Genomic DNA, 144,179 nt, shown 5'->3' on the forward strand with positions numbered 1-144,179 from the left:
TGAGGCGATACCGAAAATTTTTTTAAGGGCCATGTGTCACCAAATTCCAAGGTTTGAGACAATTATGAATTTCTACAGGGGACATTACATAATTAGTTGGACGGGTGGATTTGTATGGCGGAAATATTTGATATATTATTTTTAATTTATGTTTTAATGAAACTTGGAAATAGGGGATGATTTTGTTATTATTTTGAATGGAAAATACGCCAACTTTTAACTGAAGAATAATTGGTATCATTTATTTCGTAAGATGAGAGAGTGGTAAACCTGGCTCAAATTGTCGATGTCGGTTCTTTTGTTTATTGCCGATGAGTTCTTGAGGGATCTCAACACATTTCAATAAAGGGAACAAATCAGAGCTTTGTTGGTCTTCAGTGGAGAACCATTTAAATGAAGCCAAATGTTCGTTTAAAATTTTTTTAAATATTCATATCTACGAATATGAACATTATTTTCTGTAGAGTTTGTGTGTTTTTTGTTTTTCCTTTTTTGGTTAAGTTAGTTTTAAATAATGAGTAAAGTGTACAGTAGATATATGATAACATCGATAATATACTACATATTGAGTTGTAAGTTATGAACTATAAACATCTGTATTTCTTATAAACTCTATGTCATTTGTTATATTTTAGAGAACTGATGAAGCTTTAGAAATATAAAGCGAAACATCTTCGATAAACTTATGAAGTAGTTGACTTCTTTTTTTTATTTGCCAACTTGAATGACCGATTAAACCTCTGAATTCACTAGTTGAATACTTTAGAAATATAAATTGACGGTCGTAGTCTTTACAATATATATATATATATATATATATATATATATATATATATATATATATATATATATATATATATTACATAATTACATTTTAGGAAACATAGAGAACAAAGGGTTCAATATACTGGAGGTATATTGAAGCCTTTATTCCCTAGGTTTTCTAATCTTGGAGGTATATTATATAAAATCTATGTCACTAATGAAATATTGCATTAAGATCTGCCAAATGCATTGGACGACATCTAACTCATGACTGTAAAAAACCCAAAAATATGTTCAATGCTGAATGAGAAAACTGAATTCAATGGATTTATTCAAACGATAGAAAAATTGGAACAAGAAACTGAGCTATTTATAATAAACATCCAACAGGCTGCGTGGAACAACACACCCATAATCCAATGAAAAAAGTAGGAAACAATTACCCCAAAGAAAATAGATAGTTAGTTTAGAAAAAAAGCAACTGTCTGTTCAGCATTCAGGTCATTGGGTTGTGTCACATTATTATCGGACTTAGTTACATTTTCTTCTTCGATTAAAGACTCATTTATAGTAGAAACCCTCAATTTAGAAGAGTGATTTCATAGTTTAAACGCCGAATATCCTCAAATTTAAATGTACACAGCGGCCCTCGAAAACTGCCTGTTTTCTCGATTGCAATTTGCGTTTCCTCATAAGAAATTACAGAATATATAAAGTAGTATATTTATTTGTGCTTCTCTATAGTAGACTTGACCAGAAGTTGTCGTACAGTGTCGCCAATTCTTGTTGACAAGTAGTAATTATGGTCATACAAAACCTGTATTCTTCCACGCAGCGATTATTACCGTCATAAAAATACAAAAAAACATGATTTTTTTAATAGTAAAAATTAAGCACAAAATTGTAATGAAATAAATTTTATTTATATGTTCCGTTTCGTTACATATTTAAATTTATAAAATAAAAATCGATATTTTAAAACATTATTTTTCAATCGTTTGGCAATGTTGGAATTAGCGAGGAAATTCCGTTTTACAATTCGGACACAGACATGCCGTAAAACTAGTTTTTATTATTTTTCCGCCGAAGAAATGGTTCATGTACATTGGCGCTTCTATGGTTAGTGCATTTTGTGAGTATATTTTATGTGATAAGTTTGTAAACTTATTGTTGTCAATACTGTTTTGACAATACTGTATTGTAGTATTGATAAAACGTGTTATTAATAATAAGAGTGTTATAGTTTGTCGTTTTATAGTAAATTTTTAGTTATATTCTTATACAGAATTGTTGAAATTATTGTATATATAGTATATACACAAATTATTGAAATACAATGGACGAAAAACCGAGTTGTTCCAAGAGAATACAGCAAAATTCTGATGTTGATTCCAAAAATGAAAAGCCGCAAAGGAGACGGAAAATGTTAACGTCCGAAGAGAAGGTAATGATACGAAACGTTTATGAAGGAATTGGCAGAAAAATGGCATTAAATGTTAGCCAAGCGGTCGACATTTGTAGCAGTTTAACAAAAGCATCCGTTAGCTGTATTTATCGTGTACTTAAAAATACATCGGAAAATAAAAACCAAGAAAAAGGTAAAACTAGAGGTATAAAAAGCATTGTTTTCGATGACGAGACAAGGAATATTATACGTCGAAAAATTCATTCATTTTATTTTCGGAGTGAAATTCAGACACTGAAAAAAATTTCTCAAGAGCTCGAAAACGATGACTCTTTACCCAAGATATCTCGTAGGGTCTTAATCAGAACCATGCGCGAAATGAACTTTCGATATGTAAAACGCAACAGAAAAAGGATGCTATTAGAAAAAAATTAAATTATTCTGTGGAGAAGAAAATATTTAGAAGAAATACGAAAAATTCGCAGCACTGGACGTAAAATATATTATTTGGATGAAACCTGGATTAACGAAGGTCATACAGTTGGAAAAGTCTCGGCAAGATTTAAATGTCAAAAGTAAACGCGAAGCATTTATAGAAGGCTGGTCTACAGGATTAAAAGCTCTATCAGGAAAGGGGCGGCGTTTAATCATCACCCATATAGCAAGTGATACAGGGTTCCTTGATGATGGTTTGCTTCAATTTGAGTCGAAAAAAACAGGTGATTATCATAAAGAAATGACTTCCGAAGTATTTGAGCGCTGGTTTAAGAGAATCTTACCAAAATTGGAATCTGGGTCTGTGGTTGTTATGAACAATGCGCTATATCATAGCCGCAGACTAGAACAATTACCGACGACGGCATGGCGGAAAGGGAGAATTCAAGAATGGCTTATAGAAAAGGGGATTGCATACGAAGAATCAATGCTCAAAATTCAACTACTTGACATTGCACGGTTAAGGAAAAGTGAATATCTTAAATATGTTGTGGATGAAACTGCAAAAGATTATGGTGTCAAAGTTATACGTCTAGCATCTTATCATTGCAAACTTAATCCCATTGAACTTATCTGGGCGCAAGTGAAAGGAAAAGTAGCACGCAATAACAAAACGCTCAAATTAAACGAAGTTAAGGAACTTTTGATTCAAGCAATCCTCCATGTAACTCCAGAGAAATGGGCTAAATGTATAGGCCACATAATTAAAGAAGAATATCCTATGTGGGAACTTGACACTCATGTCAAAGTTTTACTAGACCCAATTATAATTACACCAGGCGAAGATAATGACAGCGATAGCAGCACTGCATCTTCAGATTTAGACAGCGAATAATATTTTCTAATAGTTTAGTAGGAATATCAGCATAAAAAAACCAAAAACAAAAAAAACGAGAAGAACATAGTAAGTGTGTATAGTGTTTGTGTTTAAATAGAATAGTACAATGTTTTGTTACATCCAAAATTATTTTTATTTTGTTTTTATAGAACTTTATTTTGTCTTATAGGATTTTATTTTGTTTTGTTTTATACTGTTTAAGTGTTTTGTTTATTTTATTTAATGGGACAATATGGCTCTTGGCGAACACCCATTTAAAAAAAAGTGACGCGCCACAAGACATACCTCTCGGGTGGTGTGGAAACTGTCTTAAAATTTGTTTTAAAAAAATTTTTATCATCAATTTTTAGCATCAGTAAGCTTTCTGCAAAATTACTTGTTTTTTATAGCTTTTTGTTTGTGGCATTCTGTATTTTTAGGAGACTGTATGGAATAAGCCACAAAATATTTATTTATAGGTTTAATTTACTGATTTTTCGATCTCTATATAAAGACATCGTTTTCAAATATACAAGTGATAGTAATATTTTTTTTTCTATGGCTTTTTGCTTGCCGTTCTGTATATTTAGAAATAATGTTGGGAATAAGTAACAATATATTTAATTGAAATGTTTAATTTACTGACGTTTCGATCTCTATATGAAGGGATCGTTTTCAAATATACAAATGATAGCAATATTTATTTTTCTGTGGCTTTTTGCTTGTGGCATTCTGTATTTTTAGGGAGAATGTTGGAAATAAGCCACAACACATATATTTACATGTTTATTTTACTGACGTTTCGATCTCTATTACAGAGACCGTTTTTAAAGTTAAGAAAAAAAAGAAAATAATATAAGAATATATAAATATATAATAATAAACAAATAAAATAAATATAACTATAATTTATATCTTTGAAAACGGTCTTTGGATATAGAGATGGAAACTTCAGTAAAAACCTGCAGATAAATATATTGTGGCCTATTTTGAACAATAATATTTAAACAATATAATATAATTAACGTTGAAATAAAAGTGAGTGTACGCCACTGGATTTTCATACTTCTACGCCTTCAAACGATGACTCACTCTCCCAAATAGTGAAATTAGAGTTTAGGTCAGTAACTTCTCCACCGTCCTACAAAGAATAACAGAGTTTAGTATGCATATGTGTGGCAGATAATTTTGTAGAGTTTTTTTAGATTAATAGTAAATTATATTTTTTTAAATACGTGCTACTTCTATAGTCTGGCAAACATTTCTATGCCTCATAAAAGAATTCAGGTATCCTAAGGTTACTACATATAACAATGTATTTTTATTATTGTTCGTTAATTAACCATAACAATGATATCGCGAAAAGAGGGTCGTCACAGTCACAGATCTGTTTGCTATACATTATGTCCACGGAATACTGGGACACCCTGTATTGTTTTTGGTACCCACATTAAAATTTTAAATCTTCCTGTTGATAATTTTTTAAAATATTAAACACACTGATTTTTTAGATTCCCACTACACCACATGAGTGGAAGACAATATCAAATCGATTTGAAGATATTTGGAATTTTACACATTGCGTTGGTTCAATGGATGGGAAGCATATTATAATACAAAATCCCATTAAAACGGGGAGTCAATACTACAATATATCTCAAGGAAGAATCTCAGGCGGTGGAGTATTTAAGAGCACGAAATTGTATGATCTCATTGACAAAGGAAAATTAAAACTTCCTGAAAACGATGCACTTTCCGGTAGAGGTCGACCTGTACCTTATATAATTGTAGCCGATGAAGCTTTTGCGCTTACTGAAAATATAATGAAACCATATTCAGGACAGCACCGTCAAGGATCACCTGAGAGGATTTTTAACTATCGCCTCAGTAGGGCCCGTAGAATAGTTGAAAATGTGTTTGGAATTACATAATCTGCTGTTTTTCGTATTTTAAGGAAACCAATTTTACTAGAACCAGAAAAAGTAAAAATTATTGTAATGACTATAGCGTATCGTCACAATTTTCTAAGGAATTCTCCCTTTTCTCGAAATATATATACACCTCCTGAAACTTTTGATAATGACACACATAAAAACATACCAGGGGAATTGAGAACTGCTCAAGACAATTCCAATAGTTTGTTGTCTCTTCAAAATATTCCACGTAGATCATCCGAAAACGCAAAAATGGTTAGAAATGAATTTACGGAATATTTCATAACAAATGGACGTGTACATTGGCAAGATAATTATGCCTAATTTAAAAAATGTGTATCATGTATAAATACTTATCATTTCTCGAGTTTCGGTATCTAGAGTGCAATTTGGTTGGTCTTTGTCGAGCAGAAATTTCATCCGTTCAAAAGCAAACCATTTGGAAACAAAAATTTCAGTTGTACCTAATATACATAAATAAACCCATTATTACATATAAGCTTAAGTAGACTTTTATTTTTATAACTTTTTAAGCTATATTTTTTACCTATCTTTAAGTTTAAAATTGTGCATATTTGTTTAAAAATTATCTAATATATGAATAAAACCTAAAAGTTCAGTCGTCGTTGTTAATTTACTTAAAGAAAGAACTTTAAAGAAATCTTAAAACAAAAACTTCTTCTTGCAGTACCGTCTCCTATCGGAGGTTGGCTACCATCACAGCAATCTTTACTTTGTTGGCTGCAGCTCTGAACAACTGTATTGAACTGCACCCATACCACTCCCTTAAATTTCGCAACCAGGAAATCCTCCTACGTCCCACATTTCTCTTTCCCGAGATTTTTCCTTGGATTATGAGTCTAAGCAGAGGATTATGAGACTTTTCTCCTCTCAGATATTCCAGTTTTTTCGTTTGTATGGTTTTTATGACTTCGCATTCCTTCCCCATCTTCAGCAGAACATCTTGATTTGTTACTCTTTTTGTCCATGGTATTTTCCACATTCCCCTGTAACACCACATCTCGAATGCCTCAATGTTTTTGATGTTTATCTTTTTCGGTTTCCAGGCTTCCATGCCGTACAGCAGAACGGAGAAAACATCTTAAAACAGAAGCACCTTAACATTCTCGTTCTTAAGTTTATATTTATGTCCCGGCTGCATAGGAACTTTTTCATTTTGACAAACGATTGTCTCGCTATCTCTATTCGCCTCTTGATTTCTCTTGTCTGGTCATTAGTATCAGTGAAGCAAACCCCTAAATATTTGTAGGACGTAACTCTTTCAATTGGCCGATTATTTATGGTTAAATTCACATTGGTGTATAGCTTCTTTGTTACAATCATGAATTTAGTCTTTTTGATGTTCAGTTTTAGACCATACTTTTTGGTATGGGTGTTTATGTTTTTCATCAAAAACTGTAAATTTGCTAGGTTATCTGTTACTATTAGCATGTCATCAGCGTATCGTATATTGTTAATTAACTCTCCGTTAATGTTCATACCAATGTTTTGCTCTAGGAGCGCTTCCTGACATAGTGTTTCGCTATATATATATATACCTATATATTGTTATGCTATTTAAATTGTATTATATTGCTTACTTAGGAAAAATCCTGTCTATATTTATTAAATGAACTAATCTCCAATTAATCACAATAAATCAGCATTAATTAATTACAATCTCAGGCTATTTAAATTGTACGATTTACCTTTGATCGTGGATTCAAAATATTTTCCAATTGGCGTCCTAATCGGGATAGGTAATATGACCTGAATAAAATACATAGAATTTCAACTGAACTATATGTGAGATGTCCTTTATTTTAATGAAATTTTATACAACAATCAATCCTGTAATATTTGCAATATACTAACTTTAAATATATGAGAAGTTGTTTTCTATCATGGACCCAAATGTTATTTTACATTGATTTTTAATATGTGTTATAACTAAGCTCTTTTTATAATTCCTTTTTTTTTTTTAGTGATCGCAAAATTAACTGTCTCTATTATTTATTCAATTTACTTAATTAATAAATGAAAATCACACTCCGGCTCTAATGAAATTTGACTGACCTTTCCTTCTCTGCCGTTGCAATTCTATGGCCACGCCACAACAAAAAAATCCTTTCTCTGCTTCTGCTCCTATTGTGGTCCAGATGACGTACACCTTTCTCCTATCTGTCCTTGTATCTCCAAATGTTTCCGGCTTCGTCTGCTATTAATATTCTTAGGCCCTTTGGTTTTCTATCTCTCTGTACCCCGTTCCTCACACTGGTCAGCTTTTCCACCGCAAATAAACACACCCGGTAAATTACGTCTTCGGGACTTCAAACAAACACAAATCACAAAGCTCCTTCCTTCTTGGACGACGAAAACTGACTAACTAACCTTTTTTTCTCTCTCCTATCTCATAGCCAAAACCAAAGCTCCTTGCATTCAAAATTTGACCAATAAAAATCATCCACCTCTTGTGAGTATATCGTTACCACCCAACTCTCTCTATAAAACGTCATTCGGGTAATTCCAGAAAACAAATCTTCTTTAATTATTCTAACTAAATCTATCTACTTTACAAATATTTCTTACTAATAGCTACAAACGATACCTGTTTCTCAATTCAATGTCTTTTGTTAATAAACTTTTACCGATATAATCTTTCGGGGAGAAAACCACCGCAAATCCCGGTCCATTGTTCAACACTTTCTATATACACTTTTATTCCGGGTAAAACCATTTCACAATAACCGACTTATTTAAATTTCTTATCGATAATATTTGAAAGTCTTGTCTCTGAGGCCTAATGAACAATTCTTCGAACAACTTAAAATACATATTTTGTCTTATACAGGATGTTTGAAAATTCATATGCCCGTGTCTTTATGAAATATCAATAATTTTAATTTTTATTTAAGTAATAAAATTTGTATATCGGTTTTTTATTGCTTATGGACATTCAAAAGTACAACAATATATATATATATATATATATATATATATATATATATATATATATATATATATATATATATATATATATATACCTATATATATATATATATATATATATATATATATATATATATATATACCTATATATATATATATATATATATATATATATATATATATATATATATATATATATATATTGAATAATAGTGGAGAAAGCACACAACCCTGACGCACACCTCGACGAATCTCAATTTCTTCGGTTAACTCATTATCAACTTTGATTTTTGCTGTTTGTCCCCAGTACAACCTGGATATGATGTTAATGTCGCGACTGTCGATGTTTTTGCTTCTTAGGATTTCATACAGCTTTTGGTGTCTGACTTTATCGAAGGCCTTCTCAAAATCTATGAAACCTACGTAGAGGTCTTGGTTTACATCCAAACAAAAACAAAAAATAATTTACTGTTTTAATTTTTTGATGTATGGTGTACAGGATGTCCCAATTTGTGGGTTACTAAACTTTTGTGCAAAAAATTCATTAGTGTACTTGAAAAAATCTCATTTTGACGGAGGTATTATGAGCCAAACTAGATGTTTTTAAACGGAACACTCTGTATTTTTTTGTCGGAAGAAATTCGTTTTTTTATTACCGCTTTAATGATGTACCACATTTGTATATTTATACACTAATTTTTATTTTCAACTGGCATCTCAAAAACCTTGGTAGCCCATTTTTGTTTGCAGCATTAAAAGTTTGACGAAAAAGGAGCACAAGTTCGTTAAAACCGCAATGCTTTATCTCCTATAACAACCGAAATAACCTATAAAAATGTCCGAATTGAGACACCCTGTACTTACTGTAAAAACACAATACGTTTTCCTGTACCCACGGACCTCTTGCAGTGGCTCCTTTGAGCCCTAAAAGACCCAAGTAAGCTGCTCATTTTCTTCTTCACAACTGCTGAATCTATATCAAGATTTCTTGAAATCGACTCCCATGCATTCTTTTTTTGTTTTTGAATAATAAAACTTATTTTTTGGATCCCATAATATAGGGTTTTCTTCATACAAATCTATTAATTGCAAACATTGTTCATTTGACTACTCCATTTTCCACATAAATCAATAAAATGAATAAAACGCAATCAATTCGAACTTGTCTTGCAACTGCAACAAATCCCCACGCTATCCGTCTAAGTCTAAACTGAACGCACACGTATGTTTCTTTGATGTGTGCGAAAAAACCGACACCACTCTCGCTCGCAGCATGTGTGGTCATAAGTGATGCCACTCCTCGAGATCTCACGAATTGAAGACAAATCTCACGATCTCACGATTGACGTCTCATATCTTACGTTTTTTAAAATTTTTAGACTGTTTCTAAATCTCAAGATGAATAATGGGTACCTAATAAAATGTATACGAGAAAATCAGCATTTTTAAAGTGCTATTAGATTGTCACCTTGAAATATTCATAAATCGACTGTATTTTTATATAAAAGTGCTTGCACTACTCCAATGAATATACACAAAATAATATAAACAAAGCTTAAAAGGTTCTTTATTGCTTTGAAAGTGTAAATATCGGTCCATAAACAACTGATGTTTATGTATATTTTATCATTAAATATCAAGAATAGCCGGAATTTTGTGTTAAAGGATCAACAGACCAAAATGGTTTAAGTGTGTGTTTGAGATATGAAACAAATCGGCAATTTCATATAACAATGCCTTATATTTCATCTTCAATCACTTTGAAATCCTAAAAGTGCCGATAAAATGTTAAATCCTCAGAAAATAAAATTAGATTTATCTATAATATATTATACTTAATATTCTTGGGTAAAATAGGTTAATAATTTTCATTGAAGTTTAAACTATAAAGAATGTTTATAATCATTGCCTAATATTGAATCGATAAATCGATAGCTTGCAGTATATAGGTAGGTAGGTAATTTCCTAAAATTATATCTGATACTGATGGTTCCCCTAAAATAGGCCCTTTTCTAGTACACTAAATTTTAAATATGTACTTATATATTAATTAATACATAACAATATAACGTATTTAAAATAGTTTTGTATAATTATATATCATTTAAAAACTCCCATTTCCTTCAAAATTCAACTGTAGCGAAATCTCACGATTTCTTACAATTTATTTCTTCCGATATCACGATTTCTCTTCGACTTCATGTGGCATCACTCCATCACTGGCTCAAGTCATTGGCGAGAAGCAACAAGCAACGCATGTGGCGAGACGTTACGAAAGTGCCGTCCACATTTGCACACGTATGTGTATTCGTGGCTGCTCACCGCATGCGTTTGTAGGTCTGTACGCGCCTTTAGAGCTAGACTTGAAGGTACCAGGAAAAAAATAAGCGTGCGGATGTGCGAATTCTAAAAATATAGCTGATAATTTTATTATCGACGGTCTCACACACCGGATGTTAGCTACGGAAGGATTTTTATGCCCTTGGAACTGTATTTATAGGTACATAAAATTTTAAAAATAATACAGATAAAACGTGAAAGGTCTTAAAAACATGTTCTAGTAAAACCATAGATTATAAACCACCCAATGGGGTGGAAGGTTGTTTTATAATTAATGGTAAAACTAATTTTTTTATAAACACAAACCGTAATTAGTATTCAAAAATAATAATTTTTCCCAATTATGGAACAATAACCTGGTACGTTGCTCTTCCACGTCCGGCTTGCTCAAAAAAAGAAATATTTAGTATGCGGGTAGTTAACTTGTTTAGTAAAGACAAAGTTTAATGCGAATAGTCCAGTCACTCGTGCGAAATATAGGGACCCTATCTCCCAATTTTGTCAGACTGCATGGATTTGGCTAAAAATTTGGATTTAAGCTTGTCTTATTCTCTTTTCCAAAAGTTAAATACTGGCGAAGTATGATTTTTATTTTTAAAGATTTAAAACGTAGGTTCCCTTAAGTGGAAAAAATAGAAAAACACTTATTTAAGCTGAAATGAAAAAGACAGCAAAGATTTGATTTCACGTACAAAGCGTCTATGTATCTGTTGATACGTATTTCGACTTAATAAGTCTCATCAGAACAGTTATTCATAGCCGTTCTTAACGTGAAAAATAATCTTCTCTGTCTTTTAGGAAGCAACAATAAAATGGCTTCGTTATGGACGCAATAGCGACATCTGATAGAAAAATCGGTAAGATAGTTTCGAAACAAATTCAGATTTCTGCTTTAATCTGAACCTTCTATAAATGCAAGGTATAACAGACGTTGATAAAGATAGAGATATGGGGAATCTAAAATTTGCATTCCATGACATGTCTATCAACTAAGCAGAAATCTTTAACGAATTTGTTTCTTGTACTCATACAGAGTACATGCGAGTAATGCGAAGTGAAATAGAATATGCAGTTAGAACCACAAAGATGCATAAAGCAACAGGTCCAGATGAAATTAATATAGAAGCAATAAAACTACTAGACGAGGAGAATATCGAAATCTTGGTAAAGCTGTTCAATAGAATTTATGATACTGGTTACATTCCGCGAGAATGGCTGCAGTCATCCTTTGTGATGATCCCAAAAACAGCTAATGCCACAAAATGCAATGAACACCGCTTAATCAGTTTAATGAGTCACCTGCTGAAACTCTTCCTTAGGATATTACACTCAAGAATGTACAAGATACTAGAAGAACTTAGCGGGTCAACACAATTCGGTTTGAAGGGAGGACTAGGAACAAGAGAGGCAATTTTATGTTTGAACACTTTAATACAAAACTGTTTAGATCAACGAAAAGATGTCTACCTCACCTTCATCGACTACGAGAAGGCATTTGACAATGTTAAACATGATATCATGATGGAACTACTACATAGGGCTAACATTGACCAGAAGGAGATCAGAATTATTCAGAATCTATACTGGAACCAAATGGCAAAGGTGAGGATTGATCAAGACCAATATACGGATGAATTTGAAATCCGGAAAGGTGTCCGCCAAGGCTGCATACTCTCTCCGATGCTTTTTAATTTATATGTTGAAAATATATTTGCGGAAGCATTAGAAGACACGGAATTAGGCATTAAGGTGAACGGCATACCAATTAGCAACCTACGCTATGCAGACGACACAGTGATTATAACTGATAAATTGGAAGATCAGCAGTTATTACTTGATAGGGTGAATAGCATAGGTAAAAAATATGGCCTCAAAATCAACATTTTGAAAACGAAATATATGGTCATTAGCAGAAACCCTCCAGAAAACCCGATAATATGCATAGGTGGCGATCGCATAAAACGCGTGAAAACTTTTAAATACCTTGGCACCACAATCAATGACCAATCGGATCCACAAGAGATAAAAACCCGAATACAAATGGCAAGACAAGCTTTTGTGAAATTCAGACCGCTCCTATGTAATCAAAACCTAAATTTCGAAATACGCTACAGAATGGTCAAGTGCTACATATGGTCCATCTTGCTTTATGGCATGGAAACGTGGACTTTGAAAAAAACATCTATCAACAAACTTGAAGCATTTGAAATGTGGTCATTAAGAAGAATTGTGCGCATACCTTGGGTGGATAGAGTTCGAAACGATGACGTCCTTAAGAGAGCCGGCGTGGAAAGAGAACTCTTTAAATTAATAAAAAAACGCAAGATTGGTTACCTTGGGCACATATTGAGAGGAGCAAAATATGAAATACCACAGTTAATCCTACAAGGGAAGATCGAAGGTAGGAGAGGAGCCGGCCGCAAACAATTATCCTGGTTAAGGAATATTAAAGAATGGACAGGAATACACAATACAGGCGAGCTGTGTCACGCCGCTAAGAACATAATTCTAGTAATGAGATAGTCGCCTACGCACTTTGGTGTATGGCATGTTAAGAAGACTCATACAGAGTAGATCCGAATAAAATGAAAAAGACAGCAAAGATTTGATTTCACGTACAAAGCGTCTATGTATCTGTTGATACGTATTTCGACTTAATAAGTCTCATCAGAACAGTTATTCATAGCCGTTCTTAACGTGAAAAATAATCTTCTCTGTCTTTTAGGAAGCAACAATAAAATGGCTTCGTTATGGACGCAATAGCGACATCTGATAGAAAAATCGGTAAGATAGTTTCGAAACAAATTCAGATTTCTGCTTTAATCTGAACCTTCTATAAATGCAAGGTATAACAGACGTTGATAAAGATGTTAATAGAGACATGAGGAATCTAAAATTTGCATTCCACGACATGTCTATCAACTAAGCAGAAATCTTTAACGAATTTGTTTCTTGTACTCATACAGAGTAGATCATAGATGATAACTGTTCTGATGAGACTTATTAAGTCGAAATACGTATCAACAGATACATAGACGCTTTGTACGTGAAATCAAATCTTTGCTGTCTTTTTCATTTTATTCGGATCTACTCTGTATGAGTACACGAAACAAATTCGTTAAAGATTTCTGCTTAGTTGATAGACATGTCGTGGAATGCAAATTTTAGATTCCCCATGTCTCTATTAACATCTTTATCAACGTCTGTTATACCTTGCATTTATAGAAAGTTCAGATTAAAGCAGAAATCTGAATTTGTTTCGAAACTATCTTACCGATTTTACTTATTTAAGCGAATTATGAATGTTCTTGGGAAAAATACTTTTTTAAAAACTGAACTTCACAATTAAAACTTTTATTTCGACTTACAAAGATTTTAGTAACAACAATAATAATTTAAATCAGACTATATTTTAAATCAGACTGAAAAATATTGATTTTAACATGGTGTTTTTATAATTTATTAATTGCTGATCTTGCTGTTCAATACGTCGCAATTTAGTCCAGAATGTTCAAGCGGTAGCCCCGTGTTGGAATCCACGTGGTGGAACTTACTGGATGGTAGCGGTCATTGTACTGTAACTACTCCATCCCCTGAAGAAGTTTTGTGAGGGACGAACAGAACTGTTGAGTTGGCCTCTTCTGGAGTTTCGTCGCTAGGTTTTTTTGTTATTTGTTTTATACCTGTAACATATATAGAGGCAGATTATTGTAATAAAGATATATAAAGGAGTCATCCAAAAATGGTTATGGCTATGATTCCATAATTTCGGATTAATTGTCTCTAGATGTTCATCTTCCTTAGAGAATTGATGATTCAAATCCTTAATGATTTGAATTTAATCGCTGTTTGAATATCTATGGTCCTTATTTTGGGAAGCATTAGCGGTTGCTCTGGGATGGTTGTCCTTGAATTTATGTAACTCTGGATTGGGGTTTTGAATTTGTATCTGGGCGGAAGATTGATGAGATAAGTTTGGACGGATAAGTTAAGATTAATAAGATAGGACAAGAAAATGAAGGATAAATATAATACACGAAAAAGGTAATGGCTAAGCCCATTTTGAACTGCTGTGGTCTTTGCGTCGTACTGGTTTCAATTCTGTCAAATTCTTCTTTTATTGGTAGTAGTTTGAAAAGTATATGAAATCGTGTGTACTAGTATGAATCTTTGCTTGTCCCAGGTTGAGGGGAATTAATCCTGGGTTGTCTTTCAGGTCCTTGATCTTCTCTTCTTCTCTCATCGTCAGGGTGATCCTGTGCGGACGGTTTAGAATTAGTTTTTGATTTAGGTTGATGTTTTATGTTTTTCTTGTGAACTGTAGTTTTTGATGTTTTTACAGTCACTTCGTTATTTCTTTTTATATGTTTTGCGGAATATCGCGGAAGTAATTTATTTCTGGTAACTGTTTTTCGTGTATAGATTTTTGTGCTTGGTTTATACGTAATAGGGTCTTGTCTCGATTTATTTCTATTTTCAATGACTTTATTTTTATTCTCTTGTATTTGTTGGTTTACTTCCTTATATAATTCCTTTGTTATCTCTCTATGATTTTGGATATAATTGTTCAGTATTACTTTCTGTATGTCAACGTCAAAGGGATCTTTTGCGTCGATATGTCCGTTTAATATGTCGATGGGTCTTAACTTCGTTGCTGAATGTATGGAATTATTGTACCCAATTATAGCGTATAGCATTTGTTCTTTAATCGAGAGCTTTGCTTTGGTGTTCCTTAGGATTCGAAGATGTTCGATTAACGTAGAATGAAATCTCTCAATCATCCCGTTGGATTGCGGATTCTCTGGTGTTGTATAGTGGATTGAGATTTTATGAGAGTCTACAAATTCTTGTATTACTCCATTTTTAAATTCCGTACCATTATCGGCTACTATCATTGTTGGGAGTCCATGATGTGTTATAAAAATCAATAGGGCGTTGAGTACATTGATTGCATTTCCTCCATTTATTGGGTAGGCTTGCCCATACTTCGAAAATGCGTCTATTATGGTTAGAAACTTCTGTCCATCAGCCTGGAATAAATCAATGTGAACTATTTCCAGTGGTTTAGTGGGAGTTGGTGTAACCATAAATTTTGGTTTGGGAGGAAGTCTGTCGTATTTATTTTCTTGACATATATCGCAAAAGTTTATGATATCTTCTATGTCCTTCTTCATATTAGGCCAGTAATATCGTTTCCTTATTTGACTTTCTGTTTCAGCTATTCCTCTATGGTTCGTTTTTCCTTCGTGATAGTTTTTTATAATCTCTTTTTGTTGTTCTTCTAGGTTAACATCTTCCAATAAAAGATTGCACTTTACTAAGTCATATGCGTTGTGTTTAAAAGTTTTCCTGATAATTTCGCAAATTTCTGCAAAAATTTCTTCTTCTGCTTCAAATAAAATTGCATACTTCTTTTTCGGGTTGAGATGTTCCTTAAAAATTTTTATGGTATCAGCTTTTAACTGATCTTTCGACAGCTGGATATGATAACGTCTTTTATTCGGAAAGGTTTGTATAATTGCTGGAGGTCGTGGATTGTAGTTGACGATTTTGACTATAATTTGGTTATTGTAGAAGTTAAGTGGTTTTTCCGAAATAGGTATACCAAGAATTGGGTTTTCTACTGCTGTATGTATTGTTTCATTTCCGTCTTCGTCCATGTTTTGATCTTCGTTTTCAACAGTATCTTCTGGGATGTTTTCTGGAATTAATTCTGTTGCTTTTTCTTCTACAATCTCGTCGATTATTCGATCTGCATCTGGATTATTAGTCGTTGACCATCCATCGTCTTCCATGTCTACTAAATCATCAAAGACTTCCTTAATTTGTGAATCGATGTCCTTAGTTTCCTTTGTGTGTATTTCGATTCGAGAGAGTGCGTCCGCATTTGTATTAGCTTTGCCTTTTTTGTAAATTACTTCGTAGTCAAATTCTTCTAATTTTAATCTCCAACGTACTAGTTTGGAGTTGGGTTCCTTTAGGGAGAATAGATATTGCAAAGGACGGTGGTCTGAAAGTATTTTAAATTTTCTTCCAAATAGGTAAGGTCGAAAATACTTAGTTGCCCACACCATTGCTAACATTTCCTTTTCTATTGTGGAGTACTTGGTTTCGGTTTCATTTAGTGTCCTGGAAGCAAAGGCAATTGGTTTATCACTGCCAACTGGTCCTTGGGAAAGTACTGCACCGATAGCGAAGTTACTGGCATCTGTTGTGAGGTTAAACGGTTTGGAAAAATCTGGATATTGCAATAATGGCTCATTCATTAATAATTTCCTGCACGTTTCAAAGCAATCTACGAATTCGGGTGTATGTTCGATCTTTGCATCCTTTTTTAAGCATCTTGTTAGAGGTTTTGTGATTTTTGCGAAGTCTCGAATAAACTTCCTGTAATATCCCAGTAGTCCAAGAAATCCTCTTATTTCTTTCGCTGTTTTCGGTATTGGATATTTTTCTATTGCTTCAATTTTCGCTGGATTCGGTTTTATGCCTTCTTGTGTGACTACGTGTCCTAGAAAATTAACTTGTTTTTTTAAGAATTCGCATTTGTCAACTTGGATTTTTAGTCGGGCTTCTCTTAATCGTTGAAATACTTTTGTGAGATTTACTATGTGTTCCTGTAGTGATGTTGAATATACTATTACGTCGTCCATATAGACGAGGCATATTTCTCCTTGAAGTCCCTTCAATACGTTGTCCATCATGCGTTGGAACGTGGACGGAGCGTTCTTAAGTCCAAAAGGCATTCTTAAATATTCATAGTGTCCATTTTCCACATTAAATGCTGTTTTGGGAATGTCTTCTTCAGCCATCTCGATTTGGTGAAATCCGCTTGCTAAGTCGAGGGTCGTAAAATATTGACATCTTCCCAATTTGTCCAAAATATCGCTAATGTGAGGAATTCTGTATCGGTCGTCAATTGTCTTCTCGTTGACCTTTCTATAATCTACTACTATTCTCCACTTTATTTTACCGGATGAATCTGGTTTCTTTGCCACGACCCAAATAGGCGAGGACCATGGCGATTGACTTGGTCGAATGATCCCTTGCTCTAACATTGAAGAGATTTGTTTCTTTACTTCTTCCTTGTGCACATACGGATACCGGTATGATTTCGTATATACAGGCTCCTCATCCTTGGTTCTGATGTGGTGTTTAACTTCGTTAGTAAAGCTGAGAGGAGTGTCTGGTTGGTGAAATATATCGGAGAATTTTCGGCATAGGTGGCGAACTTGTTCCTCTTCTTCTTCGTTAAGATGTTCGGTTTTAATTAAGTCGTCGATATCTTGTCTGTAGTCTGGTCCGGAGGTTGTTTCCATGGAATATATATGGAAATCTTGAATGTCTATTTTATTGCTTTCGAGTGGTTCCATAAGAGAAAGATGAATGGGTTCTGATGTAAAGTTGGCAATTTCGGTCCAGGCGAGGTGGTTCTCGGCGTTAGTAAGGGCTTCTCGTACTACGACGCCTTGTACTTTTTGGGTAGGAATAATGATGGTTCCTTTTTCTTCTTTGACAGGAATTTTCACTTGGCTAATAGAATTTGCTTCCAAATGAATGGAATAAAATTGTGTTTTATTTGTTTCGTAATATTTAATGGGGATTGTAGAATCTTTTGTAACTAGAAGCGATTTAGGGAAGTTTAATTGGGCTTCGAAGAGTTTTAGATTGTCGAGGCCAATAAGACCATCGAAAGTTTTGTGAAACTTAAAGAGGTAGAATTTCATTTTGCTGTCAGAATTAAATTCTGAAAATGAAGGAATTTCGGCACAATATTTTTGGGAATAGTTTTGAAAAATTGATGTGACGACAAAGGGTTCATGTTTTATGTAACTTGGAAAATATGAAGAAGCTATTTCTGGGTTAAGAAATGACTTTGTGGATCCTGTATCGATTAAAAGTCGTAAAGAAGGCTTAGAGATTTCGATGTAGGGTAGCTCCTTCTTGTCGGGAAATGAATGAAGTTCAATTACGTTCCGATTGCTTCTGGTGGGTCCTCTCGAAAATTTACGTTTTCTTCGTATTCGGTTGGTTGATTTTCGTATGTATCTTGTAGAAAATTGTCGTATTCAGGTTCGTAGTAATCATTGTAGTTGGCATTCTCTTCTTGCTCATCTCCGTGGCATTGTATATTGTAAAGTTCTTCTACGGTGAATTTTGGCTGTGCTCGGTAATTTGGTGTAAAATTTGGGCGGCCTCTGGTTGTGGTTTCTGATATTCCACTCATAGGTGTTGGTTTAGACTGTTTTGACTGTCCAGGTTTGGGTGCCCATACATTTGACTGGTTCTGGGTCCTGAATGCTGGAGGGTTTGAATTTTGTCTAAATTGATCGAAGTTTTGTTGCCGATGTGGTTGCTGAAATTGATTCTGCGGATAGAATTGTCTCATTGGTTGCTGCCATCGTGGAGGTGCAAAATTTGTCTGTTGGTACAATGGTTTTTGGATCTGTACAGGCATCTGCTGTCTCTGAGGTCGGCGTTCTTGATAATTTTCACTTCTTCCTGATGTTGAAGGTTGACTTATTTGATTTTTTTGAAGATATCGAACATTATTTTCTTCCTGTACGTACTGTATTGCCGTGGCTAAACTTCCTGGTCTCATTGCTCTGATAACAGAGCCCATCGGTTCTCGTAGGCCTGCTAAGAATGTTGTAAGAGCTTGTTGACGGAAAAATTCTTGTTTGCTCCTTTTAATATCGGCATTTATCGTATGTAATTCTAGGTAATTATTAATACAGCTTAAAAGTCCCATGATTTTTTCATAAAAATGCATAATAGATTCTGTTGAGCCTTGTCTTAAATTTACTAGATCCCTTGTAAGCGAATTTTCGTCTCTCTGGTCTCCAAAATTTTGAATTAATGCGTTTTTTATTTCGTCCCAACTTTCGCATCCATATACAGATATAACTTCCTTGGCTCTACCTGTTAATTTACTGATAATACCATGAAGCAAAAATTTGTTTTGTATATTAGCTGCATTAAGTCTGTCATAATAATGGTTTAGAAGTATTATAGAAACTTTAATAAATTCATGTAATTCATTTGGATTTCCGTTAAAATTTGGAAGAATGCATAAATTTTTAACGTCAAATTGTGGAACTGCCATATTTTAAAAATTTTCAATATAATATATAGTCAATAGTCAAATCGGTATAGTAATTTTCAATAATCAATATATAAATATATAAATCTTAATCTACTTATTTTCTATCTATTAATCTCTATGTTTATTAATATATAGTATTTATTAAGCTATTCAATTTTGTCTAAATCTGACTCTAAAGTCAATCTAAGGACTTAGAGGAGATATTTTTAAATTACTTTAATCTTTGTTAATCTATTCAATCTTTGTTTTATTTATCTTCTAATTTAGCTCTGATTCAATCTAAGGACTCAGAGGAGTCTGATTTATTAAAAATTCTTTCAAAATCTAATCTTCTTAATTCTAAGAAATAATAAAATCGCTTACAGGATAAAGACGATGCCGATGTGCATTCCTTTGCTCCTGAAGGCTTCTTCTAAATTCTAATTCTCTAATTCCCTCGGGTGAACTCTGCAGACGGTTTCCCTGGGGCTGGTTCTTGGAACAGTGGACAAACACTTAAAGTGACGAGGATCTATAAAGACTCTTCCACTATCCTACTGACTGCGCCAATTATGAATGTTCTTGGGAAAAATACTTTTTTAAAAACTGAACTTCACAATTAAAACTTTTATTTCGACTTACAAAGATTTTAGTAACAACAATAATAATTTAAATCAGACTATATTTTAAATCAGACTGAAAAATATTGATTTTAACATGGTGTTTTTATAATTTATTAATTGCTGATCTTGCTGTTCAATACGTCGCAATTTAGTCCAGAATGTTCAAGCGGTAGCCCCGTGTTGGAATCCACGTGGTGGAACTTACTGGATGGTAGCGGTCATTGTACTGTAACTAGCGTTTCATGTATTAAAATCTGATCGAATTACTAAAATAAACATATTCAATGATACTTTTTGTACTTTAATACAAGTTTTCAACACTTTGAAACCACTGCCGATGACGTAAATAACGTTAAAAAATAATTTTTTACGATGTATAATACTGAACTTAATTAAAATCAATAATCATTTATTCATGCCTTGTGACATGATGTTTCATCGGATTCAAGTTTTAACTCCTAGAAAGCATCCCTTTATGAAAAAATGCATTACTGATACTGGGAATAGAGTGGTCTCGGTGGAGGTTGGCGTGGGGATTGGCGCGGGGGTTTACGCGAACATTTCTGATAGTAGGAGATAACCGTATGCCGTCATCTCTTTTAGTGGGACAATTTGACCTTTTTTAAATTTCTATGGCGTCTCGGATAATTCTTAGTTTATAGAAGCGGATGGGGGCTATGGTTCTGGAGTTTTCAAAATCAATTTTGTCACCTGTATGAAAATGGTGTTGACCTAGAGCTGAAGTTGAATCGGAATTGCAAACCAAAGAACTAAGACCAACCAAAGAAGAAACTAGAATCCAAAATAGGATTTATGGACATTCCATTTCTTTTCGCAATTCCGATTCAATTTTAGTTCTAGGAAACACTTCTTAACTATCAATAAAAAAACTTATACATTTCACACAAATAGACTCCGTTATTTTAATGTCCCAAAAGTATGTATAAAATTTTGATATTTATCTGTTAAATGTCGCTACCTGAGTGACCAGTCTACACAAAAGAGCACGTCGAGTCACCCAGGCTACTGGAAATCCAAGAAATAGATTTCCCCGAAAGGATGACAATGCACACTCATTGAAAATTCTAGAATAATAACTATTCTAGAAAATAGATTTCATATTAAGGCAGGTAAAATACATACCGTTATTCAGTAGTTATATTATTATACCGTTATTAGTACTTCTAAAACGGTTTCAAAATATGTAGATGTTTAACACTATACAGGGTGGATAAATAATAAGGTGAATATTTAATCCAAGTTTATTTAATTTGCATTAACACGAGTTGTTTTGAAGGATTTGTAGAGATTTTGGGTTAATTCGGTATTATAAAAAAAATTACGAGTTGTTTTGATTCATTTAAGAAAACTTTAAGCCGCTTTAAAACAACTGTTATATTTAGTTTTATCTTCTTAACACTCTTGAAATCTGTTTATTTATCTAAAGTTAAAAATAGGTTATCTTCTTCTTGTTTTTCGTGCATTACTTATGCCCTATATGAGCGTCGGATTGAAAATAGGTTATCAAAAATGTAAACAAAAATACATTTTATTATATTCAGTATACAAAGATCTTTTTGAATAAAATTTAATTGTTTAATATAATCACTTCCTTTCTTGAAAGTGGCAAATTTGAATTGCAAATTTTTCCAAGTAAGGTTAACTGTTTTGGTAAACTCTTAACAAGCCATCAAAAATCCTTTATTCTTTCTGTTCTGTAGTGTTCAACAGTTTTATTCGTATTCTTAACTATTATGTCCCATGACTGATTCACCGATTCTCTTCAATGCCACACGCTCGGCCCATGAAAGGACTTAGAACCTTATCTCCTTATAAATTACGATTCTAAAAACCGGTCGAAAAGTTTCGTTTTTATAAGCTGTTATAATACAAGCAAGATCATGAAACGTTCTTCCTAGTATCTGACTCGCTTTGCAAATTCGTTAAAAAAACAGGTTTTAATGTTATCTCATAAGTGGGTCAGTAAGTTTTATTGTTTTATATTTAAAATATATTTGTAATGTTTTTCAAATCAGTAATGTCAAAAAAGTAATTGTAAAAATAATAAGTATAACAAATTTCAACAGATTTTCAAAAAAAAAACTTTATTTTTTTTTGTAAAATTTAGTTTTAAAGGAAATTATTTATAACTATAATACATAAATATTTAAGTTGCCTATCTTTTCATAACCTTTTCTACTACTAATAATAAGAGAAAAGTAAAATTTTGCAAAATAAACATTTATTATAAATTGTTTATACATATTACTCAGTTAAATAAACAATTCACAAATTAACTAATTGAATTTTTATAATCTATGCAACGTTGTACCTCAAATTAAAACAAAAACATCAATTTTCGTTGATTAGAACCAGGGATATTGCGATTTTTATTTTAAATTTATGATTTTTTTTCTTTTTTTAATTCTTTAAAATTTGCTGATTTAGTTTTATAAACCACATTCTTCAAATGGCCCTGCATAAAATAATCAAAAAGATTGAAGTCTGGCTACATCGCTGACCATTCAATATGTCCATGTCTTCCAATCCAGCTGTTCGGAAAAATTTCGTCTAGGTATAGTTTGTTTCACGAAAAATGGTTGAGAGCTTAATGATTACCTGAGTTGATCCTATTGTGTATATAAGAGTCTCTCAATAAACTACCGAAGTACACAGGGTCGCACTTCAGAAAGTTTGTTATTTAATATATTTCATTGGTAGCTGTGTAATACACGATTATAAAAATTTATCAAATTATTTTATATGGTATTTTCAGGTTGTTCAAGTGAATATACTTGATAATTGAACAATTTTTAACATGAAGAAAGTAGTTGTTTGTTCTACGTGAATAATTGTAGTATATGGATCTAAATTTAGAAAGGTACTTTCCTTCATACTTTTTACAGGCTTAGGACTGTCAGCAAAAAACTGGCGTGTTTAAAAGTTTTTGCTCTTCCTAATCGGATATCGTTAAAAATGTACAGTAATAATAGTTCTATTTACAGTATATACATACAAACGAATACATAATGTACAAAAAATAGATGAATTGAAAAAAAAAATAGAAAAATATATACAAGTTAATATTTACAAAAAAAATACCCAAAATAACCAAACTATATTTATGAATTCCTAAATACCTAATTCTGTTTCGCTGTCGCTATCCTCTTCAGGATTAATAACAATTGGTTTAATTATGTGATTCAAAGTAACATATGAATTTTCTACGTTCATTACATGGCGTACTGAATTTTTCCAACATTCTGGGGAGATATCATCAACGCATTTCCTTATTAATACGACCACTTAAAGTCGGAGAAACATTTTGTGACCTAACATTTGACTTTAGTTGGTGCCACATATGCTCTATGGGATTAAATAAACAATCGTAGAGCGGATGCCGTAACGCTGTATGTCCCATGTCCTCGGCCAATGCGTCACAAACATATACTTTTTTATAGAAAATGATTTTAACACTTCTATCCGTTCATTGTTTAAATAACTTTCTTCAAATATATATATCGTTTTCTAACAGGTAGTTTTGAATATCAATTTTCGTGCTATTTGCACTTGGAGACTTATGTTATTGACGACTGTGGTAACTTGCATTGTCCATTACTATCACACTATTTTGAGGAAGGTTAGGTATAAGACAATTCTTAAACCATTGCTCAAAAAGCTCTGCCATTGTATCCTCATGGTAGTCCACGCAGGAGTCTTTAATGTTCTTTGCAGAAAGCCATAAGGCATTTGGGACCCAACCATTTTCTGATCCTGCATGTAAAATTGTTATTCTTTTTCCTTTGTTTGATGGAGCTTTTGTTTGACACCTGTTGGAAGAATCGAACCATCCTTTGGATGGCGTTTCATGAGTGTCAAACCATGTCTCGTCCAGATAAATTATTGGTCGATCTTCTGTACGGTACTTTCTTATGGAAGTTATATATTCAGTACGCCACTTTTGAAAACGATGGGACTCCATAAGCACTTGCCTTTTGTCAATTGTACGATATCTGAAGCCCATGTTAGACAAAATCCTCCAAAGACTAACACAGTTTATTTGTGTATCATCATTAGTAAGCCGTTGTTTTAAAGCATCTAATGTAGGTATCCGTTGCTCTTCGTACATTGTGTAAATTTTTCGTCTTATTAAGTCCTTATCACTTTCGTCAATACATTTGGTAGAACCGGCATCCTTACGCTTCCTTCTTGACTTAATGGGATTTGATGTAATTCTTTTCACTGTGGTTAGAATTATTTTCGTTAAATCAGATATTTCACTGGCAGCAGTATTAGCAGTAAGCTCTTGTAAGTAAAGAACTATATATTGTTTTTTCGATTTCTCTAGCGTCAGCAGATAAATGCTTTTTCTTTGCTAGAACACTGGAAGAAGCACCATCAATGTTTTTCCACGGACGCCACATAATGCTGTTTTATAGGTATAAATAGGTATAACACTGCTAACACTTGTAACACTTTCAAACTAAATGAAACAAAATGTGTATTTAAAAATTTCTCATCGGTTTTATATACTGTTACATATTATACAGAATAGAGGAAACCTGTATAATTATTCCAGGAAATACTTAACGATCTTAACATTATTACCTTAATGTGTATCACTCTGTGTAATTAAATTTACATTAAAATTAAAAAACGACGAGTTTTAGATTTTTTCAATTTTAGTTAAGGAAATATCCAATTTATTCCATACTTTCCGGACACACTGTATATTAAAAATACATAATAAATATGTAGTCTAAATTACTTATTATCAAACAAAAGTATCAGTCGTAGCGGAAATAATTAGAAGCAGAAGTAGAGTATTAGCTAAAATATTGACAAGCTCGTTAAGGAAAACTCGGCTGGTTTTAAATTCAGCTCAGCTCGTCTCGAAATAAATTTGGTTCGGTTCAAAGCTCGGCTCGCAAGAAACAAACCGGTTTGAGCTCGAAACTCAACCTCGAGCCAAGCCGAGCTAAGCTCGAGATTGTGACCGTCCCTAGCGAACAGAATGGAGTTAAAATTGACGACAACTTTTCACATATCCTTAGCCTTTTGTTTGCCCATGATCAAATAATTTTAGCAAAAGACAAAGATAAAACAATTACACTCGATTATATGGAGCGACGATATTACAAGCAAAACTAAACACCAAATCTTTTGAGACCATTGTTTGGACTTCAACAAATTACACGCCAATTAGCACAAAATTGTCTGAACGGCAACATTGTAAAAGTCAGAGAATAAATTGTTCCTTCAAGTTGACAAACACGTTTTTCATTCTGTTTTAATTAATTTATTCAAGTTTATTCAACCAGAAGTTCATAACCAGCGCAAATATACAGTCCAACCTTAAAGGTTTCTTCTAATCCCTTCAACCATAGCGGAAAGCTGCTTACTGTAGGACTCCGAGACTTGGGTGATAAATAAAAAAATGGAAAACAAAACAAAAAATGCAATGGAAATGATGTTTTGACGACGAAGCTGCAGATTAACATTAATGGACAAAGTGAGAAATGAATGAATTAGAGAACTAATGAAAGTGAAAGAGATACTAAATGTCGAAATAAAAAAAAAAACAAAATTACTCTTGTATGCATATACATATGCGAATGATGGACAAGAATATCGGGTATATTAACCCTATAATGCGCGATTTTTTGTATTCTTATTGTTCCAGAAATGAACATATCGTTTTAAAATATAAAATAGAAATATAATTCCTTAGACTTTTCTTAGTGTAGAATAAGTAAAATAGTCATTTCATCAAGTTTGCTCGGGATACTTGACTCATTGGCGACGCAGAATCTTAAATAGTTTTCACACCTAAATACAAGAGGGGTAATCTTCACTTTTACGCATCAAGTAGTATTTTATCAGTTCGTTCTCACACATCGCCCTTGAGGCATGTGCATTTTAAAACACTCTCAATTCATGTATAAAATATTTCTCTACGCCGAAATCGGGCATTTTTCTCATAAGTACGGTTTTCTCTTTTACGTGTGATAAAGAAAGAATTATTTGATATTGTATAGTCAGCTACGGTCGTATTGGGCCTCTCTACTCTAAAAATAAGTTAATTAGAAATCGATAAACTAAAAGTGATTTTATTTCTCTGGAGCTATATTTGCTCACATTAACAATCCTTATCCTTCAACGGTCACTGAAGAACCAAACCTATGGAGATACATCCACTCACAAGTCCTTTGAAGTAAAGCTTGGAATCAAAAGATTTCCAACCCTCTTATGTAGGGAGCCAGTTACAAGGCCCCCTCACTTATAAAAAAGATATTTTTAATTGCATTAAGGTATAAACTTATGCCTAAAAATAATAAAAAAAATCTAGCTTCCAAAAAAAAATTTTTTGAAAAAACTTATATCGTATATGATACATAGCGGAAATTTTTACAAAACAAATTTTAATAGATTGTTAATAAGTATATCTTATAATAACTAAATATCTAAATTGAATGAAATTTATGAAAACAATTATTATTTTTGTTCAGGCAAAGATATAGTTCATATTTTGAACATTAAATATACGAAAAAGAAGTACACTTTGGTATCTTGCATCTCTGTCCTGTGTCTTTGTACAATGGCCAGTGTGAGTGACAATCAAGCCTTACGTCTCTTGAAGGAATATACGTTATTGTTGCTGACCTTTTCTTTTTTTCTGCTATCTCTTTTTATGTGATGGTCTTCTTCTCTTCAGTAAACGAATACTTCCAACGTTGCATAAGCACTAACACTTTTTGAGGCGCAAATTTGCTCATCTACTGAAAGCTTTTGTTCCATTGGTATGCTTTGGAATTTGTTATTCAAATGATCGACAAGGGGCCTTAATTTATGAAGACCATCTCGATCCTCGTCATTTTAATCCAAACTCGTATTGTCGTTGAAATGTATACATTTCCTAATAAATTCGAATCGTTTCTCACTCATTACGTTTTTTATTTGCGGATAGCCTAGGAAATTGGACCAATAACTACGACAATTAGGCATGTGAACAAGGGACATAAAGATGCAAATTCCTAGGTATTGATTGATCTCTACGGTGGTCCATCCAGCGGGTTTACTCGGATCCTTTTGAATAACAAATGTATTGGACTCTGATACAATTTTTTCGATCAACTCATTGTCAAAAAAGTACTTGAAAAAAGCGTAGGGTGTTGACAAATCCATTATAGCATTAGGAAGGTTGCTATGTCCTCTAAAAGTCTTCGCAAGTTCATCAATGGATAGGTTTTTTTCTTCCACAATACATTTTTGATCCGAGTAGTGATTGGCTTAACCTCCACATCGTCATCGACGATAGTTGACTCCTCAATAGGCTCTATTTGTTGGTCTGGAAAGTCTGTTACAGTAACCCCATCTTTAAACTCTACTGGTAAGCTTTGAATATCAATATTCTCATCAGGATCTAAGTTGGTCTCATCTCTAAAACATTCTTCAGGGTCGCTATTGCCTAAGTCGTCATCACTGTTCCAAAAATTTGATGCCAACTCCTCTAATTCATGCTCCGACAAAGCTCTTTTACCATCCATAATGACTGCAAAAAACGAAATGTATCAGATCTGATACAACCGCAAAAAGAGGCGAATTTTGAAGAAATTACTTGTAAAAATATAAATTAGCTTGATCTATATTCATATTACTTACCTTTTAAACAAAGTTCATACAGCCAAAATAAAAGAATTACGAAAAAACGAATGAAAACTAACCAAAATCTGAAGAGATATAACACGTGCTCAATACGAATAGACACTTATAGCCTAGAATAGCCAGACGACTAACAAAATTTACCCGCGAACTAAAACGCTTGCGGAATATGCAACCTTATTTTCTAGTACGTAAGGACGTATCAGATTTAATACAAAGCGCAGCGACGGCTTTAAACACACACAATTTAAGGAAACGATTATTTAAATAGGTTGTAGGAGATCTGCTACATTGCGCAGTATATATCATTGAAAAGCTATTATTTTTAAAATCTGCAACGGCACAAAGACCCACTAGAAGTAATCTAGATTCACTACCATTGAAGACGAAGATGAGACTGAAACTTCTGACGCTATAGAGTCTAATGTATCCATAAGGTAAAATAGAAGGAATAAAAAAATTAACCAAACTTCGAAGTTTGAAGAATCTTTCAGACGACCAAAAATTTCAAGCCAAAATTTAAATACTGCAAGTGTGTCGAAGAATAAAAGCCAACAGACAACATACTCAATCGTCACTTTCTGTCCCAAACGATTTTTTACAGGTTTCACGATCTTATACTGGGCAATTTCAAGCATCTTCATCAAATAATTTTTCGCAATCTCCACCAAATCATTTCACATCTCATTTCCGGGCTTCCAGATTCGAACACAACTGACAATCCCCATCTAGTCCTCAAAACTCTTTGGATAGTTTACAAAGCTACGTATGTATTTACATACCTTAAAGTAACATTTAGTCTCTCTTCTACTGGTATGGCTCATCTCCATCTTGTATCACGACGTTGTATATAAGGGCCCACGAATGATATTATTTCATTAAATGTTTCTTCACTTATTCTGTAATATTTAAAAAACTTATCTGGGTGCTGTTTTAGCTTAGAATGTAACGTATGAAATATTCCACAAGATAATCTGTCACTGAGTATTGGATGTTCACAGTAGTGATGTAGCCTTTTGATTACATAGGAGCGGTCTGAATTTCACAAAAGCTTGTCTTGCCATTTGTATTCGGGTTTTTATCTCTTGTTGTGGATCCGATTGGTCATTGATAGTAATTCAGCAATTTTCAGAACAATTACACAAATGATGTACTGTATTACATTACAGTGTAGCGTACATTATAGGTATCTTGTTCCGAAAATTGCTGAATTAATAAATTTATCTGAACTTATCTCACTGAAGTCGAACTGTTTATGTTTGTTTGTTTAAACTCTTTACATAAAAACACACAGACTATATTTTTTTAGTTTGTAGTTTAATAATTCTTAGCTTTTTCAAGATGATTGTCTAAAATTAAAAACAGAATAATAAAAGTTTCAGAGAATAAATTTGTTTTTGTTTGTTTACATTGTATCATTTATTTTTTGTTTTCTAATTTTATAGTTTTCTAAGCTTGTAAAATAAAGTGAGTTTTCTTAATAAAAAAACTGAGAAGTGAATGGATGTTTATTTTATTAACATAATCTTCAAATTATTTTTTTTCTTATACATATTCATATTTGCAAAACATTCGCACAAATTTCGAGAATGCGAATATTATGTAAATATTCGCAAATGCGAATATTCGTTACATCACTAGTACACACACAGTATCTTCCTTTCTCATCTCTTTTAAAATGTCTATAGAGCAAAGCAAAAACTACAACTTTTTTGTTGACATGATTTGTAGCATCTTGACACCAGCGTTGCTGAACAAGACGGGTCGATTGGAACATTGGAAGAGATAAAAAAAATCGATGATCGACTGCGTCGATTTTGTGCGGGCGTTCATCAACTAAATAGTTTAGTTGTGTGGAAATCACAAAACCTACCTGTTGTATGTATGCGCATACCCTAAAGGTCGGTACACATATACGAGCCAAACACTATGCATACGGTATGCGAACGCTATATTCGGTAATGTGTACGGCAGAGAAAACCGCTTGGGGACTGTTTCATCGTGACTCGTCGCGAACCAAATTGTTGCAGTTTATTTCACGACTTCAAAGGAAGCTCGTCTTTCAGTTTGGACTGCGCTTACTAGACGCAGCGAACATTTTTATTGTGTCATCAAATCGACATTGTGTGAATGACGTGTTCCTTCCTAGAGAGACGTGAGAAAACAGTAAACTGATTATTGTACATATTTTTATTTTTGTTAAACAAGCAAAAACAGGAACATAAATCAGTACACAAATTATAAATAAAATAAATCATTTCGCACATGTGTGTTCGTTGTTGGTTTGTCGCTTTCCATGGATCGAGATAAGTATGCGATCAGTACGATGTAGAATATTTTTCAAGGATCTGTACGCGTGCGGTACGTATACCGTTTGGCTCGCAGGATCCTTGCATACTATCAATTTTAATTAGCGAAAATGCATCATAACAGCTCCTTAAACCTGTTCGTATTGCCATAGGACAGACCCTTTTGAGGCAACAAAATAAGACCAGCACTGACGGACATTTAAACCATCGATAAAATTTCTTTCTCTCCATAAGGAAAATGAATTCCTGTAGCTGGATGTATACCATGAATCAGAAATTTTTCTATTTAAAAAAATCCTTTATAAAAGGTATATTAATTTAAAAACCCTATCGGGCTACATCACAGAACATTTTCGAAATGGCAATTCCATCATCAATGCTTTCTAGGTATACATGTTTGAAGCCACTAAATACATGGGTAAACACCTTTTAAATATAGCTAAATTAAATTGAAATTATATTTTTAATGATAAAATACTAGGATATATAAAATATGTAACTTAAACATCCTTAAACGATTAGTATGGGATGTATAGTCGCCTCGTATTTCGGTGAGACTGTGTAAAAATATATTTATCTGTAATAAAAGCAGACAATAAAAAATAAAATAAAAGTACTCTACCAGGAGTAGTTATTAACTGCAAAATTATCAATGACTGAGATGTATAATAATACAAAGTTTTAATATTCTCATCGATATTTACATTTAGATGAGCCTGGTAAAATATGTACAGTCGCTCAGATAAAGTTATCATCGATGCATTCTTTGCGTAAGATAACAATTTTTGCCTGAGCAACCGAAACCATAAAGTAGTTTATCCCAATAAATTTCGTTTCGACCGTCCAGTGGTTTACAATTGGGTAGGCAGGTATAATATTTTATATTATTTTAAACTTTATTTTTAAACGAAATATTGTTTATTTGGATGAAACCTGGTATGGTATTCATGACACTGTGAAAAAAGTTGGACGAATAATAACAAAAAGTGTTCTAATTCATTACCACCCAATAAAGGACAGAATTATAATTTTACACTGCGGTGTAGAAAATGGATGCATCGACGTAATATCTGTAAAAAAAATAAAGACGTGAATCTAGATTATCATGAGGATATGGAGGGTTCAATTTGTGAATCATGGTTTGAAAAATCTTATATATATATATATATATATATATATATATATATATATATATATATATATATATATATATATATATATATATATACATATATATCGCACAAGAAGTTCGAGCGTCAATTATAATGCTTTCAGCTATCAATATGATGGAAATGAAGTGTAAAAAAAGTTCAACTCAGGAACCATAGATGTAAACGTTTAATGTTTTTTTTGAAGAAAAAAACAGAAGTTAGTTTTTATAAAACTAACTTCTGCAGCTGAAGAGCCAGCGGAACCCTCTAATCAATTGGAATATCTTTACAAAGCCGTGTAGTAAAATGTAAGCGACATTTTCAATACCTCTCTGATGATACCATCCAAACATATGCTGAAACAAGTTTATACAGAATTGTGTTCTAAATTGTCTAAATCAGAAGCAATTGTAGAAACATGTTTATCAGAGTGTCCAAAGCAATCTGCTACAAGACTATAGGAGAAACATCTTACCTACATGACAGGACAGAGAATTTTAATTTTACACTGCGGTGGAGAAAATAGATGGATTGATGATGTATTATTAATACCTACAAAAAAATATTAAAGGAACCTCTTCTTCCGAGATTACCTAAATATAGTGTGATTATCATGGACAACATATCATATTATTCAAGATTAATGAGAAAATTCCAAATATTACTTGAAACAAATTACAAATTCAAGAATTTGTTTGAGAAAGATTTGTACTTTGAGGCATCATATAGTAAAAAGGAATTGTTGGAGGTTGTTGACAGTAGACAGTACCAGAAGGAATATGTTGTTGATAACTGTACTCGCAGTAATGGGCATACCGTGCTTGGTATGCCCAGTATTACAATTACTTCCTCCTTACGATTGTAAATTGAACCCAATAGAGTTAATATGGACACAACTTAAAGGTAATAGAAGAAGAAGAAACGTGGCTCCTAAATTTTTGTCTACTGCTCTCCAGTTAATTAGAAGAGAAGTCACAAAGATCACAGCAACCAACTGGAAAAGTGTAATCAAACATGTAATCGCAGTGGAAAATGACTATGTTAAATATTTACCAGCATTAACCAAATGAACTATACATATAGAAGATACAACTGATACTAGTGATAACAGTGATTATGAGTAGATTATTAAGTTCTTATTTCCAACTAGGTGTTAGTTGAAACCTTTATTTTTATTGTAATTGTACAAATTCTCGTTTTGCTTATATATCTTTGAAAATAGAGTACAAATACACTTCATAATAGAACAAAAACATACAACATAATTTAATTTAAAATAATCAAAGTACAGGTTAGGTTATTATAAAATACCTGCTAGATATATATAAAAGATGTTCATAAAAGTTTTAGACCTATTACCCATTTTTAAATTATTGAGATACTAAGTCTTCTCTCACACGGTGTCAAACCAAAGTTGTTAATAGAATACGCTGTATATAATTTAAAAAATTAATTCTTTATTTTTTTTATTACAATAACTAAGTTATCAGGGATAAAATGTGATCATAAGTTTTAAAACTTATGAGCAGTTGTGTTATTAAAACGTTTGTATACTAAAATACTTGTACATAAAAAATTTATTTAATTGTATGTGATAATTACTTTTATTAACAATTTTTTATAGGTATTGTTATTTTACAATAAGTTCTATTTAGCCGAGTCGATTAGTGTTATCACTTCCTAGATATAGTACAGAAGTTAACAACACCAATATTTTTTATTTAAACTTTATAGAAAATGAAACTTTTTCTTAAATAAAAACTTTTATTTAATTAAAAATTAGATATCTACGCTACTGTTCAATAAAGTAGTGGTAACTCTAACAGTGTTGCCATTTTAGTAGTATTTTACTCCTCTGGTTCCTATAAATTTTCTCACGAAATTACGTGTCGACTATACACAGAATTGTCTCTTTCTTTTTTCATTATCTTCAATGTACAGTAATGCACAAGCAAGTACATTTTTTGTTATACAAGATCACACACAGAAAACTCTAATGCAACTATCAACTGTATGCGCACCCTACAGCCCTACATAAAATATACATAACTAAATAGTTTAGTCGAGAACAAATCGCAATACCGCCACTAAACTGTTTGGTCGTGGATAAATCGATAGTATGCGGGGGCCCTAAATCCTAAAGGAGGTTGTGCGCTACTCGCGTGTCAGATAAACATCGCTAAGCAGTGGCGGCCGGTCAGGGTGGCAGGGTCGGCAGTGCCGACCCACACCTTTATAGATATTATAGATTTTTTTAATATTTAATTTAATCAATATTTCAATAATTAATTGTGGCAGGTAATCAGTTGATGTCATTTGTTTTTGTGAAATAAAAAAATATCTGTGAGATAATGAGATAATAAAGACTAAATTGTATTCATTGTTTTTAAAAGAATTCGACCAATTCGACCAGACTAAATTTTATTCATGGTTTTTAAAAGAATTCGTCCAATCTGAGCGTTAAGTGATCCCTGCGTAGACACTTTTTAAATTGATGATCCGATATCGAATACATCCATCCGCCTGTGAATTCTTAAAAAGGCACGTTCTGCGTTTTCGGCGAGCCGATCCCAACCTTGACGATTTACTTGTAAAAATCAACGGAATATTAGTTGATTAGCAACCAAACATACATTTCTTTCCATATGAACTTAATTACCAAGTACGGCAAAATTAAATTTGCCGATGCTTCATTTGGATTGGTGATTATTGGTCGCGAACTGTACATTGCGAGCGCTGGATGAAATGTTATTTCATATAAGAACGTAAGTAGTAAAGTGAAGTGATATTCAGTGCACGAACTAGCCTTTCTTTCTGTGATTTATTTTTATTTTCTAAAGTGATACGTTACGTCTGCAGTAAATAGTTAAAGGTTAAAGGGTTTGACATATTAGAAGATTTTTTTTAAATTAAAGTGTAAACAAATTCAGGTAAATTAACCTAAAAAATGCAAGCCATGGGAGAAACTGTAAGTATTGGTAAATCTGATATTGTAAATTATATTTTGCATAATGGGTTTTCATATATTCCATACGAAGAACAAATTGTTATTAAAAATAAGGGGCATCCTTTGCCTAAAATGTCCCAGCTTATAAATATTAGTGCGGGTAAGGGAAGTAATAGATCATTTTCAGATAATTGGTACAGCAAGTACTCATGGCTTACCGGGAGTGAAATAAAAAACAAACTTTTCTGTTGGCCTTGCATTTTATTTTCGACAAATAGGGGCAAACATCAAAATCCGTGGTGTGAATATGGTTACGATAATTTAAAGGAATTATTTAGGGCTTTATATAAACATGATATTTCGAAAGATCATACTTACAGCCAGATTAAATTAGATTTATTTGGAAAACAAAATATCTATGTTTCATTAGATAATGCCCAACGTGAAAATGCTATTAAACATAACGAAATTGTAAAAAATAATCACGCAGTTTTATGTTGTTTAATTGATATTGTAATTTTTTAAGTTGTCAGAAATTATCTTTTAGGGGACACGATTAATCGGAGCATTCGTTAAATCAAGGTAATTATAGAGAACTAATAAAAATGTTTAAGAAATACGATTTGGAATTTTCTAATTTACTTTCTGATTCGAAGACATTTAGCGGTGTATCTAAAACAATCCAGAATGAATTAATAGAATCAATTAGTTACATTTTGAGTAACGTTATTGAATCTGAGATTCAGGAAACCATTTGCTTTTCTAGAAGTAGATGAAACTACCGACATATCATGTCATTCACAATTATTATCAATTGTTGTTGGATACGCGTTACGTGGTAATATATATGAGAGGTTTTTAGGTTTTACAGACGTGAGTAAAAGCCATAAGGCAGAATATATTTTTGGTGTTTTAAAGGACAGATTAAAATTTTTTGATATCAAAAATAAATTCTTAGGGCAAACTTATGACGGCGCTGCCGTGATGTCTGGTGAATTAAATGGCCTCCAGGCAAAAGTTAAAACTATTGCACCGCAAGCTTTATTTACTCACTGTCATGCGCATAGAATGAATTTAGTTTTGCAGGATACATGTAAAAAAATTAAAGAATGTCGTCTTTTTTTTTTGCCAGTTTAAGCGGATTTGCTTCATTTTTCTCAAGCTCACCTAAACGGACTAATGTTTTAGAACGGTTTGTTTCGAAAAAAAAAAAAAAATGCCAACAGTTTGTCAGACGCGATGGAATTTTAAATCTCGGTTAGTTTTCACTGTAGCAGATTTTCGTGAACAGCTTTTGGAAGTTTCTGATTTTATTATTGAATGCGACGATTTTGAAAGTGATGATATCTCGATCCGTAAAGCAATCGGTTTGAAAACTTTATTAAATTATTACTCTTTTAACATACTTTTAAATATTTTTAAGAAAGTGTTTACCCAAACCGATTTGATATTCAATGTTGTTCAAAATCAGTTAACTGACATTATTCATTCCAAAAATAGAATAACAAGACTGGTGCAAAATTTCAGAGATTTTCGTAATGATAGTAATTTCCAGTATATACGCAGTGAAGTTTTGGACTCTTGATATTTCCGAACCCCCCAAAAAAAGACAAAGGCATGACACAGAAACAGATCTCGAAAAACGAGTATATTTTGAAATTTTGGATACTATTATTATGCAAATAGATACTCGTTTTTCGAATTTTGAAGATTTGCAAATTTTTGACCTCTTTGACGATTCAAAATTTAAAAGTTACGCCAAAGATTTTCCAAGATATTTATTAGACAGGTTAATTAAAAATTATCCATCATTTTTTAATAAAATAAAATTAGAAAATGAATTAAAAGTTTTATATGCTGATCCAAATATTTTCGGAAGATGTCTTGTCTCAAATGTCAATAGAAAAAAAACTTTTAAAATCTCTCCAAAACTCTAATAAATTTTACGATGACGTTATAACCCATTTTGCTACTTCCAAACAACGTAGACTAGAGTTATTTTATAAACATGTTTAGTTTCTAAATTTATAGGAAAAAAAAACAAAAAACAAGAAAACAAAAAATCTCCTATGATGATTTAAGTCTTTATTAGACGGTATACCTATCTGAGGAGACAAAAAATACCTTGCCGACCTTGTCTCTCAAGCCACGAGCCGCCACTGTCGCTAAGTAGGCCTTACTTTTTAATAATTAAATTTGGAATCCTGAAAACTTCATTTAATATTATATTTTACTGTAGAATTGGTTAAAAAGTAAGATTCGAACATTTGTTACCCATATTTTTAATTAGAAAAATTATCCGACGAGCATAGTATATTGTGTTAAAATAATAAATCGAAATAGTTAAATCGAGCTGAGATATTGCGAGTTAAATATAAAATTTTTTTAAAATTATTTCTGCTTTTATTTTGTTTATTTATATATCCTCCACTCCAATCACACAATTTAATTACAAAAGTGCAGAATTGTATTACGAATATTTTGGTATTTCTAAAGTCAGTTGAAACATTTCACTCCGACGAGATTACATTTACCGGTAATCAAGTTAAAGTATAAATAACACGCATCAATGTTTCCTCCGTACTTCGTAGGAAAGAGATAGAAGAAAGAGAGAATGAAAGATACATCCCATCAAATAAATATTGGACATTGATATGTTATTCAAAATCACCAATATTTAAACAGTCTACTTGAAGGTTCGCTTCAATAAGATAAGAAACGCTGTTGATGCATGCCAGTGTTGTACAGCTAAAATGTTTATTATTTTACCAAGTATAATAACTGTTTTAAATCATTATACTGTCAATATGGCCTATTGCCATTATATATAAATTATTTTTGTTGCTACATATGATATGTTAAAAACTTTTTTATACACTTGTGTACTTTATGACAGTTTTAAGTAAATTAAAATTGTCCTTATTCTGTTCTTCGTTAATCTATATTTGAATATAAAAATAAATGATGCGCCCATGTCTGGTAATATGATAAATATTATTCTTTTAATGTTTGTCGGCAACCAGTTTTTTGGGTGTTTCAACTGACTTTATAAATACCAAATTTGTCTGGCTCCTACCGAGTATCGAACTGGTAAAATTAAAAAAAAAGTACATTTAAGTATCTTAAGAGTTGTTGACCGCCAGTATCACTATTACATCAATTCTTCATTATTTTTCTTACTCGTCATACGAGTCTGAATGTTAACTTCAATGTCAAATAAACAATAAACCATAAACCAGTTCCTTAAAAACCGTCCGCTTTGAAATTGGTAGCCAGTCAGTAGAAATTCAACATTCAACCTTTGTGCAGCCAGCAGGTAACAGCGAAGTGTAAAAACAGGTACCTGGGCCTGGGATAAAAATAGAAATCGTTGACCTCAACGGTCCGCGAAAACTACCGAGCTTTCAGTTCGTGAGTGAACGAGTGTGCATGCATTCTACGCCATTGCGCATTGTACTAAAATAAATTATCTGTATCCCTCCTTTTTTCTTTGTGGAGAGGGAGAAGCTATATTGTCCGCGCCGTAATTCGTAGCCATCTTGTTCGAAATACAGTGTTGGTTTAGAAACAGGAAATAGGTTATGTTTATAGTGAACTAGCTCGGGAGTTTAGACAAAATTATATTTTAGTGAATAAAATCGATTATGGATACCAGCACAGGTGAATGCAGACTTTGTTTGTCACAAAAGGAACTAGTTTTAGTGTTTAACTGTGATGGAGTAGGACATAAACACATGAAGGAGTTAATATTGTTGACAACTGGAGTTGAAGTATGTAACTTTTTTTATATATTTTCTGTATTATTCTATTAGTTCGTATTTAACATTTTTTAAGAGCATGCATTAGCTAGATTATTTCAGAAAAATATAAATTTACGTAAGTAGGAAGTAGCTAATTGTTAAAATCATGCGCATTTATGGATTTACACTTTGCTTTTTTTATATTGGCAGTTTGGCACTTCAGCTAAGTTATAGCGGTGAAAGATTTCGTCATTCTCAGCGGTGTTGCCATATCTCCTGTTAGAATGTAATAGTATGACGTCAACTTTACGCCGTGTTGCCATATATTCCATTTGTCATTATTGTTTAGACATTCGAAGTGTAATTGTAGAAACTTTAACTAAAATCAGTCAAATGGGTTCTATAAGGCAACTACTGTCACAAAACTATCTATTGGTTATTGAAAAGTACACGTATGCAAGGTGTACTTCTAGCCTTATTACCATAAGGCCGCAAAAGAATATTCCTGTTCAAACAAATTTTTGATATTTCAATTCTTATCCGAAACATAAAACATTACGTCGGTATAATGCAGTGTTGCCATATTTTATATTTGTCGCTAATTTTCTAATTTCATGTATCGAGCTTGTAATAAATTGTATTAAGTGCTGCAATATTATCATATCTTATACGCAGGAAGAAGAAATATCTTCGTAACTATAAACAACTTTTTATTGCAGCATCACAAAATACAATATGGTATAGTTTATTGTGTAATCGAATGTAAGTATTGGTAATTGTAAATAGCAAATATTACGTGTTTTTTTTTTTAATTTCTGGCTTTTGCATCTATTTTTGCGCAACATCGTAGGATTGTGTGATTAATTTCATGATAAATGCTTATCAGATACTAAAGCTAATCGACAAGAAACATATTTTAATTATAAGACTGCTTTTTTTATTTGGTAACCTCGTCTAATTGTGTAAGAGACTATCTAATTACAATTCTACTGCGCAGTCCAATATATTATCAGTTGTACTTACAGTACAGTTAATTTATCGCGCTAAGCTGCGCAATACAGTTATTTAATCATTCTGGCTTCGTAATTAGTCATGCGTAATCTAGAAAACAATAAACAACGTATAAATTACTGATAATTGTGAATAATATTCTGTTTCCAGTTATCATTTATGTTTATACAGTGTGTGTACATTTATGGAACAAAATTATTTGTCCTTATTTTCAAAGAATATAAAAAACACCCAGACCCGTCTACTTTGAAATATGAATGTGAGCTTTTTAAATATGTAAACAAGTTTAAGTGTACAGGGTGATTCACGCAAGTCTAGAATAGTCCATAATCTTTATTTTTAATGAAACCCCCTGTATATTTTTATATCTTTAAAAGCTTTTTGACACCCAGATATCAACGAACTATATCCTGTAGGGTCTACTATCAATAATACCGGTTGGAATTTTGAAGTTATACAGTGTGGAAACCACTTATGGAGTATTTTTTTTTTATTTTAGATAATTAATAAAATGTACAGGGCGATTCACGCAAGTCTAGCATAGTACATCATTTTTTTTTATTGAATATATTTATATGTATTTGAAAGCTACTTAACAATCTGATAACAACTAACTATACTAAAATCACAATCAAGATGCACTAGAAATAAACAAACCAAGACACTTGAATGTCTTGAAGACGAGGAATACTTCCGAATAATGATTTACAATGTATAAACTTTGTAAATCCTTTGAGGGCACTCCTTGTAACATTTAACCTGTCTACATTTGTTTATTTCTAGTGCATCTTAATTGTAATTTTAGTATAGACTCTGTAGTGTCTATTATGAATAATACAAGTTGAAATTTTTATGTATAGTTTTGGTCAAGGAATTAAATACAAAACTCAATATATTTCATTTTCAGTTTAGACAATATCTGATATGATATATGTATATCATTATTTGAAGTGTGGTGAACTATTAATATTAATTAATAGCTAACTATTAGCTAGCTAATTAACTGTTAATTTCAAAATTTGACCTTGTATTTTTTATAATAGAGCCTACATAATATAGTTGTTTAAGATCACGTTGTTAGTAGCTTTTAAAAACATAAGAATATACAGAGTGTCTCAATAAAAATAAAGATGATGCTAAACTTGCGTGAATCACCGTGTACATATTTATGTTTAAAAGTGCACATTTAAATTTAAAAGTTAACGGGTCTCAGCGTTTTTTATATTTTACAATAAAGATACAATCAACTTTATGCCATAAGTGGTTTCCACACTGCAAAATTTCAAAACTTCACCCTGTACTATTCATAATAGGCCTTGCTTAATATAGCTTGTTAAGATTAAGTTTGCGAAGGAGCTGTTAAAAATATAAAAATATACAGGGTGTTTCATTGAAAATAAAGATTATGGACTATGCTAAACTTACATGAACCACCCTGTACATTTAAATTTATTTTTAAAATGTGCCTATTTAAATTTAAAAGTTAACGGGTCTCAGCTTTTTTTATATTTTAAAATAAGGACACAAACAATTTTATTCCATAAGTGGTTTCCACACTGCAAAATTTTAAAACTTCACCCTATACTATTCATAATAGGCCTTGCATAATATATTCGTTAAGGTTAGGTTGTGAAGGAGCTTTTAAAAATGTAAAAATATACAGGGTGTTTCACTGAAAATAAAGATTATGGACTATGCTAAACTTACATGAATCACCCTGTACATTTTAATTTATTTTTAAAATGTGCCTATTTAAATTTAAAAGTTAACAGGTCTCAGCTTTTTTTATATTTTAAAATAAGGACACAAACAATTTTATTCCACAAGTGGTTTCCACACTGCAAAATTTCAAAACGTCACCCTGTACCATTCATAATAGACCTTGCATAATATATTTGTTAAGGTTAGGTTGTGAAGGAGCTTTTAAATATGTAAAAATATACAGGGTGTTTCATTGAAAATAAAGATTATGGACTATGCTAAACGTACATGAATCACCCTGTACATTTAAATTTATGTTAAAAAGTGCACATTTATATTTAAAAGTTGGCGGGTCTCAGCGTTTTTTTATATTTTTTTAAAATAAGGATAGGTACATATACAGGGTCGAAACCACTTCTGGAATAAAATTATTTGTCCTTTTAACAAATTTTAAAAGACGCTGAGGCCCGTCGAAACGCTGAGACCTGTCGATTTTAATATATAAATGTGCGCTTTCTAAACATAAATTTAAATGTACAGGGTGATTCACGCAAACCTAGCATAGTTCATAAGCTTTATTTTTAATGGACCACCCTGTATACTTCGATATTTTTAAAAGCTCCTTAACAACCTTATTTCAACGAACTATAGTAGGGTCTATTATGAATATTACAGGGTGAAAGTTTGAAATTATGTATAATTTTGTCACGAAATTAAATATAAAATCTAATATATTGATACTTAGTTTATAAAATTCATAGCATATAAAAAAAACAGTATTTAAAGTGTGATAAATTATTATTAAAATTATAAAATATATAACTTAAAAATTTCTCCTAATATTATTCATAATAGAACCTACACAGTATACTTTTTTGAGATCAGGTGGTTATGCAGCTCCTTAAATTATACAGGGTGTTATTACATTAAAAATAAAGATGCTAGACTAGTGTAAGAATTACCGTGTATATTTAAATTTATGTCCAAAAAGCGCCCATTTAAATTTAAAAGATGATGTGTCCCAGCGTTTTTTAATATATTCTAAAATAATAAAACCAACAATTTTATTCAATAAATGGTTTCCACACTTAATAATTTCAAATTTCATCCTGTATTATTCATAATAGACTCTACAGGATAGAGTTCGTTGAAATAAGGTTGTTAAGCAGATTTTAAAAATATACAGGGTGTTCCATTAAAAATAATGCTTAAGGACCATGCTAGGCTTGCGTAAACCACCCTGTACAATTAAATTTATGTTTAAAAAGCGCACATTTATATAAATATTAACGGATTTTAGCATTGTTTATAATTTTTTAATACAAGAACATACATAATTTTATATTTATATTTATACCCATTATATTGCTATCCCTTTATAACACAATTTTTGGCATATTTTAAATTTTTTTTAACCTAGGTAAAATAATCGTTAATAAAACTTTACATTTTCGAACAAATAATATGCGCTGACAAATAAACATTTTAAATTACATCCCGAAGTAGGCCTTTTATTACATGAAAAATGATTAATAACTGATATCTCAATAATCTTTTGTTCTTGAAACAATATTGCTTTATTGCAAATTCATTCTACAAATTGATGATTCAAATATCCTTACTCTAAAATTTTACTACTTCATAGGTAATTTTTTCACAAAATTGCTAAAAATATGGGTTACTGTAAGGTAAGATTTTTATTAAGCAAAATATCTTTTGAGCGTTTTGTGGTGGGGGTAGAATAGTTAGTTGGATCGTGAAGTATAATACATCATTGGAAAGGAGGAGGGAGATCAGATATATTGAGACAGAAAAGACATATAAGGAAAGGCTATAACGAATATATTAAGATAGACACAACAAACAAGGCGACTTCCAAAAGGGCACTACACAGTATCTTTATTATTAATGAACTTATAGTTACATACAAGATATAGGGCATTATGGATAAAAATAGATTAAATAAAAGACACATTTTCACTTATTTACCTAAAGAAGGTCTCTGGCTGAGTCCAAAATAAACAACTGATCGAATCATAACATGCAATATATCAAATGAAAAGGTGATATAACAAATATATTTAGATAGAAAAAAAAGGTAGATGGTACAGTAGGCGGTGCAGTAGACTAGCGCGAAGCTTCTAAGATAGGAAAGGGGAGGATATACCGAATATATTAAGGAAGAAAAAACAAACAATGCGACTACCAAAAGGGCTCTACACAGCATCTTCGTTATATCCAAATTAAACAATATAGACGAGAACAGAGTACACATTTATTAATAGGTATGTGTTTTGGCAGGTTGTTAGGAATTCTGGTCTTGCTGTTTGCTGCTAGCACAGGTTCTTATGTCTTTATTATCCAATCCAATACCTTGCAGTAAGTAGTTGTATAAGGTTGCTATAGTTGACTTCTCCAAATCAACAATGGATGTTTATATACTTAAATATTTTCTACAAGAAAACAGTTTCAGAACCTTTTTAAATAAATTGTATTTGTTCTGTAAATTAATTTATTCAAATACTAAATAGTTTTGGCCAGCGTGTATAAATAATTCTGTTAATGTTTTTGTTACTAGAATAACCTTACAAATGAACTTAGCTCACTATCCCTATTCTCGTTTAAAAACTCATCGATTACGCATCATATATGTGACAAAAAATCATAATGTACAAATAAAAATCGTCATAATTTTGCTCCTCACTGTATATATAATTGGGTCAATAAAAACATAATTATGTAAATAATACGTGCGATACTCGTGTAGTATACTGTTTGTATTGTACATATTATGTTCAAACATAAATAAGTAAAAGTATCAACAATTCAAACTAGGACATTTGAATTAGGCCGAAGTCGTTCTCGCTTAACACTTCACAAATTTTTAATTCTTCAATAGAGGTTTTCTTCCTGTTAATTTTCTAGGAAGTGATATATTTCCATTTTCTTCTTCTTAAGAACCCTGTAAAAAGTTAATTCACTTATTACTGTGATATTGGCACATGTTAAGACGAGTTTTGAAAAATAAAATTAAGTAGATTGGAAATTCGTAATGTAACTTCAGAAATGAGCCATAACACGCAGGTTGATGGCAAGTTGAATATTTAATTTAAGTGAAAAGCAATTTTTATTTGTTATATATGAACAATTTTTGAGTTCTGACAGTAGCAAAACGAATTTTTTATTAAATTAACTACATAGGTACATACTTCTTGTGAAAATTAATTTAGTTCAAAAACTAATTTTTTTGGCTCCCCTGTATAGACATGAATGTTTTTATCACTTAATAGAGGATTAAATAACCTTTCAAATAAGCTAGCATACGATCCCTATTCTCATTTGAAAAAATAATCCACTACCTCAATATATACAGAGTAATTTTTTTGTAAAAGTAAACATATACAGAGTAATTTTTTTATAGTGAGACATTGGTCGATAATTACATTATGGTACAGAATATATAAAAAAAGTTATTTAGAAAAAACGTAAACAATGATATTCTCCAGGCTTGGAAAATATGACGAATTCTACAGGGTGATCAATAACTGTGTGGTAAATCAAACATACAAAGTTGTATGGAGGACACCCTGTATATTTTCTCATATTTACATTCCTCTCATAATATCTGTTCTTACCATATGAAGTTTCACACTACTATATAGGGTGTTTAACGAATTATGACCATTTTTATTTCGAAATCGCTATGATTTAAACACCCTGTATATAAAGAAGGAAAACCTAAATCATTATTTTTTTTACATAACAAGATAAACAATATCTTCTATATTTCAAACTAAGTTTAACAGAAACAATAATTAAAAATTCAGGATGAAGCATTTCATATACCTACCTAAACTCATTACTTTCCGGGATATTTTTAGTTTTCTTCAAATTTTGGGAATACCTTCACTTTTGTAAGTAGAAATAGCTTAATCTTGCCTAATAATATAACAAAATTATTTTTAGTCAATAAATAACCAATACGAATTATACAAACTATAATAATATTGTAATGAAATTTATTTAACTGCTATGTCTTTATTTAATTTATAATGTCTTTATTTAATTTATAATGTCTTTATTAAAAGGTTCTTATTTTAATTTATTAAAAAGCACAATAATTTATTTAAGTTTATTAACGACTAAGAATACATAATTTATTTTAGGCGAACGTAACAATTAAAATCGCGAGAGCGTCTTCTTCAAAATTAACTGATCCCCTTCAATTACAGTTCCGTTATTATATATGAAGTCCTGTTATTCGAGAACGGCGGCGATCTCCCCAGAAGCTCAGACCGGTTTTATTTCGGTCTACCTGGACACCTCGAATCGGATGATTCATCATAATTTGGGTCTAGATCCTTCGCCGAAATTTCTACAACAAAACAGAATTAGTCATAATATATTTACAGTTATTTTAGGCCATGATATTTATCGTAACAATATGCAATGAATGTAACAATTAATTTGATCTTAAGAGAAATAAGTCTAAAGTAAATGTTCAAAATGTCCACCTCCGATATCTATGCAGATTTGAACCGATATTTAAATGACCGAGACACAGTTCTTAACAATTGTAAGTGAATATTATTAATAGCTTCTCTTATTCTATTTTTCATATCATCTGGCGTTGTTGGATGCTTTTGGTACACAAGGTTTTTTTATATAGCCCCACATTTTTGACAAAGTCTGTGATAGCGAGGAGGAGAAGTCAGATAATAGTTAACGAACACCTTGAAGTTTAAATGTTGTATTATTTCTCGCGGCATATCCCTTTTTTGAGAGATTAGAGCTCAGAGTAGTTCTATGGGGTTAAGTTCACAGTGATGAGGTAATCGCAACACTTCAACCGTGTGAACAATGTTCTTTTGCTATTTCATCTACACTTTACTTCTTAAATTTTGGTGAATATTGTTTGCTGGAATAACTCTTTTTTGAGTAAACCTTCTGCTGGCATTACTATTACTCTTGGATTGTTTATTATCTTGGAATACTTGCTTATTATCTTGGATTGGTTGTTAGCCAATCCAACACTTCTTGCTTTCTCCATTGGGTGGTTGGTAACGATTTCTTTAATCTTGGTTGGTAACTGACATTGTCTATGACTATTACGGAATTGTTTGGTACTTAATCTATCATTTAACTGAATTATTCCTCAAAAACATCAGCAGTAATTTCTTCATGGTAGTCGTTCGTAGAATTTGAAATAAAATCTAGCACGCCTCCATCGACAAATCCTTTTTCTCCTCCAATATGAGTGATCATTAAACGGCGACCTTTACCATTTGGAAATAAGCCTGTAGATAACCCTTCTATAAATGTCTGACGAGCATTGGTAACCAGTTTATCTTGCCAAACTTTTTTTACAAAATTCCCTTCATTTATCCGAGTTTCATCTAAATAAAAATATTTTTGCTCTTTCTCTTCAATTTTCGAATTTCCCTTAAATATTGCTTCCTCCAACAAATAATTTGTGCTTCCTCTATGAGCTCAGATTTTCTGTTGTTATTCTTAATCCTAATTCACGTAAAGTTTTCCACCATTTATCTCTTTTAATGTTTGTCAAAGATTCGTCTTCATTAATGTCTACTAAAAGTTTATTCAAAGCAGAAATCTTTTTTTGTAAATAAAGTGAATGAACTTTTCTTCTAATCGATTGTTTCACAGTATCGACTATATAAATGGGTTTTCTTCCTGTTGGCGTTTTAGGTGTTTCTGTAATACTTCCACTCTTTCGTTGCTTTAAATGTCTATAAATAGTTGCTTCTCCAACTCCGGTCATTTCTGAACACTTGCCCCCAACAGTAATTGTAGAATGTTCATGTACAAGAGCATCATGTACATTAAAGTTTTTGTTGGCACGTTTAAATGAAATTTTAATTTTACAGCAGTAAAAGTAGAAGTAGAAGCAGAAGACATTGTTACTACACAAGTTCACTTATAAATATCGTTTTTTATTATAGAACTAACAAGTCTGCGTGTTATAATCACAGGACTTTACAAACACAACCTATTAATCTTAACTAAAATAATTCACAATTTGCAAAACAAGTTCTGCTTGGAAATTTTAATCCTTTTAAAGAAAGTTCTTCTTCTTAGGGTGCCTGTGAAATAGTTGTGTTGAGGTCTTTCTATACCATCCTCTCAGGTTAGCAAGCCAGGATATTCTTCGTCCTGGGGCCCTTTTTCCTTCAATTTTACCTTGCAAAATGCATTGAAGTAGCTCGTATCTGCCTTGGTTTCTCATATGTCCCAAGTACTGCAGCTTACGGCTCTTCACGATGTTGACCAAATTCGCAGTTGTGTTCATCCTTCGCAGTACTTCTTCATTGGTGATTTTGTCTGTCCATGGTATCTTCAGGATCTTTCTGTATGACCATAGCTCAAAAGCTTGAAGTTTTGATAGAGTTTTCGCCTTCAATGTCCACGTTTCTACTCCGTACAGAAGCACTGAATACACATAACATTTATGGAGCCTTATTTTTGTTTCTAGGGTGAGTCCATGTCTCTTGAACACAGAACTCATAGTCAAGTCATTAAAGAAATTGAGGGCTTATAAATTGACCCTCTCCTTTTTGGAAATTCTAAATATTATGTACTTGTAGAGATTACGTACTTATACCATTTGTTGATTAAAATGACTATAACATTTAAGACAAGAAACGAAATAAATTGATATATTATGTTTGGTAAATGTTTAAAGGTAAAACCCAAACAATGTGGAATATTTTATTTTAGAAAATCTCCGCCACTGTTGTACCTATGATGTTAAATTAAATCTCTTCCTCCTTTAAATATAAGACACAGTTTTTTGTCCAATAAATATTTAATGAAAGTATACTCACTCAACTCATCTCTATACGAAAAGATGGTGACTTAAAATTGCCATGACCTGACAAATAAATATAGGCAAAAAAAGAAATCTCCCTTACTTTGCGAAGCGTATAATCAAAATATAGCACTTTTAAGAAATATAGGTAGAACGAACTACATATTCAAAAACTACTCTTCTTTCTTTTTACATACAGATATTATTGTACCAAATTATAGTAAAAACATATATTTAAATAAAAACATTGTTCTATCTATAACGAGCCACTACAAAGAGGCAATAGCTATATATACAGATGCGTCTAAATCTCCAGATGGAACCAGATGCGCCTTTTTTATACCATCGGGACATATAGAAAAGAAACTCAAACTGTACCCGGAGACTTCGATTTATACAGCAGAGACTTTTGCAATATATGAAGCTTTATTATATGTAGCTGAAGTTGATTTTGCCCATATTATAATTTTGTCTGACTCCTTAGCAGTGTTAAAATCTATTGGTAAATATGGACCACCAAACTTACAAGACTGCCCATACATTTATAGAATTAAACATACACTCGCGATCATAAAATCCGGGTCATCTTGAAAATTTCAAGTTTCTTAAATATTTTTGCCTCTGGTGCAGTAATTACCTTTTTTTTTGGCTAATGTATTTTTTATTTGTCATCAATGTTTGTTTTGAAAGAAAAAAAAAATGGTTTTTTATTGTATTTATTGAAAAAAACAGAAAACAAATCAAATTGTTGATAAAACAGACATACGAAAAAAAAATGGAAAATACAGAACGTGGTAAAAAATCAGTGAAATTTCAATGACCAATATCGTGTATTGCCTCCCCTTGCTCTAATAACCTCTTGCAGACGACGGGGCATACTCTCAATTTTTCTCCGGATGACATGTTGTGGTATGTTATTCCACTCTCTCACTAACAGATCCTTAAGCTCCTGTGCGTTGTTAGGAGGAGGTGTATGGGTTTGAATACATTTTTTCAAATCGTCCTAGAGATGTTCGATGGGATTCAGGTCCGGAGACCTAGCTGGCCAGGGTACCCTCGTAATTCCAACTTCGTCCAAGTATTACATACTGATCCTGGCAACGTGCCGTCGCACGTTGTCCTGCATAAAAACGGCGTTTTCTCCAAGCCCTGCCATGTTGGCCATAACATGTTTTTCCGGAATATCCGTAATGTACCTTCGTGCAGTTAGGGACCCATTTTCGATGAAGGGTAATTCTGTGTGGAAGTCGGAAGATGTACCTCCCCAAGCCATGACCGAGCCTCCACCAAATGGCATTCTTGGAGCAATGCTAGTTTGTGAAAATCGTTCACCGGTTCTCCTCCAAACTCTTACACGTCCATCGTATCCAGTTGGGCAGAAACGGGATTCATCTGAGAAAAACACTTTGCTCCAATCGTTAATTCCCCAATGCGCGTATTGTCGAGCAAAAGCTAGTCGTGCAACTCGAGGCACCCGGTGAAGTGGCGGTCCTCTAGCCATTACCCGAGAAGATAGTCAAGAAGAACGAAGTCTTCTTCTGACTGTTGCAACACTAAAATTGCGATTTCGTACTTCCTCTAGACGATTTTGATGCATAACCGCAGTTGAGGTCCGGTTTCGTTAAGCCTGAAACACAAAGAAACGGTCATCTACTGCCTTGGTCGTTCTTCTTAGTTTAGAGCCAGGTCGCCTGGTTAGCAAACTTGCCTCCTGAAAGCGTTGAAGCACTCGTTGAACCGTAGAAAGGCTTACGCCAACAGTTCTTGCGACTTGCCGTTGAGTGTGACCGTCTTCCACAAGTGCAACAATTTGTGCCGTTTCAAACAGTCAAAGGCATTTTTCTCAAAAAATAAACACTAATAATGGCACTAATAAACACTAATGGTGGCAATAATAAATGTTTGTCCGTTGCATTTGAACAGAAAGTCGAAGTACAAACGAGAAATTTAAAACAAGCGGAGTTACAGGTAGCGTTCATTTTGGGAAGTGTGCACTTTACCGCGAAATCGGCACTATTGGAATTCTTTGTTACAAAGGAAACCGCAACAATTCTGAGAAACATGCATTAGTTTGTATTTGTGTTATTATTATTTACGATAAAGCTCGTTAAAAATGAAATATCGGTGATTTTCAAGGTGACCCGGATTTTATGATCGCGAGTGTATTAATCAAACTCTTTTAACCAACGGAATCAATGTACATTTTCTCTGGATTAAAGCACATGCAGGATTTGAACATAATGAATATGTCGACTTATTAGCCAAAGAAAGCATTTCAACCGATACTGGTATTCAACATAAAGTAAAACTTTCTGATAGTATTAATACTTGCAAGTCAACATTGCTTCGAGAGTGGAGCTACCAGTGGAAGGAATACTCTCTTGTGAATCAAAATAGATACTCGTAAATTCAGCCAGATATTTCCAAATTTCCTTGGTACAAGTCTTGTAGAGCTTCCAGGAGGCACATAACTTCCATTATTAGAATACGATTCGGGCACGCATGTTATCCAAAACACTTAATTAAAATACAGGTTTTGGATTATGACAAATGTGAGCATTGTGGAGAGGAAAGAGATTTAGATCATATATTTTTTGGTTGTTCTAAAAATACAGTCTATTCATCCAAACTTATAAATGATTTATTAAACTTCCTCCTCTCCGTGAGCTAGTGTTGTTGTGTCTTATATAAATCAATGCCTTGATAGGTCCCTAGGCGAGAAGAGTGTGTCCCTGTTCTCCTAATATCGATGTAATCTTTTATTTTGATAGGGCATTTAGGTAAATTATAATGATGGATACTGTCTTGTTCCTTTTGTGTCTGGCTGTATGACGATAAGTCAAAAAAAAGCGATATGCGATAATTCATTTTATGTTTACTGTTTAGATATGAAGCTTGACTGATGTCACGTTGACGCGAAATTTCACGAGTTCTGACATGTGCATCCTCAGTAGTAGCTACTAGTATACCATATTTTCTTTTTTTCACTTATAACAGTTTTGCTTCTCTCATTTTTTTCATATGTAACTGACCCGGTACGAACAAAACGATTCGCTAATTTTTCAAAAGCTCTTACGTTTGGCTTCCTCTGTTCAGGATATTCCTGTTTATATGTTTTAGATACAAGTAGACAATTTCTCGAACTGTATCCTAATATCCCAGAACTGTTAATTCTTCTTAAAAACTGAAAATAGTAACATAAATATAATCTTTAAAAAAAATATATAGGACTCTACATTTATACCAGAAAGTGACAATTTAGAAATAAAAACCGAAGTTTTTCGGAATTCTATAATTTTGCCCCTCACTGTATAATATTTTACTGTAATGAATATATATAATGAACTACAACTACTGTAATTAACTTCAAAACCTTCGTCTTTCTAAGTGCTGAGTTTATTTTATAAACGCTATTTTATTGGCGTATATTGAGTGCCGAATATTCTGGTATAACATTAAAATATCAAATAGTATCTTACATTATCATTTATATTGATAAATTATAAAAATAGAAGAGAAATAACCACTTTAGATAATAGTGAGGGTACCAGGAGCAGGTAGCAAAGCAGGTATAATCTAAAGAGGTAGAAAACATCTTCTATAATCTTTCGTTTTTTCGGCCAAAGGGACCCTAAACGTAGAGGTAGTGGATTATCTAAACGGCTATGACTCATGCACGTGCAAAGTACAACGTGTCTAGCCGCTTAAGATAGTGAAAAATACCTCCAGCCATGTTTCAAAAATAAAAATACCATATTGTTAAATAACTATCTGTTTATAAAATTATAAAAACAAACGCGTTTTTTCGTTTTTTTTATGATATCTTTGGGTTTAATCATCGTAGAAACTTATTCTTTTTCTGATTTTAATTTGTAGAATATTTTATTGTCTATATGATGGTATTTTTTACAAAAATTTGGGCCGGAAATTAAAATTTTTGAACCCTTTTGAAATTGTTAAAATTCGTTTAACAAAAAACTGTATCACAAAATACCCGATACGAGACAATTTTGTTCAATTTCGCTCGTAATTTTGATTGATTGTAATTCGTTTGGATATTACACTATTTTCTTTTAGCCTTCTAATTAAATAAATTATGCTAAGGAATCAAGCAGTAATGGCCATTTTTTGTTTTAAAAGTGAAAGATGTTGAGTATATAATATGAAACAGTGCATAAAACTTTCAATGAATTTTTACTTTCGGAAATTTATAGGTGGCCACTCTTTAACTTGTCTCAAATTTACTTAACTTACCTCAAAACTATTTTAAAGTTAATAATAAAGTCTATTTAATAAATATATTCCCAAGAAATAGAACACACTACGCCTATGCACATATAAAATGCGGAACGAATAAACCAAAATATCATATTTATCTCATTGCCATTCTTTCTAAGAACGTAAATATATATATATATATATATATATATATATATATATATATATATATATATATATATATATATATATATATATATATAGACCAGCAAAATATTGATGTTTACCGACCTTTCAAACTATTCAATGAACTTGTCTGACTATACACTAGTGAATCGCACCAATTTATATTGTTACGGGTGCAAATTTTATATGACTATGTTACTTTTTCACTTATTTACATGGGCGAAGCATACACAATAAAAATGACCCCGGTAAGAATTTACTGCTGACATTTTACATGGTTGCCGTTTAGTTCAATTTGTAGATTAGTCACCTTTAATTGAAAATTGTCCTACTATAGACGCAAACATAATTTATCCATCAATTATGCAAAAATAGTTTAAATATAATGTTTGTGCAAACATGTTATGAGGAGAAAGAGAGAGAGAGAGAGAGAGAGAAAATTTTTGAGCTTTTTTGTACCAACGTTAAGATCGATAACAGCATTTTAATATTGTATGCAAAAACGTATTTGCGCACAAATAAAAATATTCGTGCAGCTCAACAATTTGTTGTGCATACTAAATATATATAAATCCCAGAAGTTCAATTTGCAGACTTTGTGTTGGAACGACAGTTCTCATAAACTAGTCTGCGCGTATAGTGCTACTACAAAATTTACAACTTATTATTTGGTGAATTTGGTGAAAAATTAACAGAATATGAAAAATTGATTGGTAGATTGAGAAGTTGACAAAGATATGATGCAATAACTGCATTTAGGCGATAGTTAAAGAAGGTAAACGAATCAAAAGTGTCTGGTACTGTTTTGCCCTAATATTTTTCTGTCATTGTAGCTTCGTTCCTTTTGTAGTTTCTATTGTGGTTTATTTGTAATGGGACAACTGATATTTATCTCAGAATTTCGTCAGTTTCCTTGAGTTACAGTTTCGTCTTCAATATCTAAACTTCGTTGTTGCACGTAGACATCTAAACTGCCACGAAGACATACGCAATCGGATTTTAACCACAAGATTCAAGTAATATTTATTTAACTGGCAAATATTTAGTTGGTTTTTTTGTAAATTTCTGTTTTCTATAACCCCACTAGCAGATGTTCTGTCGTTTGTTCCTATATGTATCATAATGAACTCCTAATTAGCATTGACTATGGTTAATATGACAATGCTGTGAGAATAATGATGTTATAATTAAAGGAATAACTCTGCAACCAGATATTGGAACAATTTTCATATATTTTCCATCTAATGCTGCAGAACAGCTAGGAAATTTTGAGGATTGTTGAAAATCTCTGATAATTGTAATCCACTCTTGGCGGCATGTTGGAAACTGAAAAAATGCTTAGGATGTTGTTTCGGGAATAGTTATTATTCTTAACGACTAGGGAGATCTACCACAGCTAAATTTTAAATCCCCATAGGATCTTCCTGATGCAATAAACGTAACGTAACTGTTACTTCTTCCTCAGCTGTGATACCTACCTAGCTTGTCTCATTATAGGTAGTATTTTGTTTTGTCGCTTGGGATTCGACTGATTCTAAAATAAAAAATTGGTGATCACCCATAAGTAACTAATTTTTAAAAACAGATGTTTTTAAAACCCTTTAACAAATTTTAATGTGAAAGCTGATTCCTTTTCTGATACCACTCTTTTGACCATAACCCTTTTTTGCCAGGTGGTCTATAATTATACAGGTTTTCTTTTAGAATCTAAAAATGCGTTAAATGTGTTAGCTCACTGTCCTACTTTAAAATCGCAGAGCGTTAGAATAATTAAACATTTTTAAAAACAAAATTATATTAGCGCATCCAAAATTATGATATATGAAACTCAACCCAAGTCCTCATGTGAAACACGAACCATGAACCACACACGGTCCCAATAGCATAATTATCGGCAGCCTTGTAATTTATCAGGTTCAACCTCCTACATCGTTCGCTTTAAAACTCAAATTATTAGTGAATATCTACCACAGGCATATGAATTTTAATAATTCAATAATTAAGAATTACTTTCCACACTATTTTATTAAATTATCTAAAAATAATTACTTTCTTCCTATACGTCACATTATTGGTGCAACAACATTGCTGTAACTTTTAATTTAAATTAAGCTTTATTTTTAAATTGATTTTAATTTATTCGCTTTATAATATACAGCAATAATAGCTGTTCATATTTATCAACGGCGAACATTCCCAGAGTCGAATTTGTCATTTCGTGGGAAACGGCTACGTCGTTCTATAAATACATTCCATAGCACAGGGGCAGCTGTTCGTATTTTTCAACCGCAAGCCAAACAACATCCGATCTCCGACGGTTCTTTGTTCGACGGACGAGTCGACTATAGAGGGGTGGTAAGGTACTTCCCAAGTTTAGCACCCAGCCCGCATTATACGAGGAGTAGAAGTTCTCATTTCGGCGGGAAGAAGGATACGTATCTTTCTATAAATACATTCCGTAGTATAGGCAGCTGTTCGTATTTTTGAGCCGCAAGCGCAGTAGCCGATCACCTTTTTCTTTGTTCGATGGGCGAGTCGACTTTCTTATTTAGAGGAGGGCAAGTTACTGACTAAGTTTAGTTACACCCAGCATTACTAAAAACTCTTAGCGTTCCGTGAATGTTGTGCAATCGGTTTATACTGTTTGAAAATGGCGCATAGGAAAAGTGTGCGCGCACACTAAAAATGTTCGCAGGCTGTGGTTATCGGAAAAAGAACTTAATTGGTTTTGAGAATAATTTAAAGAAAGTTTACTTACCAGATATGATATTTATTATATATAACAAACTTCTTATAAGAAATGGTAATTGCCGTCATCTTATAAAATGTTGACCTTTCTACCAACGGCCTGTGGTATTTGGGGAGTTCCGACAGACGTGAATACTCCATATAGCGCGTTCTTACTGCGTGGGTTGATGAAATTTTAGGTTTGCCTATTAATTGTTAATATTTTTTTATAACAGCACCACACATTTAAGTTCTTCATAATTAAAAAATCTTAATTTTTTCTTTAAAAATTGTGTTTAATGGTTTTAGTAATTTTTAAAATTTGTTAAATATTATATAGAATTTATTCATTATTTACAATTTCAGTATTATCTTGAATTTATGTTTAATAACTTCATTTTGATTATAAATCACATTTAATTTTATTTTATTTAATTTTATTTTATTTTATGTAATTTTATTTAATTTTATTTAATTTTATTTAATTTTATTTAACTTTATTAAATTTTATTTAATTCTATTTAATTTTATTTAATTTTACTTAATTTTGTTTAATTTTATTATTTTTTAAATTTTGTTCAATTTTATCCAATTTTATTTACTTTTGCTTATTTTATTTAATTTTGTTTAATTTTATTTTACTTATTTTTTATTAATTTTAATTTTGTTTAATTTCATTCAGTTTTAACTAATTTTATTTATTGTTTTAATTCTAGTTAATTTTGTTTAATTTTATTTAGTGTTAACTAATGTTATTTATTTTTTTTAAATCTATTCAATTTTATTCAATTTTATTAAATATAATATAATAATATAATATTTTTTTTGTTTATTTAATTTAATTTTATTTAATTTCGTTTATTTTAATTTTGTTTAATTTAACCTAATTTTGTTTAACTTTAACTAATTTTATTTATTTATTTTAATTATATTTAATTTGAATTAATGTTGCTTAATTTTGTTTACTTGTATTTAATTTTTTATTTAATTTTATTTAATTTTATTCAATTTTATTTTATTTTATTTAATTTTATTTATTTTATCTAATTTTGTTTAATTTTATTTAATTTTATTTAATTTTATTTAATTTTATTTAATTTTATTTAATTTTAATTAAATTTTATTTAACTTAATTTTATTTAATTTTATTTAATTTTATTTAATTTTATTTAATTTTATTTAATTTTATTTAATTTTATTTAATTTTATTTAATTTTATTTAATTTTATTTAATTTTATTTAATTTTATTTAATTTTATTTAATTCTATTTAATTCTGTTTATCTTTTTTAATAAATTATATTTATTTATTTTAAAAATACGTGTAAATGTCAAATATATACTTGAGAAAATTTTTGGAGTTTTGCGTACTAGACTGGCGCTAGGAATTCCTATCGGCTGCTTATCTTTTCCTTTGTGTGATGGACGAGTCAAATTTCTATTTGGGAAGGACACATACGTTATAGATACAAGTTAATTTATTTGGTCTATATAAATAGTAGTTTCTGAGCCTCACCAGAAATAACGTTCATTAAATTTATCATGATTTGGCCGTGCGCAATATAGATTTATATCGTTATAAAAGTGCGTATAGTAAAAGTGTGTGTATCGTGTTCTATTAAAAAGAGAACCTAAATAAACAAAAAAAGTAAACTTTTTAAAATTATTAAGAAAGGAACCGAATGTTTTTATTTGCGGTTCTTTTCCTAAACTACATTCGTTTTACAAATTCCCATCTGTCAACAATCGCACGTGAAAGCCAAACAGGGTCGTACTAAGGTATATTATATGATTTTTAAAAATATTTACTTTTGAAACTATTAGTGTAAGAATTTCTTGAAATTTAATCACTGTGAGCAAAATTTAATGTTCCATCGAAGGAAAATGTGCTTAAATAAAATATTCATTAACTGAGAGATACATAACAAAGTAAACATTTTGAATAAAAAAGCAACCCGCTAAAATTTTAATTTAAACAGACTGGCAAGTTTGGATCTGTACCATGAGAATCCGTCTGGCTTAAGGCAATAAATTATATTTAATAGCCTCTTGACGAATGAGAGGGCGAATATCAACACGTGCTCATGTTTACAGATGGGAATTTGCTAAATGAATATACTTTAATATATATAATCCGATATAAATTATAAGTTATTTCTAAAATAACGTGGAATGTCATATTAAATAGTGCATGTTCATTTCTTTAAGTTCTGAATGTTTTAACATTTAGTAACATTTAATTGCTTTGTCTTTTCATGATACACTGATTGTATATAAATATGTCTAAAACCGAATGATTATTAGTTCTCTTTCTCAGCTTATTTTCCACCCGTAAGTGTTCGAATGTGTTATATAAACGCTATTAAGATTGCATAAGTTATATAACACTAAAACAATGAAAACTTTATTTTCATAACTTCCACAAAATTTATTATATCTTATCACTACTGCTGTTTCGGCAGAGTGCCTTTCTCAAGTGATCTATTTTTGGTATGTGTTTACACTTTATAGTCTTTAACTGAATAGGTTGATGAGGGGAGAACTGTTTGTCTTAAGTTGGTCATTCAGAATTATCTCTGTATTTTTTAGTTTGTTAATTTCCATGATTCTAATAAGATAGCTTAAGGCCTTTATTTGGATGTGAAGAATATGAAATTCGTCATTAAAATAATGATTGTGATCTAGAAGGTGAAGAGCGTATGTAGAATCTGTTTTTCTATTATTGAAAGCCTTTTTATGTTCTGCTAAACGTTTGTTAAAAGTTCTACCAATTTGACCGATGTTAGTTTTTGGGCAGTCGCCATATTTAAGTTTGTATACACCACTGTGTATACAAACTTAAAGTTTGGAAACGAAGTTTTCAGTGTTTTATTGTTATATTATTGTTATATTGTCAAGTAACGGTCGAATCCATCACTCATTGCATAAGTACTTGTTTCTGAATACTGTTTGCTGTCATGATAAATTAGTTAGTTCGGGTTCGATGTATTCTGACAATCAGTTCATACATTAACGGAGTATAGATTTAGTATAGCACACAATGAAAAAATGTTTAAACAAAAAAGTGATATTTGTTACTCTACTTTTTACCATGATAATGCTTAATTGTTGATACGGATGTAGAATCGATTAAAAACTATTTGAATGGAATAATTACAGTAAAGTTGCTACGTTTCCAGTTTTTGTGTCCGGTGTACAAATGAAAAACAATTGATCGTATGTAAATATTTTGTGATTGCTTTACAAATCAGTTAAATTTGCAATGAATTGAAAAAAAAAATCAGTTTAACATGTTTTAATTTCTGTATACCCTCAACAATAATTATTCACAGTATATTTTTTGTTGCAGATTTTGGAGAGAGACGTCGTCTCGAGGAAAATATGTGCCACTTGCATCCAAGTCGTTATTAAAATGCACGAATTCAGAGAGAGATCTATTAAGACTGACAAATTACTCAAGGTAATCTATAATTTTGTTTTAATTCGTTTGCCTCGTATCAAGAATAACAAGATTAATCTTAAATATGTATTTTTATATCTCGCATATCTGTCTAAACTTCTCGAGAATCCGCGCATAAATTATGACAATATTAATGTAACGCTGTGCAATTTTCCTTTAGGTCAGATTTGGCTTAATTCATTTTTTGTAATGACCGGATTTCATATTTTACGGTTATAGGTTGAATCCTATGAAATGATTTTGAATATTCTTTCATTCCACGGATTATTCGCGAATGTGTGCGAATGAATAGTGCTTGATGCATCTAACAATGTTTGATAGTAAAGAATAATATTGCATTCAATAGTCTAGAGTTTGTCTTTTTATCACAAATTCCGGACAATTGTTACATACTTTTGATTGGTCTTGTAAAATGGTTCTTGTATAAAGTCCCACTCATAATATTGTTAAGATGGTTATAATAATCCAAGTGCTTTTGTAACTAAGAACAAATTAATGTTTTTTTATATGTTTTTATTTCAATGTTTTAATTATTAATCCTCGTATGCCTATATAAAGTAATAATTGATTTTTGTTTTCAGGAAAAATGTATAGAGCATTTAAAAGCGACGGAAATGAAAATTCCCAACACCGATGTCACGATTACAACAACAAAACAACTCCGAACAGAAACACTAGACGATTCCTACCATAATAATAATAATTTATACCAAAATGAATTAAATGAGGTAGATGGATCGAAAAAAGATGAGAATGATAGTTATTCTCATAATTCAAATATACCTAAAAAAGTAAAAGTTCACGACACAGTGTCAGAACTTTTTAAGCGTCATCCGAACCTTAAATTACGGACTGATGTTCTGGTTTTCGATGTAAATCCCTTTATTAGCTTAGAGTTAGACGCAGTCGAAAAATACTGTAGTGACAATAACATAAATTTAAAATTAGCTACGGAAAGAGCAACGGACGATAAAAATATCTCGATTACAAATAGTTCTGTAGAAACAAGTATTTCAGAAAACAAAAGTTATAGTCCGAATAATATGGAAAACGATCAAGTTCAGTTAAAAGTTAGTCCCATTAGTATTAAGCTCGTAGATGACCGGACTAATTTCGAAGTAACTCCTATTAATATCAAATATGATGATGATCACGCAAACTTTAAAGTTATTTCTAATGACTCATCTAAACGTAAAAGGGAAAGTAATGAAAGTAACAAAAGTAACGAGTCAATTACCGTAACACAGCAAAGTAAAATTAAAAGGAGAAGATTATCTTCGAGTGACTTTATATCCGATACGGACGAAAGAAACCCAACATTATTTGAAACTTTAGAATTAAAACCCAGTCAACCTTCATCTAAACAAAAAAAGACTCATAAATGCAATATTTGCTTAACAATTCACAAAAACGCAAAGACTCTTAAGCTTCATTATCAAGAACATTTTTGTTGCAGCTTTTGTAAAGCAAGATTCAGACTAGTAGAACGTAGAATATCGCATGAAAAGAAATGTACCATAGGTCACGCTTTAAATAGTAAACCATATGTCGAATTAACTAGAGTTGATTTGGATCCGAATATCAGAAACAAATATCTTAATTGTAATTCTGTCATCAACAAAAATAGTTTACATTCTAATGAAGTTATAGTATTATCCGACGATGAAGAACCAGTTGAGAAGTCAACTACCATTACTAACGTAACTGTAGTTGCAACAGAATCAAGCAGTATTGAAAAAGTGACTAATAAATGTTTAACAGACTTGTTAAACAAAGTTACAACATATTACCCAGCTAAATATAACACGTTTCTACAGTCCCCTACTACAATCAGTAACAACGAACTTTTACCTCAAACTGAGGTACCAAACACTCCTGCAGAAGTGTTACCAGTTCAGTATTCAAACACAGCAATAGTGAGGCCTGATATTAGATTACAAGATGACACATTAGTAGGTATCACTAATTTAAAGGGTTCTGATAATATTCTGCTAAAAGACTTATTACGACACGCAAAACGAGTCAAGCATAAGTCGTTAAAAGCTCCAAGTACCGAGGATATAACTAGAAATGGGATAATGAAAAATATGTTTTTACAATTAGCCTTGTATAAAGTTCCAGTAAATATTCGACATGGTGAACATTGTGTTACTATCTCTGGACAAGAATCTAACACAAACAAAGAGGTAACCATGTGGAATGACATAAAACCATTGCCTTTATTTAATAAAAAGGCACATGTGGATATTAAAAATATAACATTGAAACCAAGTGAAACTGTACTCACAAATTCTGTAAAGACAAATAACCCAGCGAAGGTGCAACGTAGTCATTCGATTCCGAGTGTAATAAACGGATCAATATCAAAAATTCGCCAAAGGCTAGGAAGTATGTTAAAGTCTAATACGCAATATTCCAAAACGCATTGTTCAACTCAAGATCAAACAATGGTATCTACTCCTAATATACTTACACAGTCTTCTACAACGGTCACATCTCCTAATGGCGTTCAAACTATTTTTTCCCAACATTTTACTCCCAATTTTCTTAATACTTCAAACGCACACTTACTTAATTCTAGAAATAATACTTCACCAGTGAATAGTAATGCCAGTTCGCCACAACTAATTCCCCATACTCCAAACAACGCTGTAGTTAATACCGCTACATATAATTCTCGACAAGAATTTATACCCCTATCAAACACTTTAATTAATCCAACAAATGATATTTCTCAAGTTTTTAGATCATCTAGTGTAATTATGACAGGTGGTAATCATCGATTAATTTTAAGACCAAATAATACTTCACCGTTGAATAGAACTGCCAATTCTCCACAAATAGTTCCAGACACTCCAAACAACGCAATAGTGAATAACGCTACAAATAATTCTCGACTAGAATTTATACCCCCATCAAACACTTCAATTAATTCAACAAATGATATTTCTCAAGTCTTTAGATCATCTGATGTAATTATGCCAGGGGTTAATCATCAATCAATTTCAAGACCAAATAATACTTCACCACTTAATAGAAATGCCAGTTCTCCACAAATAGTTCCGCATACTCTAAACAACGCATTAGTTAATAACGCTACTAATAATTGTCGTCAAGAGTTTAGTCGATCAAATACTTCACCACTGAATAGAAATGCCATTTCTCCACAAATAGTTCCTCATACCCTAAACAGCTCAATAGTTAACAATACTACAAATAATTCTCAACAAGAGTTGATACCCCTATCAATCACTTCAATGAATTTAACAAATAGTATTTCTCAAGATTTTAGATCCGGCGGTGCCGTTATGACAGATAGTAATCATCCATCATTTCTAAGATCTGTTTCAAATCCTGCAGTAAATGATTGCAACCTTACCAACTACAATCGTTTGAGTGCCGCACCTAACCAAAAAAATGTACAATATACATATTCTAACAGTAATAATCAACAGATTACTGCACCTTCGTTAAATAATCAACGTGTCATACTTAACCCTCTAGTCGCAAATGGTAATGCACGTCAATATAATAATCTTCAACAGAATACCTTGAACACAACAAGTCTTATGCCAAATAATAATACCAATAATAATTTTACTACCTCTAGTATTCCCTATCAAACTTCTGCTCTACCTAATAATTTCTCTTCCTCCAGACCCATGATCAGAGTTAAAAGTTTACATGAATTAAAATAATTGTCATTAAATATATTTTTATATTTTTGTACTGTATTATTAAAATATTAATAAATCGTTACTACATAGTTTTTTTTATTACCTCTAAATATCCAGATACGTTTAATTAAATACATAATACACAGTGCGCAACTGAAATCTGCCCTTATCCAACATTTTCTAAATCATAAAAGGTTATTTATTCATCATAAAGCATTAATCAATTTTTCTGTAGACGTACTAAAGGTTTTATGGCGTTAACCGGTAATACCTTATTTTAAAACTCTTCAACGACATTTCTATAAAATAATAATAATAAAACCAAAGTAATACTTTTTGGTTAACTCATGTGGGATATCTGTTACTAATTCTTGATGGAAGTCTCAGAGATATAATCGTTAAAAATGGCGGACGGACGCCATTTTGTAGGATTACAAAATGGCTACCGTCCACTATTTTTAAGAAACACTTCACAGAATTTTTCAAAAACTATAAATAGGCGCCCAAAAAGTTTTTGAGTTCATTTTATTTTGTTCAGAAGATACAATGCAGCAGTTGTTGAATTGTGTAATTCAATCTGTAATATATGTCGTTGAAAGTACTTGAAACGAGCTTTTACGTAGGGTATAACTTGCCATATAAATACATTTAAAATAATTTGTACGGAATGCCGGTCCCGTTTTTATTGATTACGTAATGAAAACGTTATAATCACTATGAAGATGTTTAGTTACTTAAAAATATATTCGATTCAATTGTGTGTTGTAACGAAAAAGTAGCTCATTTGGTCGAAGAGAAGATCAGGTGGCAATAAGCTGATCATACACAGAAACATTACAAAGGACTGACCCTGATCAGAATCAGGAGCTTTATTGGAATGGGTAAGGATATGACTAACATATAGGTAACGTGTAGATAATAAATAGATAATAATTTGACCTAAAAAGCCAAGAAATATCGAAAAGATATGCCAATAAATCTTAACCCAAGATTTATAAAGGACTCAAAATCGTTATCATAGGACGACACAAGCAAAACTACTAAAATTTACGTGCTTACCTATATATTGCAAAAAAGTTACATTGTCAATAAAATGAAATCACAAAAATAGTGAACTTCACAAAATGTATTTATTAGTTGTTAAAAAAACAAGATATACTACTATCAATAGGTTAAAAGACAAAACAAAATAAATGATTATTCAAAATTAATTACTGCTTAAAACTTTCTAAAAATTGATAAATAAAAGACGTCGGTTCGGACCACAATCTGTTAACCTAAAAAGCTTTTTGGTTCGAAGGTAATAATACTCCAATTAAAATTAGATTCAACTCACTTATAATAAAAAATACGTAAAAATAAATACAAATGTACAGTAATCTCTCGTTATCCGCGGACTCATCAACCGCGGTTTCGATATCCGCCAAATCGACTTTTGACGAATGCTCCACTCTACACAGTCTTCGCGGTAATTCACTGGCGTCCGATGAAATAACTCCTTTGCGTCACATTAACTAGTAGGCATTTCACAGATATGTACATATTATAATCTACTTCCTCGCATTTCGCGTAGGGTAACAGCAATTTACAATTCTCGTTTTAACGTACATACATAGTTTTTATACTAAAAAAGTCTGAAAGGAATAATAAAGATTTTATTAAGAAAACATGTATTTGTTTTTTGCGATCTCAAACCTTGGAAAAAATGGAAAAAGCGCTGACCATTTGGATCGAAGATCAAACAAGAAAGAGGATGCCAATTAGCACACGAATAAAATAAGAAAAGGCTCTTTGTTTTTACGACATTCTAAAGGCTGACAACGAATCTTCTAGTTTCCAGGAGAGTAAAGGTTGATTCCAAAGATTAAAAAAAAATTTCTTTACATAACGTCTATGTCCAAGAAATAAAAGTCGAGGCGGCAATCACGTCTCTCACTTTAAGCAACATAAACACGATATTATCGTCTGCTCAAAAATTTGAAGATATGGTTTAATCCTTCTATGGAAAGCAGTTTGATTTCAAGAATAGTTTAGAAGGCTTATTGGCACAGTACAAATAATCGCAAAAGAAAATTAGGAAGAAAATGAAGCAGCCAATCATCTTATCATATTTTAAAAAATGAAGTTTTTAAAGCATTCTATAGTCGTAATGTGTGCTCATAGGTATACATTTACCAAATATGACTATCTAACTGCTTATTTTATTATTTTATCGTATTACTACATATTTACTAATATACGTATATCCCTCGCCAACCATAGTTTCACCAACCGCGCCTTTCTCCTCGGAACGCAATGTACTGTAATTATAAAATGAATTATATACCTTTGATTCAATTATATCTATCTTTCATTCAATTATATGCAATAACTTCTATCGGTAAATGTCTTTTCGCGCTCAATAATCGAAATTTAGGTCAATGATCGAATATGTTCATCCATCATTAGGGTATGTGTTTCTAAGCAAAAAAAGAGCAGTGACTCTCAGGTCGAATCATTTTCTTACTTCGACAAAAAGACGATGAAGAAGGAAGATTGATGACATATTGACGAAGGGCGGCTCCGTAAGTAGCCTGGCATTAAAACGTCTATTGGAAAAACTCTGGAAAATAAGAAAAACGAATGGGACAAAAAAATTATTAAACCTGTCACAAACGTGGGTCTTTCACTACTGAACTGCACTAAAAAACTTGTAAATTGACGTCAGCTGGCATTGCGACAACAAACTAAGACATGAGATGAAATTGGTTTGTTCGATTCTTTCATAATCGGTCGCCAGACTAATTAAAAATTTGAGTGTCAATATAGACATTTTTATTAGGTAGGTACTTGGGGGATAGAAAATGCAGCCGCGTCTATAATACGCAGTTATTTTCATGAGAAATTTTTTTTAAATACTTCTAACATACTACATCCAGATAAAATTACTTTACGGCGTACTGAGATGTAATAAAAACAGTCTATGAGATAGTTTAGTTATTTCTTGGTACCAACAATTTTAAGGACTAGAACAATGAAACGCTACATTGTCAGAAAATATGTTCGAGGAACTTAACGTGCGCTGCAGTGCTTAAATTTTAGTCGTTTTTGCTATTTTTACCAACACATTGGTAGTCTCGCGGTTTAGCTGTGGCGCGAATCAGACTGTTTGCCATATTTTTAAATATCTGATTGGAAGAAATGCAGAATGAACAGATGAAGATGCATTTGACTGACAACGCTTAATAGAATCCTGGTATCATTCAGTTAAATTTAAAATACTCGAAAAATCAACGTAATTTAAGCAGGCCCTGGAGTAGCCCTTTCTTCATGAATTAATTTCTATTTAGAATATTGTAATGTCTTTTATTTATTTATAATTATTTATATTTTGTTCGATTGTATTTATGAATTCTTTACTAATTTATTATATTGTTCTTATTCTAATTTATTAAAAAGCACGATAATTTATATAAGTTTATTAACCACTAATAATACATAATTTATTTTAGGCGAACGTAACAATTAAAATCGCGAGCGCGTCTTCAAAATTAACTGTTCCTCCATACACAAATGTTTTATTTATATACATAAATCGCCGTTATCTCGAAAAGTCGAAAACCTTCTTGACTAGACTGGACGGCGAAAACGGTAAGGGCAAACTGGATTTCGCATCGACTCGCCTCGAACTTTGTTTTTATAACATCGTGTCAGGTATTCATGACCTAGAAAATACTTGAATAAATAATGATATTAGTAATAAACATGTTTACAAGTTTTTAATATGACTCATATTTTTACGTAACAATATGATTATTTACAAAATAATTTTAAAGAAAATAAAATGGTCCAAAAAACCCTTTTGGGAGTTATTTGTCAGTAGTGTAATAAAATTCGTAAACAAGTTCGTTCAAAGTCAAGTCTTACTTGAGTGTATGTTTTATATTTTAAATACTTTTGAAAAATTTTAAAATCTATGAGATTTATTCAAAATACACTAAAACTAGCTACTTAAGAATAAGAATTTCAGTGGTGAAACAGTATTTTACAGAAAGAATTGACTAATACAGCGCATTTCAAACCCATCAAAACTGAAAGGAATGTATAGGAGCATTTACAACAACAACATACCGAACAAATTTAGTGCAGAAGGAATAAGGTAGTCGTTCAAATTAATGTATTAGGGTAAACTACTGTAGTAGTCACACACTAATCATAGCCAGACATATTTCACTAATTCAATCACAAAAAAATTATGGGTTCTTTAAGAGTTATTAAATTATGTATTTTGTCACCAGCGCTGTAGAATGTTTATAGTTATGAAAAAAGATCCACTTGAAAACAAGCGAAGGATACGTCAATAAATACTATTGATAAGTCTACAATACAATGTTATTTTGCAAAAAGCAGCCGAAAAGGACTTATTTCTTTAAGCAGTAAGGAATATAAATCAATTTTAATAAAACCAAGCGTACATAATTTCCTTTTAAGCCTATAGCACGTCATGAATCACAATTCTACATCGTCACAGTACAACCATCTACTTCCATAACAATAATTTACATTATATTATTGGAAAAAAACAGGGACCTAATGTATCTTTAATTTATTACGTAGGTACAGGTAACAGTTTTTAGAGTGTTGCCACATTTAAGTTTGTGGTGTTTTGTAAAGCAACAATAAAATTGAATTAAAAAATATGTGTTTTACCTTTACATTTTATTACAATTTTAGGCATCATTAGCTATGTAGGTATAATAAAGTAATGATAAAGAGTAATGAAAGTATAGATAGACTAAAAAAAGTACCTATAACGGAAGCTGTTAGTCGCTGTTATTTTTTTAACAGCATTGTCAGTAGCTACAGTTCAATGTAGTGTGCGAGAAAGAAAACTGACCTGTTGTTTGATGAACTGATGTAAAACCTCTAAATACAAATCAGTGTGAACTAAAATCTATGAAGTTGGACGAAATATTCTTCACAGAACTATACATTCTTTTGTCTTTAAAAATGGGAAAAGAATTATTTTGCGCGGCAGCCGATAGAAAACGATTTCAGGAAATTTTAAACATGATAATGTCCAACGTCTGCATTAGGACACGGTACCTAAAAAAGAGAAGAAGAAAGAGGCGAAATCAGTAATTTTCCTAAAATGAGCTGTGAATCATTACAAAAAACATTACATGATCTTAACTTTCGATGCATAAAACGCTGCTAGAATTCCATTATTTAATATATAAGGAGAAAATAATATGACGTAATTGTCTATAACCAATTTGGGAATATCGCGTGGCAAAAAGAAAGATTTATTAGCTGCACCATACTTGAATTAACGTTGGACATACAGTTGTCAAAGTTTGGCAATATAAAACAACAACAAATGAACAATGGTTTTCTGCAAAATGGCGCATTGTTTTTATATCGAAGAAAACAAGAACTATCGTGAAGGCATGAACTTCACATGGTTCGAGACCATTCTCATATCTAGTACATTAACAGAGTTAAATAATGCAGACTTGCCAAATATGCAAAAATACCCCGCAATACAACTTCAACACCTCACAAAAAAGAAGCGGGCGAGAACTCTATTGAAAATAGTAACAATCAGACACTAAAGAAGTAACTAGTGACAACCAACTGAACTAACAACTAACCAAACCGAAACAGAAACACTACCACAAAAACGCACAGTTTTCGAGCGTTCAACACCGTTCCCAACTCCTTCATCAGAACATATTTTTGAACTACTAAAAAACAAAGAAATGACTAAATAAAAAAAGACAAGAAATCAAAAAATACGCTAGAAGAAATGCTGAAGCCAACAGAATAATTATTTAGAGACCAAAATTCGAGTTATCCCTTAAACTATAAACAACTAATATATTTCTTCGGAAACTACATGGTCTTCAGACCCACTAAGCATTGCAAGGATGTATACCAATGAAATTTCTGAAGTCACAGATCTACTAACAAAAATATACCCTAAACTAAATGACCGAAAAATTAACAGTAGATGCACCCGAATAAGAAATAGAAGCTTCGATAAATTGATTCAGATTTCCATATCGAGGCAGCAGGGCCGCCGCTAAGGTATTGGCCGCCCGTGTGCAACTTAATACTTAATATTTGCCGCCCCCCTTCCTACACTTTAGACATACATACTATTATTTAAAGAAATGTGCAGAAGATGCATAATATAATAATAATTTGTAAATAGATAAATACTTACTTGAATATTTAGTACTGGGGGTATATCTGGGGTACAATCTAATATGATAGAAAAATATTTAGATTCTCGAATTTGTTTTAGGATAACGTCCTGAACAGAGTTTGCCAATAAAACAATCAATTCATTTTGATATTGCCATCCTAAATAATGTAGTATATTTGTACTCTTGGATTCCACACGACGAAGATGCTCTGATAATACAGCGTCAAACTTAGAAATCATTTCCTAACTGCAAATAATTTCCATTATTTGGTTCAAATAACTTATTGGTTTCTGAAAATTTCCTATTATTTGTATCTCTGGGGAAGTTAATTTTTTGTAAATTGCTAAGGAAAATTTTCAACAACAAATTGAACTTAACTTGGATTCATATTTGCAGACCATTTTTCGGGATCATCTGAAACCAAGTATATGTTGAAGCTTCCTACACTGCAATCCAGATTAACTGGAACATTAATTGTTCTGTCTTGGTTGGTGGTTTCAGGTTTAGGCGTTTCAGCATCAGCACTCGCACTATCGCTATTATTGTGATCAAATCCTCCGTCTCTATTCGCAGGAATATTCAATTATTTGGTACTTTTTTCTATGGTTTGGACTTCGCTTGAAGTTGAAGATCCTAAATTTATATCCGAGTCTTCTATATTTTCATGTATGTTTTTCATAAAAAAATAATTCCAGTGCATCGCTAAGTTTTTTTTTCTCCTCAGTTTTTGTCTCTTTTATTTTTCTATATTGAAAGCCTGAAAGTCGTTTTCTTTTTCTTTCGGACATTTTGAAATTATCACTTAAGAACGAAGCCGGGCGAATTTAACAAAATAAATCCAAAAACACTTCAAATAAGTTGTCCAAATAATGTTTCTCCAAATAATATCTACCCGTAACGCGTACGCGAATAAAATTGTTCTGATCTCGACGTTACTTCGAAATACAGTACCTACTGTGCAAAAGAAATGGGTACAGTACTATATTTTACAAACAAAATCTTTTTTTAAAAGCGTGTCTAAATTGATCGAATTCTCAACTAAGACTGAACATAAGACGTAATAACCCATCTATAAACATAACCGTAGGAACAATATTATAACAGAAACTTTACATACAACCACTTGCCTAAATTCTTGTGAAGTATCTACGTTTGAAATCCCAAATAACTGAAGTCCGAGAGCCGCCAGCCGCTTTGAATTAAAAAGTATTTCCGAAACTGCTTTATGACTGTACCTGCAAAAGGGCGGCAGTACATACAATAAATAATATTTTCTGACATTTCTTTTAGGTTAGGATGAAAAAAAGAAGTATACATGATAAATGAAACGCATTTGAGTAATATCACTGACTGAATAATTATTATTGTTTGAAATATTAGAGTTCACAGAATTATCTGAATCATTACTATTTAATTATTTAAATTTATTTTCGTTTTAAAAAAGTATTATCATCAGTGGAGTGCTTTTGGCCGCCCGTGTGCGATGCACACTTGGCACACATGGTAGCGGCGGCCCTGCGAGGCAGATAGTGACACCTCTACAAAAATACAATAATAAAATTCACTAGTTTAATTCAATGGAAAATAAATGGGTATTAAACTCATTTATTAGAAATGTTGCAAATTCTAATCTCAAAATACAAACCAATCATTCTATATTTACAAGAAACTAATTTTAAAAATTACACAGCACATAAACTAGAAAACTTAATTGTTTCTTTAAAAATTGACGAGATGCTAAAATAGCCAGCGGAGGAGTAGCGATATATATTAAGAACCATATTAATAGCACAATGGCCACAATACCACAGTATGAAATTTTCCGTATGAAACATACATTCTCCCCAACCAAGAAATTAACGATAACGAAATATCGGATCTTTTAGATCAAATACCTACTTCACGACTAATTGTCGGAGACTTCAACGCACATAATCCTTTATGGGGTTTAAAAAAATTAACATCTTGGTAGAAAAATAGAATCAATTCTGGTAAAATTCAACCTAAATCTACTTAATGATGGAGAAGACACCCGTTTCGACCTAAGAACGGGAGAAGGTTTTTCTATTGACCTATCTATATTCGAACCATCAATAACGCATAATGCTTTTATGGAATGTATTATTCGAGCCATACAACAGTTAGTAAACTATTACAATTCATAACGAAGAAGCTTCTACAGCTATACCATCAGCCAAATGGAACTTGAAAAATGCGAATTGGACGAAGTTTCAAAACCATATCCAACACAACTAGCATGTCATATATATCAAAACAGTATTGTGAATGAAGAAGTAGATTTTATTACAAAACTAATAATACATAGATTCAGCAGATAAAAATATTGGGAAAATTAACTTCACCAGTAAATGCCATCCAGTTCCTTAATGGAAACAAGCAATACACAATCCAAAAAAGCGTTTTATTATATTTTGTTCTTAAACCGATACGGTTGATTGCTAATTCATTCTACAAATTGATGAGAGTAAAATTAAGTAAAAGATATTCCTGTAAAAACGCTGCTATACCGTGTCTTCTTCATTAGTAGAATAGTTCGTCGGATCGTAACGTATGATTGATTATTGGAAAGGAGAGCAGGTAGAGAAATTGGTTAAGACAAAAGCACACATTACGGCATTGCTAAGAGGGCATTACATTATATCTCCTTTGTTATTGGTCCGATTGAAGCATGTGATACGTTAAATAAAAGGGAAGGATATCACGAATATATTAAGATAGAAAACATACATACATACGGGATGTCGTAGGGCACTATGGATAAAAATAGTTTAATTAAAAGACAAATTTTGATTTATTGACTTAAAGGCCTCTGGCTAAGTAGTATCTTCATTAATAATGAACGTATAGCGACATACGAGATTTGATAGGGTGCTATAGATAAAAAATAGATTTACTATAAGACAAATTTTGATTTATTGACTTAAAGAAGGCTATATACTAAATAAACAACTGATCGAATCCTAACATGCGACATATCAAATAAAAGGGGAGGATATAACGAATATATTTAGATAGAAAGAACAAACAAATAGACTACCAAAAGGGCACTACACATCGTCTTCGTTATTAATGAACGTACAGCGACATACGACATATCACTAGACACTATGGATAACAATAGACATATTTGCTTTATATATAAAGTATGAGGTGAATATAAGGTAAATTTGGTTTATTGACCTGAAAAAGCCTTTGACTGATTAAAAAATAAACAACTAGCCTAATACTAGCATATGATACATAAATCAAACGATGTGAGACGTATAGTACATATAATGTACATAGCGTGCCATCAGTATATACATAAACAGGGTATAGTAAAAAACATGATTTCAGGTCAAAAGTGCACCAGATCATATTTTATATTTACTTGGATTATATGCAAAAAGTTTATTATTTTAAAAATTTAATGACTGACTGTAGCTAACAATTGATTGGATCCTCCGTCACATGCGCTGGGCAAAGATACTATAGTCTGTCCCACGGTTCGTAGACTTACTACGGTTGCCTCTTTCGGCTGGGGTGGGGATGCTTGAGATACGTCACCAGAGTACACAAGAATACAAAACCCATTTATTATCACAGTTTGTTCGTGGTAATTATCTTTCAGTTTATTATTTGCTTTATTGTTTATCGTTTCTTAAATATCTCAGTTTACTTTATATTTTTGTATTTGAAATTTTGGTGTTGTGTTCTATAAAAACGTATTTTGAATTATCGAAGAAACGTCATTTATTGTAGTTGTACATCGTACCTGTTATCTTCGTATTTTTTTATAAGGTAGGTTAAAACTTTAAAATTTCATTGTGTATTAACGTAATAATAATGTTGATGAAATTTTAGAATGCCATTAGACATTAATGATCAATCAAGGAAAGATACTAAAAAAATGGAAAAAATGTTATGTAATTCGGTAATACATTCAATAGTTAATCCAGTATTGATGGAAATTCAGTATACGCGACAAATTTTAAGTGTAAAATGGAGATTGAAGACCTAGATTTACGTAAATCCTGCATTAACATTGGATAAACGTTAACAACCGGTTCTGATTAATTTTAAGTACCAAATTGCCTACATATCAACAGTTTTCCATAATTAGGTATTATAATCCACTAGACATCTTTATTTCATAACTATCTTTACTATTTTCCACACATCAAAGACATAAAAACGACGATTAACAATGTTACGATTCAAATTACTATACTCTCGTGACGTAATTTCGTCATTGGTTAGTCGGAAGAGGCAACCGTAGTAGGTCTACGAACCGTGAGTCTGTCCCTCCTTGACTTTACAGCTTGACGTGTTTACAGTACACGAACATACGGCAATGCAATTCTTATGGAAATTTTTTAGCGCGGCGATGCCGATTTTCTTCAAAAGAATTTTCAATCGAACATTACCAGGGTCCTAAAAATGTAGGGCCCTAAAAATGTTAAAATTAAAACTAACCCGTTATAGTCAATAGCATTGTAGTAAAACAATATTTTTCATTGTTTTTTGTGAGTGATAGTCATTTTCGAAAAGTAATCAGCAATTTTATAATCGATATGCGTAATAACTTTTTTTGGTAAAGAATGTTAGAATATCCAACATTAAAAGTGGATGTTGTTCTATAGTTGTTAATTTATGTATTGACAGGATACAGTTCTGAAGTAATGTCAAGAAAAATATAAAATAGATTGTCAGTCAAGTTTAAGTAAAGTTTTATATTGCTACTGTTGAGAATAAATAAATTATAATTGCTGATGGTCAGTTCAACTAAATTAAATTATAACAAAGAATATCAAATAAGCTTATAATTATTATAGTCCAAGATCCCAGAGCGATCAGACATAACTTATTTTCACACAGATGAAACCTTACAGTCTCAGTAGCGTCTCGCGTGCTTTGAATACCTGCATATTTATGAAACTTGCCGGGTGACACCTGGGCAGGTACCAGGTGAGAAATGTAACTAAAAATAAGAGCTATTTAACTTAATTTTATATAACTGATTTTTATACATATTTTGTAGAATATTATTTTGAAAATACTGCAATAAGTGTCAGACACTTGTCATGGACCAGAACTTTTGTCAGACGCTTTAAAGCTCCACAAAAATTAAATGAACTTTACTTACTTTACATGTCTGATTTTTAAATATGTTATTAATGGAACTATAATAAAGTTATATTTAATCAGTCAGACAAAGTAGAATGACCAAACATCCCTCAAACACAAAAATTAGTTAACCAGAAGTATGAGCGCGAGAGTGCTGTGCGCATGAGCCTCAGAGTAAAAAATTCAAATATATTAGGAATACTTACTGTTTTCGATCCGATTAGATATTTTTGCATCTCTATTTTAATATGATGAACTCTAGCATTAAGATAAATATTAAAGTAAATTAATGTATTGAATATATTTGGGATAATTAATTAATTCGGAGCAATTTGGTTTCATAAGAAATTATATTTACTTTATTGTAGAAAAGATACCAGTTAGGATAATTAAAAAAAAATAATTTTTGTAAAAAATGTTCAACTAGGATTGAATGAAACAAACATTTTTCTATATTTTAATCATCATATTCATTGCCGCAATTATTAGAATTTTCATCATTCAACCAATCATGATGCTGCTCATCCGAGTCATCATCTTCATCATTATCAGTTATGTTGTTGCTGGCTGGTTCTTCTGCAAAAAATAGTTCAAAGAATTAAAAAGCAGAAAATCACAAACATAATAAATTCTAAACCTGAAATCAAAGTATAATACCTGAAATTTGAATGAATTCACTAACGTTTGCTGGTAATTGGTCACCATCAAATCAATGAAAGTGATATTGGTTTTCTTCTAATCTCCACCCATTGTGTTTAGGAGTTAAAATGGTTGGTTGTTTTGCATTTGCATTATTTCATATGCTAGAAATGTAATTAGCACGGCGGAATTGTTGGAATAACTAACTCACTTTGGCATGGTGGTAAATAACTAGCATCAAAATTTTTAAAATTTTTGCTAATTTTTTTTAACTAAATTTTTGGATTATTTTGAAAATATCTTTTTGGATGCACTCATCGGTAAGCAATATATTGAATGGTCTTTAGTTGTATTTTTCTTTGTCGATATGTTGTATAAATGTTCCAATTGACATTTTTTGTGGTAATATATTGTTGCATCCGTTACAGCTTGCACTTTTTCAATTAATTGCTATGAGTCTTCCTCGCTATCTTTTAATTTCTTTAAGAAATCGTTTCTATCACACGCATGCAAAGGTAGTCTCTTCAGTTTATGTCTTTTAGTTTTTTGGTCACAATAAATACATGTCTGGTTTGTGTCAGTATTCATATCACTTTCAAATGAAATATTATGAGAAGAGGAATCGAGATCACATTCAAATGCAACACTAAGATCTTCCAAATTACATGACACCGGTTTACCTGATTCTAATTCAACATTCGACTCAACACTTGGCTCAGATATTATAATAGATTAAAGTATAGTACTAGCTGGACTTGAATTTGACACTACATATAAATCAGGAACCGTAGAATTATTTTGTTGACTTGAGGTTGATTCTGTACATAAATCATTATTAACATTAGAATTACTTGGTAAGCTTGATGTCGACGCAGCTGATATATTTTCAACAATACTCGATGCATCTGTTTTTTTTTAACATTTTTTGGTTTTTCTGGAATGGCGTAATAATACTTCTTTGGCAAAGCAGTAAAATTTTTGTAACATTCTCGATGATAACCATTATCATACATATCATCCGGTAAAACTAAGTCTTTGAATTTTAGGTTATGGATTATTCGCTGTTTTAATACAATTTTGATTTTTTTAAATGTCTCTTTAGTAAATAACTTTAATGCATTACTGGATTGTTTACAAAATACACATTTTGAATTGTTTTCTTCCATGATTTTCACTATTGCAAATAACTTAATATTACTCACAAACTACACAATATAAACAACAAAAACATGTGTGCTCTGACAGATTCGAACTAGACTAGATATTATAGGTTAGGCGCAAGGGGTACATACACAGAGTGAAACAGATTGTGAGTTAAAGAAGGAGAACCGAGTTATTATAGACGTCTCACTCACTCTGAAATGCAAGCACAGCTTTATCGCGCTCATACTTCTGGTTAACTAATTTTTGTGTTTGAGGGATACTTGGTCATTCTAATTTGTCTGACTGATTATATATAACTTTATTATAGTTCCATTAATAACATATTTAAAAATCAGACTTGTAAAAGTAAGTAAAGTTCATTTAATTTTAGTGGAGCTTTAAAGCGTCTGACAAAAGTTCTGGTCCATGACAAGTGTCTGACACTTATTACAGTATTTTCAAAATAATATTCTACAAAATATGTATAAAAATCAGTTATATAAATTTAAGTTAAATAGCTCTTATTTTTAGTTACCTTTCTCACCTGGTACTTGCCCAGGTGTCACTCATCAAGTTTCATGAACATGCAGGTATTTATGAAACTTGCTTCATATGTACCAAAGGTTAGAAAAAAATTACACAACTTTTGGTCTTGACAGACCACCGTCGTGTACTCATGTATTCTAAAAGCGGTCGTGCATCGGAGTGTTAATTAAGTTGTGATGATCGTCCTCCACATTATATTTTAGCTGGGTGTCAAATTCGACCACATGCTTTATTTGTTTTGTAGTTAATAAATAATAATGTTTATTGTAGTAATTAAAATAACAATTAAGCTCGACCCAAACAAACATTAAATAACATTTTATATTATTTAATGCTACTAATTTACTTTTTTCTGATATTTCTATAATACAAAAACTAAATAATAATTTTTGTCGTATTACAACCAATTTATAAATCCAAATCTGCGAGTTTCAGGAATTTTCTCTGCAGTCAACGCTTTTTGAAATTATTTATTCATTTAATTTGCACCATACTGTATACTTACGTTTAATATTTCTTATTTTTTAGATACTGTAACACTTATTATGTTTTATCTAACACAACAGTTTTGCTGTGTTCTACTAAAAAGGGCATATGTTCCTGGATTAGTCGAATTTCAGTTTTGAGGGGAGGAAGCCTATATCGTTATAGCTTTCGTGAGTTCATGCCGTTTATATCGAATTGTGGCGGTTGTCCCCGAGCGCCGCTACGAATCCGCTTCATTTCTCGTACCGGGGTATTTCGATGTTTATTGAAAATGGCGTACAATAAAATTGTGTGTCGGTTGTGCTTATCGGAAAAAGAACTGAATTGTGTTTTTAGAAATAATTCGAATACAGTAGATTTACAAGAAGTGATATTTATTACAACTGGAATTCAGGTATGTGCCTCATAAAAAATTATTAATTCCCCGCCATCTTGAAAAATATTGACCTTGCGTACAAAACGGTAATAAATATCGCCCGAAGTTTAACGAAAACCTTCGAAGTTCCACCATAGTTTTTCATCTTTACTATAGTGCATTCAGTTTTATCTAACAGATACAGTGGTGCTTCTTTTGAAGAAAATAATAAAAATACGTGGCAATATGTATATCTGTGAAATATTTGTATTTAAAAAGAATTCTTAGTTTATATTTTACCTATAACATTAATCCTACTATTACTCATATTTGAACAGTATTTTGTTATAAAAGATCATCAATCATAATACGCATGTACAGTTTTTGGAGAACAGAACTTCTAACGTCTGGGAAATGGGAATATATTCCGAATTTTCGTGTCGTTTCACATTTTCACTTGAAAGTGTGTTGAAAGTCTTGAATGTATCTTAACAAATTTGTTTCCAAATGATTTTTTGTGTGATCCAAGATTTTTTTATTTTAAATTTTGTAATTTCATTGTTAGGTATAAGGTATAAGTCAACATGGCATTGTTAACATCGCTAGAATAAGGTTATATATTTCGATTGCGCTGTTACAGAAGTTACTAGTACGAGTTTGTGTAACTAAGTTGTGTTTTCAGCCGCAGTTACATCAGTCTTATTTTCCTTTGATTCGAAAACAAGATAATTTTCGAAATTATGGTGAGGAAGAGGGGAGATACATCTATGTGGCTTTATTCATCTAGTCTATATCAAATTTATACTCTCTGATTGTTTGCCAGCGTTTTATAAACACCATCTACATTTATCTTTTTGAAGCCATGCTTAGTATTCTTCGGAAATTGTACACGATAAAATTGTGTATCAACTGTGATATTAGGTAAAGGACTTTCTTGTGTCTTCGAAAAATAATTTAAATTATACTTACCAAATGTGATATTACTTAAAAAATTATTTATTTAGGTCTTAGTAGGTACTTCCTAGGTATTATTAATAATATGAGCATATTTTTTGTGGTGGAAATTTCATACTAACCCTTTGTGTGCCGACGGGACTTACGAATCCCATGAACTTTTAAAATTATGTTATGAAAAATTATGACTTTGATGTTGGTTTGGTTCAGTCGGAACTCATTGGTAGTTGTGGTGCAACCAATGTAACTTCTTACAATGTCTCAAATACTATGTTCTTAGAAATGAGGAGCGATCAATCTAAACACAATAAATCCATTTGTGTTCCTAGCGTCAATAAAAGTGCCTAAAATCCACCGTAGGTACCTGTATTTGAAGAAAGTAATATAGATTGCTGGCATTTATGTACTGGATGGGTCAAGTACTCCCTAATAACTTGTGGCGATATTCTCTATTATGTCTCTATATTTCTAACCTAAAAATAATTTAATACGACACGTTGTTTTTTCTTGTGGTGTTAATATTATTTTTGTAGTTTTATTTTGTATGTAAACTAAGCGATTCTGAGGAGGTAAATGTGACTGTTAAAGAAAAAGGTATTAGAATAAGGAGTGACAATGTTTCTGAACATGCGAATAGGAAACGCCTAAGGTAAAATGGTTTTTTTTATTACATGATATAATAATAATAATTATAATAATAGTGTTTATTGTCCAACAGAATCCATTTATAGAAATATTAATGAAATATTAATAATTCATAGGTACTAACTAAATAACACATTTTTCGAGTATTTTACCTTAACATAAAGAAACTACTCAATCACCTAGGTAGATCTCAGCCATCCTAGTAAGCTGCTTTAAACTGCAGTGAAATATATCGCAGTAAGCACTTACGGAATTATAATAGTTGCACATGAGAAATAGAGGAGAATTTAAGATAAGATTAGTTCTAGCTTGTGTATTTCTGAACGTAATCGAATTTCTCACTGGATAAGATGGAACGTTAAAATTTATTTGTCGAAGAATATCAGGGCAGTCAATGAGATTGTGTAGTAGCTTGTACAGGAATATTAGGGAGGCATTAATTCGTCTAGATTCTAATGATACTACGTCCAAACCGCTACACAACTCACTATTGCTGATGCCCCTCTTGGGATATATGCCGTTAATTTTGAAAGACAAAAATTTTAAAAATTTACGCTGCACCTGCTCTATAATTTGGATACGTACATCATAAAAAGGTGACCAAATGACAGAGGCATATTCCAGTTTACAGCGTACAAAAGTGTAATAAAGTAATTTAATTGCCTTAGCATTAGTGAGATTTCGACTATTTCTAATTATAAATCCATAAGATTTAAGTGCTTCTTTAACTTTTAAATTAACATGTCCAACAAAGGAGAGTTTATAATCAAATGTAACTCCCAGGTCTTTAATTTTATTCAAACGTTCAAGTTCATTACCGTCGATAATATAAGGATGGTATATATTAGACTGTTTCCTAGAATAACTAACTACTTTGCACTTATTGGCATTAAGATTCAAATGATTTGCATTACACCATTCATGTACTCGATTCAGTTCACTCTGCAGAAAATGACAAATCATTAAGGTCGCTTATCAATGAATAAATCTTTAAATCATCGACATAACATAAACATGGTGCAGAAATTGATTCACACAGATCGTTAATAAATAACAAGAACAATAATGGACCTAGATTAGAACCTTGTGGAACCCCTGAAGAAGCTAGGTACTTTTCCGATTTGTAACCATTATAAGCAACAAACTGCGTTCTATTTGACAAGTAAGACCTCATAAAAGTCACGACATCCTCAGAAAGACCAAAGAGACACAATTTAGAAAGTAATACGCCGTGGTGAATTCTGTTGAACGCCTTCGTAAAGTCAGTGTATATGACGTCAACTTGACCTCTATTATCTAGGGCTGCTGAGATATATTGTGTGACCATTAATAAGTTTGTCACAGTGGACCGATTGGAGACAAAACCATGTTGATATTGAGACAGCTGATTACGAGTGCGTGAGTAAATACGATTATACAAAACTATTTCACAGACTTTCGATAAATTGCAAATAATGGAAATTGGTCTGTAGTTTTCTACCTGACCCTTTTCACCAGTTTTGAATATTGGGCACACTTTTGACTCCTTCCAGAGACTCGGATATTCCTTGTTAAGAAGACATAAATTAAAAATTTTTAATAGTAGCACAGTTAAGGCACCGATACAATCCTTAACCAAAAAGAATGGAATATTATCAGGTCCACACGTCATTTTGTCTTTCAATTTCTTACTAGCCAAAATTATCTCAGACTCTAAAATAGGATAAAAATTTAAGTAATCTGCGTTAACTGAGGAAGAGTTAGCCTTGAAATTAATATCTGATGACAGAAAAACACTCTTGAAACATTCTGCAAACACATTCACAATATTTTGTGGGTCGGAGGTAGTAATGCCATTATATTTTATCACACCAGGAATTCTTGAACTATTATTTTTCGAATTTACGTACGACCAAAACTTCTTGGGGTTGATGAATAAAGCAATTTGGATATTCTCGACACATACATTGTATGCCAAACTGATTTTTGATTTGACAAGGTGTCTTAACCGTTGAAACTCAAGCAAATCCCAATGATTTTTGAATCGTTTAAACTTTTTTCTAAACTTTGCTTTTAATTTGATGTGAATGATATCAGCATCGAACCAGGGTGGGTATTTATGGCTAAGGTTTTTATAAACTGGAATATACTTATTAAACACAGAAAAAATCTTATCATAAAAGTTATTTAAAGTTTCATTAACGTCATTAGAAGTATCCAGAGAATTCCAATCCGTTTCATACAGTTCTCGATATAAAGCAGGAAAATTTGCTTTTTTAAAGTTGTAAGTTAATTGCTCCAAACCATACCTAAATTTAGGCTCTTTTACAAATATATCCGTAAATGTTATTAGAAGAGCTGGGTGATGAGAGTCTTCATAGACCACAGGTGAGTCATCATGCTTTACTTCACAACTGAAATGCGATAAGACCAAATCTGGCAGTCTACCCAAGTGATTAACAACATTGTTAAATTGTCTAAGGCCAGTAGAGCCCGCAAAACTTAAAACTACAGAAACTACAAAAACTATAAACCTTGAAACATTGAAATCGCTTAGTACTATGCAGTCATTATTTAAGTAATCAAATTGCCCTAAGCAATCTAGAAAATATTCAAAGTCTACCAAACTTAACCTATCAGGTAAATAAACAACAACTATATAAAAATATTTATTATAAAAGACCAATATACGGATGAATTTGAAATCCGGAAAGGTGTCCGCCAAGGCTGCATACTCTCTCCGATGCTTTTTAATTTATATGTTGAAAATATATTTGCGGAAACATTAGAAGACACGGAATTAGGCATGAAGGTGAACGGCATACCAATTAGCAACCTACGCTATGCGGACGACACAGTGATTATAACTGATAATTTGGAAGATCAGCAGTTATTACTTGATAGGGTGAATCAGCACCGTTACTCCCTGCTGCAGTCTATATTGCAAGGTAAAGTCAAAGGTAAGCGTGGACCCGGTAGAAGGAGAATATCATGGCTGCGGAATTTAAGAACATGGTTTAAGAAAACCTCAACGGAGCTGTTTCGAGCCGCAGCGAGCAAGGTCATGATTGCCAATATGATTTCCAACATCCGAAACGGATAGGAACCAGAAGAAGGGTGAATAGCATAGGTAAAAAATATGGCCTCAACATCAACATTTTGAAAACGAAATATATGGTCATTAGCAGAAACCCTCCAGAAAACCCGATAATATGCATAGGTAACGATCGCATAAAACGCGTGAAAACTTTTAAATACCTTGGCACCACAATCAATGACCAATCGGATCCACAACAAGAGATAAAAACCCGAATACAAATGGCAAGACAAGGTTTTGTGAAATTCAGACCGCTCCTATGTAATCAAAACCTAAATTTCGAAATACGCTACAGAATGGTCAAGTGCTACATATGGTCCATCTTGCTTTATGGCATGGAAACGTGGACTTTGAAAAAAACATCTATCAACAAACTTGAAGCATTTAAAATGTGGTCATTGAGAAGAATGATGCGCATACCTTGGGTGGATAGAGTTCGAAACGATGACGTCCTTAAGAGAGCCGGCGTGGAAAGAGAACTCTTTGAATTAATTAAAAAACGCAAGATTGGTTACCTTGGGCATATATTGAGAGGAGCAAAATATGAAATACCACAGTTAATCCTACAAGGGAAGATCGAAGGTAGGAGAGGAGCCGGCCGCAAACAATTATCCTGGTTAAGGAATATTAAAGAATGGACAGGAATACACAATACAGGCGAGCTATGTCACGCCGCCAAGAACAGAATTCTAGTAATGAGATAGTCGCCTACGCACTTTGGTGTATGGCATGTTAAGAAGAAGAAATACCTAATTTTGTTTCACTGTCGCTATCCTCTTCCAGATTAATAACAATTGGTTTAATTATGTAATTCAAAGTAACATATGAATTTTCTACGTTCATTACATGGCGTACTGAATTTATCCAACTTTCTGGGGAGATATCATCAACACATTTCCTTATTAATTCGACTACACTACCACTTAAAGTCGTAGAAACATTTTGTGACCTAACATTTGACTTTAGTTGGTGCCACATATGCTCTATGGGATTAAATAAACAATAGTAGGGCGGAAGCCGTAACACTGTATGTCCCATGTCCTCGACCAATGCGTCACAAACATATACTTTTTTAATAGAAAATGATTTTAACACTTCTAACAGTTAATTTTTTAAATAACTTTCTTCAAAATATATATCGTTTTCTAACAGGTAGTTTTGAATCTCAATTTTCGTGTTATTTGCACTTGGAGACTTATGTAATTGACGACTGTGGTAACTTGCATTGTCCATTACTATCACACTATTTTGAGGAAGGTTAGGTATAAGACAATTCTTAAACCATTGCTCAAAAAGCTCTGCCGTTGTATCCTCATGGTAGTCCACGCAGGATTCTTTAATTATCTTTGCAAAAAGCCATAAGGCATTTGGGACCAACCATTTTCTGATCCTGTATGTAAAATTGTTATTCTTTTCCCTTTGTTTGATGGAGCTTTTGTTTGACACCTGTTGGAATGTTTCATGAGTGTCAAACCATGTCTCGTCCAGATAAATTATTGGTCGATCTTCTGTACGGTACTTTCTTATGGAAGTTATATATTCAGTACGCCACTTTTGTAAACGATGGGACTCCGTAAGCACTTGCCTTTTATCAATTGTACGATATCTGAAGCCCATTTTAGACAAAATCCTCCAAAGACTAATGCCGCTACAGTTTATTTGTATATCATCATTAGTAAGCCGTTGTTTTAAAGCATCTAATGTAGGTATCCGTTGCTCTTCGTACATTGTGTAAATTTTTCGTCTTATTAAGTCCTTATCACTTTCGTCAATACATTTGGTAGAACCGGCATCCTTACGCTTCCTTCTTGACTTAATGGGATTTGATGTAATTCTTTTCACTGTGGTTAGAGGTATTTTCGTTAAATCAGATATTTCACTGGCAGCAGTATTAGCAGTAAGTCTTCTTGTAAGTAAAGAACTATATATTGTTTTTACAATTTCTCTAGCGTCAGCAGATAAATCTTTTTCTTTGCTGGAACACTGGAAGAAGCACCATCAATGTTTTTCCACGGACGCTACATAATGCTGTTTTATAGGTATAAATAGGTATAACACTGGTAACACTTGTAACACTTTCATTTAAATGAAACAAAATGTATATTTAAAAATTTCTCATCGGTTTTATATACTTTTACAAATTATACAGAATAGAGGAAACCTGTATAATTATTCCAGGAAATACTTAACGATCAACAAATTTATTGTGGTCATTAAAAGATCAACCATTGATAGTGAAACTCACTGTTAAAATGTTTACAACTTTATGAAATAAAATGTATTCTAATCGTTTTTATAATTTTATACGATTTTTTAATCGTTTTTATATTACCAGGAATTTATTATACAAACAAGATAACGACACTCAACAGTAGCTTCAATTTTACCTGAATACTTACCTGCTCAAGTAATGTTGATTAAGCTGGGGTACTTGCGGTCGGGTTTTATTGCAATCATTAAGCACTCAACCATTTTTCGTGAAATAAACTATACCGCTATATATTTAGGATGGTAGAATGAAAATCGGTCTGATGTAGCTATATGATGACTGCATTACAAATCACTAACACATTTAGTGATATCACCAACATTTTAGTCTTAATTATTGCAACAAGTGTGTAACAGTAGATTCTTTGTTACAGATTTTGGAGCATGATGTCATCTCAAGGAAAATATGTCTCAATTGCAGTAACACTGTTATTAAAATGCAGGAATTCAGAGAAATGTCTATCAACTCTGACAGATATCTAAAGGTAATAATATATTTAATGAAATAATATAGTATTTGTGATAATAGTGTAGTGATATTTTTCGCTTAATGCGTTTCCCTTTCATGCCAAGTTCCCCTTACGGTCGTTCAGAAAAAAAGCATTTTTTTAAATTCCCTTTCGTCCATTCATTATTTTTACCTTATGATATAAGTTTTTGGATAAGTAGGTAGATAATATGTAAGGAGCAGCGGAGCACGGAGCATCTGCTCCCTAATTTGCATACACCTGTCCCTAATGTGCATAAACCTGTCCATAATGAGTATGTACTCCTTAATTTGTATACATCTGCTCCCTAATTTGCATATACCGGTCCCTAATTTGTATACACTTGTCCCTAATTAGCATGTGCTCCCTAATTTGCATACAGCTGTCTGATCTTTAATTTGCATACACCTCCCGCCCCAAATAGGGCACTGGAAAAGGTTTTAAAAAGTAACCAACTCAAATATTAAAGTAAAATATCCCAAAAATTCCCAATTGAATCAAGTTTGAAAATAATAAAGCCAACTTGGTACGCCAATGGCATTAATAACTAGCTCGGACATCTTTTGGTAGAAATGCAGTTTTATTCAAATCGAAGATGCCAATCTACCTGAAGAAAAAAGCATTCGATCACTGTATATTACCAATCATGATACACGGCTGTGAAACTTGGACACTACAGAAAGAGATACTATCGAAACTCAAAGTCACTCAAAGGTCAATGGGGCGATGCATGCTCGATATAGCAACAAGTGATCGAAAAAGAATAGAATGTATCAGACAGAAAACCAACGTTATTGATGTAATCCATAACTGACAATAGGTGGTCCACTAGAATTACACACTTTGATATCCAAGAGTTGTCAAGAGACCAAGAAGACGTCCAAATTTAAGATGGGACTATGACATCAGGAAACAAGCCGGTACAACATGGCACAGAAAAGTGAATTTTAGACAATCGTGGGCAGATATGAAGAATGAATATGTAAGGGAGGCTACACCATAATCGGTATATGCTCCGTTCCCCCCATCGTATCTTTTGAACGGCTATTGTTATAATAGTGAAATTTGAAGGGAGGTAATAAACAGACTTAGGCTTCTCAACTAGTCATAACAGGTGACATAATAGTGACAGATGACGTTACAGCGCCACTGTGACAGATAATTTTAAATGGGACCTTATGGCAAGTGATACCTCGTTTCAAAGGTATTGAAAATATCTATTCAGTCATAATAATTTTGTTTGAGTTTAAGCTCATTTTGATGAATAAATTAAATAAATACTAAAATTGTAGCTTCTCATTTAATTGATAAATATTTAACAACCAGTTCTTATAGTAAGTGTTCAAAATGTGCTCCATCTACTTCCTGACAGTAATGCATCCTATTTCTAAAACTCTTGCCGTAGTCGTTCAAATGTGTCGGGGGAAATTGCCCTACATTCTTCATCAATTCGTTGTTTCAAAATGTCAATATTGTCGGTTGCTGTAGCGTAAACTTTAGATTTCAAGTATCCCCACAGAAAAAAATGTAATGGTGTGAGGTCCGGTGACCCAGCTGGCCATTCTATCGTACCTCATCGTCCAATCCATCTACCACGATATTGCTCATCTAGGTAACGTCTTACTGCACCATAATGGTGTGCAGGAGCACCATCTTGTTGAAACGTTATTTCCAAGTTGCCGAATTCATCTGGATTATCCTCCAGAATTTCAAGTATTAATGGTTCAATTGCATTTTGTAACATCTCCGGATACACTTCACCGGTTAAGTTAGTATTGAGAAAAACAGGCCCAACTATGTGGTTTCCCAAAATACCTGCCCAAACATTTATTTTTTTTTTGGAAATTGAGTATGTGTTTCACGAAAGACGTGAGGATTTGTGTCACTCCAATACCTCACATTGTGTGTGTTAACATTTCCATTGAGAGAAAAAATACTTTCGTCACTAAAACAAATTGTTTTTATGTAATTGGGTTGTTGGTTAATTTTATTGGACATATTTTCACAGAATTCTAGTCTTCGGTCGGGGTCATCATCTGAAAGTTGGTGCACAATTTTTAATTTGTGTGGAGGAAATTTGTTTTCAGCCAACACTCGGTGTACTGTCTTTTGACTGATTTCATAGATAGATGCAACTTAAGCTGTAGAAGAAGTAGGGTTCGCTACCATTTTTGAAATTATTTAAATTTTTTTTTCGTCACTAATTGTTGGTCGACCAGATCGTTAGACATCTTGAACACTACCTGTTTGTTTAAAATTCCGAAGAAACTTCCTTAAATAAGCTCTCGATGTAGGGCGATTGGGGTACCTCTCACTAAAAAGACGTTCCGCTGCATGGAAATTATTTCCACATTCACCAATTATTAACACAGCTGCTACTTTGTCGGCTACCGTACGTACCATTCTGCCTTTGTAAAAATTTAAACGTCTCGTTAAACAATATTTAAACTAAATATTAACTAAGAACAACTAACTAAAAACAACTTGACTAAACTTGAATTGACTAAACTAGGCAGAAACAGAAACTAAATATTCAGGTATAAACGCGTTTGCAAACTAAATGTAACTAGAGAATTGACTAAACTAAGTAGAAACAGAAACTAAATATTGAGCTATAAACGCTTTTGCAAACTAAAAACAACTAGAGAATTGACAAACGTCAAATTTTTTGCCAAATAACCGAAGGCGGACCTTAGAATTTTTATTAAGTAAATGTCAAACCAGAATTTTAATGTTTATTTTCTTTATTTATTCGTCAAAATCGTCTTAAATCCAAACAAAATTAGAATGATTGAATAGGTATATTAAAAAAATTGTAGTTTTGCAATTAATTAATAAATATTCTAACGTTTTCCTCTAGTTAATTGTCAAAAAAGTTGATATTGACGTACAAACAATTAGAGAATTGAAAAATGTCAACTTTTTGACAAGTAACCAGTGGCGGAGGTTTTAATACATATTTATTAATTAAATGCGAAACTACAATTTTAGTATTTATTTAATTTATTCATCAAAATGAGCTTAAACTTAAATAAAATTAGTATGGTTGAATAGGTATTTTCAATACATTTCAAACGAGGGATCACTTGCCATAAGGTGCTATTTAAAATTATCTGTCACAGTGGCGCTATAACGTCATCTGTCACTATTACGTCACTTGTTATGACTAGTTAAGAAGCCTACGTCTGTTTATTACCTGCCTCCAAATTTCACTATTATAAGTAAAACCGTTCAAAAGATACGAGGGGGGGAACGGACTTTTGACTAGCACTATATATATATATATATATATATATATATATATATATATATATATATATATATATATATATATATTGTAAAGACTACGACCGTCAATTTATATTTCTAAAGTATTCAACTAGTGAATTCAGAGGTTTAATCGGTCATTCAGGTTGGCAAATAAAAAAAGAAGTCAACTACTTCATAAGTTTATTGAAGACGTTTCGCTTTATATTTCTAAAGCTTCATCAGTTCTCTAAAATATAACAAATGACATTGAGTTTATAAGAAATACAGATATAGTTCATAACTTACAACTCAATATGTAGTATGTTATCGATGTTATCATATCTACTGTACACTTTACTCCTTATTTGAGCCAGGTTTACCACTCTCTCATCTTACGAAATAAATGATACCAATTAGTCTTCAGTTAAAAGTTGGCGTATTTTTTGTTCAAAATAATAACAAAATTATCCCCTATTTCCAAGTTTCATTAAAACATAAATCAAAAATAATATATCAAATATTTCCGCCATATAAATTCCACCTGTCCAACTAATTATGCAATGTCCCCTGTAGAAGTTCATAATTGTCTCAAACCTTGGAATTTGGTGACACATGGCCCTTAAAAAAAATTTTCGGTATCGCGTCAAGTTGTTTGCTTAGATTGCAATAAATTAGAACTTTGTTGGTCTTCAGTGGAGAACCATCTAAATGAAGCCAAATGTTCGTTTAAAATTTTTTAAATATTCATATCTACGAATATGAACATTATTTTCTGCAAAGTTTGTGTGTTTTTTGTTTTTGTTTTTTGTTTTTTCTTTTTTGGTTAAGTTAGTTTCAAATAAGGAGTAAAGTGTACAGTAGATATGATAACATCGATAACATACTACATATTGAGTTGTAAGTTATGAACTATATCTGTATTTCTTATAAACTCAATGTCATTTGTTATATTTTAGAGAACTGATGAAGCTTTAGAAATATAAAGCGAAACGTCTTCAATAAACTTATGAAGTAGTTGACTTCTTTTTTTATTTGCCAACCTGAATGACCGATTAAACCTCTGAATTCACTAGTTGAATACTTTAGATATATATATATATATATATATATATATATATATATATATATATATATATATATATATATATATATATATATATATATATATATATATATATATATATATATATATATATATATAGTTTTCGCGCCAAAGCTCGGCTTCTTCTCCAACGGCTAAAACCATGAAGCGCTCTAGTCAGTGGCGCGTATGTTTGAATACAGATACAAAATGGATATATTATTATTATGACAAATGAGTTTGAAATAAACAAACATAGATGCGAAACGGAACAAGATTCAAGATTATTAAACCTGCTCAAAAATTATTAATTTTTAGTAGATATAAAACAGAGATTCATAGAAACATTTTTTATTTCACTTTCACTATTAAGTATCAAACTAATAAAGTCAATAAATAACCCAACTTATGATACACAAATGGCATTAAGTAATATATAGATATCTAGGATTTCCTTCGTCAGGTTCCTTCTACTATCGGAGGTTGGAAATCATCATCGCTATTTTAATTTTATTAGCCGCTCTTCTGAATAATTCTAATGAGCTGCAACTGAACCACTCTCTCAAATTTCTTAGCCAACATATTTTGCGTCGTCCTAGGTTTCTCTTTCCTTGTATCTTCCCTTGCATAATTAACCTAAGTAATACGTACTTCTTGCCCCTCATTATATGACCCAGATATTGAATCTTTCTAATTTTAACAGTTTTTATGACTTCACATTCTTTCTTCATTCTTTGTAACACCTCTATATTAGTTACTTTTTCAGTCCACGATATTCTGCGGATTCTCCTGTAGCACCACATCTCAAAGGAGTTTAATTCTTTGATTTCAGACTGTTTTATTGTCCACGCTTCCATGCCGTATAGTAAAGTAGAAAAAACGTAACAACGTAGCATTCTTGTGCGGATCTCTAGATTAAGGTTACGGTTGAAAAGTAAGTTTTTCAATTTTATGAACGTGTTTCCTGCTGCCATTTCTATTCTATATCTGATTTCTTTTGTTTGATCTCCACCTTCGGTTAGCCACGTTCCTAAATATTTATATGTTGTTACTCTTTTGATCGTTGTATTATTGATGATCAGATTATCTACATTTTGTGGTTTTTTTGAGAATATCATTGATTTCGTTTTCTTGAGATTCATTTGCAGTCCATACCTTTCACATGCATTGTATACATGTTGTATTATGTACTGTAGATCTTCCATGTCACTTGCAAATATGACCGTATCGTCCGCATATCTAATATTATTAATGCTATTTCCGTTGACCAAAATACCTTCCACAATATCCAATAAAGCTTTTTGAAATATTACTTCACTGTAGACGTTAAATAAGAGCGGTGCAATTATGCACACTTGTCGAACTCCTCTAAGTATACTTAATTCCTCTGTCAGTTCTCCTTCGACTCTTATTCTTGCTTTCTGATTTTGATACAGATTCGATATAATTTGTAGATCTCTACTATCTATATTTTTGGTCTTAAGAATATGACAGAGTTCATGTTGAACTCTGTCAAAAGCTTTTTTAAAATCTATGAAGCAAGCATATATGTCCTGATTCACATCCAGACATCGTTCTGTCAGAACATTGACTCCGAATAATGCTTCTCTAGTTCCTAGACCCTTTCTAAAACCCATCTGTGAATCACTTATTTCTTGTTCTAATTTCATGTAAATTCTGTTATGTAGGATTTTAAGGAAGGTTTTCAATGTGTGGCTCATTAATGCAATTGTCCGATAGTCACTGCAATCTTTAGCATTTGTGATTTTTGGAATCTAGCTTTGGAGCTTTTCTACCTTTTGTGTGTTTTATGGCATAAATAACTTCATCTTTCATTATTTCTGGTCCCGTGATTTCTCCGTCAACTTCTAATTGTTCTGCTTTTTGGTCATAAAATGGGTGTTCAATGTATTCTTTCCATCTACGTAATTTGCCTTGCGTTTCAGTTATAGTGGTATCATCTGCATTTGTTAATATCCCGATTGGTTTGTTACGATTTTCTGAAATCATTTCTTCAACCTTCTTATGGGTGTTGAAAGTGTCATACCTTGCCTCACATTCCATTCTAGGATTACCAAAATATTCTAAAGCCTCATATCCGTTAGTTGTTCTTGTACAATCACCTCTTCTAACATAAGGTATGGAATATTGAACCCAACCAAAATTTTTAATTTATACTATATATAAAATACATTCCTAAAAAGACATTATTTATTTATTATTTCTAAATTTACCCTAAATTTTTGGGTAATTTATCTTAACAAAGAAATGTCCACCTTTATACAGCTGTATCTATAGATAAGACCACATATTAATTTTTTATGCATTTTTTACTTGATCATATGGGTTTCAAGGTGTATAAATAACACCTTTTATTTTAAATTAATATTTTGTAGTAATATAGTGGTACAGACGCAGCCTGCAATAATTGAAGTGGTTTTACACCTTTCCTTTAGGTATTTTATAGTTTTATATGGGTACTTTTATATGTTGGTAGCAGCAAACAGCTCAGGTTACTCAAGAAATTGCTAAATTGATGTGGGTAGCAGATGTGTAGATACAAAGAGAATTATTAAAGATTATCTGTTTGTAGAAATTACCTTTAGTAATGGGGTGTTGCTCAGTAAGAGTGGCTTGGGTTTAAAAATAAGGTTTATTTCTCATTGGCTGTACTTTTAAGTTACAGAGTTAAGCAATTAGGAGAGGTATACATCCTATAAAACCAATACTTGCTCAATTGTATTATTATTATTATTTTTCAGTAAAAGACATCAACAGAGTTTAATTTTAAAAATGAAAGTATGAAAGTTTAGTGTCCCTACCGTGGAAAAAAAGTCCGCGAAAATATTTCTCATTTCCGAAAAACTCCGGAGTAAAAACGTTTTTAATAAGGTATTTTATTTCTATGTTTTATATCTAGTATATGATTAATAATTTTAGGTGTTTTTTCTATCCTACGTCGAAATCTTATTCTGTCAACAGTCATAAATTCTCAGTACCTACCTAACTCTACATGGGCAATAGACTTCAATGTAGTGGATACGGATATCTTCGTTAAAGTTGAGCGTTAAAAAATTCGTGGATATCTGTAGAGTAACTCTAAAGTTTATACCATAAGTCAGGGGTGGCCAACTTAATCGGACTCGAGATCTACTTGTCTGCCTTTATAATTCTCTGCGATCTACCGACTCGGAATTTTTTAGCGATACTGGCGAGCAATAAAACTTTTAATCAGAATTTTAACGTTAGAAGTGAGCTGAATATCTCGGAGTCGCTCACTATATCTCAGAAAATCAATCACTGATTATCTTCTTTTTATGTAGACATGACTCTCTCTGTTTTTTAATGTGCCTCCAGTAAGTTGTCGTTCCATCGTTTTCGTGGTCTTCCTACTGATCGTCTTCCTATTGGGGAACCGTTTCTTGCCGTCTGTACTACTATAATATCTATCTATCTTCTAACATCCTATTTGTCCTCTGTGTTAGGTCGTGTTTCTGCCGCGTATGTCATTATTGGTCTGATGAGTGTTTTATAAATTCTGCCTTTCGTTTCTTTCCCGATATTTTTATTTCTCCATATTGTTTCATTCAGGCAGTCTGCGGCGCTGTTTGCTCTATTTACTTGATCTTCCACTTTAGTTTTGAGTTTTCTGTAGCTAGATAATGTGATGCCTAGATATTTAAACTCCATCACTTGTTCTATTATCTGACCTTCCAACTCCAATTTACATCTTAGTACATTTGCTGTTGTAACCATGCATTTTGTCTTTTTGGGGGAAATTAACATGTTAAATTTTCTGGCGGTTATATTAAATTAGTGCAGCATACGTTGTAAATCGTCTTCACTTTGAGGGAGTAGTATTGCGTCGTCTGCATAGCAGATTATTTTAAGTTATTTTCTCCCATTTGGTATCCTTTTTTAGTTCATACTTTTTTTATTATTTCATCCATAATCAGGTTGAACAATAGAGGACTCTCCCTGTCTTATCCCATTGCCAGCTTCAATAGGGTCGGTTAGTTCTTCTTTCACTTTTACTTTTGTGTTGTTTTGGTAGATATTTTCTATCGTTTTGATTATTCCTAGAGGTATCTCTCTTGCGTACAATAAGTGGATAACGTTCTTTAATTTGAAACTGTCAAATGCTTTCTTAAAGTCCATGAAACATAGATATGCCAGTTTATTGTATTCTAATGATTTCTCTTGCACTTGCGTCACTATAAATAAAGCGTCGTTGCATGATTTTCCCGACCTTAAACCTTGTTGTTCTTCTGTTCTCTCGCGATCATCGCTCGCGATGATCGATGCTAGATTGCTAGAATTCAAATAATTTTCGTAATGTTTAGGACGGGAAACGGTAGCTATATTATACTGATAATTTTTTCCTTGCCCGAGATCGACTGACCTAGGAGCTGCGATCGACTGGTCGATCGCGATCGACTGGTCGATCGCGATCGACGGGTTGGCCTTCCCTGCAGTCATCTTATTTATATTCTTAATGGATTCCATAATTTTCAATCGGGTTTTTGGAATCCAGACCCAGCTTTAATATTTCTAGAGAGATGGTACATTCTTCTTTCTTTAAGGTTTCTAAATGGTAATTAAGAAGCGTTAGTATTTTCCGTATTGATGCGATTGAATTAGCACTCAAAATAATCTATGAATCGTCTTTGGTAATTTTTACAACTAACATGCATGGAAGCTGCATAAATTGTAGCAGAAAATTTCCATCTTTAATTGGTAGCTCATGATTTCCAGCCATAAAATTATCTATCACATTTTTATGGGATATAAATTTATTCCAATCTGTTTGACTGAATACTACACAATCATGTCCACTGATAACAACGCTTGGTTCAAAGTTGAATTCGTGGGCTAAACAGATGTTCATTTAAAAACACGTTAGACATTTGTATTTTAGCAATCATTGTTAAAGACTAAATAACATGTACAGCACAAAGTTTCTTATATCTCTTTTTCCAGATGTTCACATATGTGGGGTGGGAGGGGTATGCAAATTAAAGAGCAGGAAGGTGTATGCAAATTAGGGGGCACATGCTAATTAGGGACAGGTGTATACAAATTAGGTACATGTGTATGCAAATTAGGGACAGGTGTATGCAAATTGGAGAGCAGATGCTGCGTGCTCCGCTGTTCCTTACCTATTATCTACCTACTTGGATAAAAGTTTAATAACCCAGGAATTCAGAACATTTTTAGGCAGCAACTTTAACAACAGTGGAAGCCATAATCAGGAAAATCGCACACACATAACAAAAAACACTAAGATCAATCTTGTACGAACACTGGTTTTCCAAATATTTAACTGTGCCCTGAAACGTGGACCATTTGAATAGCAAATAAGAAAAGAATCGATGCATTTGAAATGTGATGTTGGGGAAGAATGCTTAGAATTCCTTGGAAAGCCAGAAGAATAAATATATCTGTTCTTGTGGATATTAACAGTCCATAACGTGCCTTCAGTTCCGTTATTCAAAAATATTAACATTCTTTGTATGACAAGTACCGATAATATGGAGAGACAAGTACTCCAAGAAAAACCAGATAGGATGAAGAAGTCTAGGGCGATCAACAACCCGATGGACTCATACAGTCGAGAAGTTGTTAAACTCGCACTGCGTTATTGTGGACGTGCCAACCAAAACAGGGATAGATGGGGAGACAGCGTAAAACGAGAAATGTGATCCCTGGAAGAAACGCAACATTCATATTCACTACGCATCTGTTAAGATGTATAAATTGAAAGAAAGGAATAGCTTTTACGATGTACCATTCATTTTAAGAAACATTAAGCATCATCAATTTTACCTCTCACATTGCTGATACAATCAAAATTTGGATTCTCCGTAATATTTATTTTGGATATTCAGTTACAAGTTTAACCTTGATGCAAAGAACAAAAACTCTTCGATTGAACTGTTGTATTCTAAACTTGATATACATAATACCCACAAAAAACTTTAGCTGGTATATGCCAAATTACCCGAAACATAGCCCCGAAACCATGAAGCGATAGTACACATCGAATATGGAACTTCCAACGTATAGTGCCTCTATATATTTGCTTATATACGTATTTCATCCTAGCAGGAATCATCAGAGCTACTGGTACAGAAGCCCTAAACGTAAAAAATCTTTTCCGTCAAAGGAAGCAACAATAAAATGGCTTAGATTTGGATGCTATAGCGACATCTGATAATAAATTTAGATTTATTATCAGATGTCGCTATAGCGTCCACATCGAAGCCATTTTATTGGTGCTTCCTTTGATGGAAAATATTTGTTTTTACGCTTAGGGCTTCTGTAACAGTAGCTCTAATGAGTCCTGTTAGGATGAAATACGTATAAGCGAATATAAATAGGCACTATACGTGCAATTAAATCTTAACTGTCCTTTCTTGTTATTAAAGAGTTTTTGTAATTTATCGAGAGTCCGTGACCGATATTGTCTATGGCAAAAATGTTCTGAATTTGATAAAGACGTGCATCCCCGCTTATACTTCCTATTTTATTATCTGCTCACTTCGCGGCTCTTCATTGTCTTGGGCTAGTGTACTATAAATACAAGGTCATGTTGATATTCTTATGATTCGCTTTATATACAGGGTGTTTCGGAGCTCAAAATATTAAGATTTAATCCAAATAATTTAAATTAAATGTAGCTCCTTACTAAGTTACAGGGTGTTTTATTTAAAAATTTTAAAGACTATTTGTACCCAGTACTTTAAATCTATTCGACATATCACAGTCATACTTGGCAGGAAGTGAAGGTACTGTACACCCTATAAAATTATGTTAAATAAACGTTTCTGGCTACTACCAGAGGAGTAATACAAAGAAAAGTGAAAGGTTGACCCTTACCAAATTTTACACTACTGGCGGCATTGCTATTGTACAAATGTAAATTCTACAAGAGACACTCGTTCAAAACGATGTTTTGTATCGTTTGTTATATTTTATATGTAAAATTTATCAATTAATATCAATATTGTGTGTGTGTGCAATCAAATTACGGTACCTGTAATGTTGAACTAACACTTCTGCTTCTTCCACAGTGAACTGGGGGAACTCAGGGGGACAGAATCTTCTTAAAGTTGCGTAGATAACTTTACACAAAAAACTGGAGTGTTTATCGTGCTGATCTATACACGACTGAAGTACGTGTAGTCTCGTAACTTCGCTTCCCTTAAGTCTCATAGAGGCGTTGCGTACAGGGCCGTATTATTTTACGTATACAAGACATACACACACGTTAATAAAAGAATTAAATATAAAAATAAAATAATAAAATATTAATAAAAATGAGAATATGTGTGGAGGGGCGTAACATTCCCACCCACTAAAATGCATATTTGCATTTTTAGTCAATATAAGGCAAAGGGCATAGCTTCACCAAAGGTTTCCTAAGTTCACCTTTCGCGGTTTGTACGATAGCTACACGAGCAATACCATCTTGACCGAAAATTAAAGTTTTAATTCTACCCATTTGCCATTGTAATTGGTCTCATTACGTATTAGTACGAGTGTACCTATATTAGGATTACCCTCATTTTTATACACTTCGTGCGTTGATGAAGGGTATGTATATATTCTCTGCCCCCTTTTTGCAAAAAGTCTGCATGTAATCGTTGCAGCAATTGCTAATGACTTAGCCTATTTAAATGAACATCACTGTAATCCAGATCGGGAATTATCCTTTAAGGCTCTAGTGTAAGAAAATGTCCAGGTGTTATCACTGAAAAATCATTTGGATCATTACTGACAGGACATAAGGGACGACTATTTAAGACAGCCTCTATTTGTATGAGTAATGTATTAAATTCTTCATAGGTTAAAACCTGTTCACCTATGACTTTGGACACATGTGTTTTTATGCTTTTTATACCCGTTTCAAACAATCCACCAAAATGGAAAGCTGCTGAAGGAGCTTTTTATCAAAATGTGACTTAATGTCTTCTAAATAGGATTTTGCTCCTACAAAATTTGTTCCGCAATCAGAATAGACAACAGAGCAACGTCCTCGACGTGCTATAAAACGTCTGAATGAGGCTAAAAATGCCTCGGTACTAAGTTCAGATACTAATTCCAAGTGCAAAGCCTTAGTGGCAAAGCATACACATAGGCAAATATAGGCTTTCGTTCGTTTAGCATTTTTAAGCTTATTGGCTCGTATCAGAAAAGGACCGCGAAAGTCGACGCCAACGCAAGAAAATGGTTTGGTCTTGGATATCCGTAGGACGGGAAGAGCCCCCATAGGTGGCTGATAATTTTGAGGTTTTAGTAGTTTGATAAAATTACCTTTGTAAGGTAAAAGAAGAGGAAAGCGCTTGCCATACGCTAATTCTGACTGGCTAAGTCTTCCGCCCACTCTTAGGAGATCATGTGAATCAAAGAAGGGATTTAATTTTTTCAAATATTTGAATTTTACAGTATTACCCTTAACCTGTTCTATTTTCTCCTTCAGATATATATGTTGTACTAAACTGATTAGTTGATTAGTGGCATTACTTTGCTCCTGAATAGAAAGCCTCCCAACTGTTCGTTGATTAGCTGATTTTAGGGTACCAACGAATCTAAGAATATAGGAAAAGATACGTTTTAATTTTGAAAAGGAAGAAAATCGATTACAGATATTATCGACACATTCATCAGATGGAAAAGATAAAAGACAACTCTTCTGTTTCAATTCTAAATTATATTGGGTAGAATCGGGCAAGGAGAATGACCAGTTATCTTCAGTAGTGCGAAGAAACTCCGGACCCACCCACCAAGCCGGAGTATTTAAGAAATCCTCAGGGAAAAGTCCACGGGATCGGTGATCCGCACTATTTAATGAAGAAGGAATATATCGCCAGTGTTTTGAAGCAAACCTGTCTTGAATATAAGAAATTCTGTTACTGACGAAAATTTTTCCATTTATATGGTTGTGAATTAATCCAATGAAGAATAACATTTGACCATGCGTAAATTCTACTAAACGGTATAGTGAGAGTTTGCAGTATATAAGATAATAATTTACTAAGAATTACTGCTGCATTGAGCTTAAGACGAGGAATAATTTGTACTCTGGTAGGAGATACCTTTGTTCGGGCTAAAAGAAAATAGGTTTTGATGATTCCTGTATCATAACAAACACGAAGGTATGTAACAGCAGAAGATCCACGTAAAGAATCGTCGCAAAAGCCATGAAGCTCACAGAAAATAATTCCATTTAAAGAAATATGACGAGGTATAGAAAACATAGACAGTATAGGCAGTTCAATTTTAAATTGTTCCCACCTTGAAGTAATTTCCAAAGATGGAGTTGCATCCCAATCTAAATCAAGTAGCCAAAGACGCTGAATAATAGTTTTCACTATCAAAGTGACAGAATTAAGAATACTGTAAGGATAGAATATGCGAGCTATTTGACTTAAGAGATTTCGCCTTGTGCAGGAAGCTTGGAGAGGTAAAATTTTGTAAAAGAAATTATCAGATGATGGATTCCATCCAAGTCCTAACACCTTCAACGAAGATTGATCTAAGTCAAATGAAAAAGACTGTTCTAAAATATGATCCAAAGGAGTATTAGCCAGAAAGAATAACTGAGGGGCATTACTTGCCCATTTTCGTAACTCAAATTCACCACGTTTCAATAAAGATATTAATTCTTTTATAGCAAGAACACTACTTTGTAAAGAATCCTTTCCTGTCACCCCATCATCTACGTAAGTATCTCTTAGGAGTATAGATGAGGCCACAGGTAAGTCCGGTTCGTCGAGTGCTAGCTGCTGTAGACTACGAATTGCAAGATATGGTGAGCTAGACACATTGAAAGTAACCCAAGTAAGTTCGTATTCAGCAATAGATTCCTGTTCCGAAAAACGCCAAAGTATTCATTGAAATCTTTGTTGCTCAGGAGCGATAAGAATCTGAGTAAACATGGACTATAATAATATCTGCACTGGATAATATCTGCAGTAAAGACATATTTATGAAACCTGAATTTAACCTGAATTTAATTTACAAGATAGATCCGCGTGTGCGGATAATAAGCATTATTTATTGCCGTACTTGGCTGAATAGGATTTAAATAATGATTATCTATGAAACTTTTGATAAAGCTTGAATATTGAATTTTAAGTGATTCATTTTTGGCGAATCGGCGCTCTAAAGAACTAAATCTTTGTAAGGTTAAACGTTTTGTGTCGCCAAAAGAAGGTAATTCGTTTTTGAAAGGCAAATTTACTACAAATCTGCCCTCGGCATTTCTATAAGTAGTATGAGAATACAGCTTCTCACAGAACGAGTCTTCCGGAGAATAAGATTTAACTTCTGGTACTTCCTCAATGCGCCAGAATTGTTTTAATGTCGCATCCAATTGCTCAGAATGATTAGCTGAAAATGACATAAAAAAAGAATGAATATTTGTTATATTTGTAGGTGGAATATTTCCCATCAAAACATAACCGAAACTTGTTTCAAGAGCCGAAAGCTGATCATTACGGGTTTTAATAATTCCTCCTGTTAAGATGTAAGGAAAAATATTTGCTCCTAATAGAACATCAACTTTACCGGGAATATTTGCTATTTTATCAGCCAACCTTAAATGTTGAAGATATGGCAAGTTGTCTAAAGAAATTGGAACATTTGGCATGTTTTGACAGATTTGAGAAAGAATTATTGCATCTACGTCGCAATGAAAGTTTATGTCATAGAACGAAGAAATTTTCAATTTTACGCCTGATTTGGCTGGGGTGTACATTCTATCAAGGCGCATTGAATTTAGGGAGACTTAATTTGTCTGCACATTCTTTATTAATGAAGTTAGCTTGAGACGCACTGTCTCTAACTTCCAAGGCTTTACCAAAACGATCGAGAACATAGATTGGAGCTGTAGCTAGCAAGACATTATTTGTCAAAGTATTTGATAAGGCGGAAATAGAAGGCATGGGATCGTTAGATGAACTAGCAACCTCGTTATGAGACGAAGAAGAATAATGATCATTCGCATTGAGATTTTCAAAGTGAGGAGCAGTATGTTTTTTATTACAATGTGTATATCTTTTGAAAGAAACGCATTTGACCGTAACATGAGTTTTATACAAGCAGTTTATACAACATTTATTCTGTTTAGCAAAGTCAAAATGTTTTTGAGGTGCTCAAACTTATAGGAACTTATAAACTTGCTCATAGGTTGGTACATTTTTTAAAGCAAAGTGTAATTCAAAAGCTCTAACTGTTTCTACATCCAATTTGTCCAGTAAATTCATTAGAATGGAGTCCCATTGAGAGGGAAAAAAAGTAATTTTTCTAGAGAGGTCAAGTTTTCATTGAAAATATCTAATAACTTTCTAAGTGAAATAGGATCATCAATTTTAACCACATTGGCATTTTATATATTTTTCCATAATGCTCTAGATAAGTCTCGTTTACCTTCATAGCGATCAATTAAGGTGTTGTAAGCAATATAATTTGAGTCTTGAAGCTTAATGCTTTTAACTATTGTAAGGTACTCCCTTAAGTGATTTCAGAAGATAACTAAACTTTTCTATATTAGAAAGAACGGAATTATTATGCACAAGAGCATTATACAAATCTATAAATGTGGGAAAATCGGTAATCTCGCCCGCAAATATACTTAAATTTAGTTTCGGAAGATTTACATTAGTTTTTAATCTAATATGTGGATCAGCGGACACATTCTGAGTTCCATTAGCAGTAATGTTCAATGATGAATGATGTTTAAAATAAAGAGAAGCTATTTTAATAATACTATTATCAAATTCAAATCTAATTAATTCTTTCGTATCTAAATCTACGTCTTCCTCAATTAAATTTATTAATTCAGTATGTTGATCATTAAAACTAGTATTGATAGCTTCGTAATCTTTTGCAGCAAAGAGAAACCCTGGAATTAATGAAGCATCAACTAACACTTCATCTGCCAGCTTTTCCATTTGTTTAATTTTACAAATGTCAACGTTTCTCAATGCACGCAAACGAACAATTTTATTTGAATTTCTGGAAGACATTCTTATTTATAAAAAGAGATATTTGTGTAACACAAAGAACCTTTAAAGAATGAGATCTCAATAAGTTCAGTATGTACTCGTATGCGCAATATTTTTAAATTATAAAACTCAATAAGTATCAATAAATATAAATATTTATTATATTATGTATAATCGAGCAAACAAAAACAAAACAAAAAACACTCCAAGTATTATTTAAACAAAAAATCAATATATTTATTTAATTGTAACTAGAAATACTCGCATAAAATATTTTTAAAACCAAAGGGTTCAATAAATAAATATTGCGTTTTTAAAAATTTCCTACGTTATTTAAAATAAAATATATAAACTTATAAACCACCCTGTATTTAAAGAATTCTAGTATTCAAAGAAATTTTATCTGATTTTAGAATTTCGACGACTTGTACTTAACAATAGGTCAGGTATTCGAACTCGAGATAAAAGGGGCTGTAATGCCAGGTGTGTATACCGCTTGCGGACCTTTTGCCCAAATATTTAAAAGTTTATATAATTTGATCGCGTTTTTAATTGACTAAATTACTTTAAACTAACTTCAATCCGGCTCGAAGGACCAATGTACAAATGTAAATTCTATAAGAGACACTCTTTCAAAATATTTATTTAGGTGCTGGTATTATTTTTATACGAAAATAAGTTATATGTAAAATTTATCAATTAATATCCATATTGTGTGTGTATGCAATCAAATTACGGTATCTGTGATGTTGAACTAACACTTCTGCTTCTTTCGCAGTGCACTGGGGGAACTCAGGATGGTAGAATCTTCTTAAAGTTGCGTAGTTAAGTTTACACAAACAACTGGACTGTTTATCGCGCTGATCTATACAAGACTGAGGTGTGTGTAGTCTTGTAGCTTCGCTTCCCTTAAGTCTCATAGGGGCTTTGCGTACAGGGCCGTATTATTTTATGTATATAAGACGTACACACGCGTTAATAAAAGAATTAAATATAAAAATAAAATAAAAAAAAATTATTAATAAAAATAAGAATATGTTTGGAGAGACGAAACAGCTATTTTAGTGCAATTTTTCTATTCTCCACCACTTTCTATGTAAATAATATACTCTTCATTTGGAACGATAAAGTCATTATTTTTAGAGATGTTTGAAGTTAAATGAACTGATGCGGCACAGTTACTTCGATAAATGTATTAATTACGTCGGTGTTTTTGGGTCATAGGATTGCATTTATTATGCAAATGAAATTTTAATCGATCAACAACAAAACATAATGTTATTTATTGAAATTTTTTGAAACGAATAGATACTACATTCAACTTTTAAAAACAAATTTTGGTTCTAAAAAGAACTATTTTGTTATAATCTTAATAAAAGGACAATTTTAGTAACACGAAAATATCAAAAACACATTTTAACTAAACCTCTCTAGTTAAGCGATTGACGTGATTGACGATTATTTAATTCTTATGAATATACCAGTGATTTCATATATCCGTAGAAATAAAAATCTAAGGGATTACATCGGGTGTTCCAGGCGGTCGTGGAACTTCACTACCTCTGCCAATCCAACGATAAGAAAATTGCTGATGTGGATAGTTCGGTAGTATTAAAGCAAAATGAGGCGGAATTTGGGAGGGGTCAACCATTCGCTTTCTTCCTGTCGTACGCCTCTGGTAGTAGCCAGAAACGTTTATTTAACATAATTTAGTAGGGTGTACAGTACCTACACTTCCTACCAAGTATGACAAGGATATGACAAACAGTTTTAAAGTACTGCATGCAAATAGTTTTTAAAATTTTAAATAAAGACCCTGTAACTCAGTAAGGAGCTACATTTTATTTAAGTGATTTAGATTAAATCCTAAACCCAGGAATCTACAGTTAAAATATTTCTAATTAATAATGAAACATCCTGTATAAGGTTCGCAAATAACGATTCACTCGTAATTGGTTTTGCTAAGACAAAATAATTTGGTAGTTATAAATATATCTAAAATGTTGAATCATGAAACATGTTAATACTCATTTGATTATTTCTGTTTTCAGGAAAAATTTATCGAGCATTTAAAAGGGACGGAAATGCAAATTCCAAACACCGATGTCACAATTACAACTCGGAAACGACATATAAAAGAAAAACTAGACGATCCTAGTACTAGTGTACCTGAAAAAACGGAGAGTAATATCTTATGCCAAAATAAGTTAGATGTGTCACAAGAAGAAGAAAGTGACGATTATTCGCATAATTCAAATATACCTAGGAAAGTTACGGTTCATGAATCGGTGTCAAAACTTTTTGCTCTTTATCCAAATCTTAAGTTACGGACTGGTGTTCTGGTCTTCGATCTCAATCCCTTTGTTAACTTAGAATTATACGCAGTCGAAAAATACTCTAATGATATTAATAGAAATTTAAAATTTGCCACTGAAAGAGCAGTTAATTTAAATATTGCCGATCAAAAGACTATACCGTTATCAAAAAATAGTTTTTCGGATCTGAATTTTTGTTCAGAAACAAATATTTTAGAAGACAAAGAATCTTTCAATAATACTCAGAGCAATCAAGCGACGTTAAGGATGACTCGTTTTAGAATCAAGCAGGTAGATATTCACAATAAGTTCAAAGTAGGTCCTATTAGAACAACGCGTTCGAATGATCCATCAAAGTTTAAAGTTATTCCTGAAGACTCATTTAAACGAAGTAGAGAGAGTAGTAAAAGTGAAGTTTTAGTAACTGATGCACAACTAAGTAAATTAAAAAAAAGAAAATTATTATCCAGTGATTTCATATCGAACGCAGACAATATTTGTTTGTCCGTGCATAATAACGCAAACGCTTTAAATTTTCATTATCAAGAACATTTCTGTTGCAGTTTTTGTAAAGCAAAATTTAGAGACATTGAATATAAAATATGCCACGAACAGAAATGTACCGTAGGTCATGCTTTAAACAGCAAACCATACGTTGAATTGATTAAAGTTGATCTAGATTTAAAAATTAGAAACAAATATCTGTTACATGATACTATTTCCGATGAAAAAAAAGTCAGTAATAACGAAGTTATAGAATTATTCAACGATGACGAATCACTAGTGGACTCAACTATAATTACTAGTATTGAAACTGAACCGAACAATATTGTAAATGTGGAAAATAAGCATGAACCAGAATCGAACAATCACTTAGTTAAATGTAATACGTTTTCACAGACCATTGATACACTCGGCAACAAAGAACCTCTACCTCAAATCGAGGTATCAAATACTCCCAATGGAGTAGTACCTGCTAATATGTTACCAGTTCAATATCTAAGTACAGCAATAGTGAGGCCGGCTATTATAATAAGAAACGACAGTTTACTTAATGATAGTAATATGTGTGGTTCCGACATTGCCATCCTCAAAGAATTAATACAAAACTCAAAACGAATTTTACAAAAAGACCCATTAATGCAGACGCTGACCAGTAAGGACATAACTCAAACCTGGACTGTGAAAAATATGTTTTCGCCGTTGAAGTTATATAAAGTTCCGATAAATATTCGACCTGGCGAACATTCTATAACTACCTCCAAGCCAGAAATTAAAATAGAGAAAGAGGTTGATTTGTGGCAGGATATAAAACCAATAAACTTAATTAACACAAACTCAATAGTGGATATTAACAAAATGATATTGAGACCATTTGAAGTAGTTCTCACCAACTCCTTGCAGACAAACAAAAAAGACTCTTCACTGACAATTAAAACAGGATCTTTGCGGACAAATAAAATAGCAATTTTAAAACGTAGTATTTCATCACAAACTCCTCAAAACATCGGAAATGGAGTAAAAAAGAAAATTTCCAGTAAAATTTCTTTAACTCGGAAGCAAAATAAAGTTTGCATTCAAAATATTTCTTCAACTCAGTCTTCTGCAACGATAACACCTCCTAACGCTGTTCAGACCGTTTTTTCCCAAAATAGTGGAACAATTATTACTAATGTTTATAACCAAACCCAAGTCAATCTCCCTCAAACTCTGAATTCATCTATTAATACGACTAATAATTATACCGAACAAATTTTTACTCCAAATCTGCTCAACAATACTTCAAACGTCCAACAAATATTTATTCCTGCGAATAATACATTAACTAGTCATGCCAGTCATCTACAAATACTGTCTCATACTCTAAACAACGCAGTAGTTAACAACATTGACAATAATTCTCAACAAATGTTTATACCATTGTCAAGCAATTCGATTAATTCGACAAATTGTATTTCTCAAGTGTTCAGCTCATCCAGTGGTACCGTTATGCCAGCTACTAATCAATCTTCTATTTTAATACCAGTTACGAATCCTATGGTACCTGATGGCAGTATTCCTAATTTGAATGTAATCACTCCATTGAGTACTGTAGCCAATCAAATCACTCCATTGAGTACTGTACCGAATCAAATCACTCCATTGAATACTGTACCGAATCAAATCACTCCATTGAGTACTGTATCGAATCAAATCACTCCATTGAATACTGTACCGAATCAAATCACTCCATTGAGTAATGTACCAAATCAAATCACTCCATTGAGTACTGTACCGAATCTCACTCCATTGAATACTGTACCAAATCAAACGAATGTAGGTTTTACGTATTCTTACAGCAATAATACACAGAATGCTGTATCTTTGGTAAATAACCAACCTATATTAGTTAACTCTCCAATTCCAAACTGTAACGTGACGTCAAATATATTTGCAAGCAATGAGGTTCAACAGAATATGATAAGTACTGTAAATTTTACGCCAAATAATATAACCGATACTTTTAGTACATCGGTTGTTCAATGCCAAACTTCTGCAATATCAAATAATTTCACTCTATCCCAACCAATACTTAGGGTTAAAAATTTGTATGAATTAAAATAATTGTAATATAGATATATATATATATATATATATATATATATATATATATATATATATATATATATATACATATATATATATATTTGTGTATATAAATATTATATTTTTGTAATGTGTTATTTATTAAATTCATTTTTAGTACATTATGGTTTTTATTATCCTTTGAAAATTTAGTGAATTGTTTTTTGCGTGATTCGATACACGACATCTGTACAGTGATGAGTGTCTTACCACCCGGCTTTTTAACGTAAGAGATAGAAAACACAGTTACCTTGTGAAATAAAAAGAGATGAAACTCGTAGAGGTCAGAAATAATCGGAGAAACTTATAATTTATATTACATTACATTACCACTATCGATAGTTTCACACCTTTAGACGTTAGCTTCGAGCTAAATCACCTCGGTCATAATTATTATGAGTAACGTCGAATGTGTGACGTATTTCCATTTTTTAATTTCGCATAAAGTAAAAACTGATTGACCACAATAAAGCAAAAATGTGAATAAAATAATTTAATTAATAGTGATTATTTAATCTAAAGTTTTAAATTATTAACCAAGAATAATTTCTACTATGATTTGAGGTGTTTCATACACTCTTGTCACGGAATAATTATAAATCCTTCGTGGATTAGTGGTAGTGATTTTTTTTTTTTTAATAATTTGAAATTATGCAACGATCGTTTTGCTTTAAATCACTACATTTCAAACAAAATCAAACATTTATGTCAGTCGTTACTAGTATTAAAAGTGTTTAAAGTTAAAACAAAAAATCTTATTGACAAAACAGTATCGTCGTACTTTCGAAAATAAAGTAAAAATTCTTCAAAATTAAAAGAACTTTTAAAGAATGTTTAAATAAGTAAAAATTCTACAAAAATAATAAAATATTGTAAATAAACGTATTTACAATATGTTCAAATAAGCCTTCATTAGCAGCAGAACAATAACCCAAACTGTCACTAAAGAATTATAAAAGTCTGATGGATCAGAGTTCAGGGCATGATGTTCTCATCGCTATATCTCTCATATAGTTTGGACTTGATATATTCCCACATAAAAAAATCACAAGGTCCAAGATCAGGTGATCTTGCAGGCCAAAAAATATCTCCGTGGCCACTAATCAATCGATTAGGAAAAGTCGCACTGAGATATTCACTGACGATGCGAGAATTATGTGCAGGACAACCATCGTATTGAAACCATATGGAATCGAGAGGTATTGGTAAATTACGAAGGGCTGGGACAATTTCATTTTGCAGAAGTTCCAAGTATTTCCGCCCAGTCAACATACCGTCTATAAAAAATGGACCAATGACATGATTCCCTATTATGCCTCCCCAAACATTTACTTTTCGAAGACGCTGGGTACGAGCGACATAAATCTGACGAGGATTTCCTCGAGACCAATACCTAGCATTGATTGAATTGTAACGGCCATGCAATGAAAACGTACATTCATCGGTGAACAAAACGTTCTCTAAAAAAGTTAAAAGTATCGATGTCTTTACAAAATTTCACCTACTCTAAATCTTGGAATTCCATATTGTTCTCCGAGACGAGATGTTGATTGGGTAGGATTTTGCTCAATACTTGCACAAATCAAAGTGTCCCTTAGTTCCAAATCTGGATTTGCCTCCCTTCGTCTGCGAACTCCTCTTGGAGCGAACACGGCTCCATAAGTAAAAAAATTACGTATAATAGACTGAATTGTTGATCGTACTGGAGCCGACCTATTTGGAAACATATTTACAAATCGTTGTCTAATCATGTTGTCTGATAATCCATTCACATGCCAGACAACAATTTGCACTTTTTCCTCGACCGTTAAAATCCTTTTCACGAATTGTTTTTTCAATAAAAAGTTTCTGTTTACCGTAAAAAACACTTCTCGATGTGTTATTATTTAATAACTTGAGGACTTGATGATTTGGTTAGCTATAAAGCAGGTAGCTGTTCGCGCGCATCCATTCCAATGTCGTCAATTGTTTTGAAAATCATTACCTGTACAGAGGAATTGATATTAACACTGAGGATTTAGTGATGGATTTCACATTAAACAGTCTTCAATGGATTATTTTCCATTCACAACTGAAGACTGTAAAACTGGAATTGAATTTGAAATATTTTGTATTTCTATTTTATAACATTGGAATAAGAATAAATTGTAAATAATGAGTTTTTCGAAAACTTGTTACCTAATATGTATCATATTTACTATTATTTTTGATTGAGTAAAACAAAAATTTTACCCTTGGTGTGAATTGAACCCCAATCTTCTTGTCAATAGACAACGTCTCTAACTATTACACCAATTTCACATACAATAATTGTTTTCGGACTGAACATACCTACCTTTAGTTTAGTCAAATATTTCAGTTGAGTTATTTTTATTATTAAATAAACTTAAAGATTTATAATTTAAAATCGCTACTAATTAATGCTTTTTACTATAATATATCTTAATATATTTAATCATTTATTCTAACATCAGAAATTATTAACATAAAATATTTTCGAGGTCATCCGTATAATTATGATTGAAGTCAAATAGACACGTCTAATAACTAGCCTTATCTCGTACTATCTCACAACTTAATCTGTCTTTTATCCTTTCCGCTATTTTGCCGGGTGGTAAGACACTCATCACTGTATATAATGGATGTGATATACGAAATGCATTTATTTATTTTGCGTATATGCTATTCACTTATGATTAGACTTACGTACAGCTCGTCAAGAATACCAATGTCTCTGGAGTTTTGACAAGAATATAAATTTGGAGGGGAGAATTTGTCAGTAGCCAGAATATACTCAGTTCCATTTTGTTATCAGAAGCAAACAGATCAGACGCATATCAATTACACTGGTGTAGGACTTATTAATCCGGTACCGTTACAATGGAATTTAAATCAAAAGTTCATCGTAAAGATTTGAGTGGCCAATCTCGTGAAATTATAGCAAATGTGATATATTTTATGAAACGAAAAGCGGAGGCTAAACATCCGATAATAGAACTAACGAAAATTCAAGAACGTGTTTCGCGCGCAACTGGTGTAAGTGTTGGTTTTATAAAGCAAATTTCAAAGGAAATGAGATCAGTTGAAAATGGTGAAACTGATTCGTTCCATACACCTAATATTAAAAGACAAAAAAGTGCAAAACTAAGTTGGATAAGGAAATTCTTCGGAGATTTATAATAAATTTTCACGTCCACGAAAACAAAGTTCCTACGTTGAGAGGCACACACAGGAAATTTGTCAATGAAATTAATTATACAGGATCGTATGAACGTTTACGAAAAGTATTAAATAAAATTGGTTTCCGTTGGCAAAAAAACTCAAACAAAGAAAAAATTGCTTATGGAAAAACCTGATATCCAACAAAAAAGGACGAAACATACATCCACTCTTGTCACACATTCAATAAAAGTTGGAATGATGATTCTCACGATGGTTTGCGTAAGCCAGCTCTAAAGGACAGAGGTTAATATTAGTTCATGCAGGAGGAGAAATTATGATCTAGAATCTAGAAGATACAGATTCGTGTTCCGATCCAGATATTTGAGGCATTGAACTATTGTAACGTTATTTTGTAAGTATACTGTTAGAATACGGACGTTATAGAGGAAAAAGTGAATGATTAAACAATTTATTTTATTTTTATATTTCAATATGATGTATACAATGCTAAAATGATCATATAAAGAAAAGATGATGGTCGACGGAGAAGTAGTGATTTTAGCGGCGGAGCTAACCAAGCTCAAAAAGAACGAAATAATTGATCTATTTTTATCATTCAAACTTCCGACAAGCTTCACTAATATTTATCAACTAAATTATGTAAAAAAATGTGGCTGCAAGTGTAGTGCACTGAAAGTGAAAAATTACATGGTTCCAGCAACATAACCTGTAATCAATGTGTTAACCATTAATTTTGATGGCTACGTAGCTGCGTCATCTTTTTCTAGAACTCACTAAAAAAATTCACGGCGGTGTAGCAATATTTACCAATAAATATGTAAATTTTCATTCAATGGCTTTAGAAGCTTTAAATTTGAAGCAAACGAGTGAATTTTGCGCGATCGAGATTTCTAAATTACAACTTATTATTATAATAGTTTATAGGTCGGGTAAAAGTGATATAAAATATTTCTTAAAAATTTTGAAAAGGAAAATGTTATCCAAAATTTTCAGCTCAGGAAAAAATATAAGCAATTTCTAAAACTTTGTTTAAAGATACTGTTCTGAAGCTATTCCTTTGTGGCATCTTATGCAGTTTACTATTCTACTTGGGAAATAAGCCACAATAATTTAAGTTGGAAATGAAATTTATTTGATGTTTCGACTTCCACCTCAGAAATCGTTACCAAATTATGATTTTTGTTAACGAATTGCAATGATTTCCCATGTAAAATAGTAAATTTGTTTAAAGAGATGTTCAATATTTCTGTATTTTACAGAAAGAATCTTCTGTATTATTTTGTTGCCTTAGCAGCAATATTTAAATTGTACTTTAGCTATCGTTATTCTTTTCTTTGCCCTTTTTCGATTTGTTATCCAACTTGGTAGTTTCAAAAGTAACTACTATAATAAGATACTTCTAATGAAGACTTTATACCGCTTTCAAAATTATCCAATGAAAACTTACATAACTTATTTTAAAAATGTAATATTGTAAATTTAATATTCCAAGTGAAAGGACTTTAAAGAGAAACAATAGGTAGTAAATAGCGGATGAGCAGCGGAACACGGAGCAAATTTGCATACAGCTGTCCCTAATTTGCATATACCTGTCCCTAATTACCATGTGCTCGCTAATTTGCATACAGCTGTCCCTAAGCACCACGCGCTGTTGTGCTCCCTGTGGTACACCTGCCCTACCATACAGCTGTCCCTATTTGCATACACCTGCATCCTCTTTAATTTGCATACACATTCCACCCCAAATCTGCCACTGAAAAAGGTTTTAAAAACATTTAAACTATTAAAGTAAAATATCCCAAAAAGTCCCAATTGAATCAAGTATCAAAATAATAAAACTCATGGTACGCCAATGGCATTAATTTATATATTCAGGATTACTAAATGATTATAAAGTTGTCATTAAAAGAATTGGCTCTTCTGCTGACATAGGATTTCAAGAAACCCGCCCAAAAATTAGTAATTTTTACTAAAAACGAAAATTCATAAAAAACATTTAAACTATTAAAGTAAAATATACTAAAAAATCCCAATGGAATCCAGTATCAAAATAATAAAGCTAACTTATGGTACGCCAATAGCATTAATTTATTCAGGATTACTATGGTTTGTTTTTTAACCATTGCAGTTCAGTTTAATTGGTCCAACCGCAGGCAAGTTTACTCCACTAAATTATGATATTTTGACACTTATGAAATTTTAAAATTCAAAATTTATATTGACGATTTTTTGTATTTTCTGCGTTATTCCTTTAATTTTTAGATTTTTTGTTTGTATTTATAAAAAAACAGTCCTTTTCAGAACTATTTAGCGACGAATTAGTGTTATTAAGATAACAATATGGATTAAATGCCAAGTACTATACCTACTTTCATTAAGCGATGCAGGGCGTATAAACAAAGATAAATTTAACAGATGATTGTTAAAGATGTTCCAAATGAGTCTAACTCGTTCCGATAAGTAACAGTATAATTATGACACTTTATTAATTTTTTTATTTTCTCAACTATTAGTGTTTATTTCATAGTATATAAATTATTTTTATCACTGAATACATAGTAAGTAAAAAAATAATCCGATTCATAAAATTAATGAATATTTTATGCATACATGCAGTAACAGTTCTTCAAGAATATTTAAAAACTAACCGAAATGTCCATCTTTATTTCGTTACTGCCGACGTCGTCGGAACTCATACAGGTTCAGACACGATTTAAGTAGGTATTATATTTCGGTATTGAAATTTTGTAATTTGAATCGATTTGTGAGTATATTTTTAGTCATCTTGATGGTTAAAGGACAATAAATTATATTTATGCTGTTAATGTTGAATTAGCAATTATTTGTTGTGCGATTTAAAACTATTTAAGTATATATTTTTATTTGTATAACGACCCTATCTATACGTGATTGTGATTACTGTAACAATAACCACGTATTTCAATAACTGATATTGAAACCAAAAATGTCATCCACCGATTCTGCTGATGAATTGGTTGAAAATACATGGAGTCCTCGAAAACGAAGTAAAAGAAGCCCTCTTAGCGTTGAAGTTAAAGAAATCATTTTAAATGTGAAAGACAAGAAAATCCCGGGTTGGTGGTTGAAGATATTGTGAAAAAAGTGGCTAATAAAGTTGGAGTTTGTAATAGAAGTGTGTTTACGGTGATAAAGGAATACAAAACGAATCATCAATTCGCTGGACCAAAAGTATGTCTGACCCGGAAAAAGAAGTTTGACAAAATTGATGATTTTGACAAAAATGCCGTTAGAAGACTGGTTCATAATTTTTTTATGAGCAACGAAATACCCACCGTTGATAAGGTTTTCAAGAAGGTGAACTATGACCCTGATTTGCCAAATTTTTCGAAAACCACATTTTACCGAATATTGAAAAACTTAATTTTCAATACAAACGTAGGGGAAGAAACGCTCTTTTACTAGATAGAGACGACATTGTAATGTGGCGAAGAAAATATCTTCAAAAGATAAGAGCTTATAGACTTTACGTTTTGTTCTGATGACATATTTATAGTACCTACATATGCATTCCCCAAAATTTTCAGATTTAGATAATTTAACAGTGACGAGTCACGACATATTAATAATTATATAATTATATATATATATATATATATATATATATATAATTATATATATATATATATATATATATATATATATATATATATATATATATATTATTTCAACATAATTGAGTAATGAGTATTTTTTTTTTGTTATTATTATTATGAAACTTTTTAGAATTGTACAAACAACTAAGTATAGTAAAAATTAAAAATAAAACTTATATTTTTTGCAGGCACTCTGTACATAAAATTGTTGGCAAAAAAAATAAATTCTTGGGTTTTTCGCCCTGTATAAATGGTTCCTATTGTCGGATATCAACTAAAACAATCAGGTTCTTTGTCGAGCACTTTTGCAAAATTAAAATATAAATTTCGTATTTTATAAAATAATATATATTCTGACTAAACAAAAAGATAATCCCAAATGCGGCCCTGTTGCAGGCCTACACGTGGTAATGTTTACATCTTCCTGCATCGGTTAATGAATTTTACTATAGTGGTAATTATCCTTCCTCACTTAAAGAACGCCGAGTAGATTTGAGTCATTTATCATCAAATAAAAAACAATGCATTGTAAACATGTACAAACAAATAATAACAGCCATGGTAGCAAAAATAAAACATTCAACAGGTTAGTTTTGCAGAATAGTTATTGTTAAAATCAAGACTTACTAAAGTAATGTGCTAATTTTAGGTGTTGCGAATTCAACTATTTACAGAACAATTAAAGAATATAAGCAAACTGGAACAGTGATGAACAAGATGTCCTAAACAATATGTATGAACATAAGTAGGTATACAGGACCATAAAAACTTGTTATATTCCCTATAAAGTAGCATACAATATTTTTTGTTATTTAATGCGATGATGAAATATTGTAAAATTCCAGTGGATTTTAGATATAATTTTATCACGAATATAGCGCTTTCGTATACGTTCCGGACGATTTTCTTCTACAATGTGATAAACTCTAAAAATTCTTCAACTTCTTCATAACAATCCAACATTTTTTATTGTGATTAAAAAAACAAAAAAATATATATTGGAAGTAAATTGGAAAAAATTACTATTCAAACATAAACAAAGTTAGGTTAGAATCGATTACTTCAATACCGCAAGGCCGAGATAATCAACCAAAAAAGAAGATGTATTTGGTGACTTTAATAGTAACTTTCTTGGGTGTGAATCTGTCTTTTTAGTTTACTCCTCCTGGTTAAAAAACAAACCATAAATAATTCTAAAGTTGACCTTAAAAGAATTGGCTCTTCTGCTGACATAATATTTCAAGAAACCCGTCCAAAAAATTAGTAATTTTTGCTAAAAACGAAAATTCATAAAAAACGTTTATTTATTTCACTAAACTTTTGAATACTTTATCTTAACAAAGAAAATGCCACCTTATACAAGCTGCTTTGTAACCAAGAGCACATGTAAATTTTTCATACATTTTGTACCTGATTATATGGGTATAAATGTCTCCAGCAGATAAATTACTTACCTTGTACTTCAAATTAATATTTTATAGTGATATGGTTGTACAGGTGCAGCTTGCAATAAGCGGATATACATCTTGTCTTTCAATTAGTAGGGGAGGTGGGCCTAAGACGGGATACTTCTCTTTTGAAATTTTCTGAAGCACAAGTATAAAGTCAAATAAGACTCAATTATGGTGCTTGTCTCTTATTAGTCAATTATGTAATACATTGTTATCAAACTTATGAATAATTCTGAAAAACGTAGTCAGAAAAAATTTATATTCAAACAGATGCACAGTTTCCCTTTTTACATATAAGTGTTGGTAAAACAGGAAATAACATAGAGGTAAAACGGGATAAGAATTTTGCACAAATGGTATGTTCTTAAAGTTAATTTTTATAAAAAGAACTGAAACAAAAGATTATTAGACATTATTTGCACACATCACATACAAATGTGTCCTCGTCATCCTCGGCACCGGCGCAAGCGTCATGCGCCCATTTATGGCAACCAGAGCACCTTATCCAACCCTCGCCGGGCCTGTCTTCTAAGAAATTGTTGCTGCAATATAAACATGCGACGTTGACAGTAGATACGACCCCACTTCAGGGCACTTTTTTCCCCAGTTTCTGGGGAAAAACCGCTCGCTCCTTATGGAGAATATGGCAAATTTCCCCAGACCCCTGACCCAGATTACCCCAGATTTCACGTGACCTAACCTAACCTAACCATCACGTGACCGCGGGGTGAAGGCAGCGTCAATTCTTCTTTTTTTACGTGACGTCAATTCTTCTTCTTTTACGCAACGTGAAGATAGCGTCTATTCTTCTTTTACGTGAATATAGTCTTTTCATCTGTCAATTACAAGACCTACGCAATTGGAGCGCGTACTATCAAAGAAAATAATAAAAATACAAGTTATATACGAAACCTAAGATAGAGACCAATAAACGAATACATAAAATAAAAAAAATACCAAGTTATAAGCCTTTATATGAAGACAGAGACTAAGAAACGAATACATAAAGTATAAAAATAAAAAATACAAGTTATATACGAAACCTAAGACAGAGACCAAGAAACGAATACATAAAGTATACAATAAAAAAATACAAGTTATAAGCCTTTATATTAAAATGTAAAATGTTGCAATAACAGGCAAATAAGTCACTAATCATACCTGACGGTTGCAATCTCTCGAAAACGAGGAAAAAGATGGAAACTACCAAGAAATACGAGTAAAGGCATAAAATATAACATACTATGGAATGCAAATGTTGGAACTATATATTTTCTCATTTTTCTCAGAGTATTATCATCAATTAGACACATTATAAAAAATAAAAAAAAAAGATGGTAAAACCGCAAACATTATAAACAGCATGCTATATAAATAGGGAACAATATTATTAATTTGAATAGTTGCTACAATGAAACCGATACAATCTATAGTGTTTTTGGCTAGTGAGAAAGGGCCATTCAGTTATATCTTCAATTTTAAAATTTAGATTTTTTAGTTTTACAGGTGATGGTCAACTTTATACTAGCTGTGCAGCTAGTACTAACACGTAAGTAAATAGTAAAACCAGAAACTATAATACGTATATATCAATATTCTTTTTTTTTTCAGAGGAACAAGGCATATATTGTAAGTATCTATAAGCATTCTTAATATACTCTACTTACATATATATATATATATATATATATATATATATATATATATATATATATATATATATATATATATTGATTTTTTTAGATGAACACCCAAGTGAGTTTACTCTAATAATGTAGATCATTTGAAAATCATTACTTTTTCAGTGAACAGGGCTGAGATAAGATCCGTAGGTAAGTATCGATTACCGATTATTATTATTAGTAATAATTTTTTGTTTATAGTGGCGGCAATAATGGCATGTAAGTATAAATAAAACGGGAAAAAAAGAGAAGATATTTATTCAATTCTTTGTAGATGTGGAGTCGTTAATAAGTAAGCCCTAAGCATATTAAAAAGATATCTGTACTAATTGTTGTTTTGTAGTTTTAGCAGGCTTTATAGCTATTTATATTTTTACATGTAAGTTAAAAACTAAAATTTCATTTAGACGCTCCCTAATTTTTAATTTTTATAGATATGGACGCCCATGGTAAAAAACGTTTTTTATTTTTTATTTTTAAATATACAGTTTATTTATTTTACAGCTATAGGACTATTTGGTAAGTGTTTTGTAGTTTTGTAGTAATTTGGTAAGATAAAAAAATCTATTAGTCACACACATTTTTTTCATTTTTAGAACGAGCAGTGTATGTCATTATTGTGACATATTCTGCTGATTGTAAGTAAGTACAATCGTTTATAATTATGTATGGAACACAAACTGAAAAACTATTTTTGCAGATGCAGCAGTGTTGATAGGCATGCTGACTATAGCCAATCAGCTGTTTTGATGTAAGATTGAAAATTATTATTATTTTAAAAGTTTTTGACAACTAATATTCTGAATTTAAAAAACTATTTTCTCCTTTCGAAATTTTTTATTAATAAAAATTTTTACAGTTAACCGCAAGAATGCCGTAAATGATCAATTTTTAATTTGACAAGTATCTCATTTTTTAACTTTTTTTTTAATTTTAAAATTCATTAAAATAAATCACTTTTAAGATATTTTGTCTGTTGGTTTAACCCTGCGTTGGTGTGGTGGGGTGTGATACACCCCTCGCATGCAAAAAATGGAATTTCTCTCAAAAACAGCATCTTACCGCCCTCTATTGTTCAGTAGCTGTTACTATAACATCAATCTATCGAGCAGCATTGTTATTTTCATAATTTCTTCAATACCCACTTACATAGATGTCAGAATATGCCGCGGGGGTATGTCACACCCCACCACAGCTCTGGCGTCAGTCAGTTAATCATTGTTGATGCCTGGACATTTTTTCGGAACTTCACGTGATCTTTTTGTTTTTTACTCTGGTTGTGCTCAAAATTGTTATGAATATGTGTAGTTATGAACAAGAGCAAGCAAGGTTTCCAAGATTCTGAGAAGAGGTACAAAGTGATCAAGATGAGGCTATTCCTGATTCCGAAGACGAAGTACAGCTCGACTATATTAGTGAAATGACACTCATGACACAGACACAGAACAAGATGGCGACGAAGATGAAAGTGAACAAGAGAATGGAGATGATGTGAGTACATTTGCTAGATATTATTGGGGCAGAGATAAAGTGACGAAATGGGCTAAAAAGGTAGAACTACGATCGCCGAGACGAAAATATAATTTCTCAATTGCCTGCCGTGAAACGACACGCTAAAGCAGCTAAAACTGCAATTAATTGTTGGAAGCTTTTCATGGATGACACTCATTGCTGATATTGTAAAAAATACTAATGAGAAAATCAATTCAGTAAGTGAACGTTACAACGATGATCACCAATACGTAGTAAAAGAGACCTCCGAGCAAGAAATCAAGACTGTATTTGGCTTACTTTATTTAGCAGGAATTCATCGATCGTCCCGACGAAGCCTTGAAGATTTCTGGGCAAATAACGCCACAGAAATACCAATATTCAAGAAAACTATGTCTCTAAAACAAGAAGAAAAAAGAACAAGAAGCAAATTCCTTCCACAATGGTCAACACAAAAAATCGAGAACAGTATTCTACACTTTTTGGTTTCCAAAAAAATACAACCTTAGTATCCTATATCCCAAAGAAAAACAAAAATGTTCTGTTGTTCAACACTTCACCATGATGACAGAATAGACTCAATTACGGGAAACGCTAGGAAGCCAGAAATAGTCACATTCTACAATGTTACTAAAGGAGGGGTTGACACCGTTGACCAGTTATCAGGTACATACGACGTTTCCCGAAACAGCAGAAGGTGGCCGTTGACGATATTCTATGCGCTCTTGAATATGTGTGAAATTAACTCCCAAGTAATCTATAAGATCAACAATAATGACTATACACTGAAGGGTCGAAAATATTTGAAATATCTTACGTTTGTCACTGACAGTAGATTATATGGAAGAAAGACAACAGAATCCTCGGTTGCCGAGAAAACTGCGTGAGACACCGGGCTATAAAACTGCAGATTGTGATGAACTGTTGCCTAAACGTCAAAAAGTATAAGGTAGATGTGTAGTGTGTCCCAGAACAAGAGACAGAAAAAGTCGCTACATGTGTTATAATTGCAGATATTTTGTTTATTTAGAACACGCATGTTTCAAATGCGATACTTGCGTCAACGAGGAAAGTCAGTAAATGATGTAACTTTTGTTGATGTATGTATTATTCTTTATAATGTTTATTTGTTTATAAGTCAATAAAGAAAATTGTGTTGTGTTTTGTGTTCAGAAGTCTTTAGTTTTTTTTTTTCATTTCAGAAAAATGTACTGATTTTAAGTTGCTATTTCTGCTATTTTTGAACTGTGTAATAGTGCGCACTATTTCCAACGAAAAGTATATACTTTTGATGCAGATACTTAAGTATTGAGCTTTAGAAGACGTATTTTGCTATGGGGTATGTCACACCCCACCACACCAGACACGTAAGTTTTAGGCACCACACCAACTCAGGGTTAAAATGTAACATTTATGTGTATACATAAAAAAGAAGGTGAATTATGAATAGACACGAACACTGAGAAGAAACGCTGATGGTAAGATTTTTTAAATTTCACACAGCATTTCCGTAATTTTATAAAAATTGAAAAAAGAAAATTGTTTAAAAACGTACCTTACTACAATGATCTGAAAGGCTATAGAATCGTACACAGGTCACTGATTTGTAAATCTTCGCAGCTATCGCGAGAAAATAAAAAGTCTAGTTGCTTTTAGGGAAAGTGTTACGGGCGAGAGAAAACTAAGGCTGAGAAGGAAGAGGATGAGGTATAAAAACTTGCACATGGGCGGCAGTGGAGAAATTATCAAGGGGTTGTTCTAATAAGCCAGTATTATGTATATAGTTGATCGTTAAGACGATAACTGAATCTACCACGAACTGAATTTCTAGAACTTCACCCGTGACAAAATCACGACGTAATCGTATATCGTTTGTATAAACGTACTCGTTGACACAATAGGACAAGGTAAAATGCCGATCACGTAAAAAAAAACTAAGAAAATTGATTACTACCGGGTGGATTGGTACATTTACGAACTCACTACTATTTAATAAAACTAACAGTAAATATTCAGCCATACCGTTTGAATGACAAATGCTAAATGGCCAATGCGTCGATTTTATAAGCCCATATTGTTATGGCTCCAGATGTTTTTATTAGTAGATAAATTTCCGGGAATCATTCCCATGTAGATGAAGAAACAGAAATACTTGTAATATATAAATGTTAGCTTAAGATACCTATAAATCTCACCATAACCTTTAAACATTTCCTTAATTTTCCTTTTTTCAATCTCTCCCATTAACCCGACAGACACAAGCTGTGGGTTCTCGTCCCGTCTGTTGTTACGGTTGAAAATAATGTCCAAACTCTAAAGTGTGAACATTGTTTTCAACTAACCAAACAGCTTTCCTTTTTTTTATTTGTAAAAATGTCATTTATATAAACAAAAAATCAAAGCACAAAGCAGAATGAAAAAAGGTTAAAATAGCACAGATAAAATAACAATTAGGTAGAATAACAGAAAAATTATTAGTCTATAGATTGTATGAAAACTGAAATAATATTTTAATAATTTTTGTAAATTTCCGATACAAAGGATAGTATGGGTAACAAAGAAGGAAAAAGGAAAACATTAAAAGATAAAATTTTTTCATAAATCTTTATTCTTCTTTTGTAAAAAATACAAACCATATTAAAAACAAGTATTAAAAATATATAAACAAAAGTACCTTTTAAAATCCAGACCAGCACGCTGGCCTGCCTCACCCCAATCAATATTTTTTTTGCCCCGGCAGGTGCCCAGGGACGTCATATCGTCAGGGTAGACAGCATTAGGTGCAGCCTCTCCCCGTAGCGCTATCAGAGGGAGGTTCTGAAACAAAAAATAAAACAGAATAAAAAACAAGATTAAAATACATATATCTAAAAATTTGTAGCGATCATATTACAAAAAAAAAACACAGGGACACCTAAGAAGAGCAGGCCTATGTATAGCAGTATACGTTTCAAGTAGTTACCTATATCAACACATAAAAATAAAACAGTAGAAATTAACAATTAAAAAAAAATATATCAACATATAAAAAATAAAAATAAAACAATAGAAATATGTCTAACAACAATTCAGAAAAACATCGGGATGCAGAAGAGCAGGCCTATGTATAGCAGTATACGTTTCAAGTAGTTACCTATATCAACACATAAAAATAAAACAGTAGAAATTAACAACAATTCAAAAAAAAACATCGGGATGCAGAAGAAGAATAGCAGACCTATGTATAACAGTTTTCAAGCAGCCGTTACCTATATCAACATATAAAAAATAAAAATAAAACAGTAGAAATATGTCTAATATCAATTCAAAAAAACATCGGGATGCAGAAGAAAAGCAGGCCTAGGCATAGCAGTATACGTTTCAAGTAGTTACCTATATCAGCATATAAAAAAATAAAACAGTAGAAATATGTCTAACAACAATTCAAAAAAAAACATCGGGATGCAGAAGAAGAGCAGGCCTAGGCATAGCAGTATACGTTTCAAGTTACCTATATCAATACATAAAAAATAAAACATCGTTATGCAGAAGAAGAGAAGGGCCTATGTATAGCAGTGTACGTTTCAAGTAGTTACCTATATCAACACATAAAAATAAAACAGTAGAAATTAACAACAATTCAAAAAAAAACATCGGGATGCAGAAGAAGAAGAGCAGACCTATGTATAGCAGTATACGTTTCAAGTAGTTACCTATATCAGCATATAAAAAATAAAACAGTAGAAATATGTCTAATAGCAATTCAAAAAAAAAACATCGGGATGCAGAAGAGCAGACCTAGGCATAGCAGTATACGTTTCAAGTTACCTATATCAACACATAAAAAATAAAACATCGTTATGCAGAAGAAGAGCAGGCCTATGCATAGCAGTTTTCAAGCAGTAATAGATGATAAAAAATTTTACAAAAACTTACTCTCTGCTGTGGGGTGAGGTGCGCCCGCACTCTGTTTCTGATGGCTTCATTCTTGGTATTAAAATATTTAAATTGGTTAATATCACCTTGATTTGATTTTCTAATAAATTCTCCACAAATGATATTACATTTTATCATATTTATTTTTTTTTAAATGTTTTTAATTCGAATTCTAAATAACTTAAAACAATCCCCGAAAAATTGCATTAAATCTTTGTGTCCTAGATTAATAATTATACCTGTTCTGATTCTACTCTTGAATGCGGAATTTACATTTTCCCATTTAACCCGACGATGTTTAGTAATTCCTCCACCCACGCGAAGGCCGAAATTTTGAATTTCCGATTTAATTGTCTTTAAATGTCCCGCGTTTGTCTGTAGTTGCCGTAATTTAGCTAATTCCAAGTCCCCACACCGAATCGCTTTAGTAAACAAAGCCAAATGCCTTTTAATGTGATTTAACCAAATATTCGCTTCTCGCGGTGTATAATTTCGAAACAAAACATCACGCGCTTTAATTAAATGTTGTACAATGTCACTACTAAGATCACCAATGTTACTCATGATTAAGTAAAAAGCAATAAATCAATAAATGAAAAACTCACCAATATTTTTTAATGCTCAATAATCTCGAAGTTCGCTGCTGGCTGCGTTGTTCCGATGTCCACCACTCCTCGAAATACCAGAGAATACTTGTTACTGGAAAATTCTGGTATGAATGGAACGTAGTCCTTTGCTACGCGGTTTGGTAGGAAAACCACGTTCTCCTCCAATTCCAGTAAAACTGCTTCCCCGTATTTCGCCTTCACCAACTTAGCAGCTACAATTTTGAAAGGCGCACCTAGTGTCAGCTCCTTTAGTTTACAAATTGTCTTGATTTTCTTCTCTGTAAGCAGAGAGGATGCATTAGTCTTTTTTAGGTCCATCTGCAACAATATGTATTTTCTTAATTTAACAATGAAATATCTTTGACTAGCAATATTATTTTACAAAAATTCTATCTAGTACAATATGTATATTTTTAATTTAACATATAAAACTTACTTTGTATAATTGCCGGCACTACACAAACACAGAACTTCTCCGAACGGTACTTTGTATAATTGGTGACGCTGCACAAAACACACAACTTGTCTGAAGGATGATCAGAATTGAACTAACGATCTATCTAACTGCCTCTCCCACGCTAAAACTATGTTGCGCAATATTTCGTAAGACTATTCATTTATGCATCACATGCCTGGCTTAATTATAAAATAGAAAGGAATGTGCACATGTTTCCGGCGTCCGTGCGAATATATTTTATCTCACATCAAATAGAATGTGCACGTGCTTCCGGCTATATCGTGATCGCGTGAGAAATTTTTAATAGCCGGCGTATCCGATGATGTCATTATTCTCAGTAGCAAGATCTATTTTCATTTTATGATAGCAGAATATATTTTATAAAGATTTCAAATGATCATGTAAAGTATAAATTGAAAAATAAACAAATTTTTGTTATTATGCTAATCGATAAAATATATACGAGGTAACTCGTAAAATATAAATTGAAAAAATTTAGAAGTTTTACGCTAGTGGTCGTAGGTTTTAATTAAAAAAAAATACGAGGAAAATTGCTCTCTTTGTCTGTCATTCGTCTTCTTCTCTTTGTCAATTCATAGAACACAGTCACCGACCAGCGATTGAACATCGTTCTCATTGGTTACGTTGACGTGTAGCTTCGTTATTATTGGGGGAATGGGGGGGGGGGGGGGCGTTTGGGCGTCTTTTCATTACATCGTCCTCATTGGTGTACGTTGAGACGTAGCTTCGTTATTATTGGGGGAATGGGGGGCGTTTGGGCGTCTTTTCGTTAATATTGGGGGAATTGGGGCGTCTTTTCGTTAATATTGTGGTACGACTCCACGTTCTAACGTCACGAGGAGGGCGTTACTATGTCACCATTGGTCCCTCATCGCTATACCGCCATTTCTATGATGTTTATTCAAATTCTAAGCTGTCATTGGTCGCTGGGGGTGTTGCTATTCCCACCACTGACGCTGCTATGCTGCCATTGGTCGATGACACGTTCCGACGTCACGAGGACGTCCACCATTCAGCAAGATAGACGTCTCGGGGGGACGTTCCTGTGCCATCATTGGCCGAGGGGCGTGGCCTAAAGACACGAGGCACGTTCCTACGTCACCATTGGTCGAGGGGCGTGGCCTCGAGACACGAGGCACGTTCCTACGTCACGAGGGGGGCGTGGCTTTGATACATGAGGATACGTACGCTTGTGCAGTATAAAAAGTACTTAGCGGTGCCATAAACGAAACATGGAGCGGCCGCATACGGTGACTGCAGTGTGGAGGTAAACAAAATTGTCACACCATTCTCCCTTGCTTTTTCTATAGCGGCAATATTTTACGTGTGGGTTTTGTGTCCATCGAGTATAAGTAATGCTGGATTGTCTTTAGAGGCTCGAGTGTGGATGAGGAAGTGATCAAACCATTTAGTGAATAGATCAATCTGCATCCAGCCAGATTTATGTGTTACCCCCAAAGTTCCTGGTGGAACGCCATGCATAAAGTGCTGCTGCATATTTATCCTGGGAAAAATGATCATCGGTGGGATGAATATTCCACTAGCGCTCATGCAGATCACTGCAGTCGATAACTCACCACGCTCTGCTGATGTGAGTGTACCCACTTGTTTTCTACCTCTCAAGGCCATTACCTTTGATGGACGCCCTTGCACTGTTGTGATCCCTGTTTGGTCCACATTGAAAATTCGATTTGGAGTAAACTTCATCTTATCTTGAAGGGGCTCCAAAATATCAAAAAAAAATTGTTATTGCTTGTTTGTTGAAGCCTCGAGCCCTAGCTGCAGAAGTAGCTTCTGGTAATCGCAAAGAGAGCTTATGTCGCTGCAAAAACGAACGTAACCAGTTGCATCCAGCTAGTTTGGTGGTCTTGTCTATGTTCGATATTATTAATTTCAGCCAATTGGAATGCAAGACTACGAATACTTCTTGTTGTTAATCCATATAACATAATTTCCATGTTTTTTGCATATTCTACTAACTTTTGTTCCAATTCCATCGGGAATGTTAACTTCCTGCTGCCAAGTTTCTTTGCGGTTCCTTTTGCTACTTGATTTGTATCCTTAAAGCTTCGTTCTAGTGTTGACTTGGGAACATTAAACGTTTTCGCAGCACTCAGAAAACCATGAGTACCATCTCGTACAGACTCCAGGGCTCTAGCCATCGACTCTTCGGACTACGAACTGCGGTTAGATTTCCTTTTATAATTGGAAGGCATCGGGAAATAAATGAAATCATATATAAAAGAGATATGTAGGTAAAACGGGATATCCCGTTTTACCTTTACATGGGAATCCCGTTTTACCTACACTCTACAGCCACACTTTTAAATTTAGCGCTTAAGGACTGTGTGACACTGGCAGCAGAAGTTCATGCATGAAATCTAACCTAACCTTATCGAGTTCGCGTAAACACAGCCGCGACTGAATACCATGCGTTTTGCACATGCTAGGAACTCGTTAGGTTATTATAAATATCAGCTCGACCCTTTACATAAATCATAAAAAAAAATAATACTTACGTTTTACTTGCAAAATTGCACCGACGACAACACACATCAACAATAACCGGTATTACCTACATATCCCGTCTTAGGCCCACCTCCCCTACTTTGTAGTTCTATAAAGGTAAAGATAAATTGCATAAATTTTGCAGCCTGCAATAATGATATATGAAAATAATGAAAGTGGTTGTATTCCTTTAAGAATTATTATTTTGCAGATGGGTACTTGTATAAACTTTGCAGCTTGTAATAAGTGAAAGAGGCTGAAAATTAACTTAATGAACTACTCATGCTGGTAGCAATGAACAAATGCAGAAAAAGTGGGTCGCAAAAAAGTGGGTCGCAGAAGTGTGGATACAAAAAGAATTATTAAATATTATATGTTTGTAGAAATTACCTTTAGTAAGTAGTACGTGGGTAGAGCGGCACATCCTATACAACCAATACTTGCATAGAGATACATAGACCAGCGAGAAAAAATTATAGAAGAAGACATGTAATCATAAAAGGGTTACATGGTTTGGTTCAAGCAGATTTAGCCGTAATGATTCCTTATGCCAAAGTTAATAAGGGATACAAATATATGTTGTTATAAATTCAACGAAAAACGTGAAAACGTTTTTCGGTTAAACGAAAAACACGAAAAGAAATTCCAATGGCAATGTCCAAAAATCTTGAACAAAATGTCAGTTTTTCCAAAAAATCTTCAGACTGATTTGGGAAAAGAATTATATAATTCCAATTTTAACTCTTTTATGAAATCACACAATATTAACCACTACAGTACATTTTCCAATCTAAAGGCAAGTATCGTGGAAAGAGTGATACGAACCATAAAATCAATGTTGCAGTTTAGTTTACATAGGTCTTATAAATGGGTAACCAATCTTTCTGATATTGTAAAAAAATACAATAATACTAAACATTTAGCTACAGGTTTTGCACCTAGCCAAGTCAATGAAAAAAATGCCAGAAATATAATTGCCTATAATTACCTTAAAACCATTGATCTCAGGAAACATAAATTAAAAGTTAGTGATTACGTCCGAATTTCAAAACATAGGAGTTTGTTTACTAAGGGATATTTACCCAACTGGACAAATGAGATTTTTAGAATAAGAAAAGTTAACCAAACCAATCCACTAACTTATTTGTTGGAAGATTCACGAAAAGAAGAAATTCAAGATGCTTTTTAACAGCGAAGAATTACAAAAAACCCGGTTTCCTGATATTTATTTGGTGGAGGAGGTGTTGAGGAGGAAATGTAACAAGGTATATGTAAAATGGATGGGAATGAATAGTTCTCATAATTCTTGGATTAACAAATATAATGTAATAAATTAAAAGAATGTAATATATTAAAACATATTTTTTAATTCTTAATAATAGTCTTTTTTTAACAATAGTCTTTTATTTCTGTTCTATATATTACAAAGTTCTTTATTAGAATCTGTCTTAATATTAGTGAAACAAATAAAAACTGTTTATGATTGTTTTTTATTTCTATGTTTTATATCTAGTACAGTTTTTTTCTATCGTACGTCGAAAGCGTACTCGGTAAAAAAGCAACAAATTCCCAGTACCTGGTTCTACATGGACAATTTTCTTCAACGTAGTGGATACGGACATTTTTGTTAAAGTTGATCATTAAACAGTCCTGAATATATGTAGAGTAAGTCTAAAGCCATACCATACGTCGTCTTATTTATATTCTTAATGGGCTCCATAATCTTAAGCCCGGATTCAATCGGGTTGTTGGAATCCACCCCCAGCTTTAATATGTCTAGGGAGTTGGTAAATTCTTCCTTCTTTAGGGTTTCTAATGGTAATTAAGAAGCGGTAGTATTCTCCATATTGATGCAATTGAATTAGCATGGAAGCTGCATAAATTCTAGCAGAAAATTTCCATCTTTAATTGGTTGTTGGTGATTTCCCGCCATAAAATTATCTTCAACAAAACTTTACATTATATCTAAACTTTTGTTGTCATTCATAACTCTTTTCAGTCTACCTGATCGGTATCTATCTTTTACTTCTCCAGATTCCTCAAATCACTTTACAGTTTTTTGTACCGTCACCTTATGAATAGGAGAACGGTTTAGGAAAGTATTATTGAACAAGTTAGCTACTTCACAATAAGATCTTTTTCTGTAACCTACCTTCTCATCATTATAATAGTAATTCGTTATTTTTCGTTAAGAGCCATTTTAGAGAAGCAATTTATCTTGCAGAACTTTTCGAAACACAACTACTGTCAATTTTGGTTAATAATGTAAATGGTGAACAAATGTAAAAATCACAGCATTCTACATTTAAATATTTAAATTTATTAAAATCTACATATTTTGCACTGTTTTATGTATTTAAGACCTTCCAGACTACATAAAATCATAAGTGTTACATATGGTTGAACTCGTATTGAATAGGAGATTCCAAGATTGACTGAATATACCGGGCGATGAAAAACCAAAGTTAATAATATTAGAGAAACGGCAAATCTGGCAACATTGCAAATATCAAATATGGAATCTCCGTATCCGAAAATAGGTGTAGGTACCTCAAATTTTGTAAAATTATGACTAGCAATTTACGAGATAATTGGTCGTTTCCAGACTTTTGGGCCACTCTGTATATGTATATATATATATATATATATATATATATATATATATATATGTATATATATATATATATATATATATATATATATATATATATATATATATATATATATATACACTCGCGATCATAAAATCCGGGTCATCTTGAAAATTTCAAGTTTCTTAAATATTTTTGCCTCTGGTGCAGTAATAACCTTTTTTTTTGCTAATGTATTTTTTATTTGTCATCAATGTTTGTTTTGAAAGAAAAAAAAATGGTTTTTTATTGCTTTTATTGAAAAAAACAGAAAACAAATCAAATTGTTGATAAAACAGACATACGAAAAAAAATGGAAAATACAGAACGTGGTAAAAAATCAGTGAAATTTCAATGACAATATCGTGTATTGCCTCCCCTTGCTCTAATAACCTCTTGCAGACGACGGGGCATACTCTCAATTTTTCTCCGGATTACATGTTGTGGTATGTTATTCCACTTTCTCACTAACAGATCCTTAAGCTCCTGTGCGTTGTTAGGAGGATGTGTATGGGTTTGAATACGTTTTTTCAAATCGTCCTAGAGATGTTCGATGGGATTCAGGTCCTGAGACCTAGCTGGCCAGGGTACCCTCGTAATTCCAACTTCGTCCAAGTATTACATACTGATCCTGGCACCGTGCGGTCGCACGTTGTCCTACATAAAAACGGCGTTTTCTCCAAGCCCTGCCATTTTGGGCATAACATGTTCTTCCGGAATCTCCATAATGTACCTTCGTGCAGTTAGGGACCCATTTTCGATGATGTGTAATTCTGTGTGAAAGTCGGAAGATATACCTCCCCAAGCCATGACCGAGCCTCCACCAAAAGGCATTCTTGGAGCAATGCAAGCTTGTGAAAATCGTTCACCGGTTCTCCTCCAAACTCTTACACGTCCATCGGATCCAGTTAGACAGAAACGGGATTCATCTGAGAATAACACTTTGCTACAATCGTTAATTCCCCAATGCGCGTATTGTCGAGCAAAATCTAGTCGTGCAACTCGAGACACTCGGCGAAGTGGCGGTCCTCTAGCCATTACCCGAGAAGATAGTCAAGAAGAACGAAGTCTTCTTCTGACTGTTGCAACACTAAAATTGCGATTTCGTACTTCCTCTAGACGATTTTGATGAATAACCGCAGTTGAGGTCTGGTTTCGTAAAGCCTGAAACACAAGGAAACGGTCATCTAGTGCCTTGGTCGTTCTTCTTCGTCCAGAGCCAGGTCGCCTGGTTAGCAAACTTGCCTCCTGAAAGCGTTGAAGCACTCGTTGAACCGTAGAAAGGCTTACGCCAACAGTTCTTGCGACTTGCCGTTGAGTGTGACCGTCTTCCACAAGTGCAACAATTTGTGCCGTTTCAACAACAGTCAAAGGCATTTTTGTCAAAAAATAAACACTAATAATAGCACTAATAAACACTAATGGTGGCAATAATAAACGTTTGTCCGTTGTATTTGAACAGAAAGTCGAAGTACAAACGAGACATTTAAAACAAGCGGAGTTACAGGTAGCGTTCATTTTGGGAAGTGTGCACTTTACCGCGTAATTGGCACTGTTGGAATTCTTTGTTACAAAGGAAACCGCAACAATTCTCATAAACATGCATTAGTTTGTATTTGTGTTATTATTATTTACGATAAAGCTCGTTAAAAATGAAATATCGGTGATTTTCAAGGTGACCCGGATTTTATGATCGCGAGTGTATATATATATATATATATATATATATATATATATATATATAAATTAAATTAACAATAATATGCTCAATAACGTCCCGTCTATATGTCACACCATAGTGTGTCCTGGAAAAGGTAGAGATCTGTTCTTCTATCGAAACAGATTTCAGCCAAAACCATAATACCACCACCCCTAAATGGATAAACCATCTGACACAGTCTTTGATTTCTTGGTACCTCAGTGGCATCTTGAAATCTAGTCTAGAAATCTTGAAGTCTAGAAATAACACTTTGCAAAACGTTGAAAATATTGGCAACTTCGACTTGGGGAGGAGCAACATTTTAAAGCATTATCACAGCTCTGTTGGTTTTATCTTGATTTAATTTACGACGAGGCATATTATTACTACTAACTAAATTAGTTGGAGCTTTATTGCAATGAAATTAAAACACGGATTAAGCAATTCGTTGATATTTTATTTTAATTATTTATTTCTTTGAATAAAAAAACTTAAAACAAAATTCTATAGTTAATTGTTGATGTAGATAAGTGGCATGGTTTATACAGTTTGGCACAATTTTATTTATTTTTCTATGGTTCTAAAAAATAGCAAAGAATAATTTAAACCAAACCTTTTTACACCTCGGCCTTTTTTATTGTTGTTTTTTACGACTTCTCACTGAAGGGTTTTTTTAATAGTCCGTCGTAAAACATTTTTTATTTTTCGAATTTGCAAAACTAGTAAACCATAAAAGGTCGTAAAATGGCCCTAAAATTAGCCTGTACTTTAAAGCAAACTCGATACATGTATTTAATTTTCAGTGTGGAAATATCTATGTAGGTCGATAACGGGGTAGACAAAGAGATGAATTTAAAGAAGTCTTGATGGTTATTTGATATAAGTAGAATGTCTAGTGCGAAATTGATATTTATTATTCAAAGTCCACAACTAAAATTGATGAGTTTAAAGCACCCTTGAATATTTTAGAATATACAGGGCGAATCAGAAATATGTAGATAAGTTGATTAGATTACGATATCTATTATTAAAACATGATATAGTTGACGCAAAATATTCAATCATCTTATAAATATACGACAAATTTGTTACACAGTGAATTTTACTCATTCTTTCCTTTACTCATTTAGTCTCTACTTTTACTTTCTATTGCACACGAATTTTGTATTCATCTTTGGCGTGCATGCGTAATTTTTTAAAGAAAAAAATAATATGCCGCTGAGATATTTTAAATAAAAAATCATTTTTGAATTCCTCGTTTAATTCGCGACAAAACATCTTTTTTGTTTATTTTTCATATGAGCGACCGTTTTATACAAAAAATAAAACACGTTAACGCATATTTTTCATTTATTTAAAAGTGAAAAGTATCTCTCTAATGTGGTTTGACAGATACCTAATACAGTTCAGTGGCGGATCCAAGGTGGGGTCACGGGTATCATGACCCCCCCCCCAAACAAAATTAAATATCAATCAAATAATCCTAAAAAAAAATAATGTAAAACCCATCAACCCTATAAACAGAAAGTCAAGAGTTAAAATGATTCAAACTCATTTATTCTAGGGGTAAAAAAAATCAATAATTCTGAATACAGTAATACGTCGACTAACGCTATCCCGACTTCCGCGAATTCATAGTTTTTCACGATTTTCAAATTTTGTCAATTCGTCATTTGAGTGCCAGAGAATCGTTCGATTATCGTAGAGATAACACACATTATTTCTCATTCAATGTAGATGATATGACTTTTCGCACGAAATCAGCACATTTTTATTTTGTATTAGGTATTTTTTATCTTCAGTTTTTACTACGAATTGGTTGTTTGTAATTTGAATATGTATTATAGTTGTTGAGACTGTGTGCTACATTTTATAATTTATCTATAATAAATAATATCAAAGTGAATATTGTTGCATTAGCTCTGTCTGATACGTTAGAGAATACAAATAAAGGAACTGGGAGCTGCTGTCCAAGGTATTTGTGAAAGTCGTCAAGAAAGGCATCAAGGTCATCTTCAGTTCCAGGGCGAATCAATCATCAAAATATACAACGCTCTTCAAACAATTTCTACGTGGAAGGGCTGATGAATTTTAATTAATGCAAACTATTAGGAGCCTAGAATTTCTTATTTCAGTAGTGTGGGGGCCTTGTAACTGGCTCCCTATATTCGAGGGTTGGAAATCTTTTGATTCCAAGCCTTACTTCAAAGGACTTGTGAATGGATGTATCTCCATAGGTTTGGTTCTTCAGTGACCGTTGAAGGATAAGGATTGTTAATGTGAGCAAATATAACTCCAGAGAAATAAAATCACCTTTAGTTTATCGACTTATAATTAACTATTTTTAGAGTAAAAAAGCCTCAATATGGACGTAGCTGACAGTTACAATATCAAATAATTCTTTCTTTATCACACGTAAAAGAGAAAACCGTATTTATGAGAAAAATGCCCGATTTCGGCGTAGAGAAATATTTTATACGTGAATTGAGAGTGTTTTAAAATGAGATTCCTCAAGGGCGATCTGTGAGAACGAACTAATAAAAAATACTTGGTGCGTAAAAGTGTAGATTACCCCTCTTGTATTTAGGTGTGAAAACTATTTAAGAGGCTGTGGTGGCGCCAACAAGTCGGCTATCCCGAGCAACTTGATATTAGTGAATATTTTACTTATTCTACACTAAGAAAAGTGTAAAGAATTATATTTTTATTTTATATTTTAAAATGATATGTTCATTTCTGGAACATAGACTGCCCTCGTTGAAGTATTTACTTCAAAACGAAAGAAAGAGTGATTTGAGAAAGTAAGCAAACTTAACTTAAATGTAATTTAAGAAATAACTATTCCTAAACTAGAGTAATACATATAAATGTGACAAAATTTAAAATTTTAATTTTCTACTTTGTCCACAGGAAGAGGACAGAGTTTTGTAATGGGTCTGTTAAAATATCCATCTCTAGTCTTTATTTTAACACTACGGACCTTATCGTCCTTACCAGTAAACAATTCAACAATTCTTGCCAATGGCCAGTGTAGGGGTGGAACTTTATCTTCCTTTAATAGAACTAAGTCGTTAACTTTAAGATTCTTCTGTGGTGTTAACCACTTGGGGCGATTCTGAAGTTGATTAAGGTAATCAATTTTCCAGCGTTTGGCAAATGATTGCTGAATCTTCATGTAGTTTTGCCAAATTGTTAATTTATTGTCAGGTATTTCCGTCACTATCTCTTCAGGAAATGACGTAATTGGTTTTCCTATTAGGAAATGTCCTGGAGACAATGTGTTAAAGTCATTTGGATCATTTGACATAGCACAAAGAGGGCGTGAGTTTAGTACTGCTTCTATTTGTGCGAGAACTGTGCTAAAGGCTTCAAAAGTTAAAGTGGTATTGCCTAAAAGCCTTAAAATGTGATATTTGGCACTTTTTATGGCTGCCTCCCAAATTCCACCATGATGCGGAGAATGGGCTACAATAAATTTCCATTGGATTTCAGAAGAGGAGAGAAAATTGAATATGGACTCAGAGGTTTCCTTTTGTTTAAGAAATAGTGCAACTTCCCTCAACTGATTTCTAGCTCCTAGAAAATTAGTGGCGTTATCTGAGTAGATAATTTGTGGACAGCCTCTCCTACTGATGAATCTTTTTAAAGCAAGTAAGAAACTTTCGGTAGAGAGACCTGTGACTAATTCGATGTGCACTGCACGAGTAACCATACATACAAACAACGCTATGTAGGATTTTATTTTTGGAGCCTTTCTTAAATTGGAGCTTTTTATAAGAAATGGACCACCAAAGTCTAGACCAACATTGGTAAATGGAGGGGAGAAACATGAACGTTCCCGTGGTAAATCAGCCATTAACTGTGTGGCTGTCTTTGCTTTAAATTTAAAACAATCGTGACATTTATTAATTATCCTTTTAGTTTCTTTGAGACCATTTAGACACCAATATCTTAAACGAAAATTGGAAAGAGTATTTTGAGGGCCTGCATGACATAATCTTATATGTTCTCTATGCAGCATTAATTTTACTATGTGATTATGAGAGGGTAGAAGTAATGGGTACTTCTGTTCATATGGGACGTCTGAGTACCTTAGACGACCACCTACACGAATCATTTGCTGATTATCTATGAATGGGTTGAGTTTTAAAATTGTTCTATTTGAAATTATCTCCTTATTCTCAAGACAAGAAAATTCTCGAAAAAAGTGTGCCTTTTGCAAAAGTTTTTTAATTCTGAAACAGAGAAGGGTCCAACATATTTTTCATTTGGAAACTTGAAATTGTGAATGTACCTGAGAATAAGTGCGATACTGCGTTGTAGTTTTGAGAAGTTTGAAAATTTGAGAGATAAATTTTCAATGAAACTTATTGGACTTTCTTGTGCTAGATGAACTATTTTCTTTTCCTCGGGTATTTTACTTACATTTGGTTTTGAATCATAAGAAGTTAAATCTGTCATAATTAAGTAGAAATGAGGGACCTTGAAACCAAAATTTTGAGTTTAGAAGTTCAGGAGCAGACATGCCTCTTGACGCAATATCTGCGGGGTTTTGTTTTGACTTTATATATCGCCACTTAAATTGTGGGTTTCCTTGTATTTCAGAAACTCTATTTGCAACAAACTGTGACCATCTCGAGCTATGTGAGCCTAACCAAGCAAGTACGATTTCTGAGTCCGTCCAGCAGTTTATTGAGTCTATTTGAGTTAATTTATTATTTAGAATTTCAACTATTCTTTTAGTGAGTTTGCTGCATAAAACAGCACCCATAAGTTCTAACTTAGGTAAAGTTAATGTTTTTATTGGAGCTACCCTACTTTTAGAGGTGATGAGTGTGGAAGAGACATTTCTTGAGCTATAAGTAACTCTAATATATATGCAGCTGGCGTATGCCTTTTCACTAGCGTCGGAAAATGCGTGTATTTGTATACTACATATATAATTTTCAATAAAAAAAGGTCTGTGAATTTTTAAATGTTTTAGTGCTGAAATATGTTTGAGAAAATTTAACCATTCATTTAAGAGTGTAGAGTCTAAACTTTCATTCCACTGAATTTTTGAAAGCCAAATTTTTTGCATTATTATTTTTGCAGTTACTATTACAGGATTAATTAATCCCTTGGGGTCGAAAAAACTTGCGATTATCGAGAGCACTTGTCTCTTAGTGTAGGAATCTTTTATTTCGATTTCTGGCACTGAAATAGAGAAACTATCTAATTTAGAGTCCCAACAAAGACCTAATATTTTATTGGAATGATTTTCTGAAGATATAACATACGTAGAGTCAGTTGAAAATTATTGTGAAATATTTTCTAAAAATTGTGGTGAATTTGAACACCATTTGTGAAGAGATATGCCTGCCTTTTGTAGCAGTGCAGTGATTTGCTCATGCGCAAGTGTGAGTGTTTCAATACTGTTTGTACCATATAATATGTCATCAATATAGCAAAAATTAATGAGCATATCATGAGCGAGAGGATATTCTTCCTTATGCCTGTTTGCGAGTTCAATTAAACATCGTGTGCTAAGGAAGGTAGCTGATTTCGTTCCATAGGTAACCGTTTCCAATTGTATACATTTTAACGGCTCCGAGGGAGAGTTGCGCCACAAAATATTTAATAAGAAAGTTTGGTTGGGGTTTATTCTGATTTGTCTAAACATCTTTTTTATATCAGATGTGAATACATACTTGAAGAGTCTAAAGTTGACTAAAGTGTCAAATAGTTCTGGTTGTGTGGTATAACCCTTTAACATAATATCATTAGGGCTAAAACCAGAAGTGGTTTTCATGGATGCGTCAAAAACTACGCGCAAACGAGTTGTGAGAGAAGTGTCTTTTTCTACACTGTGGTGAGGCAAGAAATATTTGTTTTCTGAGTGTACATTCTGCAGAGACAACGGAACATATCTTGCATGTCCTAATTCAACATACTCGTCTATAAAAGATTTATATTGTTTGTAAAGAGAATCATTTTTTGAGAATTTGTTCTCCAAATTTAGAAATCGCCTTCGCGCCATTTGGAAAGAGTCGCCCAATTTATTATTTTCATTAGGCGTGCATAGGGGTAAATCTACTTGGAACTGTCCATTCGGTAGGATTTGTGTTGTGGCTTTAAATATTTTCTCAGCCTTTTCATCATCAGGACTTAAATGCTTTATTTCGGGAACTTCTTCAATGTCCCAAAACGTTTGGAGAAGATTATTTATATTTTCTTCTTCAGTGTGAGATTGAACAAATAAAGAAATATGATTCGAGTGTGAATAGTTACAGTTTGAGTGAGAGTGCATCTTTTTCTTAGATGAAACTTGTGGAGATAAGTTACCGAACATGACATATCCTAAATGAGTGTTTTGAAGCACTGGAAGACCTGCTCCAATATGAATTAAACCATCCTTTAATAGATCACAGTAAATTTCTGCACCTAATAAGAGATCGATTCTCCCTGGGGAGGAGTAAGAGGGATCACTGAGCTTTATGCCAGCTGGTATTTTTATTTTGCTACGATCTAGAGGTACCTGAGGTATTTTACACGTAATATTATCCAAAACTGCACATGATACTTCAAATTTCATATCATTGTTTTTATATGGGAAAAATTCAATGTTTACCATTTCATTTGAGATGGAACAATTTTGAGAGATTGTGGAAATTTGTAATCTTTTATTAGTGGTAGAGTAATTTAGTTTATTTACTAAATCCTTTGTTGCAAAGCTCGATTGAGATCCATTATCGAGAAGACATCTTGCGTGTACAGGTTGTCCACTTTTAGAGTAAATTGTTACCAGCGCTGTGGCTAGCAAAACTTCGTTTTTTGGATTGAAAGTGGAGAGAGAAGAGATGCAAGATGAATTTTGACTTTGTGTGTCTGAGAGTAGACAATATTCATTTGTCTGAGTGCTTAAGTGAGTAGAAGTGTTTGGTGATTCATTATATGAATGTGGAGAATTAATTCTTTGAGTAACTTGGGCATTATTACTCCTTTGATGAGCATGAAAATGACTTTGAGAGATATGTGGTGCACTATGGCGAGTTTGTGAATCACCCTGTATACTTGCGGAGAATTGAGAGGTTTGTGGTGCATTAAAGCGTGATTGTTGCCTATTGGCGTGACTTTGATTACCATCATGTGAATTTGAAGCACTTTGATTGCTTCGAGTGGGAGAGAATAAATTATTTTGATGAGTGTGAGAAAAATTATTTTCTTCATGCAGAAGTGTGTTGTGCTTTTTATTGCAAATTTTACATGTGTATTTAGAGATGCATTTATCAGTAAAATGCTTAGTGCCAAAACAGTTTCTGCAAAGCTGTGCTTGCTTTACAAAATTAAACCTTTCTCGAGAATTTGTGTCTTTAAATAAGTTACACTGATATATTTTATGACCAGTTTGTTTACAAAATATGCAATTTTCATAGCTAGATTTATTATTATTTATACTGGAAATATGAGCAGTTTTTTGAGTGACTTTATTAATAAACTTTGACTGAGTTTCAGTGTAATTAAGTTTCTCTAAAACATCACATCTTTTTTCTAGAAATTCAAAAAATTGATTGAGTGTTGGAATATTCTTAGAACCTACTTCATATTCAAAAGCCTTGTGAGAAGCAAAATCTATTTTTTCTAAAAATATTTCTATTAAAAGGAGGTCCCAATGTTCAATTGGAACTTCGAGATTACTAAGAGCTTGAAGCGTTTGCTTCGTGTGTACAACAAAATCTCTTAGTACCTGAGGAGTGCATTTAACTAGAGATTGAGACTTTAACAGCTTTTTTATAAGAGTACTAATCACTCGTGATTTGTCATCATATCTTTCTTTTAGGGTTTTTATAGCGATAGCAAAATTTGCATCTACTACTTCGATACTGCTAATTAAGTTTAAAGGTTCTCCTTTGAGGAAAGATTTTAAATATATAAACTTTTGTACATTATTTAAACTTGAATTGTTTGTGATCAGAGTTTCAAATAGTTGAAAGAATTCATTGAATTCTGAGAAATTTCCGGTAAAGGTTTTCATGCTAATTTCAGGCAGCCTCGCACTGGAAACAGCATTATTATTTGAGCTAGGTGCTTTATTTTTTGTTAAATTTAATTCTATTATTTTTCTTTGCAAACCTTTGAGTGTGTTGAAGTATTTTTCTTCAACATTTGCTCGATCAGCTGATTGTTGGTCGCTATCATCAGTCTGTTCGATTTCTAATTGAGTTTGTTCATATTGTGTGAAAAAATTAAAAAGTTTTTCTTTCCTATTTTCAAAATCAAGTATTTCGTTTTCTGTGTCTTTATTGGCTATAAACCATTCTGAGATACGTGTAATTGATGCTTTAAGTGATTTGCGCTTTTTCTTTAAAGCTTCCATTTTTTATTTAAAGTGAATTTATTTGCAAATATATGCTGAGCGAGAAATAAGAGTGAATGATTTTGTTTAGTGTAAATGTCTTTTTCAACTAAGACGCGATTTTAATTTTAATAGAGTATTTTTACTAGAGTGATAAATAAATATTTTTTTTGAGAGCGGGCTGTGAGACAATCTGTATAATAAATAATTGTCAGCTATCTTTAGCGATATTGAGAAGAAAGATCTGTTGTCAAATCAAAGCCATTAGTAAATATAAATATTAATAAACAAATAAAAGTCGAGACAAATATCTACCAAATATAAATGTGTGCATGCAGTGACTATAGAAATATATAGAAAGAGTTTTAACCTCACCAAATGTTTTTCAAGTATCCAATTTAATTACCGCTGTCGCTTACCAGCACATAACGCACTTTTCACAAAACACGCGTGTCTAATCTTGAACGAAGGTCAACGTGTGCAATCTTTCTTCTAGGGACGAGAAACCATTATTCTTTCTTCCTGTTGCTCTCCGGCGTGTGTAATCCTTTTCTTTCTTCAGTCCTGTTTCATCAAATAATCTGTGCTCGATAGGACCACGAAATGTGGGGGCCTTGTAACTGGCTCCCTATATTCGAGGGTTGGAAATCTTTTGATTCCAACCCTTACTTCAAAGGACTTGTGAATGGATGTATCTCCATAGGTTTGGTTCTTTAGTGACCGTTGAAGGATAAGGATTGTTAATGTGAGCAAATATAACTCCAGAGAAATAAAATCACCTTTAGTTTATCGACTTATAATTAACTATTTTTAGAGTAAAAAAGCCTCAATATGGACGTAGCTGACAGTTACAATATCAAATAATTCTTTATTTATCACACGTAAAAGAGAAAACCGTATTTATGAGAAAAATGCCCGATTTCGGCGTAGAGAAATATTTTATACGTGAATTGAGAGTGTTTTAAAATGCGATGCCTCAAGGGCGATCTGTGAGAACGAACTAATAAAAAATACTTGGTGCGTAAAAGTGTAGATTACCCCTCTTGTATTTAGGTGTGAAAACTATTTAAGAGGCTGTGGTGGCGCCAACAAGTCGGCTATCCCGAGCAACTTGATATTAGTGAATATTTTACTTATTCTACACTAAGAAAAGTGTAAAGAATTATATTTTTATTTTATATTTTAAAATGATATGTTCATTTCTGGAACAAGTAGTTTGTTTTAGTGATGTTTTAGGTACAACTGTATCACTTAGTCGTCTTTTTCAGTCACCAAAATTAGATTTGAAGAAAGCGACTGAGGCCATAGGGGACACTAAATGCATTCTTCAAAATAAAAGATCAAATGCTGAATCTGTTTTTAGCAAACTTTACTATAAAGTAAAGAAAATGGCTGAACAACTAGACATTGAATTAAAGATGCCACGTATAATTTCTCGTCAAACATGTCGTCAAAACCAACCTGCTAACTCTTGCGAAGAATATTTCCGAAGATCTATTTATTTACCTCTTTTAGACAATATCTTAGAAAGGTTATTCCTCTCCAATTTTTGCACAGTGTGAGGTTTCCCCTTTTTAGCAGCCTAATAATGTTACCTCTTTTCCAGCCCGCTGGGATGCGGTTTGTTTTCCACACCTCTCGGATTATGGGGAGCAAAAGTTCAGCAGTTTTAAGTATTTCGGCAGCAATGTTATCGATTCCCGGAGACTTGTTATTTTTCAGAGGTTTGATAGCTGTTATTATCTCCGTTTTGGAAGGGGTCTCGCAAGGTATACGCAAGTCTACATTCTGCGGGTTTTCGACAATTTCATCTGCGTTTTCCCTGGGCGTGCCTAGCATCTCCTGAAAATGCTCTTTCCATCTCTCTACTTGGTCATTTGTTGTAGTAAGTCGCCTGTCTTGGATCTTAGAATGTTTGAACAGTTGGGCTCATTTTTTGTTAGTCGTCTAGTAATTTGGTATAGCTCTCTAGTTCTGTTGTGTTGTGCAGCTGTTTTAGCTTGTTTTGCCAGTTCTTCAGCCCACCTTCTTTTGTCTCTTTTTGCAATTCTTTTAACTGCTTTATTTATTGTTTCATATTCTTGTTATTGGTTCACTCTTTCTTCTACAGTTCTTGCTTGCCAAATATCTTTCTTTTGCTGTTTTCTTTCCTTGATAGGATTCCTAGTTTCATCTGACATCCTTTCTTTTCTATGTTTCTCTTTTTTATCCAGTTTATCTTCAGTTATTTCTGTCAAAACATCTGCCAAATCTTTCCAGCTATTTACTTTACGTTCTCTTGTTTTGGGTTGGAGTTCCTCCCTAAACATGTGTCGTCCTGGAGCCGTTTTTAATTGTTTTGCGTGATTTTGTTTTTTGCCATCTTGATTTTAATGGTACCAATAACGAGATGATGGTCACTTGCGATGTCTATTCCTCTTTTATAACGTACATCAAGAAGATATGATCTCCATATTTTTGATATGGTGATTTTCTCTTATATGACCTGGTGCAGTCCATGTAACCTTGTGAATATTTTTATGTGAGAAGTTGGTTCCACCAATAACTAAGTTATGATTGGAACAAAAATTTGTAAAACGCTCTCCGGTTTCATTCATCAGTTCCAGGCCATGTTTGCCCATTACGGTTTCTAAGTTGATATTGTCTTCTCTAACTTTAGCGTTAATTTCGCCCATCACTATTAGTATATTGCCTTGGTTTACTTGTTGGGTTGTTTGTTCTAGTTGTTCGTAGAAAATGTCTTTATCTTCGGGGAGAGATGTGTTTGTGGGAGCATAGCACTGAATAACTGTTATCTTGCGGTATCTGGTATAAAATCTGACAGCCATAATTCTATTATTAATGGGTTTTCATGAAATGAGACTTTTTTGGGTTTTCATGAAATGAGACTTTTTTTAGCTTGTTTGCTGAGTAGAAGATCCACTTCGCTCTCGTGACTTCCATTTTCTTTACCACTGTATAATAGGAGTTCTCCTGTTTGAGTATGATATTCACCATTGCCCAACCATTTTACTTTCGATAAATTAACAAAGCTTAATTTATACCTATTTAAATCTTTTATTGCTTGTATAATATGGACAAAAATTTGACCCAGTAAAGTTAAAAACAGAATTGATAGTTCCTTATAATGATCCAGATTATATTTAAAAAAATGTACAAGAGTTGTATCAAGATTTAAAGTCTTCAGAGCTTGATAATGCATTTCCGAAAGCTTTTAAATTGGCAAACCTATACTTAACATTTCCGGCTACAAGTGCATATGTTAAAAGAAGTCGTCGTTAAAAGAATAATTTCCATTAAGAAACGTTTTTTAAGTGGATTAATGACAAAACCTTTCTAAGATTCTGTTATTAATATTTTTGCAAAGATAGGAAATCGCTGAAATCCAAATTGCCAACGACAATCAAACTGCTGAACTGCAAAGAAGAATCACTTTAGCATGGGCCGCATATAGAGCTCTATCAGACATCTTCAAGAGCAATGCCAAATTATTTGAAAAAGAAGACGTTTGACTAACGTGTACTGTCAGTCATGACTTACGGCTTCGAAGTACTTTTCTTAACTTAGGCCACAGCAACCAAACTCAGAATGACCCAAAATGTATACTTCGTCCTGACTTGCGGCGCCGAAACACTTTCCTTACCCAGGAAATAGCAACCAACCTCAGAGTAGCCCATAGAAGAATGGAATGCTCGCGACTTGGGCTAACTCTCAGAGACAGGGTTAGAAACGAAAAAATAAGAAAAAGGATAGTCGTCAGAGATGCCATAGAGCGCATAGCATGACTGAACTGGATCCAGGCTGGCCGTGTGGCAACAGTGCATAACGAGCGATGGACCCAAAAAAGTATAGTCTGAAGACCACGAGCAGACAGAATATGCAGATGTAGACCACCTACACGATGGACGGACGACGTCAAAAGAATCGCTGGAAATTGGCTGCATTTGTACAATGAGAATTTAAACCAGCAAAAATGTTTGCCCTAGATCTTATTTCTGTCTCTTATACTGTAACGAATATATTTTGCCTACCCTAGGGTAAGATTATAAGGGGTAGAAGATTGGGGTAAGAAATTACTGGAGGCGAAGATAGAGCAAGCAAAACAAATCGAAACTTATGCGGACGGCACTCAGGGTTTGTTAGGAGAGCTGGGGTCGTGGATAAGTAAATGACAAGGGGTTTGGATTGGGGCAACTACAAAAATATGAAAGAAAAGGTCATTAATCTCTTGGGACAAATAAAACAAAACACAGAAAGGAAACAGGAAACACCTCTAGTAATTTAAAAAGGACGCCACTTCGAGGTGCCTAATTATAACTATCACAACAGCTAGTTGTAACTATCGAAATAATTATTAAAAATGAAAAACATATCTTTTTCAAATGAAACTCAAAAAAGGGTTAGTTAAAAAAAAATAAACAAAATGTTAAGAAAAAAAATTTACCATTTATTGTGTCGTATCACAATCAGTTATACAAATAAGCACACAAATTACTACATAGATTAATAGTTACAGAAGTAAATACAAAATATACTATATTAATAGTTTCAAAGGTTTATACCAAAACAATAAAGAAGAAAAACTTACATATGTCCTATTCGTTTTACAAACTTACAAATGGGAGTTGCTACAAAAATTACACAAATTGTTACTGGACTATAAACATGTGGCAGAAATAAATCATTACAATTAAAGAATCCTTTTTAGATAAACTATTCATAAAGGTTAACCTTTTTTTATAAAAACAAAGCAAACTAACATCACCAAAATAATAAAGCTAGCTGCTAGCTGTCAACATAAAATCTTACAACTGAACAAATAAAATGACAGCTAAGACCACGCCCTAAGATTTACAATATTAAATATCAAAATTTTAAATTGTATGAAAGCAATTATTATTTTATTGTACTTAAATAAAATTGCTTTTTATTATCTTCATATAAGTACTACTTTCTATTACATATTTATTTTCCTTCAAAAGTTTAAAACAAAAAAAAATAGTTACCTTGGTTTCACTAAAAACACTAAGATTTCTGGATTGGGCTTCTTAAAAAACAGGAATATATAAAACTGGACACAACGGCAACATGTAGTTATCTTTCGGAAATTGTTGCAGACAACACAAATCCCTTATGTACTTGGAAAAATGAAAATAGTGATTACTCTTTTCAAATTTGACATATTACATAGAGTATAGTCCACTATTTTCAACAATTTTTTGCAGTTCTCTTTACTGACTAACTAAAGCGTCTTCATTCTTTCGTTACTTCTGTCAACCTGACCTCATTTCCCCTCGGCCGATCTTCCTGTATCTCGACCGGCTACCCATGCCACCCTTTTCAAATCTAACCTGTTCTCGTAACAAAATTTCTTGACAAACAGGGGATTTAACCTTGAATCAAAACAACTCTTTTGTATTATATTGATTATTTTAAGTTCGTAACTCGATTTTTTCTTTGGGGGATTTGAATGTAAATAAAGACAAACAGATTTATGTATATAGTCCAGGAGTTATTAGAAAATTTTTATACTTTGCATTTTAAAGGAAATTATTATTGCTACAATACACGCCGCAGTCCGAGAATCCGTCCTCTCATAACTGCTTCATTAACGATTGTATTTATAATGAACTAGATCCAAAATACTCATCGGAATAAGATAGAACAAGTTTTGAACTTGAATTTAGGTTCTTAGTGAATTCAAATATAATGTTTTTTACTTGTGTTTTTGAGCCTTGAAAATGGTAATTTTGCGTTTTTCTCAGTTTTAAATTGTTAAACCGCAAAAACGATTCAGTTTACAGAAAAACTACAGGAGACTTATTTTGTTCAGAATGATCCAAAAAATTCAAAAAAAGATTGTCCGGGCCGAAAAAATTAATTGTTACAATTTGTTTAAAAAAAATGTAACAACTTTTTACAAAACAATTTTAACAACTTTTCGAGTGGGCAACCTCTTGAACCTTATTTTGGGGTATCGTATGATAGTGATAATGCAAAAAAATCTCATGGGAATATTTTTCTGAATGAACCCGAGCTTTTCGCCTTGTCTTGATTAACTGAAAAATACCGTGATAAGAATTATTATAATCAGCGTTTGTGTACTTACTGTTAGTTTTCTGTTTAGATGACTTTCTCATAATTTATCTTTCACAATAAAGTGATAATGTTCACATCAGCTTTTTAATGAATGTTTTTCTGCAAAATATTCCGTGCAATATAATTTGGTGTCAGCAGTAAAGTTAGCTGCGGAAATATATGTCAACATCACACATGCAAATAAAAATTGTGCATACTCTAAATTATTCCAAAGACATAAACATTCTACAATGTCATTTAAAAGTCAAATATTATTTAATAATATAGTAAAGATTTTAGCATTATGTTTAGTTTTTCGATTTGTTATCACTAAACGTTTTTATAATACAAAAACGCGTAGTGATCATTTGATAAGTAAATCGAAAATTAATATTCAGTTTAGAAGCACGTTGTTATTTTCCTCAAGTGACAAGATGTTTTCAAATATTTGTAGATTATGTCTAAGTTTTGCTAATAATAATTTAGTTTATGTGTTTGATAAGAAATCGGTTAAAAAAAAGTTTGACTGTAGAGCAAAGATGCAGTATGTAATTTTTATGACCGTGGGAGTAAAGGTCAGTATGTTTTATTTGTTCATCTCTTGCTTGTTTTATATCTAGTATCGGTCTAAAATAATAAATTGTAAACATATTATATCGTTAAATGACTGCTTACCTAATACAAGTAGTACACACAGAACTTTCCTCTCTAGATATGCACTCAGGCGAGGAAACGAAGCACGAAACCTACCAATTTTCCGCAGCAGGATGAATCGCTGTGAAGCTTTTTCCATTCGATTCGGGAAATTGTATTAAAGTTTGTGAAAAAAGTTTTGTGCATAAAAAAAATGCATTACCAAAATGAAAAATTTGCAACAGGAAATATCGACAAATGAATTTAATTATGTTATTGTGGGGTTTTTGAGGTCGCTGAACACGAATATGATAACGACGATGGTCCCAGAGCTATTTTGTGCCCAGGGTGGACCTCGTGTTCTGGACTATGTTAATTTCATTCTGAATCAGTCGACAGTCATAACTTGTGTGTTTTCGAGGTCGCTGTATACAAATATGATAACTATGATGTTCCTCGAGCTGCCTGATGCCTGGATGGACCTCGTCTTCTGGAGTTTTATGCTATTTTCATTCAACATCAGTGGAAAGTCATTACCTGGGGGTTTTCGAGATCTTTGAACACGAATATTATGACGGCAATGATCCTCGAGGTACTTGCTGCCAGGATGAACCTCGTCTTCTG

General features: G+C 32.5%; 2 protein-coding genes and 1 long non-coding RNA gene across 5 annotated transcripts; 1 reads left to right on the plus strand and 2 right to left on the minus strand.

Moving 5' to 3' along the window:
* Positions 1-37,604: 37,604 nt before the first annotated feature.
* Positions 37,605-105,224, plus strand: LOC140447534 (uncharacterized). Of its 3 annotated transcripts, none has more exons than XM_072540237.1 (3): positions 37,605-38,252; positions 83,835-83,945; positions 102,341-105,223. In XM_072540237.1, the coding sequence occupies exons 1-3, from the start codon at positions 38,127-38,129 to the stop codon at positions 105,206-105,208; spliced, it is 3,105 nt and encodes a 1,034-aa protein (XP_072396338.1). In that variant the 5' UTR covers positions 37,605-38,126; the 3' UTR covers positions 105,209-105,223. The 3 variants fall into 3 exon arrangements, with proteins under 3 accessions (XP_072396338.1, XP_072396336.1, XP_072396337.1); XM_072540235.1 differs by lacking the exons at positions 83,835-83,945; positions 102,341-105,223 and adding exons at positions 58,243-58,353; positions 58,935-62,112 and having other exon boundaries at positions 37,629-38,252; XM_072540236.1 differs by lacking the exon at positions 37,605-38,252 and adding an exon at positions 76,336-76,556 and having other exon boundaries at positions 102,341-105,224.
* Positions 105,225-119,274: 14,050 nt separating this feature from the next.
* Positions 119,275-121,927, minus strand: LOC140448406 (uncharacterized). Its single transcript, XR_011951706.1, has 3 exons — positions 121,631-121,927; positions 121,192-121,512; positions 119,275-119,488 (listed from the first exon to the last, which is right to left on the minus strand). It is a non-coding gene; the product is annotated as an uncharacterized lncRNA (long non-coding RNA).
* A 1,065-nt stretch (positions 121,928-122,992) lies between these two features.
* LOC140448813 (uncharacterized) lies at positions 122,993-123,379 on the minus strand. Its single transcript, XM_072541933.1, has one exon. It carries the CDS (start codon positions 123,377-123,379, stop codon positions 122,993-122,995), a length of 387 nt encoding a protein of 128 aa, XP_072398034.1.
* Positions 123,380-144,179: the final 20,800 nt, after the last annotated feature.

The sequence above is a fragment of the Diabrotica undecimpunctata genome, chromosome 8 (assembly GCF_040954645.1).
Source record: "Diabrotica undecimpunctata isolate CICGRU chromosome 8, icDiaUnde3, whole genome shotgun sequence".
Lineage (NCBI taxonomy): Eukaryota > Metazoa > Arthropoda > Insecta > Coleoptera > Chrysomelidae > Diabrotica > Diabrotica undecimpunctata.

Bases quoted from the DNA above. Each gene is read 5' to 3' on its own strand.
- LOC140447534 (XM_072540235.1), top strand. From the start codon at position 38,127: ATGGATACCAGCACAGGTGAATGCAGACTTTGTTTGTCACAAAAGGAA. The intron at 38,253-58,242 runs GTATGTAACTTT...TTTTTGTTGCAG, and splicing joins TGTTGACAACTGGAGTTGAA to ATTTTGGAGAGAGACGTCGT. The intron at 58,354-58,934 runs GTAATCTATAAT...TTTTGTTTTCAG, and splicing joins AGACTGACAAATTACTCAAG to GAAAAATGTATAGAGCATTT.
- LOC140448813 (XM_072541933.1), bottom strand. From the start codon at position 123,379: ATGAAGTTTACTCCAAATCGAATTTTCAATGTGGACCAAACAGGGATC.